A 144179-nucleotide genomic window follows, 5' to 3' on the forward strand; every position below is an offset into this window, starting at 1 on the left:
ACACTTGCACGTTGTGAACAGCACATGCTTACAACAGAAAGATGACTTACAGAATGGCGCACCCACAGACTGCGTTGTCTTCTATATCTTTCACATCACTTGCAACGCCATCTGTTGTTGAAAATTGGAACTACTGTAATTTCGAAAGTTTGTCCGTCTGAAAATGTACTGTTGTAACAAGCATATTGCAACAAACGGTGTATTTCTATCGCTGCTCGTTTAGTTTTTATTGCCGTTTCAAATATACCGGTCATTTTTGAAACACCCTATATATATATATATATATATATATATATATATATATATATATATATATATATATATATATATATATATATATATATATATATATATAGAGGCTACAGTGAAGATTTCTAGCTCTTTAAATAAGTGTCAGCAGGATGATCTTGGATGAGCTCCAGCAATTATTCTGATTACACGCTTTTGTGCAATGAACACTTTTACTCAATGATGAGTTACCCCAGAATATGATGCCATACGAAAGCAGAGAATGAAAATAGGCGTGGTAAGCTAATTTTCTCAGATGCATATCGCCAAAATTTGCAATGACCCTAGTAGCGTGCGTAGCTGATCTCAAACGTTTCAACCCCTCATCAATTTATACACCTAGAAATTTTGAATATTCTACCTTAGCTACCGATTTCTGATCGAAGTCTGTATTTATTAATGGTGTCATTCCATTTACTGTGTGGGACTGTGTATACTGTGCTTTGTCAAAGTTTAATGAGAGCCCATTTGCAGAAAACTACTTAATGATTTTCCGAAAAACATCATTTACAATTTCACCAGTTAATTCTTGTCTGTCGGGTGTGATAGCTATACTTGTATCATCGGCAAAAAGTACCAGCTTTGCATCTTCGTGAATATAGAATCGCAAGTCATTAATATATATTAACAACAGCAGAGGACCCAAGACCGAACCTTGCGGCACCCCATTCTTGATTGTTCCCGAGTTTGAGAAATCACCAGTTTTTGCATATTATGTGAACTGTTTATTTCAACTTTCTGCACTCTTCCAGTTAGGTATGATTTAAACTATTTGAGCACTGTCCCATTCATACCACAGTACTTGAGCTTATCTAGAAGTATTCCATGATTTACACAATCAAAAGCCTTTGAGAGATCACAAAAATCCCAACAGGTGACTTCCGGTTACTCAGAGCATTTAATATTTCAAATAGTGAAAGTATATATAGCATTTTCCGTTGAAAAACCCTTCTGGAAACCAAACTGACATTTTGTTAAAACTTTATTTTTACAAAGGTGTGAAGCTACTCTACAATACATCAGAAATACAAGAGGACCTTAAGACTTTGTGCACAACGCTAGAACGTAGACGACTTCAATTGAAACCAAAACTGAGCTAATTGCAGCTTCTCAAGAACGGCCATAGGTTTGATAACGACAACTGCATATGGAAAACGCCCTTGTAATACCGATCGATCAGTGTACTTACCTTTGACTGGTAATATATACAGCTTCCACAGACAGACATCAAAAACAGTATAAAAATTTAGTTGCTGAAATGGAGATCACTGACAGGCATATTCTGCCGTGTGGAAACGCTTATCGAAGTCAAAGGGAAGGTATACAAACAAGCGATAAGATCAGCTCTAACGTACGGTTCAGAACGCTGGAGCAGGCAGGCACGCACAACACGAAAGGAAGCTCCAGGTTTACATGCTGCCGCTCGACGCGCACTCAAATCGAGTAGTCGATTCTGAGCAGAAAGTCCTTCTTGTAAAACGGGTTTGAAAGGATTCTGTGTTGTCTGAAAGAGTGAGCCTAAAAGAGAGGGGTAATAAAGATAGCGGAAAAGCTTGAAATGGTGTCAAGCTATTAGTGTATGCTGGGACATCAACATATTGTCCGTTTAACTATGTTATTTTGTTACCTGCTGATTTTTCCTGCCACGTATTATTTGACGCGTCACACTATGTGACTTCCAGTATTTTAACAAGGCTGTACAACTAACTGTTACAGGATCCGATGACAGCGTAGATCTGTCCAAAGTAGTAATAAAAATTGCTAGAGATCTCGGCTAACTTGATTCTTCAAGAATAATAGAAACACCTGTGCTGATACGTGCATGTCATGTACCGTGAATCTAATCGTATGACAAGAACGGTACCTAGCATAAAAGAATCAGAGGCCCATAACGCCCACCGAAGACATGGATAACCACGACTAAGAACGACCTCAATACGATGGGGCTACGCCTTGAAATGACGCAGGTATGTTCCGAATGCCGTAAGAAGGGTAGGAGGGCGTCTCCAATAGTCGTGGCAAATAAAGCACGGAAGACGAGAAAGCTTATCATTCCTGTTTAGATTTCACTCTGGCAAATACGACCAGATACTTCAGATACTTGCGTGGTAAGACTAATGTACTTCATCCGGCAGACTTTTACATTGGAACGCATTTACGGAACACAGGACAGTATTTTAAACAGATCACTGCAGTTTTCAATCTACCACTATGATAATACTGTTAAGTAGCAATCACTAGTGCGGTATTTTCCTCTCCTCTCTTTCAAAATTTTATTGAGTATGCAGAGCACTCTTCAGAATATATCGATATTAGGCATAACTGCAGGGTAGTGTTTTTGTAAAAGCTAAGTCCTCCACTCATAAAATTCAAAGGCGCTGCGACGGAAGGACATCGGGGCACCTCTTAAATTAACCCAGCCAAACGCAATACTACAATGACCCGGCGTATTTGCGAAATCGAGGCAACGTCACTCGATATGTTGGACACACTTGCTACTTCTGAGTTCGACGGCTCTGAACGAACTTGTGTGTTGTTGGAAGCAGAAAACCAACAAAAATGAAATCCTGTTGGGTTCCGTTTAAAGATCGTCCCAAAAAGGACAAGTATAATAGTATTTTTCTAGTGTTCTCCTAAATGATCTGTTGACTCAGCATATAGGAAAGTCAAGACAGACTTCGGTGAAACTAAAAGCAAGGTTGGTAACATTAAGAGCGCAACGGGAATTCCGCTGTTAAATGCAGAGGAGTGAGCGGATAGGTGGAAGGAGTACATTGAAGGTCTCTGAGTGGGAAGATTTGTTTTATGGATAGATGAAGAAACAGGAGTCGATTTAGAAAAGATGAGGATCCAGTATTAGACACAGACAATTTAAGAGAGCTTTGGAGGAGCAAGCTCAATTAAGGCAGAAGGGATAGCTAACATTTCATCATAATTTCTAGTATCATTATTCAAGTTAGTGTGTAAAATCAAAATATGGCGACATACCATTCGACTTTCGGAAAAATGTGATCCACACAGTTCCGAAGACTGCAAGAGCTGACAAGTGCGAGAACTATCGCACAATCAGCTAAACAGCTCATGCATCCAAGTTGCTTACAAGAATATTATACAGAAGGGAAAAGAAAATTGAGAGTATGTTAGATAATCAGTTTGGCTTTAGGAAAGGTAAAGGCACCAGAGATGCAATTCTGACATTGCGGTTGATAATGGAAGCAAGATTGAAGAAAAATTAGGGCACGTTCATAGGAACGTCGAAATGGAAAACGCGTTCGATAATCTAAAATGGTGCAAGATGTTCTAAATTCCGAGAAAAATAGGAGTAAGTTACAGGGAGAGACGCGTAATTTACAGTACGTACAAGAGCCAATAGGAAATAATCAGAGTAGACGACCAAGAACGAAGTGTTCTAATTAAAAAGCGTGTAAGACAGGGATGTAGTCTTTCACCCCTACTGTTCAATCTGTACGTCGGAGAAGTAATGATGGAAATAAAGTTTCAGGAGCGAAATTAAAATTCACGGTGAAAGGATATCAATGATACGATTCACTGATTACATTGCTGTCCTGAGGGAAAGTGAAGAATTACATGATCTGCCGAATGGAATGAACAGTCTTATGACTGGCCAAGATAAGTCTACTAGTATCAAACATAGGCCTTAATTTGAGGTAGAAATTTTCTAAGTACGTTTGGAGCACAGCATTGTATGGTAGTGAAACGGACTGTGGGAAAACCGGAACAGAAGAGAATCGAAGCATTTGAGATGTAGTGCTACAGACGAATGTTGAAAATTGGGTGGACTGATAAGGTGAGGAATGAGGAGTTTCTGCGCAGAACCGGAGACGTAGGGAATATGTGGAAAACACAGACAAGGAGAAGGGACAGGATGATAGGACACGTATTAAGACATCAGGGAATGACTTCCTCTAGTATCGTGGAAGCTGTGAAGGGCAAAATCTGTAGAGGAAGAGACTATAATACAGCCAGCAAATAACTGCAAGAGCTCTTATGAGATAAATAGGTTGGCACAGGACAAATTCGTGGCGGGCCGCATCAAACCAGTCAGAAGACTGATAATTCAAAAATCCTGAATGAGCACGCCCACAAAAAACTCTTTCAGGTGGTCGGCAAATGCGGAGGAAAAGTGCCTTTCTGTTGTATTTCAATTGTTTCAAACGATCAGCGAAACTTTTGGTTGACGGACGAAACTCTTAGTATTCGAATGTATCGACGTTTATATTCTCCTTGCGTGTTCGGCGGAACCTTTCAATTACTTCCGATGAGTATAATTGCTGTCTGCTGTACATAATTTTCCCAAACGCCACTTTCGTGCGTAATGCTGATCGAATATTTGGTTTACGGGATACATGGATGATTCTCGCGTTCTTATGGAGCTACTTATATTTTAACGTTTTTACTAATAAAGTAGAAACCAACGACGGTCTAGAGAATAAACGACATTAAGAGCGTCGTTGCTAAAATGTTTCGCGCACGAACTCCGACATGCAACCCTAGCAGTGAAGTACCACAAACGATTTTTTACTTTTCCAGCCGTGTTTAGTGTTATATAGGGGCGCATAAGTGAATATACCAGACGTAGCTGACACACTGCGTGGAAGTGACTTTCGCCGTTGGTATTCCTCATTAGGTCAGTTCTGTTCCAAAATCTGAATGGAAATTTCGTCACTAGTTACGAGGAAATAGCAGCCACGTATCATCGTACAATAGGAAGTCCGTAAATGAACAGATTGTGAACCAGACAACTCTACTTCGTTGCCTGTCCAACTTTTTGCCCACCCCCAAAATTAAACTTCAACTAACATGTATTCGTTTTATGGCCGTCCTCTGCCTAAGGAACGAGAAACTGTCTCGCACACCATCAGTTTTTGATAATGTGTTTTGCGATTAGTTATGCTCTATTAACCTGTTTAGAACTTTCTGTACGTCATTGCTGTACTTGTAGGATTGTATTTCGAGCAGCTTTGTGATTACGTATCAGCCCAGAAGTATCTGAAATAATTTGCCTCTTACTTCTCTATAGTTGGATCTGGAAACTCCACCGAAAAATTTCAGTTTATGATTGTTCCTTGTGTAACGTGCAAAAACGTTACCAACAGAGTGAAGTTAAAATTTTAAATAGTTACCCATATGTGACTTACAGAAAGGCTTTACATAAATTATCATGTAGTGTACACACCACATGTAAGACTATGTAGGCGTGTGTTCACATAGCGTTACTGGTTCTACAATCTGTTGTCTACTTTGCCTTTCATGACAGCCATCTATCCATCATCTACCAGAACTGTCAGAGAAAGTACTTTTGTCCACATGTACGTAACTACTATTCAATTCACACTTAATTGCCTAGAGGAGGGGAAGGGGGTCACCGAACCACTTAACACTATTTCCCCACCGTTCCACAAGCGCGCAGGAAAAGAAACGAACAATTAAAACTTTCCGTGCGAACTCTCATTTTATTCGATGATCATTTGTTCCTACGTAGGTAGGGGGTCAACAACATTTTCGCATTCGTAGGAGGAAGTTTGTGATTGATATTTCGTGAAAAGATCTCTTAACGAAAAACTGCCTTTGTTTTAATGACTGCCACCCCAACTGGCGGGTCACGTCCGTGACTGCTGTTTCGTAATAGTACAGAACGAGCTGCCCGTCTGAACCTTCTCGATATGCTCTGACAATCCTGTCTGGTGAGGATCCCACACCACACAGCAATGCTCTAGCAGAAGACGGGCAAGCGTAGTATAAGAAGTCTCTTTAGCGGGTTTGTTGCATCTTCTAGGTGTTGTGCCAATAAAGCGCTCTCTCTGGTTTCAGTCCGCCCACAACATTATCTATGTGATGATTTCAATTTAAGATGGTCCCAATTGTAATCCTAGGTATTAAGCTGAATTGACAGCCTTTCGATTTGTGCTTATTACTGTGTAACCGAAATTTAACGGATTCCTTTTAGTACTCATATGGATGACCTCACTTCTTTATTTAGGGTCAACTGCCACTTTTGGCACCATGTGAGTGCCTTGTGAAGATTTACAATTTGTTTTGACTCTCAGATCTTTACTGGACAATAAATGACAGCATCATCTGCAAACAACCTAAGATGGCTGCTATCCTAAATCATGCATATAGACTAGAAATAGCAGAGGGTCTATGATACGAGGGTTGGAACTTCAATAGTGGCAACTATTTATTTACAGCTCGTAAAAAATAGATACGATTTCAAAGCTTTACTGACCAAAGTAGTCACCAGCATTGTGCATAACCTGTTGCCAGTGATGTGGAAGTCTTAGGTTACTCTTATTGTTAGCAGTGTCAGTTGTGTTGACAGAGCGGCGCGGTCTATTGCCCGACGAATTTTTAGCAGTTCTGAAGCGAATGCCGTGAAGTGCTTTCTTCTGTTTAGAAATCTGAGTTGCACTCACGAAGTCTTAAGTCAGGGGAGTGCAGTAGGTGGTATAGCACTTAGCAGCACCATCAGTCAAACGAATCAGTAACAGCTTGCACTAAGTGCTTGAGCATTGTCCTGCGAAATGGTCAGGTCCTGCAGAGAGTGTCATCAGTTGTCTCTCTGTGCTGTTCATTTTTGGAACGCAACCTACGACCACTGTGTCTCGAGCAGTTGCGGTGAGACTGGAGTCGCCACAGACTATGCACAATGTCATATCAGTGATTCCGACGACAGAACTTTATGGAAAGTAGTGAAATTAAACAGTACAACCAGCAACAGAACAAGATATCACTATTGAACTGAATGAAAGCGCTAGAGTCACAGGTAGTAAATGTATTTAATAGTTTCTTAAATACAGTAGATAACATAGGGACAAAGTGTCCAAGAGAAAAATCACAGCGATATGTTGAAAAAGTAACTCACAAAATTCAAGTGAATGAATGCATCACCAACTTTTCCTTCTGAAATGAAAACTATATATTTTCTCAAAAATAAAAGCTCATCTGGTTTTGATTGAGTTTCTAATAGAGTACTAAAGATTTGTTCCCATATAATAAACCCACTGTTATCCAAAATATGTAATCAGCATTAAGTAAAGGCATTTTCCCCACAGAGAGAAAATGCCGTTGTTAAATCCCCTTTAAGAACAGTGAGGCGTCAGCAACTACCGGCCTGTTTCACTGCTGACATATTCCAAAATTTTGGAAGGTGATATAGTCTAGGACAGTATCTCACTTTGGCGACCGTAATACCCTCAGCAAATTGCAGTCTGTGTTTCAGAAGTGTTGCTCTACTGAAAATGCCATTTACATGTTCACTCACCAGATTTTACAAGCATGAAGCAGCACCTGTTAGCATCATTCCACATAAATTGAAGTTTTGTGGAACTGATGGTACAGCCAACCAACGGACGTCATATCTAACCAAAACAATGCAGAAAGTTGTACTTAGTAATGCAATCAATATAGCGCAGGGACATAATTCTGAGTGGAGGGAAACCAAGTATGGGGCTCCCATAGCTTAATCTTAGGTCCACGTTCCTCATAGTATGTAAACGGTCTTGTGATTACTATACAAGAGGTAGAATTAGCTCTCTTTGCAGGAGACGCTAGAATTGTAATCACTTCAGGCACACAAACAGAAGGAATTTTACACAAAGTTATTAAAAGCATCATTGGTTTTCTGCGAATGGTTGTTTTAAGAAGACAACATTAAGTTCTGCGCATCTATGGCTACTACATGGTAACACATGGCGAGGCGATAATAAACAGGTGGAAGCTTCAAAATTCTTGTGTGTCAATACTGATGAAAAGTTAAACCAGAAAACTTGTCACATTTGCATTTAGAATCATTGCAAATCTTTGGGAGAGAAATCAGTACGTCGAGGTATTTGCGTTGTTCAGTAATGTAATGTGGAATAATGTTCTGTGGGTGACATCTTCAAGAAAAAATCTTCATAGCGCAAAAAACACGCAGTGAGAAAACTTAGTGCTCTCCCAGATTCATCCTTTTAGACTTCTGTTTAAGGAGTTCGGCATGCCGACTGCTGCTTCACAGTATATTTATTCCCTCTGAGTTTCTCGTAAGTAATCCATTACAGTCAAATGGTACAGTGATAAATAATTACAATACCAGGCGGAGGATGACATTACTCCACATTAAGGTTGCCTTTAGCAGAAAAAGGGATGCACTATGTTGTAACAAAACTTTGTGATCACTCACCCAATGATGTAAAATGTCGGGAAAGCAAATTTTGTAAAGTTTCTCCTTGACAACTATTCCGTAGAATAACTTGTTACACTGATGTGCAAATGGTGGGAATTACTACATCTGTGTATCTTTTTTATAAAATTGATGTATACATATACAAAACAAGCACATGTAAAAAATGTGATATGAATGTAAAGTGACTCGTTCCACACGGTTATGATCTAGCGTGGAAAAACCTTAACTGAACACGAAGCGAACGCTCGACTGTTGTGGCAATGTGTTTCCACGTGTAAGGCCGACATTCCCGACTGTATGAACAGCCCATCTTTAAGCAAATGTATCGCCCTTGCGGGATGGTGCTTCACCACTTAATTTTTCGCATCACGTAGACACACTCAAAACTGACGGCAGGAAGTGCCTCAGACGATTACGGCACAACGTTGCAGTGCACTGAAATGTTTAATTATACGCACTTTCAGACACCAGAAGCTGGACTATAAATAAATCACAGTGAATATATTTGTGGCCGAAATCTTTTTTTCAACAGCAGTATTACTATGAGAACTTGCATCAGCTTGCTGGAATCCCTCAAATATATCCATGTTACTAATGAAGAGAACGTTTTACAGCGTACTGTACACATGAAAAGCTGCCCAGCCGTCAACACGCAGGCGGAGCGCAAACGGAAGAGAAACTGCGGTGTCCTATGCGTACAGGAACGGCAGTCACGCTTCCGACGCTGAGGGCTCTTCACATGGCTTGTGAATTTCTTTCTGTTCTTGTCACCTTGACTGTTGCACGTTCTCCCTGGTGTAAATCACGTTGACAAATATGGGGCCCCTCTTGTTGCACGCACTTGCGACGTCAGTCCCCCAACTAATGTATGTTCTCGTTCCTTTATCACAACAAATGCTGAAATTTAGTTTGTCGACATCAGATTCACGAAGAGAAATTTATAGCACTGACAATTTCCAGTTGCAGGGCATGACTGACGAGACAGTCACGTGACAAAAATCCTCCATCTAAAAAGCCCCACACTCGCACCTACCGACCGACAAATTGACCGACAAACCGACGAGCTTTCCTTGTTAGGACGTCGGGCGGGTGGAATCACCCGACAGCCGAGGCTTTAAATATCTGACACTACAATAGTGAAGCCATTGAAACAGTACACAATTTTATTTTTCAACGAACTACGTCATTTTCAAATGTAGGACATCGGTTGGAGAATATATACTGGGAATTATAACCATACATCTGAATCACGAGAATTAATGATACGAGGCAACCGAGGCAATGGTCACTCTTGTGCCACCATTGCCTTGGATCATTTCTCGTGATTGTCAGATGTATGGTCATAATTCCCAGTATATATTCTCCAACTGATGTTCTACATTTGAAAATGACGTAGTTCGTTGAGACCGGTAATGTCACCCCCCTTTTTTTTTAAAAAAAAGGAAAGAAAAAATATATATACGCTATGGCTTTAGTATTGTCTGATATAAATACTTAAAATGCACTGAAAAACATTAGCGAGTCATGCAGTTACACGCACTTACTCTAGGCCAACAAAATTGGGACTTTATGCTGCTAAAAGCATCATGGAGAGAGGCAGGTTGTAAATCCAAATTTCCAAAGATGCAGGAACTAAAGGAAAATGGCCTGTTGCATAACCAAAAATTGCATCAAATTCACATTATATGCAGTTGCGTAGCACATATGACAAAAATATATTTAACGGCAATGAAGTCAGCTGTTCCATAATCCTGCTTACAAAAGTAATGATCCACCATGGCGAATAAAAGGTGTCACTCTTACAATATGTGCCCAAGTTTATGATTAAAAGTAAAATAACAAGCCCAAGCAGCCTGGCGAGAGACGTCAGAACTATGAAATTGATTATTGTGACACTGAATTATCAATGTCACTGTGCAATGCCGGGCACAGTGATCGTGCATGAAATCTTTCAATTTTTACTTAGGCAGTGAAAAGGGGACGTGTCCAGTATTGTGAATCATAAATAAATTGTAGCGAAAGCGCAAGGGTGAATTAAATACATTTACTTTCCTTCACCACATAGCTTAGCAGTGTAGACACCACGCTTAGAGTTCCTCAACACACAAGGAAGCAAACACCTGTCTGGGCTACAATACCGTACCATGGCCGGGCGGGCGGACGGACCGTCGATCGCTGGGGCCACACTGCACCACACCACGGACTGACTGAGACGCGGCCAGAGCAGTAGAGCGACCCCTGCCGGACCGTCACTGAACCAAAAAGACAGCACTCCACCGTCTGCGAGCGCACCGCCTGCAGACTTGACAAGCACGCGCGACCGAGCAGTTTGTGCAAGTGTGCACAGATGGCATCTGCACCTTACGAGGATGCTTGTACAGGCACCAGTTCGTGTTTCGATTATGTGGAGCTCTGACGACGTTTTGGTCGGTTTTGTTGTTACCTGAACACTGTTCAGGGGCAGCTCACGACATTACCCAGTCCTGTGCAAGCCTATTCATCCCTGTCTTACTACTGCGACCTACCTCCATTTCAACTTGTTTGCTGCGTTCGATCCCCCATCTCCATCTACAATTGTTACCTCGCACACTTACCTCCATTTCTGTCCGCCCCCGGTAGATGAGTGGTCAACTGTGTGCAGCTCGTGGTCTAGTGGATAGCGTTGCTGCTTCTGGATCACGGGGTTCCGGGTTCGATTCCCGATCGGGTTGGGGAATTTCTCTGCCTGGGGACTGGGTCTTTGTTTTGTCCTCATAATTTCAAGCCGGCACGGTAGCTCAGCGTATTCGGTCAGAGGGTTAGCTGTCCTCTGTTAAAAAAAAAAAAAAAGAGTTAATGGATCAAGTACGAACTTGAATAAGCGTCATGGGACGTCAGCCCCGAACAAATGCAACGACCATTAACGAGAAAAATGAGATATCACAAAAAAAAGAGAAAGAAAGAGTGCGCGACAGAACGTCAATCCTAAGGGTCCGAGTTCGATTCCCGGCTGGGTCGGAGATTTTCTCCGCTCAGGGTCTGGGTGTTATGTTGTCCTAATCATCATCATTTCATCCCCATCGACGCGCAAGTCGCCGAAGTGGTGTCAAAACGAAAGACTTGCACCCGGCGAACGGTCTAACCGACGGGAGGACCTAGTCACACGACATTTTTTACCTCCCTTATTAAATTGTCTACTCATTAACGCTTCAGTACACGTCCAATCAACCGCTTCTTTCTTGAAGTCAAGTTGCGCTACGAACTACTTTTCTTCCCAACTCGATTTAGTACAATTCTATTAATCATCCCTATCTACCCATCTAATTTTCGGCATTATTCCGTAACACCATATTTCAAAAGCTTCCGTTCTCCTCACGTTCGTAATACGAGGAGACTTCAAACAGTAAGTAACACATGTCCACCAACGCTAACACGGGGTCGTCGCCTACTCGTTATCACCAATTTCGTTCAAATTTATGGTATATGCTGATCTTTGCCCGAAATGAAAGTGACACAAGTCAGATTTGCATATGGCCAAGCGTTTAGCAGCTATGATTCGGCGCTGGTTTGGTGAGGCACGACACACTCGTGTTGGCGTAGTTTACATGTAGAGGCTGGTGCAGCGGGAGGACTACAGGACTAAAATCCGAGGGTCGTGGGGTCGAGTACCTATGTGGAAACATTTCTTTATATTTTTATGTTACTTACACAGCGAATAAGCAGCAATACGAAAAAAAAGTGAATCACTCGTATACAGTCATAACCTTTTGTGACAAATTACAGCCAAAAGTCGTACGCTTGCTTACAAGAGAGTACTGGCTCTATTGGGCTGAAGGTTCATAATGAGGTGAGCGAATACACGGAAAAATGCAGAAAAGTCATTAATTCGTCAAAATCTTGGTAACTTACAACAGCCATACACAAAATAATTTTTGGGTGCTGTGATGAAGCCGTAAATGCAACAGAACAAATGTCTTCTGTTGTTTGAGTCGAGGGAAAGGCAAACAAAGCCACAATTATACGACTAGATTTTTCAGTATTAAGATAGATTCACAAACAGATGCCTCCAGATGCTCTCCGCTAGTGCAACTTTGCAATGACTATTTGTATGGTCAGGTAAAGAATTTTACCACAACCTTCAAAACTGCTCTTATACCATCGAGAGAGAAAAGGAAATCACACCCCGAGAAGACTACATCGGAGTACACTGCACTGCACATCAGCAGTTTTCCTCGCCTATATTTGGCCAAACGATGCGCTACGAGTGCATTAAGCCACCAAACCTTGCCATGACAGCGAGTCTTTTATGAATGTAAACCAATTGGGTTTTTCTATAGAAACTTTAAATAAACCATGTACTTGTAAAAATACGCCGTTTATAACGCGTCCAAGATGAAGAGAAAGTTACTGCTTCCCCTATTTCTACGATGAATGACATCGACTCTACGATAATAAAAGTATCTAATTTATATACGAAGTTCACGTGTACGCCTTATAATGTATAGCGCCACCAGTGAAATAATAAGAAAAGACTTAAAAAACAGTATTTATAAAGAAGAGACATTTAAAAACTGAATAATAAGTGGACACCAGCCGCTCAGGCGTACATATATTTTTCTCATGTATCCGTATTATAATAATTTCTCTGTGTAAGTTTCGAGGGCAAAGAAACACAACAAAATGATCTAAAGAGACGACGAGATACGCTCTTTTGTTAATTTTTTAGTCGTCTTCACTTCTTCTCTTGGTTGCGTGTAGGCGGACATCTTGCGAGTGCTGGCAAATGTAAGCGTATTTGTACCAATTAAGCAGATAATATGTTGATTTAATATTATTATTCACCTGTAATTTGTAAGAGGTGATCCCGGTTTCATGTCCGCCTTCCTTGAATTAACCTGCATTCGAATAATTTACAGTGCAACAACCGCAGCGGCCGATGCAGTCAACGACGCCATTACGTGGTGATATTAACTTATAAAACTTAGCGGAAGCGAAAACTCGCCCGCTATTAACATAATATACATTTTTCTCCGCAGCCGCCCGACGTTGCAGGAAATACGTAGCTTTAAGACTCTTATTTTCAGTACAACAGCCGAGAGCCAGAGCCAGGACTCTGACTACAATGCAATGGCTAACGTAGGTAAGAAAAAATACTCTCACGCGTGTGTGGGCCGCAACTGTAATTAATAACTAAAGATTTTTTGCTTTAAAGTGAACTGACTAGCCGAAGAAATTAATATGAAAAGTTTATTCCATTGTTCAAGTTATATGCTCATGTTTTAATATTCAGCGAGTCTAACGTTCATTAACGTAACAAATAATTTCCACTGAAGATTGGAAATGGTTCAAATGGCTCTGAGCACTATGGGACTTAAATTCTGAGGTCATCAGTCCCCTAGAACTTAGAACTACTTAAACCTAACTAACCTAAGGACATCACACACATCCATGCCCGAGGCAGGATTCGAACTTGCGACCGTAGCGGTCACGCGGTTCCAAACTGAAGCGCTTAGAACCGCACGGCCACACTGGTCGGCCACTGAAGATTAGTATTGATAATACAGAGAACTTCACAAAAGCATTTAATTGTAAATCAAAATTGAATGAAATATCATTTTGATTACGGCCCACCACGTAAGTCTCCAACAATCACCATTACCAATCAATTTCTGTAGTAAATAATAAATTAAATTACGACGGCCGACGGACGCGAGAAATGCCTTCCTGGAAATTTATTTACAATCCCAAACTTCTTTTTTGCCTTTTCTTTTCTGGCCTTTTATGAAAATATTAATGCATATGATGTATTGAACATTATTTCGGTTTATTATCGGTGTAAATAACGTAAAAATAGAAAATGAAAAAAAAATGTTTCTGCATAAGGACTGGACCTCTGACGCACGGCGGGTTGCCATTCCGTGCTCCTCCCGCTGCGCCAAACGAGTTCTGGAACCTACGCTGACGTAAGTGGATGGTGCCTCCCCACACCAGCGCCAGAAATGCTGTGCTGTTTCCTCTAAACGCTCGGCCGTCTGGACCTCCCACTTCCGTCGTTTTCATTTCCAGTCGATAAATAAATACCATAAAATGACGAGTAGGCGTGGTCCCCTTGTGAGACCACTGCGCATTGTCCGAAGAGCGTACTTGTTCCGGGTTTGCTGCATACACAGTTCTGCTGCGGTACGGATAGCAGCAGCGTCACAGGCGCAACCGGAAACGTACTCCAAAGTTGGCGCTCGCCAGAAAGTACGATTCTTGTGAGTAAAAAGTCTAAACTGCACACACATTTACTGTGAAATTCTGGCGGTATAATGCACAACTGCAACGCAGCGTCCAGCTCTAGTGATACACTACCAACAGTCTGACCAACGCCATAAAGATGCCAGTGACGCTGATCGGGAAGGAAGGCCATCGACATCGACTAAAGATGATAAAGTCCAGGCAGCAGAGAAACTCATTCTCAGCTGTCGCAGATTTTTCAACGCCGAGGACGTTCACACAGCGGCCCAGAATGGCTCCGTGACCGAGGAGCGGGTTTCTGTCGTCGAGGAACTGAGCGACTGTCAGAACGCCCCGACCATTGTTTACGGAGATCTGATGACTTTGCTGGAAAATAGTTTCGTCGATCCCTGTAGTGCAGCATTCACTTCCAGTTGTTTGCTCTGCCGTAGTAACGTGTCATTTGCTTTTTAACATCCGTGTTCCACTTGCGTAGAAGATTACAATACAGACAGATACTTTCGGAAAAAGAGTTCCTAAGACCTAAGCGTATATTACTGGAAATACCCTACTGGCCATTAAAATTGCTACACACGATAAACGGGTATTCATTGGACAAATATATTATACTAGAACTGACATGTGATTACATTTTCACGCAGTTTGGGTGCATAGATCCTGAGAAATCAGTACCCAGAACAACCACCTCTGGCCGTGATAACGGCCTTGATACGCCTGGGCATTGAGTCAAACAGAGTTTGGATGGCGTGTACAGGTACAGCTGCCCATACAGCTTCAACACGATACCACAGTTCATCAAGAGTAGTGACTGGCGTATTGTGGCGAGCCAGTTGCTCGGCCACCATTGACGAGACGTTTTCAGTTGGTGAGAGATCTGGAGAATGTGCTGGCCAGGGCAGCAGTCGAACATTTTCTATATTCAGAAAGGCCCGCACAGGACCTGCAACATGCGGTCGTGCATTATCCTGCTGAAATGTAAGGTTTCGCAGGGATCGAATGAAGGGTAGGACCACGGGTCATAACACATCTGAAATGTAACGTCCACTGTTCAAAGTGCCGTCAATGCCAAAAAGAGGTGACTGAGACGTGTAAGCAATGGCATCCCATGCCATCACGCAGGGTGATACGCCAGTATGGCGATGACGAATACACGCCTCCAATGTTCGTTCACCGCGATGTCGCCAAACACGGATGCGACCATCACGATGCTGTAAACAGAACGAACCTGGATTCGTCCGAAAAAATGACGTTTTGCGATTCGTGCACCCAGGTTCGTCGTGCAGTACACCATCGCAGGCACTCATGTCTGTGATGCAGCGTCAAGGGTATGGTCTCCGAGCTGATTGTCCATGCTGCTGCAAACGTCGTCGAACTGTTCGTGCAGATGGTTGTTGTCCTGCAAACGTCCCCATCTGTTGACTCAGGGATCGAGACGTGGCTGCACGATCCGTTACAGCCATGCAGATAAGATGCCTGTCATCTCGACTGCTAGTGATACGAGGCCGTTGGGATCCATCACGGCGTTCCGTATTACCCTCCTGAACCCACCGATTCCATATTCTGCTAAAAGTCATTGGATCTCGACCAACGCGAGCAGCAATGTCGCGATACGATAAATCGCAATCGCGATAGGCTACAATCCGACCTTTATCAAAGTCGGAAACGTGATGGTACGCATTTCTCCTCCTTACACGAGGCATCACAACAACGTTTCACCAGGCAACGACGGTCAACTGCTGTTTGTGTATGAGAAATCGGTTGGAAACTTTCCTCATGTCAGCACGTTATAGGTGTCGCCACCGGCGCCAACCTTCTGTGAATCCTCTGAAAAGCCAATCATTTGCATATCACAGCATCTTCTACCTGTCGGTTAAATTTCGCGTCTGTAGCACGTCATCTACGTGGTGTAGCAATTTTAATGGCCAGTAGTGTATTTATCTTTCCTAGAAACCTGTTGCTTATAATGCGAGACTCCATGTTTTGATCCTCTCTACGTCAACCACAATGAGTTAATTTGCCATCCGAACAGCGAAAGTCATTCACGATGGGCGTTCAGTAAGTAATGGAACCCTTTTTTTTCTCGGGAAATTTGCGAAATTTGTCGTGGGACATCGTGTAATATTCCCACTACAGTTTCATGAAGTTCCGATAGCTGGCGACCCTATACGTAGCCTTCAAAATGGTGTATGTAACGGAGGTGCGTCACAGGCAAGAGAGCTATCACTAAGTTTCTTATGGCGGAGAACCAGAGCGTTGCAGATATACATACGAGGGTGCAGAATGACAACGGAGACCTAAAAATGAACAAAAGCACGGTGAATCGTTAGACGAGGCGTCTGTCATCATCGCATCAAGGTCGCGGAAACCTGTCCCATCTCCCGCGTCCCGGCCGACCGTACACGGCTGTGCTACCCTCAGGAAATAGAAGAAACGATTTTTGTGTGCTCGCCGCCACAAAAATCCAAACGAACTTCTTCTTGTAACTCTTCAGGCTTTCCTGGCGAGATCTTGACATGTGGAATAATCGGGTCTACTGCCGGATGTTTCGGCCACGTAACTCGTTGCCTTCTTCAGGTGCTACCTGAGTCTGCTGTATTGGAGGATCTTGTCCAGTATTTATGCCCAGAGGGCGCTGGGTGCTCTCTCTGCCGTCCGCACCCGCCTGGCGCTGCTTGTAATGTGTTGTCTCTTCCCTGGTGCTCCCTCGGACGCCCGCGCCCGACTGGGTCGCCATCTGTGCCAGCTGTCTGAGGCCTGTCCTGTGTCGGGCGTTCCGTTCGCGGTGCTCGTCTACCATCTGTGGTCGTGGCAGCTGTCTGGGGCCGGACCCGCGTTTGGTGTTCCGGTCCGCGCCTGCTTGGCGCTGCTCCTGAGGTGTTGGCACTTCCCTGGTGCTCCGATGGACGTCCGGATGTCAAGATCTCGCCGGGAAAGCCTGAAGAGTTACATCAGAAGACTCTACCTGGGAGGAGATGTACCTTAATATCAAGAAGCTGGATAAGCTTCGACAGAGGAAGGGGAGGATGCTGAGTTCTCTCAGTTTCCTTCTGAGATGCTGAGAGGGGGATGTAGTCCCTGTCTTCGCCAGGTTCAAGCATCGTGTTAACACCAGAACGGCGAACAGAATCAAACACCGAGCCAGCCTCGCGCTGGTAAGAGAAAGAGTGCATGACATGCGCCACCACCTAGTGTCACGTCCAGGGATTTGCTGTATCTCCACCTTTCCATAGCAGCTGACCTGAGATGACTGGGACCAGGTTGATGGTGCCTCCTGGTCCTTGGCCGAATGCACCATGAGGAAATCAACAGCATGTCAACAGGTCAAGTTTGAGCGCCTTAACAAGAAGGTACAACAGGATGGGGACACACGGACAGTAGTCAACCTGAGTGACAAGCAGCTCGATGAGGCCACCTCAAAAGCACTCAGCAAGGGCCTCAACTTTGCAGTGACTCCCAGAAGTGTACCTGTTGCAGCCTTCATCAGTTCGGTTGAGCAAGTCGTCAACACGCTACCTTCCAACGTGTCTGAAGAGATCCGGAGGGAGACCTGCAGGGCACTCACCAGGATGAAGCCCCCCAAATCCAACATCTCGAGCGAGGATAGGGTGGCACTCAGGCAGCTACGGGAGGATGACAGTGTTTTAGTTCTGCCAGCTGATAAGGGTAACTCTACAGTCATCTTAAACAAGTTGGAGTATGATAGGAAGGTGCAACAACTTCTGGATGACACTGCTTACAAACCACTAGATGGCGACCCCACTGACAAGGTGGACAAGAAAACCCAGAAATTTCTGAAGGAGACGGGTCTACCTGAACAGGTCATCAAGAAGCTTCATCCAAAAGCACCTGTACCACCCAGACTCTATGGACTCCCCAAGGTCCACAAGGAGGGGGTCCCTCTTCGACCTATTGTCAGTAACACAGTAACATCGGCGCAGTCACATACCTCACTGCACAATACCTGAAGAAGATATTGGCACCATATGTGGGAAAATGTACACACTCAAAGGACTTCCTACAATGGCTAAGGCAGCTATACACTGTGGACTCTGACATCGTGGTCAGTTTCGATGTGGTGTCACTCTTCACACGAGTGCCACTGACTGATTCACTCAATATCATTGGAGAGAAGTTCGATGGTGCCCTGCTCGACCTGTTCAAGCATGTACTGACCTCAACATATTTTCTTTACGGGGGTCAATTTTATGAGCAAACAGAAGGAGTGGCAATGGGCAGCACTTTATCACCAGTGGTAGCCAACCTTTTCATGGAAAGGTATGAAGAGGAGGCACTTGCATCAGCCACTTACCAACCCAAGTGCTTTCTTTGGTATGTCGATGACACTTTTGTCATTTGGTCCCATGGCAGGGAGAAGCTAGATGACTTTTTGGAATATCTAAATTCACGCCACCCAAGTATAAAATTTACTATGGAGCTAGAGAAGGATGGACAGCTCCCATTCTTGGATGTCCTGGTCAAGAGGAAGGCAGATGCCACTCTGAGGCACAGTGTGTATCATAAACCCACCCACACTGACTTATACCTTCAAGCCAGTAGCTGCCACCACCCGGCACAGAAGAATGGAGTCTCGAAAACATTAGTTCACAGGGCTCGAGCTCTGTCAGATACGGAAAGTCTGGCCACAGAGATAGAACATCTACGGCTGGTGTTCAGCAGAAATGGATACTCCTCCACAGACATCTAAAGGGCACACCGTACTACCAGCCAACCACAGGGTACAGAAGAGTAGCCAGAGGAGGTGAAAAAGGTGGCATACCTGCCATATGCTGGATCTGTTTCTGCAAAGATCAGCAGAATTCTTTCAAAATATGAGATAAAGAGTATCTTCTGTCCACCCTCCAAAATTGGGAAAATGATAGGGAGTGTGAAGTACGACCTGGGGCTACATAAGCCAGGCATTTACAACATCCTGTGCCAGTGTGGAAAGTCATTGGACTGACAACCAGGATGGTGGACGTCAGGTGCAAAGAACACCAGAAGCACACCAGACTTGGACAGGCAACAAAATCTGCCATAGTGGAGCACTGTCTGGAGCTCGGCCATTCAATGGACTACAACAACACCAAAATTGTGACATAGACGCCAAGATTCTGGGACAGTGTCATAAAGGAGGCCATCGAGATCAAGGTCACAGACAACATAATAAACCGAGAGGGCGGTTGCCAGCTCAGCGCGGCATGGAGTCCGGCTCTGGAGCGTATCAGGGCCCAACGAAACGAACCAAAAAACTCCTCAAGAAGTAGTAACACCGCAGGAGCAGCACCAGGCAGGCACGGACTGCAAACGCAACTCCCGATGGAGGACGGGCCTCTGACAGCCGCCATGACCGCAGGTGGTGGACGAGCAGAGCACGGACGACCATCGGAGCACCAGGGAAGCGCCAACACCTCAGGAGCACCGCCAGGTGGGCGCGGACCGCGAACGGAGCACCCAACAAAGGACGGGCCTCAGAGAGCTGACACAGATGGAGACCTAGTCGGGCGCGGACGTCAGAGGGAGCACCGGGGAAGAGACAACACCTTACAAGCAGCGCCAGGCGGGCGCGGACCGCGAACAGAGCCCCCGACGCGAGACGGGCCTCAGACAGCTGCCACAACTGCAGATGGGGGACGAGGCGGGCGCGGACGTCCGTCGGAGCACCAGGGAAGTGCCCACACCTCAGGAGCAGCGCCAAGCGGGCGCGGACCACGAACGGAACGCCAAACGCGGGTCCGGCCCCAGACAGCCGCCACGACCACAGATGGTGGACGTGCCGGGCGCGGACGTCCGTGGGAGCACCAGGGAGGGGCCAGAACCTCAGGTGTAGCACCTGGCGGGCGCCGGCCGTGAAGGGAACGCCCGACACAGGACAGGCCTCAGAGAGCTGCCACAGATGGTGACCAAGTCGGGCACGGACGTCCGAGGGAGCACTGGGGAAGAGACAAGACATTACAAGCAGTGCCAGGCGGGCGCGGACGGCAAAGAGAGCACCCAACGCGCTATGGACATAAATACTGGACAAGATCCTCGAATACGGCAGTCTCAGGTAGCACCTGAAGAAGGCAACGAGTTACGTGGCCGAAATATTGTGCCAGAGCGACACAAACATCCGGCAGTAGACCCGATTATTCCAAATATGAACTACTTCTTCTTCATGATGACAACCGGGCCTCATAAAAGTATGCACGCGCGACAGGAGCTCACAAAACTTCATTGAATTGTTTCTCCTCATCCACCCTCCAGCCAGAATGTTGCACCTTCCAGCAGGCCCAAAGATGGGTGCACTCCACGGGAAGCAGTAAGTGGATGATGGGGAGGATACTGACGGAGCAAGGCGGTGGCTCCGACATCGGTCAATGGACTGGTGCCATGCAGGCCCTCCCAATAACCTAGCATAAGGCCGTAACATTGACCAGAGATCATGTTGAAAAGTAGGGTTTTGTAGCCAAAGTAGTGTGGAATAATATAACGTATTTGGATCCTGAATGAAATCAACATGTTTTCAGAAAAAAAGTGCTGCATTACTTATTGACCTCCCCTCCTAATGCTTTTCGGTGTCTCATTGCCTAATCTAATTCCTTCAACGTCGCCTGACCTAATTCGGCTACATTGTATTGCCTGTTTCTTCTTCTATTGCTGGTCACCTTGTAACCAGATTTCAAGATACCAGCCATTCCGTCCAACTCACCTTCCAAGCCTTTTCCCATCTCTGACAAAATTACAGTGGTATCGGCAAACCTTAAAGTTGTTTTATTCCTTTTTCCTGAACTACAGTTCCCTTCCAAATGTCTTGTTGCGATGGGAGTCAGGCAGGGTTGTAGACTTTCCACCATCGACAGGTTGCCATGCTGCATCACTAATGTTCTATCCGGAAAAAATTTCTAGTCGGTGTGGGGAATGACAGCTCGCTGTAAATGTAGAAAAATGCAAGTTATGCGGATGAGTAGGTAAAGCAAACCTGTAATGTTTGGATACAATATCAGTACTGTCCTGCTTGACACAGCTACGTCGTTTAAATATCTGGGCGTAACTTCGCAGAGCGATCTGAAATAGATCGAGCATGTGAGGATTGTAGTAAAAAAGGCCAATGGTCGACTCCAGTTCATTGGGAGAACTCTAGGAAACGGTGGTTCATCTGTAAAGGAGACCGCATATATGATTCTAGTGTAACCTGTTCTTGGGTACTGCTCGGGTGTTTGGGATCCATACCAGGTCTGATTTAAGGGTGACATCGAAGCAGTTCACAGACGTGCTGCTAGATTTGTTACTGATAGGTTCGAGGAACATGCAAGTGCTACTGAGATGTTTCAGGAACTCAATTCAAGGAACACTATTGAGAATATTTAGAGAACCGGCGTTTGACGCTGACTGCAGAACGATTCTGTTACCTCCATACATACATACATACACTACAAGAAGAAAAGATAGGACAGATCAGGACTCATACGGAGGCGTACAGACAGTAAGGTGAATTGCGGAGTACAGACGTGAGTGTAGGTGTAGGTTTAGGGAATTGAGTAGGATCGGGGGCAGTGTGTTATTTAGGAAGGTTTGGTTTTCTGTGGGTAATATTTCAAAGATAAGATAGGAGACATAAATCAGTGAGTGGGTTATATTCAGGGTGGTGGTTTCTGTAGCGGTGGCGGACAACCAGAAGGTCGATGTGGGTGTTTCATTTTTATTTTATTTTTTCATTTACACGTCAAGTTCCGTAGGTCGAAATTGAGGAGCAAATCTCCAAGGCCATGGAGCGTGTCAGTCCATGAAATTGCAACATAAAAGCAATAACAGATGAAAATAAATGTTTATGAACCCGACAAAAATCAGTCCATAAGTTTAAGTAAACGCAATCAGCAATACAACAAGGATTAGCTTAATTTTTCAAGTGACTCCTCGACAGAATAGAAGAAGTCACGCATGAGGAAACTCTTCAGTTTAAATTTGAAAGCGCGTCGATTACTGCTAAGTTCTTTTAATTCAAGCGGTAGCTTATTGAAAATGGATCAGGCAGTATACTGCATACCTTTCTGGACAAGAGTTTAGGAAGTCCGATCCAAATGGAGCTTCGATTTTTGACGAATGAAAGCTGCTTATTCTTGGGAATAAGCTAATATTGTTCACAAGAAATGACAGTAAGGAATATGTATATTGAGAGGCCAATGACAAAATACACAGATTCGTGAACGGGTGTCGCCAAGAGGTTCGTGACCTTACACCACTTATTGCCCGAACCGCCTGCTTCTGAGCCAAAAATATCCTTTTAGAATGGGAAGAGTTACACCAGAATATAATACCATACGACATAAGTGAATGAAAATATGCAAAATAGACTAATTCTCGTATCGAATGACCACTCACTTCAGATACCGTTCGAATAGTAAAAATGGCAGCATTAAGTCTTTGAACAAGATCCTGAACGTGGGCTTTTCACGGCAGCTTACTATCTATCTGAACACGAAGAAATTGGAACTGTTCAGTTTCACTAATCATATGCGCATTGCCTGAAATTAAAACGTTAGGTTTTGTTGAATTGTGTGTTAGAAACTGTAAAAACTGAGTATTACTGTGATTTAACGTTAGTTTATTTTCTACAAGCCATGAATTGAGGTCATGTACTGCACTATTTGAAACCGAGCCAATGTTGCACACAACATCCTTTACTAACAAGCTAGTGTCATCAGCAAACAGAAATATTTTAGAGTTACCCGTAATACTAGAGGGCATATCATTTATATAAATAAGGAAGAGGGGTGGCTCCAATACTGATCTACATCTACATCTACGTGATTACTCTGCTATTCACAATAAAGTGCCTGGCAGAGGGTTCAATGAACCACCTTCAAACTCTCTCTGCGGTTCCACTCTCGAACGGCACGCGGGAAAAACGGGCACTTAAATTTTTCTATGCGAGCCCTCATTTCTCTTATTTTATTGTGATGATCATTTCTCCTTATGTAGGTGGATGCCAACACAATGTTTTGGCAATCTGAAGAGAAAACTGGTGATTGAAATTTCATGAGAAGATTCCGTGGCAACGAAAAACGCTTTTGTTTTGATGATTGTCACTCCAATTCACGTATCATGTCCTTCTTTGTACTTTTTCCATGTCATCCGTCAGTCCCACCCGATGCGGATCCCACACCACACAGCAATACTCCAGAATAGGGCGGACAAGCGTGGTGTAAGCAGTCCCTTTAGTAGACCTGTTGCACCTTCTAAGTGTTCTGCCAATGAATCGCAGTCTTTGGTTTGCTCTACCCACAATGTTATCCATGTGATCGTTCCAATTTAGGTTATTTGTAATTCTAATCCTTCAGTATTTAGCTGAATTTACAGCCTTCAGATTTGTGTGACTTATCGCGTAATCGAAATTTAGCTGATTTCTTTTAGTACTCATGTAAATAACTTCGCACTTTTCTTTATTCAGGGTCAATTGCCACTTTTCGCACCATACAGATGTTTTATCTAAATCATTTTGCAAGTCGTTTTGATCATCTGATGACTTTACAAGACGGTAAATAACGGCATCATCTGCAAACAATCTAAGACGGCTACTCAGATTGTCTCCTAGGTGGTTAATATAGATCAGGACCAATAGAGGGCCTATAACACTTCCTTGGGGAACGCCGGATATTACTACGAACTGTGACCTTCCGGACGGGAAATCACGAATCCAGTCGCGGAACTGAGGAGATACTCCGTAGACACGCAGTTTGGTTAGAAGACGCTTGTGAGGAACGGTGTCGAAAGCCTTCTGGAAATCTAAAAACATGGAATCAATTTGACATTCCCTGTCGTTAGCACTCATCACTTCATGAGTATAAAGAGTTAGTTGTGTTTCGCAAGAACGATATTTTCTAAATCCGTGACTACGTGTCTCTCTCACACTTCACCTTCTCGTCTCTTCCAGAACGGCGCTCGGCCGCTGGTAGCAGGGGAAGAGCAGTGATGGAGCAACCGACTGTCTCTCCCGGTTGCGGCCGTTATATGAATGGTTTCACTTAGTCTCCGGCTTTGAGTGATTTTATTTATACGCCTTGTCAGCCTTTTCGATTATTCGTGTACCATGACTTGGGATGACCATTTTTTTAGAGACGAAGTATTTTATTTCGACGACATGTGAACAAAAAAAAATATTTCTAGAAATACTGGGTGCATCAAAAAAATCATCCGATAAAAAAAATCGTAACTATTATCTTATTTGAGATATGTGCGTGAACAACGTTCTGTTGGAAAGAGGAAACTCTCGACTTTTACATGGTTCCCGCTGGGCAGCAGCAGTGTGCGCCCACTTCAGTTGTAGTAAAAAATTGTGTCGGGAGAACAGAAAGCGTTTTATGTTCTACGTTTTGCACTGTGCGGGTCAGTAATAACTGTTCAGCGTGACTTTCTTACGAGTACTAGGTAGGTATGGTGTGCGTCCTCCTACAACACAGATCCTTACACGATGGCGTGAAAAATACCGAGAAACGGGTTGTTTGCGTAAAGGCAAATCGCCAAGCCGTCAACGAGAGTCTGTCACAGACGTGTATAGTCGACTTTTTTTTTTGCCGACAACACTGTTAAAGGAAGCACACATCTAGATATTCTTCAGAAGTTTCATTTCCCACAGTTGGAGAGACTGATTCGAACGACTTCATTAACCAACAGGATGAGGCACCGCCACATCTGGAAGTGCGGGCGACAATTTTTATATCAGAGCATTACTGAACGATGGATCGGTCGCACTGCCCCACACAGCTGCCAAAGTAAGCCATGTACTGCCTCCAAAAACAGCTTGAACATCACAAGCGAACTGCAGTCGTAGTCCACGAAACGCATGTTTTTGGACACAGTTCATGATTTAATTTAGCAGTTGTGTGGGGCAATCACGCAGACTATGGTGGCCTTGAAGCTTTCCCAGATGATAATATCTTGGCTTGGAAGATATGGAGTATACCAGAGAGTACAGAACTCCTTGCTAAGATTCCTTATGGGAATTTGGTGCCAGATAAGCCGCTTACTTTGCCTACAAGAAGAAGGAAGAAGCTCAGTGCAGACGAGTATCTGTTTATATGGGCTAAAGTAGGCAGTGGTTATTGTAAAATAAAGATCGCTGGTGACTGTATGTTCTACATTACTGGCCTCCAAGGCCACCTGACCTGACTGTATGTGACTGTTTCTTGTGCGAGTTTATAAAAAGCTCTGTTTATGTGCCTCCGTTACCAATAACCGTGAGTGAGTTGGGACGTCCGTAACAGCAGCTGTGGAAGTTGTAACTCAAGACATACTCAATACAATGTGGCACAAGTTGAATATCGCGTTGACATATGGTGTGCATCTCAAGGGGTGTGTATTGAACACCTATAAAAAGGTGTGAAAAAAAAACTGATTGAGTTTCCCGTTCATCAAAAAACAAAATTCTTTGTATATGTTTATTAGTTTCACGTATATGGATGTGTCAGGTCAGATGATTCTTTTTATATACCCTGTATTTCCAAAATATATGTATTTACTTACTCAGATACGAGTTTTCGTACTTGTCGCATAAAAAATCAATTTTTTGTTGGTTTCAGAAGTTGGTGCTGCACCGCAAATTTATGTACAATTACATAAATGAACAATCACTTTCTAGCACGTTTTTATTACCTCGGTTTCTTGTCTCTCTCTGTTTGGTAAAAATTTTGCAGCTGAAACTTTCAGCATAGTCCAGAAATTAATTTATTTATCACATAACATACATCAAAATCTTTACACATTTTATACATACGTTAATTACAGATTGACATCAAGAGATGTAATATAATCAATTTCCTCCTCTGTTGCAGCCAGGAAATCGTTGAAGGTTCCCTCGTAGGCTCGAACCGCGCATTCTTCCACTATGTGTCGGACTGTTTGTCTTCCAGCTCCGCAGTCGCAATTTGGTTTTGATATTGTTCCCCATTTCTAGAGGGCGTCAGCACATCTTCCGTGGCCAGTGCGTATGCGGCTTAGAGTTGTCCACACTTTGTGTGACTGATTTTGCAACTGATTTTAAACTGAATCTGTGTCGGCATATGGTGTTCCAAGTGATCGCTGTAGCAAAAATCTACAGTTACTAGTCCTTGAACGCTGTCCTCTATTTTGACCGGAACCGAGGTTGGAATCTTTCTACACGTCAGTTAGGAGTCTGGAGATGGTGTACACTGAAACTAGTAGCTCAATAAAATAACAGTTTGGAAATTTAGACGGCTGAATGGTGTTTCATTTGACTTTCTTTCTTTAATGAACAGCCGAGGTCCCGCAACAATCTCTGAAAAGATTTTAAACTAACTCTCGATAAGCTAAAGACTTGAAACTTTCGATTTAGCTCTCAATGACAGTCTAATATTAACTCGCTTTCTTTTCTGGTGTGTGGCGGAGAATACTTCACGTAGCACAACTCTTTTCCAGTTTTCCTATTCCAGCCGCGAATGTTTTGCAGTTAAGCACGATTGCTGCTAAGCTTCCACGTGAGCTCGATTGTCCCTAACTTTTACATTACTGGTCTGTTAGCGACATGTACGTAGGAAAAAGGCATATATTGATTGACTCAGTTGAAGAGAAACTGAAATACCACTGAAATGCCACCAAGAATAGCTCCAAAAGTATGATAGTAGCTGAAAAGTTTGTCGGACGGAAGTTGTATGGGGCAATGAGGGCCATAGGGGAATTTGAGTTCCTACCTCTATTATGATTGGACGGTGTTGACTGTGCGGAAAGTCGGGCAGAACTTTACGCGAGGCCATGAGAGGTTGGTCTCTGTTGTTGGACGAGACGAAACACAGGTCAGGTGTGGTGTGCGTACTGTAAGACCTTCCATACACACACCATCTGATTATTTGACTTGTCGCTCTAACGAAGTAGGCGAGTGTCAGAAATATGTCTCATGGTCTTATCGTGGCGTGTTTATCTTCTGCCGTTAGATCAGATGATAGAAATGCCACTTGCACGTTTCGAGTAGCAGATTGATGGTGACCAACTTTAAACAGAACTTGATTAATTTTCACACACATTTATTAAAATAATAAAAAGCATAGACATTACGTAACTTGATTCTGGATGCTGTTTACAATTGACAATCTGAGGTTCCTTTGGTCTTGGCACGTTAATCTTATTCTCACATATCTCTGATACTTGACACAGTGTCTATACATTTATCTTCATGGCTATGTACAGGAATATGATAATCTTATTAGGCGCAGACTGAAACTTGACTATAGACTAATGCAGAATAATGCAGACTGACTAATCAGAGGTCTGTACACTCGTTATAATACCTTGCACGGTCAGGTATCACTGCGCGAGTGTGATCCATGAGGAGAAAAGGTTCTAAGTTAGCAACAATCTCATTGGCTGCGTTACATATTAATATGTGGATCGGCGGAAGCAGAATTTGGTCTGTCTCTAAGGCAGCGCCATCTTGTAGTGCGGAGATGGACGAGTGTGCTTAGCGGGGCACGCTCTAGTGGGAAAGCCGGCCGGTGTGGCCAAGCGGTTAAAGGCACTAAGTCTGGAACCACGTGACCGCTACGGTCGCAGGTTCGAATCCTGCCTCGGGCATGGATGTGTGTGATGTCCTTAGGTTAGTTAGGTTTAAGTAGTTCTAAGTTCTAGGGGACTGATGACCTTAGAAGTTAAGTCCCATAGTGCTCAGAGCCATTTTTCTAGTGGGAAAGTTGAGTACGCGCTGACTACGAGGAACTATGTACACAACATCAGGGTTGTATTCCTGTCTCCAGGCAGCTGATCTAAATGTAAATCGATCCTTAGCATCAAATACACAGTATAAGTATTCGTCTTCTGCCCATTTTGCTAATGCTTCTCCATTTGCATCATTGTCTTTATACTTCCACTGTTCATTATAACTATTGAAATCCCCAACGTATACAGCAGGACGTGGTTGAGTTTGAAGAACGTGGGCTGGCCAAGGTGTAGCAGGTGGCTTATAAATATCGGAGACGGTAATGCTTCCGATTTTTGTGACAAATTAGGAAAGCGTTTTCAGTATCCTGTTTGACATATGTGGCTACTCCATAAGACTATGATAGGTCTTTCCCAACAGCTCATAGCCTGGTATTTTGCCCCTTTTATTTAGTTGTTGCACTGTATCACAATGGTGTTCCTGTACAGCAACCAAGTCAATGTTGACATTTTTTAATAATTTTGATGGAAACTGGCACTTAGCATAGTTTATGCCTTCTGTGTTTATCATCATCATCATCATCATCATCATTTAAGACTGATTATGCCTTTCAGCGTTCAGTCTGGAGCATAGCCCCCTTATAAAATTCCTCCATGATCCCCTATTCAGTGCTAACATTGGTGCCTCTTCTGATGTTAAACCTATTACTGAAAAATCATTCTTAACCGAATCCAGGTCCCTTCTCCTTGGTCTACCCCGACTCCTCCTACCCTCTACTGCTGAACCCATGAGTCTCTTGGGTAACCTTGCTTCTCCCATGCGTGTAACATGACCCCACCATCTAAGCCTGTTCGCCCTGACTGCTACATCTATAGAGTTCATTCCCAGTTTTTCTTTGATTTCCTCGTCGTGGACACCCTCCTGCCATTGTTCCCATCTACTATTACCTGCAATCATCCTAGCTACTTTCATATCTGTAACCTCAACCTTGTTGATAAGGTAACCTGAATCCACCCAGCTTTCGCTCCCATACAACAAAGTTGGTCGAAAGATTGAACGGTGCACTGATAGCTTAGTCTTGGTACTGACTTCCTTCTTGCAGAAGAGAGTAGATCGTAGCTGAGCGCTCACTGCATTAGCTTTGCTACACCTCGCTTCCAGTTCTTTCACTATGTTGCCATCCTGTGAGAATATGCATCATAAGTAATTGAAACCACCTGTTATAACTTTGTTCCTCCTATTTGGCACTCAATCCGTTTATATTTCTTTCCCACTGACATTACTTTCGTTTTGGAGATGCTAATCTTCATGCCATAGTCCTTACATATCTGATCTAGCTCTGAAATATGACTTTGCAAGCTTTCAATCGAATCTGCCATCACAACTAAGTCATCCGCATATGCAAGACTGCTTATTTTGTGTTCACATATCTTAATCTCACCCAGCCAGTCTATTGTTTTCAACATATGATCCATAAATAATATGAACAACAGTGGAGACAGGTTGCAGCCTTGTCTTATCCATGAAACTACTCTGAACCATGAACTCAATTTACCATCAACTCTAACTGCTGCCTGACTATCCATGTAAAGACCTTTAATTGCATGCAAAAGTTTGCCTCCTATTCCATAATCTCATAGAACAGACAATAACTTCCTCCTAGGAACCCGGTCATATGCCTTTTCTAGATCTATAAAGCATAGATACAATTTCCTGTTCCACTCATAACACATCTCCATTATTTGCCGCAAGCTACAGATCTGGTCCTGACAACCTCTAAGAGGCCTAAACCCACACTGATTTTCATCCAATTGGTCCTCAACTAATACTCGCACTTTCCTTTCAATAATACCTGAGAAGATTTTACCCACAACGCTGATTAAAGAGATACCTCTGTAGTTGTTACAATCTTTTCTGTTTCCATGTTTAAAGATTGGTGTGATTATTGCTTTTGTCCAGTCTGATGGAACCTGTCCCGACTCCCAGGCCATTTCAATTATCCTGTGTAGCCATTTAAGACCTGACATTCCACTGTATTTGATGAGTTCCGACTTAATTTCATCCACCCCAGCAGCTTTATTGCACTGCAATCTATTGACCATTTTCTCCACTTCCTCAAATGTGATCCTATTTCCATCATCATTCCTATCCCATTCTACTTCGAAATCTGAAACATTACTGCTCGTATTTTCACCTACATTGAGCAACTCTTCAAAATATTCCCTCCATCTGCCCAAGGCATCCACAGGATTCACCAGCAGTTTTCCTGACCTGTCCAACATACTTGTCATTTCCTTCTTACCTCCCTTTCGAAGACTGCTAATTACACTCCAGAATGGTTTTCCAGCAGCTTGACCCATAGTCTCCAACCTGTTTCCAAAGTCTTCCCAAGATTTCTTCATGGATGCTGCAATTATCTGTTTGGCTTTGTTTCTTTCTTCAACATAACTTTCTCTGTCTACCTGAGTTCTAGTATGTAGCCATTTTTGATACGCCTTCTTTTTTCTTTTACAGGCTGCCTTGACTGTGTCATTCCACCAAGCTGTTTGCTTCATCCTACTTTTACACACTACTGTTCCAAGACATTCTTTAGCCACTTCTAGTACTGTGTCCCTGTACCTTGTCCATTCCTTTTCCAATGACTGTAATTGACTACATTCGACTAACTGGTACCTTTCTGAGATCGCTGTTATGTACTTGTGCCTGATTTCCTTATCCTGAAGTTCTCCACTCTTATCCTCCTACATATGGACCTGACCTCCTGCACTTTCGGCCTCACAATCCCAATTTCACTGGATCCCCTGCCTTCCCAAGTATACCGGTGAATGTTCTTATGTTTAAAAAGGAGTTTGTGATTACTAAGCCCATACTGGCACAGAAATCCAAGAGTTGTTTCCCATTCCTGTTGGCCTCAATATCCTCTCCATATTTACCCATAACCTTTTCATACTCCTCTGTTCGATTTCCAATCCTGGCATTAAAATCCCCCATGAGCAGAACACTGTCCTTGTTCTTTACTCTAACAACTACATCACTGAGTGCCTCATAAAAACTATCCATCTTATCTTGATCTGTCCCTTCAGAATGCGAATATACTGACACAATCATAATTTTCTTGCTAGACACTGTCAAATCTATCCACATCAGTCGTTCGTTATTATACCTTATTGCAACTGCGCTGGGTTCCATTTCTTTCCTGATGTAAACCCCTACACCCCATTGTGCTATTCCTGCTTTGACTCCTGACAGGTAGACCTTGTGTTCTCCCACTTCCTCTTCTTTCTCACCCCTTACCCGAATGTCACTAACAGCTAAAACGTCCAGCCCCATCTTACTTGAAGCCTCTGCCAGCTCTACCTTCTTCCCAGAGTAGCCCCCATTGATATTAATATCTCCCCATCTCATTGCTATTTGTTTGCCAAGTCGTATCTTAGGAGTCCCTGGTTCCTCAGTTAGAGGTGGGACTCCGTCACCTCCGAAGGTCCGAGGCATTTTGCTCTGATTGTTGCCAGCATCATATTTAAAGTACCAGGGAAGCAGGTTGCTAGCCTTACTTGCCCCGAGTCCCATTGAGTTTTACCCCTAACGGTTGAGGGACTAACCTGTGGATTTGGTGGTCTTTGCCGTATGAGCACAAAGGTGACCACGACTCAGAATATGTCCGAGATGCCCAGCCTTATTCCAAAGCAACTGGTATCCCGACTGTCGGGACCACTTACTTGGCCACTCATAAGTTGCCCGTGGTTCATGAACTAGGACATGACTACAGGAACCCACACCATGAACCTTCTATGTTTATGTGACAAATTCGAACCACAGGTCCGAGTTTCCTGGTCAGAGGGACTTGAGAAGGGCCGTTTGGTCTGTCTGGTGACATAACTCTTTCTGAAAGTGTCTTATAGTCGGGAGATCCTCTAATTGTCTGCCTGCCAGTATGTGCTAGTTCATTTAGCGTTACCCAGGGTGCACGTGTAGTGTTATACTACGGACTCGAACTAGCTTTACACCCCATCCATACGAAATATAGAACCCACAATTAACTGGAATCGCGTAATTTTGTCCTTGCCAAAATAAAACGTTAAGTATGTGGTTTGTACAAAAATACGGAAATGCCGCGAAAATGCGAGCTTGAACGTAAATGCAGATGTTAGCCACGCCTGCGGGTTGCGCTGTTATAGGTGACCGCGGACGGCACTTGTACAATGTGCTCAGTACGTCGTAACTGTCTGTAGTGGTCGGAACAATGTTCTGTGTACTTCGGTGTGCATTTTGTCGGAGCTAATTTAATTCGAACGTGGGGACATCGTTGGTGCTCCTATGGGATGTGCTTCCGTATCCAAGGTAGGCGAAGTGTTTCGTGTTTCAAGAGAAACCGCATCAACGATTCATATCACGCACTGGGAAAGCAGAAAAACATCATCTGCCAAGTCATGGCTCGGACGAAATTGTATGTCGAGTGATCGTGACAGACGGTCACTGAAGAGGACTGTGACGAACAGTGAGGGGAGGAGAGCGGCAAAAGTCACTGCACTGCACTGAACAAAGTAAGAACATACGGACTATCAGACCAATTGTATGATTGGATTGAAGAGTTCCTAGATAACAGAACGCAGCATGTCATTCTCAATGGAGAGAAGTCTTCCGAAGTAAGAGTGATTTCAGGTGTGCTGTAGGGGAGTGTCGTAGGACCTTTGCGATTCACAATATATCATAAATGACCTCGTGGATAACATCGGAAGTTCACTGAGGCTTTTGCGAATGATGCTGTAGTATATAGAGAGGTTGTAACAATGGAAAATTGTACTGAAATGGAGGAGCATCTGCAACGAATTGACGCATGGTGCACGGAATGGAAACTGAATCTCAATGTAGACAAGTGTAATGTGCTGCGAATACATAGAAAGAAAGATCCTTTATCATTTAGCTATAATATAGCAGGTCAGCAACTGGAAGCAGTTAATTCCATAAATTATCAGGGAGTAGGCATTAGGAGTGATTTAAAATGGAATGATCATATAAAGTTGATCGTCGGTAACGCAGATGCCAGACTGACATTCATTGGAAGAATCCTAAGGAAATGCAGTCCGAAAACAAAGGAAGTAGGTTACAGTACGCTTGTTCGCCCACTGCTTGAATACTGCTCAGCAGTGTGGTATCCGTACCAGATAGGGTTGATAGAGAAGATCCAACGGAGAGCAGCGCGCTTCGTTACAGGATCATTTAGTAATCGCGAAAGCGTTACGGAGATGATAGGTAAACACCAGTGGAAGACTCTGCAGGAGAGACGCTCAGTAGCTCGGTACGGGCTTTTGTTGAAGTTTCGAAAACATACCTTCACCGAAGAGTCAAGCAGTATATTGCTCCCTCCTACGTATATCTCGCGAAGGGACCATGAGGATAAAATCAGAGAGATTAGAGCCCACACAGAAGCATACCGACAATCCTTCTTTCCACGAACAATACGAGACTGGAATAGAAGGGAGAACCGATAGAGGTACTCAAGGTACCCTCCGCCACACACCGTCAGGTGGCTTGCGGAGTACGGATGTAGATGTAGATGTAGATGCAGAACTGAATGGTTGCACTCGCGAGCCCTGCCAGCACCAACACATCACGAAGCAGGGAATGGTAGGGGTTGCTGGAATTCCAGAACCAGTCATCAGTGATGCAAATGCCCATAACTTGAAAACATGGTGCTGGAGGAATAAAACCTGCAATATGGAGCACTGGAAGAAAGTCATGTCATCAGGTGAGTCTTGTTACAGACTGTTCCAACTTCTAGAAGCGCTTACATCCCAAGACTGTACATGGTGGAGGTTCGGTTGCAAGCGTATTATCATATCGCTGGCTTAGTTGTGGAGTATCTTTGCGGGCAGCCGCGTCTGTAGAGAGTCGAGCGCGGGACACGGTACTGTTATGTTGTGTAGTGTGTAGTTCTGCAAGTGACAGGCTTTCTTAGTATTCAGGTTGAAGTGTTGCTACAAGTGCTGTTACTGTAAAGTGATGATATATGGAGATGGTTCAGAGGAAACTGCGTCAAGAAGTAATTGAAAATGAGCAGTACCGTAAATAGCGTATTTATGTATCCTCTCGTTGCGTGTCGCACAGCATCGATCATCCGTGCCGTGTTCGGTCTCCCGGAATGAACTAATGTGAATCAATAAAAATTAGTTACCATAAAAGAGTGCATTCAAGTGGCAGTGTCTTGTAGCGATCGTGAGGACGTGCGTTCGGTCATCGCGTTCCGCATTTATCAACAATCAGCCGCGCCGCGACGGTTACGCGCCCGCTCGTCTTGAGAGATATTGTGGACAGATAATCGTCAAGATTGTTAATTGGGATAAACTTTTACCACTTAGAATGTAAACAGTACAACCTTCGATTTTCCTTTAATCGTTTCAGACATAGAACAGTGTTGTGTTTTAACGTTGAGTGGCTCCCCTAAAACCGCCTGTATATTTCGACAGATAAATTTCAGGCAAGCCAGCAGCAATGTGGAGCAGAACAGTACGACCGCTGCTGGATTATCAGGTACGTGGTGTTTACAGGGCGCACGGTCAAGCAACGGCCACGAAACGACAACCAGTTTAAGGGTCCCCCACCCCTATTCGTACTCCCGGGCGTGTTACACGGTCATGATTTGGGCAACCATATCGTGGTTTTCCATGGTCCCCATGGTCACTCTGCAAGGTACTTACTGCCAAGGACTGTGTGACCATTTCGGCTGATCACTTCCATCCAATGCTACAGTACGTGTTCCCCAAAGGAGGTGCTGCGAGAGGGCCCCTGTTCAGACAGCTCGTATCGTCCAAGAATGGTTTCGTGAGCACGAGCTCCCCTGGCGACCACAGTCCCCAGATCCCACGTTATTGAGCCTCTGTGGTTTGCTTTGCAAAGCGGGGTGCCTGATCGCTCTCCACCTGCATCATCGTTGCTTGAGCTTGCCACAACATTGCAGGAAGAATGGCACGAGGTTCCCTCGAAAACCATGTCAGATCTGTATTTATCCGGCCGGCCGAGTGGCTGAGCGGTTCTAGGCGCTACAGTCTGGAACCGCGCGACCGCTACGGTCGCAGGTTCGAATCCTGGCTCGGGCATGGATGTGTGTGATGTCCGTAGGTTAGTTAGGTTTAAGTAGTTCTGAGTTCTAGGGGACTGATGACCTCAGAAGTTAAGTCCCATAGTGCTCAGAGCCATTTGAACCTTTTTTTTTTTTGTATTTATCCATTCCGAGACGACGGGAAACTGCTTTGCATACCAACAGGTTTGGCTCAAATGGCTCTGAGCACTATGGGACTTAACTTCTGAGGTCATCAGTCCCCTACTTAAACCTAACTAACCTAAGAACATCACACACATCCATGCCCGAGGCAGGATTCGAACCTGCGACCGTATCGGTCGCACGGTTCCAGACTGTAGCGCCTAGAACCGCTCGGCCAACCCGGCCGGCACCAATAGGTTTGCCACACCGAACTGGGCACGGTAATGTGCTGTTTTTTTAGTGTTTTATCCCTCCGTCACAATGGGAAAACTCAACATTTTTGGAAATCTGTTAGTAATAATTACGATTTATTTAGAAACACATTGAATATTAGAATGAGGTTACTTCTTTATGCATCTGCTCTCCATCTTCACTGAAAGCAATAAATACACCACACCGTAAAAAATCTCCATTCAGGGCCGTACACACGCAGCAGTTTATTGGCCTCCCGAGCGACTTCACTCAGCGATTACAGCGGCACCATGTTACCAGTGCTGGTTGCGAATTGTTTAGTTTACGTTGACTGATATTACGTTCTACGAGATACCACTTGGTATCACAAACGTATAAAAACTGAGGTTTGTCTTGGCTCTTGTTGAGTTCATGGATAAAAGCCTGTACCGGCAACACTTTCGCAATTATGGACGGCTAAGAGGTAACGTGGCTCAGTAGTTGTGCAAGGGACTTCCAACGAGTTGTTGAGTCCATGCTACTTCGAATTTCTGTACTTTGCCCAGCAAAAGGCGGTCCGAAACGACATTGCGTGGTGTCCCAGGAGTTTTGTCACCTCAGTATACAACTTTCACACAAAGACTGGACGCAGAACTACAGTCCAAGAAATAATGTCGCAGAACCTTTTTTGTACATCATATTTATTCTTTAGTGTTGGAATTCGTTGAAGAACAACTATCAACGTTTATTTTACATGTTCTATTTTTCCACACTCTGCAATACGTTCCATAGCATTACGTCAGCGTTGTGTAAGAGTATGTAACCTCTGCTGGTAGAACCTGTTGTTCTGTTCTCTTAGCTAGGACGCTACTGATCATCTTCAACGCGTGTCGCACGTACAGAATCCCACTGCTACGGAAACAGATTGAAGGCCGAGATTACCGAGCGAGGTGGCGCAGTGGTTAGCACACTGGACTCACATGCGGGAGGACGACGGTTTAATCCCGCTTCCGGCCATCCTGATTTAGGTTTGCAGGGTTTCCCTAAATCGCTTCAGGCAAATGCCGGGATGATTCCTTTGAAAGGGCACGGCCGACTTCCTTCCCCATCCTTCCCGAATCCGATGAGACCGATGACTACACAGTTTGGTCTCTTCCCCGAAAGCAGCCCCAACCCAACCCCAAGGCCGAGATTGCCAGGCCCGGGCTACAGGTTGGATGGGGCAGTTTTGCCAAACGCAACTAGATAATGTCACCCGCGTTCTGAGACACGTCTGTGGGCGTGCTTAGTGGAGAAATACACTCCTGGAAATGGAAAAAAGAACACATTGACACCGGTGTGTCAGACCCACCATACTTGCTCCGGACACTGCGAGAGGGCTGTACAAGCAATGATCACACGCACGGCACAGCGGACACACCAGGAACCGCGGTGTTGGCCGTCGAATGGCGCTAGCTGCGCAGCATTTGTGCACCGCCGCCGTCAGTGTCAGCCAGTTTGCCGTGGCATACGGAGCTCCATCGCAGTCTTTAACACTGGTAGCATGCCGCGACAGCGTGGACGTGAACCGCATGTGCAGTTGACGGACTTTGAGCGAGGGCGTATAGTGAGCATGCGGGAGGCCGGGTGGACGTACCGCCGAATTGCTCAACACGTGGGGCGTGAGGTCTCCACAGTACATCGATGTTGTCGCCAGTGGTCGGCGGAAGGTGCACGTGCCCGTCGACCTGGGACCGGACCGCAGCGACGCACGGATGCACGCCAAGACCGTAGGATCCTACGCAGTGCCGTAGGGGACCGCACCGCCACTTCCCAGCAAATTAGGGACACTGTCGCTCCTGGGGTATCGGCGAGGACCATTCGCAACCGTCTCCATGAAGCTGGGCTACGGTCCCGCACACCGTTAGGCCGTCTTCCGCTCACGCCCCAACATCGTGCAGCCCGCCTCCAGTGGTGTCGCGACAGGCGTGAATGGAGGGACGAATGGAGACGTGTCGTCTTCAGCGATGAGAGTCGCTTCTGCCTTGGTGCCAATGATGGTCGTATGCGTGTTTGGCGCCGTGCAGGTGAGCGCCACAATCAGGACTGCATACGACCGAGGCACACAGGGCCAACACCCGGCATCATGGTGTGGGGAGCGATCTCCTACACTGGCCGTACACCACTGGTGATCGTCGAGGGGACACTGAATAGTGCACGGTACATCCAAACCGTCATCGAACCCATAGTTCTACCATTCCTAGACCGGCAAGGGAACTTGCTGTTCCAACAGGACAATGCACGTCCGCATGTATCCCGTGCCACCCAACGTGCTCTAGAAGGTGTAAGTCAACTACCCTGGCCAGCAAGATCTCCGGATCTGTCCCCCATTGAGCATGTTTGGGACTGGATGAAGCGTCGTCTCACGCGGTCTGCACGTCCAGCACGAACGCTGGTCCAACTGAGGCGCCAGGTGGAAATGGCATGGCAAGCCGTTCCACAGGACTACATCCAGCATCTCTACGATCGTCTCCATGGGAGAATAGCAGCCTGCATTGCTGCGAAAGGTGGATATACACTGTACTAGTGCCGACATTGTGCATGCTCTGTTGCCTGTGTCTATGTGCCTGTGGTTCTGTCAGTGTGATCATGTGATGTATCTGACCCCAGGAATGTGTCAATAAAGTTTCCCCTTCCTGGGACAATGAATTCACGGTGTTCTTATTTCAATTTCCAGGAGTGTATTTCTTATGGATTACTGTCAGATGGAAAATGTCGGAAACAGTTCTTCAGTTTGTTCAGTCTTCACATTTGCCTCTGAGTTAACTGTTGACACTTTTCGCGAGACGTTCGCGAGAATGACATCATCAGTATTCTAAAAGTCTGCCATGAATTTGCCACCAGAGGCAGCAGCCTTGAATTGCTTTTTTTTGGTGGTTGATGGTGGTGCTACTCCACTTACTGTGTCATTGTAGTGAAGCAACCAGGTTTCGTCGCCTGTAACGAACAGCGACAGTAAAGCCCTTCCGTTGCTGTCACAAACTGCTCCAGTAGTTCTGATCAAATGCTTTCTCTTTGAATCTTGTGGTCTGTCGTGTGCACTTATCGAAACGATCGTCAGCACACCTACGAATATCCAAGAGACACACTTCCAATACTGACCAAATTCTGCAAAAGCAATTATAGAGTTCTGATCAACCGGTCTGCACGAAGAACGGCATCGCTCCATTCACCAGGCTGGAAGCAGTGGTTCCCTGACAAGACGTTTCGAATGCGACCGACAACGGGTTTAATTTCTGCACTTCTTGATGCTTTAATACTCATCACCAACGCCGAACAGAATTATCAGCTGCATCATTACTTTACACTGCACGCAAATGTTTAGGGGGGGTTTACCATAGTCTTATGGCTTCAATTACAGCATGTTGCTTCTAACGACTGTCTTGCGTAGACGCCCTTTTGATGGTTTAGTGCGGATCTGTCAGCTTTCGGAATTGTTCGAACGATACGTGCACAAGAAACAAGTTTCAAGCACCTAAAAATACGTGTATGAATTAGAAAATTATTTTAATAATCTCGTATACCAAATCCAAACGTCGTGCCAGTAAGGAGCAGTTAAGGAGTTCAAGGTCTACCCTGAAGAGCGTTGCAGATTCTGAACGTGGCATCACTAGCGCAGACGGGTACCGTTCAAACGTTCATTGAATTGCACGCACGTTTCATCTGCAGTCGGTATCTGCGATGAACATGGATTAAAGCTTTGAAGAGAGAGAAATGCAAGGGCATATAGCTTGAGTGCAACAGCAGAGGGACAGCCAGCTCTATTTTCGCTTTTTGCACCGCACTTTATCGGACTGCCGATTCTCTGCTGTAATAAATTATGGTGTCGCGGCCCCCCCAGAGCGCCACACCGCGTCCTAGAGAAGTAGTAAAAACCTAGCAAATTTGGAGTTTTGACAGGCAAAAAGTCACCTAATTTTCTCTCACTGAAATGTTTTTGGCAACCAAATCATTGTTTTTTTTTTTTTCCTTTCCGAGGCAATTTGTTTATTCTTCTTTCGTTTTTCGAATACTGAATCATTTATCGGACATTGTTTCTCCTTGATATAGGTTCTAGTTCTATAATTCCCTATTCTGACGTCTCTGAAATAAGAACGGTGGTTTGAGTTCAGTACAGTCCAGAGGTAATGACAAGCGAAAACCGTTTGGATTGTGTACACACTGAACGGATTCACTGGCAGTACAGTGCCAGACTACAGAATTGTTTTAGCACTAGTTTCTCAAGCTTATGGCTGTGCATTCGCGAAGATCATCTGTCGTCTTTCTTATACTGTCTGTCACAAATTTTCAACACAAAACGCTTCTTAACACTACAACAACAATAACTAGACATTTGTGGTGCTTGCCTATCAAAAATGACTTCAGTACTCTGACGAAAGGAAGTCACGTGGTCGTTGGCCACATTATCGCTACGCTACTGCCACTCCGTGACGTTCCCAGGACGTGCGTGGCTGCCGCGGCTGTCCGCTGTGGCTCGACCACTGTCGAGTGTGTTCCTGTTCTGAGCGACTGTGGAGGGCACAGAGTGAGCCTCCCAGCAAGAAGAACGCTTGAACGAATTGGTGGTCCAAATGCGTACGAAAACGTACTGAAAAGTAATGCCTCCGAATGTTTTATTCGTCATGAACATCGGCTGAGTTATTACACTACTGGCCATTAAAATTGCTACACCACGAAGATTACGTGCTACAGACGCGAAGTTTAACCGACAGGAAGAAGATGCTGTGATATGCCAATGATTAGCTTTTCAGAGCATTTACACATGGTTGGCGCCGGTGGCGACACCGACAACGTGCTGACATGAGGAAAGTTTCCAACCGATTTCCCATACACAAACAACAGTTGACCGGCGTTGCCTGGTGAAACGTTGTTGTGATGCCTCGTGCAAGGAGGAGAAATGCGTACCACCACGTTTCCGACTTTGATAAAGGTCGGATTGTAGCCTATCGCGATTGCGGTTTATCGCATCACGACATTGCAGCTCGCGTTGGTCCAGATCCAATGACTGTTAGCAGAACATGGAATCGGTGGGTTCAGGAAATGTAATACGGAACGCCGTGCCGGATCCCAACGGCCTCGTATCACTAGCAGTCGAAATGAAAGGCATCTTATCCGCGTGGCTGTAACGGATCGTGCAGCCACGTCTCGATCCCTGAATCACTGGATGTGGACGTTTGCAAGACAACAACCATCTGCACGAACAGTTCGACGACGTTTACAGCAGCATGGACAATCAGCTCGGAGACCACGGCTGCGGTTACCCTTGACGCTGAATCACACACAGGAGCGTCTGCGAACCTGGGTGCACGAATGGCAAAACGTCATTTTTTCGGATGACTCCAGGTTCTGTTTACAGCATCACGATGGTCGCATCCGTGTTTGGCGACATCGCGGTGAACGCACATTGGAACCGTGTATTCGTCATTGCCATCACCCAGTGTCATGGTATGCGGTGCCATTGGTTTCACGTCTCGGTCACCTCTTGTTTGCATTGACGGCACTTTGAACAGTGGACGTTACATTTCAGATGTGTTACGACCCGTGTCTCTACCCTTCATTCGATCCCTGCGAAACCCTACATTCCAGCAGAATAATGCAATACCGCATGTTGCAGGTCCTGTACGCGCCTTTCTGGATACAGAAAATGTTCGACTACTGCCCTGGCCAGCACTTTCTCCAGATCTCTCACCAATTGAAAATCTCTGGTCAATGCTGGCCGATCAACTGGCTCGTCAAATTACGCCAGTCACTACTCTTGATGAACTGTGGTATCGTGTTGAAGCTGCATGGGCAGCTGTACCTGTACACTCCTGTACACGCCATCCAAGCTCTGTTTGACTCAATGCCCAGGCGTATTAAGGCCGTTATTACGGCCAGAGGTCGTTGTTCTGGGTTCTGATTTCTCAGGATCTATGTACCCAAATTGCGTGAAAATGTAATCACATGTTAGTTCTAGTATAATATATTTGTCCAATGAACACCCGTTTATCATTTGCATTTCTTCTTGGTGTAGGAATTTTAATGGCCAGTAGTGTACATTCCATACATGTTATACCATAGAGTTTCCTGCTTCGTGGACGCAAGTTACAACCCTCTGCCTCCAGAGGGCTACGAACTGTAGAGTGTAACATGGCGGTGTGCGGCATAAGTGTCTCGGTGCGGGGGAAATAGCGTGCTGTAATCGAGGTTCGAATTCGAAGAGTTCGTCCACAAACAGAGCACCCTCTGCTTCAGCATGACAATGCAAGACCACACACGAGCGCCCTGACATCTTCAGCAAACCGACGCCTCGGATTCACTGTCATCGGTGATTCTCTGTACGGTACCGACTTGGCCGTGTCCGATTGTTATCTGTTTACAGAACTTGAAGAACACCTCCGAGGACTTCACTTTGGTAGTCACGAAGCGGTGCAAGCAGAGGTTGAGGTTGTGGCTCCGTCAACAAAGTCAAACATTTTACAGTGACTGTATCAACAGACTGGTCTCTCGCTGGGAGAAATGTATTCGTCCACCAGGGTAAGTGTGATGAGGAATACATATATAAACATGAAGAATAAAAAAGTAGCATATTAACAAAGTTTATTTCATCCACAAAGCTTTAAGAGTTTTCACGTTCCAAATTCGAAGGAATTTCTTTTCAGCACGCCCTCGTATATTGCATGAGAGTGCAGTAGCTGAAGAGTGTTTGAATCAGAAAGAAAGGAGTTGGAGAGGGAAGGGGGAGGGGGAGTGGAAGTGGGAGTAGGAAGGGGAGGGAGGGAGGGAGGGAGGGAGGGAGGGAGGGAGAGAGAGAGAGAGAGAGAGAGAGAGAGAGAGAGAGAGAGAGAGAGAGAGAGAGAGACCATTTCTTCTGATGGCTCTCAATCTATGCAGCAGAGCTATTATTATTAATTTTATCAACTACGTCCATTTATCAGGTTCATAGAAAGGAAGGAAGATTACAGTTTAACGTCTGTCAACATAGAGGTCATTAGAGTACGCACAAGCTCTGATTAGGAAAGGATGTAGAAAGAAATTGGCTGTGTTCCTTCGAAGAAACCATCCCATCATTTGCCTCAAGCAATTTAAGGTAATCACGGAAAACCTAGATCTGGATGGCCGGATTGGTGTTTGATCGGTCGTCCCCCCGGATGCGAGTCCAGTGTGGTAACCAAAGCACCACCTAACTCTCTCAGGTTCATAAAGGCTACGCGGATAGGGAGTCAGCAAAACACTGCACAGACAGCCACTAATATCAAGTGTCAGTCTGAGAAGCGTTACAGAGTATCGCATTCCTGCATTCTTAAACTATCTTCGCAGCCATGTTCCCAAGGTAACTTCAGGAAATCCGAAGTTCTGGGACTATCATGCAAGGTCATCGGTAAATGTGTTGTGTGTCTTTATCGTGAAAAATCGTTAAAATTTTGGCAATCCCAGTCCGAGTTATTGAAAGTCGGAATTACGGAATAGTTTTATAAAATAGTTACCTGAAGGTACAATTAGGAATAAGAACAATTATATAATAGCTAAGCAAAAACTACACGAACTGTAGTGTTATGTTGTGCATTGCACAATACATTTAGTGTAAAAGCAACGATTGTAAAAGCACTCCGTCTTCAGGCCACGAGTGGCCTACCGGGACCACCCGACCGCCGTGTCATCCTCAGTGGAGGATGCAGATAGGAGGGGAGTGGGGTCGGCACACCGCTCTCTCGCGCGTTATGATGGTATTCTTGACCGAATTCGGTCGAGTAGCTCCTCAATTGGCATCACGAGGCTGAGTGAAGCCCGGAAAATGGCAACAGCGCATGACGGCCTGGATGGTCACCCATCCAAGTGCCGACCACGCCCGACAGCGCTTAACTTCGGTGATCTCACGGGAACCGGTGTATCCAATGCGGCAAGAACGTTGCCTACGCAACGAATGTAATGGCATCAATAATGAATAACAGAGTTAAACAAATTAAAGTTGTAATATTTACTCGTATTTAAAGGTTACGTTAAACAAATGGGTACATACACTGTTGCATCTACGCCGAGGTCGCAGAACTTACGGGACACCTGCCAATGTCGTTACGGACCTACTTTTGCCCGGCGTAGTGTAGCAACTCGACGTGGCATCGACTCAGCAAGTCGTTGGAAGGAAGCCCCATGCAGAAATATTGAGCCATGTTGCCACTATGGCCGCCCATAATTCCTGAAGTATTGCCTGTGCAGGGTTTTGCGTACGAACTGCTCTGTTGTTCATGTCCCATAATGGATGGCTAACTCGTTCGCTCTAATTATCCGGAATGTTCAAGCCAATTCCAAACACTTACAGCCTGTTGTTCATGTCCCATAATGGATGGCTAACTCGTTCGCTCTAATTATCCGGAATGCTCAAGCCAATTCCAAACACTTACAGCCTGATGTCGTTCCTCATTGTCATCCAGAAAAAGTCCATCGTTGTTTTCGAACGAGATGTCCATAAATGGCTGCAGATGGTTTCCAGGTAGCGGAACATACCATTTCCAGTCAGTGATGGGTTCAGTTGGACCAGGGGAGCCAGTCCATTCCATGTAGACGCAGCCCAAACGATTGTGGAGCCACGACCAGCTTGCACAGTGCCTTGTTGTCAACTTGGGTCTGTGGCGTCGTCGAGTCTTAGCCCCTCGAACCCTTACATCAAACTGAAATCGGGACTCTTCTGATCAAGTCACAGTTTTCCAGTTGTCTGGAGTCCTACCGATACGTCCACAAGAACAAGAGAGACGGCGCACGTGGTGTCGTGCTATTAGCAAACGCACTCGCGTCGGTCGTCTGCTGCCAAAGCACATTGACGCCAAATTTCGCCGTACTGCCCTAAAGGATACTGTTACGGTGTTTACTTATTTCCAAGTCCGTATCGATCTTAGTGCTGAGTTTTCGCTCAGACGGCGCTTTGGCGTTAGGCGGTTGTTTCCGTGTGTGATAGCTGGCCGGAGCTCAGCTGGAGGCGTGTAAGGAGAAAAGAGGGGGCTGCCTTGGCGTGGAGACAGTTCGGCTCGGCTGGGGTTGTTTGCGTCTGGACGCCGAGTGGGGCCCGATGGGAAGATCGGACCGTGTTTTTACGGTTAATAGTGTGGACAGCGGCGTGGTGTGCCGTTTAACTTGATTCGCAAGGGGAGCAAAACCTCGGCTGTTCTAGTTTGTCGAGCCTGAGTTTGAAATACCTTCTATGTGCGACGGGATGTCATTTCGCCCTCCTGTCTCTCCGTCGCTGGGATTGCTATCCTCGTTTACCGTCCCATGGATGTATATCGACGGGCTACGCTGCTCTCCGTACTCTACTAGACGCTGGTGATGGAAGTGCGTCGTTCAGCGGCACCTTAGTCTCGGTGCTTTATGTTTGATCTTCAAGTGCATAGTCTTAGAGTGGCACTCCTTAGTTTGCCTTGCGCAGTCAGATTGGATTTTATTTTGTCTTGTGGTGCTTCCGCTTTCCGTTAACGAAGGTTAAGCTTGATTTGGCACTCCGTACGGCGTTTGGCACCGCAGCAGGCAGGTCGGAGCCACCTTCGCGACTAAACGGAAGCCTTCGGACTGAGAGGTCTTGTGTTTTGCATATTGTTCATAAATTGTTGTTTTGGTATTAAGTTGGCTAGGTTTCCTATGGATTTCCCGGCATTTGGTCTGTTGTCCGGCCCGGGCTAGGTCTCCTTATTTTAAAAGTCGGTCCTTGTTTTGGCTTAATACGATTTTGGTTTACTGCCTGGTGGTTCTGGTAGTACGCCGGGTCTCTGTGGTTGTGTTGCATTTTGTATGGGGCTGTGTGCTCGGAGCCGTGGAGTACCATTTGTGTGAACTGCTTCACTGGGGAGTACTAATCGGGCCATTCTTTGTCCTCTGATGTATGAAATAATTTTATTATTATTTTAAAGTAACATTATCTCTTAAATGATTTAATTCTTGTTGCGTTAATTGCAACTTGGGTACTGAGAAATTTAGTAGTGTAATTACGGAAGATTTAATAGTGGCACATTCCCCTTTACCTGTTTCGTAATCTGTTAATTACCGAAAGACCTTAAGCTCATAGTCATATGATGTGATTTTCTTACATTATTGTATTTTTATGTCACGTTATTGTTTTTTTTTTTTAATTTGCTGATCACTGGTGTACTGTTCCAAGTACTGAAATGTTTCATGCCGCTATTACTTGGGTGGAACGCGCGGAACCGCAACGGAGAGAGTAGTTGCGTGCCTTACGTGTCCGTTGTTGGCGCGGCCTGCTGTCCGTTGTTTGTTTTGGTGCACCTGAGTTAAGCATTGTGTTGCCTCCTCCCTTTCGACCCTGTCGTGTTCTTCTCATAAACATTTCCTTCAAGGCATTTTAGTAAATTTTATGCTAGAATTATTTTAATTTATTACATTGGTAAAATTGTGCGGCCTTCATTATACACACTGTTTGTCATAGTGGAGTTGATGTGCCATTGTAATTTCTTAAACTCCATTGTGTGTGCCTTCGTGATACATATTATTTGTCATAATAGATTTGAGTATGGCAATTATAATGTCTCATATATCATGATGTGCGTGTTGTAACCTCCCCCTCACTTACCGACCTTAATAACAGTGAAAAATTAAACGGCGTTTACCTAATAGAAATTTGGGAAAAGCAATCGTCACCGAAGTTAATCTGTCGGTAAAGATGGAGGAAAGGGTTACATCTAAATGAAAGGAAAAACGCAAATGAAACTGGTGGAAATTAATTTTGAAAAGGGGTAAAGTTAATAAAGAGAGTAAATGTGCGGCCGTTACGTTAACAATTAACTAGTGGTAATTAGATATTTGAGATTTGGGGGAAATTACGGTCGCCAGTCCTATGGACAATTACTATAGTAACTGAAAAAGAAATTAGCACTAGAAGCGTGGCAACTGAAGGTTGACACGTGTAGCGTGAAAACTGAAATTTGTCAGAAGTAATAAATTTCGCTACACTCTGACTTAATTTAGCAAAAGAATTAATAAAACCGGAAAATTGAAAGTTATTTAGTGACTGAAATTAATAGTGAGCTTTGTTTCTGAAGCACATCGAAAATCAGTAAAATACTTTTAGTCTTGGGCTACCTCAACAATCATTTCAAAAGCTTCTTGAATCTACGCAATTTAGAAATAAGAGATTTAACTTTGAACTTTAATTAAATGATTCTGAACAATTAAGAATAGTAAAATTTAGTACGTACCAAGCTGAGCTGCAGTCACAGGTAAGCTAAAATATGGTAACAAAACTCGCATTCTTAATTTGTGCTTGTGTAATCTAAATATTGTAGCCAGCTACGAATACTTTAACTGAACTTTGAAATTGTTGTTGTTGTTGTGGTCTTCAGTCCTGAGACTGGTTTGATGCAGCTCTCCATGCTGCTCTATCCTGTGCAAGCTTCTTCATCTCCCAGTACCTACTGCAACCTACATACTTCTGAATCTGCTTAGTGTATTCATCTCTTGGTCTCCCTCTACGATTTTTACCCTCCACGCTGCCCTCCAATGCTAAATTTGTGATCCCTTGATGCCTCAAAACATGTCCTACCAACCGATCCCTTCTTCTAGTCAAGTTGTGCCACAAACTTCTCTTCTCCCCAATCCTATTCAATACCTCCGCATTAGTTACGTGATCTACCCACCTTATCTTCAGCATTCTTCTGTAGCACCACATTTCGAAAGCTTCTATTCTCTTCTTGTCCAAACTAGTTATCGTCCATGTTTCACTTCCATACATGGCTTCACTCCATACAAATACTTTCAGAAACAACTTCCTGACACTAAAATCTACACTCGATGTTAACAAATTTCTCTTCTTCAGAAACGACTTCCTTGCCATTGCCAGTCTACATTTTATATCCTCTCTACTTCGACCATCATCAGTTATTTTACTCCCTAAATAGCAAAACTCCTTTACTACTTTAAGTGTCTCATTTCCTAATCTAATTCCCTCAGCATCACCCGATTTAATTTGACTACATTCCATTATCCTCGTTTTGCTTTTGTTGATGTTCATCTTATATCCTCTTTTCAAGACACTGTTCATTCCGTTCAACTGCTCTTCCAAGTCCTTTGCTGTCTCTGACAGAATTACAATGTCATCGGCGAACCTCAAAGTTTTTACTTCTTCTCCATGAATTTTAATACCTGCTCCGAATTTATCTTTTGTTTCCTCTACTGCTTGCTCAATATACAGATTGAATAACATCGGGGAGAGGCTACAACCCTGTCTCACTCCTTTCCCAACCACTGCTTCCCTTTCATTTCCCTCGACTCTTATAACTGCCATCTGGTTTCTGTACAAATTGTAAATAGCCTTTCGCTCCCTGTATTTTACCCCTGCCACCTTCAGAATTTGAAAGAGAGTATTCCAGTTAACATTGTCAAAAGCTTTCTCTAAGTCTACAAATGTTAGAAACGTAGGTTTGCCTTTTCTTAATCTTTCTTCTAAGATAAGTCGTAAGGTTAGTATTGCTTCACGTGTTCCAACATTTCTACGGAATCCAAACTGATCTTCCCCGAGGTCCGCTTCTACCAGTTTTTCCATTCGTCTGTAAGGAATTCGCGTTAGTATTTTGCAGCTGTGACTTATTATACTGATAGTTCGGTAATTTTCACATCTGTCAACACCTGCTTTCTTTGGGATTGGAATTATTATATTCTTCTTGAAGTCTGAGGGTATTTCGCCTGTCTCATACATCTTTCTCACCAGATGGTAGAGTTTTGTCATGACTGGCTCTCCCAAGGCCATCAGTAGTTCTAATGGGATGTTGTCTACTCCCGGGGCCTTGTTTCGACTCAGGTCTTTCAGTGCTCTGTCAAACTCTTCACGCAGTATCTTATCTCCCATTTCGTCTTCATCTACATCCTGTTCCATTTCCATAATATTGTCCTCAAGTACATCTCCCTTGTATAAACCCTTTATATACTCCTTCCACCTTTCTGCCTTCCCTTGTTTGCTTATAACTGGGTTGCCATCTGAGTTCTTGATAGTCATACAAGTGGTTCTCTTCTCTCCAAAGGTCTCTTTAATTTTCCTGTAGGCTGTATCTATCTTACCCCTAGTGAGACAAAGCTCTACATCCTTACATTTGTCCTCTAGCCATGCCTGCTTAGCCATTTTGCACTTCCTGTCAATCTCATTTTTGAGACGTTTGTATTCCTTTTTGCCTGCTTCATTTACTGCATTTTTATATTTTCTCCTTTCATCAATTAAATTCAATATTTCTTCTGTTACCCAAGGATTTCTATTAGCCCTCGTCTTTTTACCTACTTGATCGTCTGCTGCCTTCGCTACTTCATCCCTCAGAGCTACCCATTCTTCTTCTACTGTATTTCTTTCCCCCATTCCTGTCAATTGTTCCCTTATGCTCTCCCTGAAACTCTCTACAACCTCTGGTTCTTTCAGTTTATCTAGGTCCCATCTCCTTAAATTCCCACCTTTTTGCAGTTTCTTAAGTTTCAATCTGCAGTTCATAACCAATAGATTGTGGTCACAATCCACATCTGCCCCTGGAAATGTCTTACAATTTAAAACCTGGTCCCTAAATCTCTGTCTTACCATTATATAATCTATCTGATACCTTTTAGTATCTCCAGGATTCTTCCAGGTATACAACCTTCTTTTATGATTCTTGAACCAAGTGTTAGCTATGATTAAGTCATGCTCTGTGCAAAATTCTACCAGGCGGCATCCTCTTTCATTTCTTCCCCCCAATCCATATTCACCTACTATGTTTCCTTCTCTCCCTTTTCCTACCGACGAATTCCAGTCACGCATGACTATTAAATTTTCATCTCCCTTCACTTTGAAATTAAAGCAGTGAAATGGAATAATATTACTTTAATGCTGGCGTGTTAATTTCAACGACACTCGGGTTCATTCCGGAAAAGGAAGGGACAACGAGCGACAAATGTTCATGCTAAGTTGCTGTAATTATAGTTACGAAAATGGAACAGTTTGAAAAGCTGAAGTCTGCCATACAGTTCTAAAACTTTGCGTGCTTCCAGTCTTCCTTGTTGGTTGATTGACGGTTTGAAGCCGTCGATCGAGGAGGTAACAGTCACTCATTGTCGGCTATCGCTGTTGCAGAAGCTGGATGTTGGCGCGCCTTCTTCTCGACACGGTCACCAGGCGAAACGGGCTCCTGATGTGCGCCAGCTAATGCTTCCCGTCCGCGACACCGTGTCAAACTATCATCGCGAGTCGAGCCCAATTACATGCTGCCAAACCCCAAAAGCGCGGCAACTCGCGGGAGCGTCACACAACACATCTGCTCAACCGCACTCCTCCAGCCAGACTCCCCTCTGCCCGCGCTCCACGCGGCCGAGTTCACACTACCAAAGATCCTAAACACTTTGCTTCTCCACACGACCTATCGATGTATTCGCGCGATAGCACAGTTTTCCCAAGGCAAGACCCAGCGTAAAAATACAAATTGTATTTACAATACAAACCAATTATACATCGACATAAATGCATGTATATACAAATAGTAAAACAATTACAATATACAAGGACACAGAATCGTCATATCTTCAGGTAACAAAATAAGGAAAAAAATTTATAGTACAATAGATGGAAATAGGAGGATATGCATTTCCGGCGTTACAGTGTGTAATGGTGCAATAAATGGATGATTGTTATTTCTGTTTCTGGCGCCTTTCATGCCTCCTTTCTTGTCCCTATTGGTACGCTATCGTTGTACTTGTGTTGGTAAACCACATCAGAGACGTTGATCGTACGTCTCAAATTGCTTTCTGGAGTTATTTCACGCAGTCTTCATTGTCTATCACCACTGACAACTCTGCTCAATCTTCGCTGCTCTGGGTCGTTAAGTCAAGGCCGTTGGCCGCTGCGGTGTCCGTGGTAAGATGCAATGCCTGAAATTGATATTCTTAGCACGCTCTTGACACTGTGGATCTTGGGATATTGAATTAAAAAAATGGTTCAATGGCTCTGAGCACTATGGTGCTTAACTTCTGAGGTCATCACTCCCCTAGAACTTAGAACTACTTAAACCTAACTAACCTAAGGACATCACACACATCCATGCCCGAGCCAGGATTCGAACCTGCGACCGTAACGGTCGCGTTGCTCCAGACTCTAGCGCTTAGAACCGCTCGGCCACTCCGGCCGGTACATTGAATTACCTAACGGTTTCATGAATGGAATGTCCCATGCGTCTAGCTCCAACTATCATTCCGCGTTCGAACTATGTTAATTCCCGATGTTCGGCGGTAATCACGTCGCAAACCTTTTCACATGAATCTGCTCCGCCAGTTCACTGCCCTATTATACCTTGTGCACGCGATACTATGGCCGTCTGTATACGTGTATGTCGCTCCCCATGACTTTCGTCACCTCATTGTATGTTGTGGTTGTAGTCTTCAGTCCAGAGACTATTTTGATGCAGCTCTCCATGCTACTCCATCCTGTGCAAGCTTCTTCATCTCCCAGTACCTACTGCAACCTACATCCTTCTGAATTTGTTTAGTGTATTCATCTCTTGGTCTCCCTCTACGACTTTTACCCTCCACGCTGCCCTCCAATACTAAATTGGTGGTCCCTTGATGCCTCAGAATATGTCCTACCAACCAATTCCTTCTCCTAGTCAAGTTATGCCACAAATTTCTCTTCTCTCCAGTTCTATTCAATACCTCCTCATTATGTGATCTACCCATCTAATCTTCAGCATTCTCCTGTAGCACCACATTTCGAAAGCTTCTATTCTCTTCTTGTCTAAACTATTTATCGTCCACGTTTCACTTCCATACATGGGTACACTCCACACTAATACTTTGAGAAACGACTTCCTGACACTTAAATCTATACTCGATGTTAACAAATTGCTCTTTTTCAGAAACGCTTTCCTTGCCATTGCCAGTCTACATTTTATATCCTCTCTACTTCGACCATCATCAGTTATTTTGCTCCCCAAATAGCAAAATTCATTTACTACTTTAAGCGTCTCATTCCCTAATCTAATTCCTGCAGCATTGCCCGGTTTAATTAGACTAAATTCCATTATTCTCGTTTTGCTTTTGTTGAAGTTCATATTATATCCTCCTTTCAAGACCCTGTCCATTCGGTTCAGCTGCTCTTCCAAGTCCTTTGCTGATGTATGAGACAGGTGAAATACCCTCAGACTTCAAAAAGAATGTAATAATTCCAATCCCAAAGAAACCAGGTGTTGACAGACGTGAAAATTACCGAACTATCAGTTTAATAAGCCACTGATGCAAAATACCTCATTGTATACGGTACTGTAAATATTCGAGAATGGAAGTTTACATTGTACTGGATATTTATGCCACACATATAATACAGAATGTTAAGTACATGGTGATTACAATAAAACTTTCGCTACTTGAGAGAGTCCCATGAAAAACTAGTGATAGCTGGATAATGAAACTTAGTGGAAACGCTTGCAAAAACATGCGGAAGAGAAATAACGAAAAAACTATTGAAAGAACCCATTTTCATTTCCACACGAGTTGGTCCAGATCTGATGATCTTGGTGGTTAGGCAATGTGGAATGATTAGGTTTTCTCCAAATGTGTTACAAGATAACCAAGTGAACTCGCGAGCAGTGTGTGAGAGGGCTCCATCGTGCATCAAAGAAGTTGAGTGCAAAGCAACTCTCACCCGTAGAGCAGGAATCACATGTTGGCGAAGTAGCTCAAAGTAACGTGTGTAGTTCACGCCGCATGTCCTTGATCCTTGGGGTCCGAGTTCGCCAAAGGAAAATGGACCAATTACGGATTCTGCTGTGAAGCCACGCCACACTGTGACGCGTTCGGTGAGCAGGGGAACTTCATGAACGTTCGTTGCTGTTGACAAACCTCAGATGTGACAACTGTACTTGTTCACTGCCTCAGGGAGCGTAAAGTGTATATTATTTCACAAAATGTGCAAACGTCACAGCAAAGTCCACTCGCACGACACGTGGCAAAAGTTGGTGAATAGTGTGAAGTTTGTACAGATAACATTTCACAGTTGTTCGCAGAACTTTTCGAATGGTGAGTCATGCCACATTGAACTGCCGTCACTCAGCTCGTGCACCCCCTAAAGATCCCACACTGTATCCACATTCTCAGCCACTGCAACAGTACCTTCAACAGTTTGTGGCGCAGTTAAGCATCGGCCTCTCTCACGGGCAAACCCAATCATTGGCCGATCGTTCCAAGGTGTGCAACCATGAACATCAACAGACTGGACCCCCCCTCATGTGGAAATCGGTACATTTGTGTACCTGTAGGAAGAAGGCGTCATCCTATAGCTATCTCACAGTACAGGGTGAAAATTTGAAATCTACACACTACATCCAGCCCGGCAGCGGCCTTGCCACAGTGGATACACCGGTTCCCGTGAGATCACCGAAGTTAAGCGCTGTCGGGCGTGGTCGGCACTTGGATGGGTGACCATCCAGGCTGCCATGTGCTGTTGCTATTTTTCGGGGTGCACTCAGCCTCGTGATGCCATTTGAGGAGCTACTCGACCGAATAGTAGCGGCTTCGGTCAAGAATACCGTCTTGCGGCCTGGAGACCGGTGTGTTGACCCCACGTCCCTCCTATCCGCATCCTCCTCCGAGGATGACACGCCGGTCGGATGGTCCCGGTAGGCCACTCGTGGCCTGAAGACGGAGTGCTTTATTTTTACATCCAGCCCAAGCAAACTGTTCCATTAGGTGTGATCTAGGATGAACCTCAGGTGGCTTATAAAAGCACCATTTGTTCATGGTCTGTTCCTGAGAAAACCTTAAAAAGCAAAGGTTTTGGGTACGTAAAGCGTCAATTGTGGGGATGACCGCTTCTAAAATTTCAATTCATGACAAATCTTTGATGTTCTTACCATATGTTCGTGAGGACACGGTCTGAGGGAGTCCTGAAGCTTTCCTCGATATTATGATACGTTACCGAAATCCAGAGGTACAAAGTTTCTGTGCTTATGCAAATTAAATATGCTCCTAATATCCATTCTAGACCGCAAATTTAATGTTAACTGACGTAGTGAACATATGGCAACGGTTCTGGGGTCACAAAACTATGTTTCTAGTCGCCATTTTTTCACCAACAAAACTTTATGAAGTGCTGCGTGTATAAGGCTGTCTTTGCCTGGAAAATATTCGATGGTGCCGCCTAGCAGCGTAAGCACCTTATAAAGATTCTTTCGTTATACTTAAAAATGAGTTTCAGTTGCAAGCAGAAGGAATTTTTTGTATACTGTAAATGTAGCCTTTAGATTGTGTGCACTTTTATGTAGTGTAAAGTGAACTTGAGTTGGTTGGGAGCCGATCGTGTATCAACCTTATATCATGCACACTTGCATGTGTGTCAAAGCATGTAAATATGTCGAAGCATATAAATAAACTGCTAAAACTCAACTCGTTTATAGAATTCGTTTTATATAACCAGCAGACCTACTGCAACAGGGAAAAGGATGGAACCAGGCGTCACAGAAAAGGTTAATATGTTTCTCTTTTAAAGATTGACGGTGAAGTGGGACACCAGCTGCCTCATCCTCATTTCGCCATCCTCACGAAACATTTTGGCATGCGAATGCACGGTCACAGAAGTCATGGCATAGCGACATGGACATATGCAGATGGCGGTACTATCGCGTACACATGGTAAAAAAAAAAAGGCAGAGCATTGGCGGAGCTATCACTTGCCCTCAGATGAGTCACGTGAAAAGGTTTCCGACGTGATTTATGGCCGCACAAGGAGAATTCAAAAATGGTTCAAATGGCTCTGAGAACTATGGGACTCAACTGCTGAGGTCATTAGTCCCCTAGAACTTAGAACTAGTTAAACCTAACTAACCTAATGACATCACAAACATCCATGCCCAAGGCAGGATTCGAACCTGCGACCGTAGCGGTCTTGCGGTTCCAGACTGCAGCGCCAAGGAGAATTAACAGACTTTGTACGTGGAATGATAGTTGGAAATAGGCGCATAGGACATTCCATTTCCGAAATCATTAGAGGATTCAGTATTATGAGATCCACAGTGTCAACCGTACGCCAAGAATACCATATTCCAGGCATTACTTCTCACCACGGACACTGCAATGGCCGACGGTCTTTACTTAACGACCCAGAGCAGCAGCGTTTGCGTAGAGTTGTCAGTGCTAACAGACAAGCAACAATACGTGATTAAACGGCAAATATCAATGCGGCAGCATGATGAACTGACCTGTTAGGACACTGCGGCGAAACCCGGCGTTAATGGGCTATGGCAGCAGACGACCGACCCTAGACGAATGGGAAACCATGGCCTCATCAGACGAGTCCCGATTTAAGGTGACAAAAGCTGATATTAAGGTTCGAGAGTGGTGCAGACCCCACGACGCCATGGCCGCAAGTTGTCAAGAAGGCTATGTGGAAGCTGGTGGTGGCTCCATAATGGTGTGGGCTGTGTTTATATGGAATGGGCTGTATCCTTTGGTTGTATTCAGATACTTATACACCGTTTGCAGCCATTCATGGCCTTCATGTTGCAAACAGTGATTGAATTTTTATGGATGACAATGCACCCTGTGATCAGACCACAGTTGTACGCAATTGGTTTGAAGAACATTGTGAACAATTCGTGTGAATGACTTGGCCACCCAGATCACCCGACCTGAACCCCATCGAACAGTTGTGGGGCGTAATCGAGAGGTGAGTTCATGCGTAAAATTCTGCACTGTCAACAGTTTCAAAATTATAGATACTGCAGCGTTTAGGATAGGGAAAGTTAGTTTTGTGCGGTATTCGGAGCACGAGTTACAGCCAGGTGCAAGCTGGATTGGAGTAAGTTACACATACCAGCAGTTGCGAAGGCGCAAGTCACGGGTAGAAGAGGGCGACTGGCGCAACTGTGGTGTGGTGTGGTGTGGTGTGGTGTGGTGCGTACGTGACGCGAAGTGGCACGTTAGCGAAACAGAGGTGCACAGGCGACTATAAGTAGCTGCGGGTTTCTAACGAGATTCATTCAAGTGTGGCAGCTCTCCTGTTCTGGATAGCGGGGCACGTCACAGCACCGAGCTACGCGCAGCAACAGATGGGCTGACAGTGTCCCAGTCCACGGCGGGCCGTCGGTTCGACCCTCTGAGGCCGACACGGGATCCGTAACCAGCCAGCGGCGGGCCAGTTTTCGGCTCGCTGCCGTGGGCAGTCGTCTCGGCTCGGCTCGGCTCGGCTCCCGAAACACGCCGGAGACTTCCGAAGCGAGGGCCGCAGATTCAGAGGGCGTATCGCGGGCGTTCCCAGCTACGCCAGTGAGGAAGAAGCAGCAGCGGGGCCGGCCTGCGGCTCCCGGCAGAACAGCGCGCGGAGAACGAGGACAGAGGCCGCCGAGTCGGCTTCTGGTGCAGCCGTCCTCACGTAATCGGTACTCTGCAGCTGGCGTGCAGGGCCGGCTCGACACAGCCCGTTGCACTGGGTCGCTGGGGCGGTCGCCTAATCTTTTCGGGGCCCTGTGACACCGACCGAGGTGAATGCAGCACTGTAGTGGAAGCAAATAAATCATTTGGGAAGCTCTCGCCGAGTTTTAATACGGCACCTCCTGGCACCCATCCCGCTACACTTGGCCATCCTGATACATTTGGTGACAGAAGCCGGCACAACAACGCCTATAGAGGCAAGGAGACTTAATAGTGAGTGATCAAACAGTCATTATAAATTAGAAAACTGAATAAATCACGGAATAATGTAGATAGAGAGGTACAAATTGACAAACATGCTTGTAATGACATGGGGTTTTATTAGAACCAAAAAAATACAAAAGTTCAAAAAATGTCCGACAGATGGCGCTTCATCTGATTTGAATAGCAATAATTACCATAACAAAGTAAGACAAAGCAAAGATGATGTTCTTTACACGAAATGCTCAATGTGTCCACCTTCATTCCTCAACAATAGCTGTAGTCGAGGAATAATGTTGTGAACAGCACTGTAAAGCATGTCTGGAGTTATGGTGAGGCATTGGCGTCGGATGTTATCTTTCAGCATCCCTAGAAATGTACGTCGATCACGATACACTTGCGACTTCAGGTAACCCCAAAGCCAACAATCGCACGAACTGAGATCTGGGGACCTGGGAGGCCAAGCGTGACGAAGGTGGCGGCTGAGCACACGAGCACCACCAAACGACGCGTGCAAGAGATCTTTCACGCGTCTAGCAAAACTTTCGTTTTTTTTTTGTTCTAATAAAACCCCATGTCATTCCAAACAGGTGTCAATTTTTACCTCTATCTACATTATTCCGTGGTTTATTAAGTTTTCAAATTTATACTGGCTTTTTGATCACCCGGTATTCATTCAGGGGCCTTCCAGCGAGTTGTTCAATCCATGCCACACCGAGTGGCTGCACAACACCGAGCAAACGGAGGCCTGACAATGTTATGAGGAACCCCATGACTTTTTGTACCTCAGTGTACACTCGTGCTCTTTTTTTACTGAAAGAGAGTAGCAGAGAGAAAGCGACGGTGGAAAAGAGGGAAGATAATTCTAGTGGGAGAGAGAGGAAACACTACTAGTCCAGTGGGAGCAAAAGAGAGAAGACAGTGGAAATAAAAAGGGAGGTGAGTGGCGTCCATACATAGGTTTTTTTTGGGGGGGGCGGGGGAAAGAGTGTCCGGACTCTTCCCAATCGGCAAACTACAGAGGGAGGGCGCTTCTTAGACCGACATTTTAAACACATGGCTTGATGACGTCGTCTTCTGTAGAAGACTGGTTTGACGCAGCTCTTCGCGCTACTCCGTCGTGTGAAAGCCGCTTTATCTCTGAACAGCTATTGCAAATTGCGTCCTTCTGAATCTGCTTACTGTGTTCATCTCTTGGTTTTCCTGTACCATTTTACACCCCCCCCCCCCCCTTACTTCTCACCAGTACTGGTCATACCTTGATACAATGTGTCATATCAGCCGATTCCTCCTTACAGTCAGATTGTGCCACTGCTGAGCAGTATTCAAGCAGTGGGCGAACAAGCGTACTGTAACCTACTTCCTTTGTTTTCGGATTGCATTTCCTTAGGATTCTTCTGATGAATCTGAGTCTGGCATCTGCTTTACCGACGATCAACTTTATATGGTCATTCCATTTTAAATCACTCCTAAATGCGTACTCCCAGATAATTTATGGAATTAACTGCTTCTAGTTGCTGACCTATTTTGTAGCTAAATGATAAGGGATATATATCTTTCTTTGTATTCGCAGCACATTACACTTGTCTACATTGAGATTCAATTGCCATTCCCTGCACCATGTGTCAATTCGCTGCAGATCCTCCAGCATTTCAGTACAATTTTCCATTGTTACAACCTCTCGATACACCACAGAATCATCTGCAAAAAGCCTCAGTGAACTCCCGATGTCATCCACATATGTCAATCATCCAGACTGTTGCTCCTCCAACTACTGAAAAGGCTACCGCTCCTCTTCAGAAAGCACAAGTTTGTCTGGCTTCTCAAAAGATACCGCTCACTTGTGGCTGCACCTACGGTACGGCTATCTGTGTCGTGACACGCAAGCTATCCCACGAGCGTCAAGGCCCGCGGTGAACAGAACACGTGGGTATGGGAGTAAACTGGGAAGTGACAGGGGGAGTGGCAAAGAAAGGCGGAAGGAGAAGAGACTGGCACTGGGATACACAGGCTATTCGGAAATTCCCATTACACACTTAGGACTCTTCGAGAAGATTTCGTGATATTTTAAACAGGAACCAGTGTTCGAAAACGTGGCGCTTCCGCTCTACAACGGGTTCAGTTCAGTTGTGTAACGCATCTACGTCTGATGAGGGAAAGAGGAAAGTCTGGATTTGCCTGTCCTGGTATGCAATAGGACAAACAGGATGACGTGCCACTGTACGTCCTTTAGGAAACGTTTCAGCATTATGGTGCACTATTTCAGTTCCCATACGAAGTTCGGAGACATCTCAGCAGACGATGTGACGAAAGACGGGTAGGCCGACGTGATGCAACCGCGTGGCCGCCGCAATCGCCGAATTTAATTCTTATGAACAGCTACGGTGGGGAGAGGGGGGGGGGGGGGCGTACACAAAATTTAATTCGAGATTCCTGTAGAGACAGGAACCACTTTCACGAGCTCCAGCCACTGCACTAGAAACTGAAGAGAGACCAGATGGAATGGAGGGAGAGTACCAGAACATGCTTTGTAGGTACAAATTGTTACAAAAAAAAAATGGTTCAAATGGCTGAGCACTATGGAACTTAACTTCTGAGGTCATCAGTCCCTAGAACTTAGAACTACTTAAACCTAACTAACCCAAGGACACCACACACATCCATTCCCGGGGCAGGATTCGAACCTGCGACCGTAGCGGTGGAGCGGTTGAGCGGTTCCAGACTGTAGAGCCTAGAACCACACGGCCACCCCAGCCGGCTCAAGTCTGTTACAAAATTGGTGGTTGCCCCATGGAGCCGCTATTGTAATGCATCTATGCTGTTCTGTACGTATAGTATGTCTGATTATTTTTGTTTCGCAATAATATGAACACAATGATTAAGTGTTAATACAGACAAAGGTGGTTAAATGCTAAATTGATGTTTCATTATGTTTCCTTTCGAAATGTTGCCTAATAACTGTACCGCGCACTACCTAATTCAATTCCTCAAGCAAAAGTGGAAAAATCAAACATCTAAATGAAACCGTCGCAGAACACAAACGGCACTTTTCTGGACATGTGTTCCTATTCAGAAAAGGATGTACTCACTCGCCTCTACAAGTCCTAGAAGCTCGTAGCGGGAATTTCCCTACACCCTGTACTATAAATGAACGGGAGAAAAAGTGACAGTGAGAGGGATACATGGTGTAACGTGTAAAAATGCAAATTTTTCTATTTATATCTGAGGACTGTTTACTGAACCACATTACGAGAGTATGTCATTTGCAGACTAATAATTACAGCTATTATAAGTCATGTTTTCGAGATTGCTGGTACCTCTAAGTGTGTGTGGCAAGAGCAAGCCTTTAAGGCTTTTTCCTCTGCGCAGTAGATCTGGTGTGGACTCGTGGACGGAGAACAATCTATACGCCCAGGTGTCGTCCATTTTGTTCAGATACGAGCGTACGCAGAACGTCAGGTCGCAAGGTTTGTAACTTTTGCAGGAAGACTGTCCGATGCAAAAAAACAAAAAACACGCTGATATGTGTGCATGTTAGGGTGTCGCATATATAAGTATCTGCCCTCACATCGGTTACCGTCTATTGACAAAGGTGTGAAGCCGATTATAAAGACTTAACTAAGCAGAGACTGGGTCGAAAGGTTCACTCTGTACCAAGATAGCACCAATATGTTCATTTTCCAAAATCTTGGATGAGTGAGGAGGAAAAGGGTTTGAGGCAGTTTCTTTCTCACTTTTCTGTCGGTCTTTTGAAGACTAGCATGTGCGCCATTTTTGTGCGCCGACAGCTGCTCTTTCAGCTGGTTAAAATGAGATTCTTTCAACAGTTTATTTGTTATTCTTCCAGATAGCCTTACAAACTTAAGTACCGGTCGTAACTGCACAAATCTTTTACAACCTAGAGCGGTTTATTATCAGAGTTTGCGATGCTCAGTTGCAGATATCCTGTCACAAACTGTGCGCTACCATCACTTCTCACGGGGACCCTCTGAAGTAGGTGATATTTATAACCACCCTGTACTTCACTGGTTATTTACTGCTGCTATCTGGATCTGCGATATGATGTACGGCTTTTGTCTCATTTTTATGCCTTGGTAATAATTCCATCCCCAAATCCTGTTGATAATGGCTTCCAGAGGGAACTTTCTGTTGAGACTATTGCTCACCGGTCTGTTCACATAATGTCATCCTAACACTGCAGCTGACATAAAATAACCATATTTGTTAATTTAACAGGAGCAACATCTCTGAACAGAAAAGCATTACTTTTCTAGGAAGGTTGCATGTCAAAACTTGAATGAAACACTATTTTTCATTTCAAATACGTATTTACTCATTTAAAAATAGCGTCAAAATTTTACTTAAACTGTTGGTTATTGATACAAATGTCACATTACTAATACAAACTTCAACTTTGTTTAGCTACCTACAAACAACAATCTGCTCGTCCTCACTCAGGTCCTTATATAAATTAATTACGAAATTTTACGTTCTTATTTTATTTTATATTTAATTACAATAAATTCAATGTTTACAAAGTTTAAAAAATGACAATACTGTGCTTAAACTAATGACATATTTAAGATAAGATTTTGCTAAACAGAAGAGTTCCCTGTGTAAAATTTCATCAGCTTTACTTTAACAATGATGAAAAATTTTAAAACCTAATTAATAAACATTGTTACTATCATTTACAGCTATCCAAATGTTGGAATACTACTGGTTTGTACATTGAAGTATCTCTAAAGCCGTGTTAAAGCTTATGAGTGAAGTATTGCATTTCTAACGCTTGACTGTTTACAGTATTTTCCAGAAGATCAAAACTTATAAAATACTACGTATTCTGTACAAAAATTGCGTTGCGAGTTTTTACGTTCCTGGTCTGAATTACTGAACTGGCTAAAGGGAAACACTTTACACAAAGTTTTACGAAGTCTGAATTCTACACCAGAAATGAGATTCTGAACTTATTTTTCTGCAGGTCGATACATTACTTCAAATGAAGTTTGTTACAGTCACAAACAATCATTATTTAACTATCACAAATATATAACATGAAATTTACGATGTACTGCTTGTTTCGATAGAGCGTGTATCGACTGCTCCTACATGAATCTGCTGGTGGCTGATCAGCTGTTTCAGTTTTTCACTTACGTATTTATCACACTTCGCTTGGTGTAATCATTTTACCTGTACTTTCATTGATAACATGAACGCACTGCTTAGCCGGGAACTTCTTGTGCAAGGTCCATTGTTTCTTTTTCTTAAATTACCTTACGAATTTAATGTGGTTGTCGCAACGGAGAGTTTCCTGGTACTACTTCAAAACCTGAAGTGGCTGGCATATGAATATCAACTATCTCGCTTGTTAGATTTTGCAATTTCATTTCTATCGAAAAATAATTATCGAGCGAATGTAGACCTAGGGCTACGTTACAAATTAATCTGTTACAACAACATGTACTTCGTGTTAACATTTGTTGACTTCAATATATCTCAACCAAACTTGCAAACTCTTTACCTAACCTAGACCTAGGGGTACGCTCACAGATCAGTCTGCCATCACAATCAATATTTCAGGGAGGGAGGACTATCCGACTTAACTTGCCATATTGCCTCAACTTTAACAATAGTTCATTTCTTCCTCCCTCATGCACTTCGTTTTTGTGAGTGCTGTCCTTCCGACGCCTAGCAATAAGGAAACAGTACCTTTACTTTCTGCAATACTTCTGAGAGCTGGAAGTAGTATCTTTGCGTTCTGTAAAATATCTGAGCAGTTCATCCACGTTTGCAGTCCATTACGCTAATTGTGTCCTGTTTCTTACCCTTTCTTACTCAGAATGGACGTAAGCAAAAGCAATATCTCGCTTGTTTACGAATATTCAGGGGTTGGCAAAAAAAAAAAGCCACTGCATTACTAAGTTCATACGATAATTACCATGTTTTGGTATTATTCGCCCCACGACTGCTCCATTTCTCTAATCTGCAACAATTTTGTTTCCTTTGCCACTCTGCGTTCTGCCATTTCTTTAGGCACTGCACCTTAGACGTTAATAGAATCTTTTACTAATATGCATTTAAGAGAAACAAGATCTGTTGGCCAGCCAGACTGCAAAAGTGGTGTTTAAATTAAGGAAACAAGATGGATAAGACATTATGCAATGCGGAATACAGTACTCTATCGGGAGATCAGACAGCTAAATAGGAATTTTTTGTAAGGCAGTTATACGGGTTAGTCATGAACAGTATCACAGGTGGGTGATTCAAATGAAATCTAGTAATGCTAAGCAACAAGATGAGCATTGGAAAGGGCGTAGAGCAAGGATGCTCACTGTCACCGAAGCTGTTCGACACACACGGAGAACTGATAGGTAAGGCCACAGACCACGCGAGACACATTGTAGTTTGAGCAGAGGGTAAATACTGTGAAGTACGTGCAAAATCAAGCCGTACTGGCGGAATAGAGGAGCTACACCGTATGTTTGACATTGCAAGGAGGGACGTGGAGTATGAAATTAAGGAAATATAGAGACAAGTGATGAGAATAGAGCAAGGAGGAAGCATTAGCTAACGTTCTTAGAAGGAGAAAAGAAACAAATTTTTCTATTCCTGGGAAACTTAATGAAATGGAACATAAGAGGCACAGAAGAATTGAAGACGATATGTATGGGAAAGGGCATTTGGAAAGGCGAAGCTGTTACTAACAGCTAAAGAAATCCAGGGGAGATGAGGAAAAGATTTGTAAAATGTAGTGTAGTACAGTATTGAATCATGGACCATTAAAAAGAATGATGGAAGGAAAATGTTTAGCTAGTTTTGAAAAGTAACTATCGGGAAGAATGCTTAAGTTTAAGTGGATTGACAGACTTAAGAATGAAATTATGGAGAGAGGAAGGAAGGCTACATCAGAAAGAGGAAAATAATTTTGACGGACATGTATTGCGTAGGAGCTGCTAACAAAGAATTATGAAGGGACAGAGGAAGAAGTAGGGAGAGAATTACAATAATCGACATCAGAAATGGACCAACATACGGATAAAGGAAGACTCTCAGAACAGGACATAATGGGGAGAGTCTACCTGAAACCTATTATAACACACGCTAACAAGAAGAAACTAATTAGATTATGTTTAGGTACAGGAGAATTCCAGTTCCGTGGAACTATTACACCAGACTTTTTTAAAAATTAACTGATGTGTGAAAGTGAAAATTTAATTAGTTAGTGTTGTATTTATCAGTTGGTGTGCACCACCACCACCACCACCACCACCACCACCACCACCAAAATGGTCACGAATCGCGTCAGGAGACAGCATTATAGGGTGGGTGAGGGCAGGTCGGGGTGCTATGATGCCAGAAGCAGCTCCCAGTTACTGGTCAGCAGATCTGGATTCGTCGAACGACGCAAGAGTAGCTGCCTGAGCCTCAGAACCCCCTGGTCAGCAAGAGACAGGCGTCTGCTGACCACTGCAGCCCACGAGACTTTACATAATTGATTGAGGGGGGGGGGGGGGGGGGGAAGGAGAGGCGGTTATGGGACTAAACTGCGAGATCATCAGTCCTGCGATTCGAAAGTTACGTACGTAAAATAGAGGCGTCCGCTAACAGTAGGTGGACCCAGTCTGATAGGTTAAACTAGAAGTACCGAAGCTGAAAGACTCATTACCACACAGCAGGAAAAATTCTAAACACTGCGAACCAGAAGTATAAAAGAGCGACCTTTGCACAGGGGAGTGATCATGGATCCCAGACCTAGGAAACTGGAAGAGGGGCCCAAACCACAACCATCCTGCCTCTGTTCCAAGAGGAAAGCGAAACCTTATAACTGAAAATAAAAATCACTTTCAGGGAGGAAAGTGACGACCAGTTCAGCCATCTGTGAATCGTCTGCTATTATTAAATTCAAGGAATCTGGAAGGCTATACTTAGTACAAAGAGCCAAAAGAAGGAAACATTCCACCAATATATGGAATACTGTCAATCTGGCTTCACAGCCACATTGTAGGGGGTGGATCGTTATGCAAGGTAGCACAGTGGGTGTGCACAGTATGAGTAATGTGTACACTCCTGGAAATTGAAATAAGAACACCGTGAATTCATTGTCCCAGGAAGGGGAAACTTTATTGACACATTCCTGGGGTCAGATACATCACATGATCACACTGACAGAACCACAGGCACATAGACACAGGCAACAGAGCATGCACAATGTCGGCACTAGTACAGTGTATATCCACCTTTCGCAGCAATGCAGGCTGCTATTCTCCCATGGAGACGATCGTAGAGATGCTGGATGTAGTCCTGTGGAACGGCTTGCCATGCCATTTCCACCTGGCGCCTCAGTTGGACCAGCGTTCGTGCTGGACGTGCAGACCGCGTGAGACGACGCTTCATCCAGTCCCAAACATGCTCAATGGGGGACAGATCCGGAGATCTTGCTGGCCAGGGTAGTTGACTTACACCTTCTAGAGCACGTTGGGTGGCACGGGATACATGCGGACGTGCATTGTCCTGTTGGAACAGGAAGTTCCCTTGGCGGTCTAGGAATGGTAGAACGATGGGTTCGATGACGGTTTGGATGTACCGTGCACTATTCAGTGTCCCCTCGACGATCACCAGTGGTGTACGGCCAGTGTAGGAGATCGCTCCCCACACCATGATGCCGGGTGTTGGCCCTGTGTGCCTCGGTCGTATGCAGTCCTGATTGTGGCGCTCACCTGCACGGCGCCAAACACGCATACGACCATCATTGGCACCAAGGCAGAAGCGACTCTCATCGCTGAAGACGACACGTCTCCATTCGTCCCTCCATTCACGCCTGTCGCGACACCACTGGAGGCGGACTGCACGATGTTGGGGCGTGAGCGGAAGACGGCCTAACGGTGTGCGGGACCGTAGCCCAGCTTCATGGAGACGGTTGCGAATGGTCCTCGCCGATACCCCAGGAGCAACAGTGTCCCTAATTTGCTGGGAAGTGGCGGTGCGGTCCCCTACGGCACTGCATAGGATCCTACGGTCTTGGCGTGCATCCGTGCGTCGCTGCGGTCCGGTCCCAGGTCGACGGGCACGTGCACCTTCCGCCGACCACTGGCGACAACATCGATGTACTGTGGAGACCTCACGCCCCACGTGTTGAGCAATTCGGCGGTACGTCCACCCGGCCTCCCGCATGCCCACTATACGCCCTCGCTCAAAGTCCGTCAACTGCACATACGGTTCACGTCCACGCTGTCGCGGCATGCTACCAGTGTTAAAGACTGCGATGGAGCTCCGTATGCCACGGCAAACTGGCTGACACTGACGGCGGCGGTGCACAAATGCTGCGCAGCTAGCGCCATTCGACGGCCAACACCGCGGTTCCTGGTGTGTCCGCTGTGCCGTGCGTGTGATCATTGCTTGTACAGCCCTCTCGCAGTGTCCGGAGCAAGTATGGTGGGTCTGACACCGGTGTCAATGTGTTCTTTTTTCCATTTCCAGGAGTGTAGATGGCATAAGACAGTGGACTCCCTGCAGTTGCTGAAGGATGAGCGCAAACCTCCAGTAGCCTCCTTGATTGTGTGGAGGATATTACTGATAACAGAAGCGCACCAGACGTCACTCCACTTTTTGGAGCAGACAGATGTGATGTGTATCCAAATATCTGCACCTGGAACCATGAGAGGGAATGGGGGTAACTATCTGCCACTCAAGCCCAACGGCCATCCAGTTGATTCCCTGGAATGCCATACGACTTGGGACCCAGAGAAAGACAACAGAGGGTGGCACTACCAAGGGCAGAGATATTGTCATGTACAGTAGAAACCACAAGACGAGAGTAGGTCTGTCTATAGCCCTCAAGCTGCTCATTGAGTCTGTGCACATTAAAACACTGTGGAGGGACCTGAGTAACAAAATGAAGGGTTCTGTTAATGGCTAGCATCTCTGCTGTGAAGACACTACATGTTCCCAGCAATAAATGGTGTTCCAGGCCACGAGGAGGCGTAAAAGCATATTATATCTTATCTGTTTTTAGAACCATCAGTGTAGAAGATGGTAGCATCCTGAAACTCTGCAGGGATGAAACGTACAGGACGCCAGAAATGAAATGAAATGTCGTGTGGCTAAGGCCTCCCGTCAGGTAGACGGTTCGCCTGGTGCAGGTCTTTCGATTTGACGCCACTTCGGCGACCTGCGCGCCGATGGGGATGAAATAATGATGATTAGGACAACACAACACCCAGTCCCTGAGCGGAGAAAATCTCCGACCCAGCCGGGAATCGAACCCGGGACCTTAGGATTCACATTCCGTCACGACTACTCAGCTACCGGGGCCGGACGCCAGAAGAACACATGGGCGATAGAGACCTGTGGTCTAGGCACAGTCCAAAAGGGGGTTACATGGGGCGCATTCCAGTGAGCGGATATTGAGGTCCTGGCATAGGGAAGTGAGATGCATTCCAACCGACAATCCCACACATGGGCAGTGATCAGGAGGGAGACACCCTTGTTTGCGAAGAGGATGGCATACACGGGATGGTCAGGAAATCGTCGAAGGAGATTGTGTAAGCAACCAGAAGTTGGCTCCATAGTAATTGTAGAGTGGCAATGCCCACTTCTGTGAGAAGATTGTCGACAGGACTAGTGCAAAAGGTACCGATAGCCAGATGCGCCACAGATGAATAGGGTCAAGCAATTTCAGAGTGGAAGGAGCCACAGAGCCATAAACCTGACTGCCATGATCTAGTCTAGACAAAACCATAACATGGTAAAGATGGAAAGAGCAGCACGGTCTGCAACCCAAGATGTGTGATCTGGGAGGTGGACAACATTAATCTATTAATCTTCTGCTTGCATGTTGTCTTCAGGTGGCGAATATGTGGCAGCCACATCCGATTTCTATTCAAAGTAAGGCTTGAGGAATGGGACCATGCTACAACATCTAGGCGCTGGTTGCCTAAATAAAGTTAGGTATTTGAGTGTACTATGGATCGACGACAAAAATGGATAACCCACAGTTTGCAGATAGAAAACTGGAAGCCATGGAATACAGCTAATGCAGAGGCTAACCGGATGGCGCCTTGGAGCTCGTGTTCAGCAGATGCTACAGAGTGGGAGCTGCGCTAGATTAAAAAAATCATCGACATACACCGCCAGGATAACCAGAGGCCCAACAGAGGTTACAAGCCCATTGGTGGCTTTGAGGAGGAGTTCGACATTTGACACAGAACCACATAGGATACCATTCTACTGAATCTTAGCAATGCTGAGTTAATTGTAAACTAGAACCTGAAGAGGCGGTGGGATAAAAACTTGGGTAAAAATTGGAAGGGGCCCACAGAAGCCCCAGTCATTCAGGTAACTTTTTTTGTGGTTTTAGGGCGCACAACTTCAACGGTCATTAGCGCCCAGACTACGTTAGGAATGCACCGCGAGTCAAGTTTAAAACAGCAACGAAACTGAAAACACGATAAAAGACAGACTGACCAGCATAGGATTAAAAAAACAGCATAATCAAATGTCCTTAGAGAGGGTTGTCAAGTTGATAAAATGAAGAACGCGAGCAGCTGCTCGTGGGTCATCCGCTAAAATGGCATCTAGAGTACATGGCAGGCCAAGATCAAGACGCAGTGTGTTAAAATCCGGACAGGACGTTAAATGTGGCTGACCGTCAGCAATTGGCCACATGGGCAGAACGGCGCCGGCGCAGCCGTCAGCCGATGGCGATGGCTGAACCGGCAGTGTCCAATTCGTAACCGGGCCAAAGCTACCTCCTCCGGCCGAGAAGGGCGTGAGGACGACGTCCAAGCCGCGGGAAGAGGTTTCAAGGCCCGAAGCTTGTTGTCCGTAAGTGCAGCCCAATCGGCATGCCACAGCGATAAAATGCGCCGACAAATGACCCTGCTACAATCTGACGAAGGGACACAACAAGAAGCTGTCCGAGGCTGGAGGACCGCAGCCTTGGCCGCGGCATCTGCAGCTTCGTTCCCAGGGATACCGACATGGCCAGGAACCCAGAAAGCTAACCGGAGAACCGACGTCCACCAGCTGCTGAAGAGAGCGCTGGATCCGGTGCACGAAAGGGTGAACCGGGTACGGATCACTGAGGCTCTGGATAGCGCTCAGGGAATCGGAGCAGATGACATAAGCAGAATGTCGGTTGCGGCAGATGTAAAGAACAGCCTGGTAGAGGGCAAAGAGCTCAGCTGTGAAGACCGAACAATGGCCATGGAGCTGGTATTTGAAACTTTGTACCCCGACAATAAAAGAACACCTGACCCCGTCATTGGTCTTAGAGCCATCTGTATAAATGAAGGTCACATTAATGAACTTCGAACGAAGTTCGACAAAACGGGAGTGATAGACCGAACCGAGGGTAACCTCCTTTGGGCGCGAGCAGAGGTCAAGGTGAACGCGAACCTGAGCCTGGAGGCAAGGTGGCGTGCGGCTCTCGCCCACTCGAAAGGTTGCAGGGAGTGAAAAATCAAGGTGTTGAAGGAGGCGACGAAAGCGAACTCCAGGGGGTAGCAGGGCAGAGACATACAACCCGTATTGACGGTCGAGAGAGTCGTCAAAAAAGGAACGATAAGACGGGTGGTCGGGCATTGCCAGTAGCCGACAGGGATACCGACAAAGCAGTATATCGCGCCGGTAGGTGAGTGGCAATTCACCAGCGTCAGCATGAAGACTCGACGGGTCTAGTATAAAACGCTCCGATCGCAAGTCGTAAACCCCGATGTTGTATGGAGTTGAGGCGGCGTAAGATGGATGGCCATGCAGAGGAGTATACAAAGTTCCCATAATCCAGCTTGGAGCGGACGATCGAAGAATATAGGCGAAGTAAGACGGTTCGATCCGCTCCCCACGACATACCACTGAGAACACGGACATTTAGAGAACGGGTACAACGGGCAGCCAAATATGACATGTGGAGACCAGCTAAGTTTCCTGTCAAATGTAAGACCTAAAAATTTTGTTGTCTCCACGAATGGGAGAGCAACGGGACCGAGTCGTAAGGACGGTGGGAGAAACACTTTGTAGCGCCAGAAGTTAATACAGACCGTCTTCTCGGCAGAAAAACGGAAGCCATTGGCGACACTCCAGGAGTAAAGACGGTCAAGAGAACGCTGAAGACAGCGCTCCAGGAAACATGTACGCTGCGCGCTGCAATAGATGGTAAAATCGTCCACGAAAAGGGAGCTTGATACATCAGCTGGGAGGCATTCCATTATTGGATTGATCGCTATGGCGAAGAGAGCGACGCTCAAAACTGAGCCCTGTGGCAACCCATTCTCCTGGCGAAAGGTGTGACAGAACCCACACGTACCCTGATCTGTCGATCCATTAAAAAGGAACGAATAAAAAGAGGGAGGCGACCGCGAAGGCCCCATGCATGCATGGTGCGGAGATTGCCCGCCCTCCAACAGGTGTCTTAAGCCTTCTCCAAATCAAAGAACACAGCCGCGGTCGGGCGCTTCCGCAAGAAGTTATTCATAATGAAGGTCGACAAGGTAACCAGATGGTCAACAGCAGAGCGGCGCCTACGAAATCCACATTGTACATTGGTAAGTAGGCGTCGAGACTCGAGCAGCCAAACCAAACGAGAGTTAACCATTCGCTCCATCACTTTTCAGACACAGCTGGTAAGCGAGATGGGTCGATAACTGGAAGGCAAGTGCTTGTCCTTCCCCGGTTTAGGAATCGGGACAACAACAGACTCGCGCCAGCATGCGGGAACATGTCCCTCAGTCCAGATGCGATTGTAGGTACGAAGAAGAAAACCTTTACCCGCAGGAGAAAGGTTCTTCAGCATCTGAATATGAATAGAATCAGGCCCTGGAGCGGAGGACCGTGACCGGCCAAGTGCGTTTTCGAGTTCCTGCATGGTGAATGGGGCATTAGAACTTTCACAATTCGAGGAGCGGAAGTTAGGTGGCCTAGCCTCCTCTGCCTGTTTGCGGGGGAGGAAGGCAGGGTGGTAATGAGCGGAGCTCGAAACCTCTGCGAAAAAGCGGCCGAAGGCATTGGAGACATCCTCAGGGGCCACAAGGACGTCATTCGCGACCGTCAAGCCAGAAACTGGTGAGTGGACCTTAGTGCCAGATAGCCGGCGCAGGCTATCCCAGATAACAGAAGGAGTAAAACTGTTGAAGGTGCTTGTGAAAGCAGCCCAGCTGGCTTTCTTGCTTTCTTTAATAATACGACGACACTGTGCACGTAATCGTTTATAATTGATACAATTTGCCACTGTAGGGTTGCGTTTAAAGGTGCGTAAAGCACGTCGACGAGCACGTAAAGCGTCTCTACATGCTGCGGTCCACCAGGGGACCGGTACGCGACGTGGAGAAGAAGTAGGGTGAGGGATGGAATATTCAGCAGCAGTGAGAATGACTTCCGTGAGGTGTGCGACCTGACGATTGCAGCTTGTGAAGGTTTGATCCTGGAAGGTCGCCCTGGAAGAGAAGAGCCCCCAGTCTGCTTTGGAGATGGTCCAACTAGATGAGCACGGAGAGGGGGTATGCTGCAGGAGATGGATAACACACGAGAAGTGGTCGCTCGAATATGTATCAGAAAGTGCATACCACTCAAACTGGCGTGCAAGTTGGGTAGTACATATAGAGAGGTCCAAATGGGAATAGGTGTGAGATGTGTCCGAAATAAAAGTAGGGGCGCCAGTATTGAGGCAGACAAGATTGAGCTGGTTGTAAAGGTCTGCTAACAGGGAGCCCCTCGGGCAGGATGCTGGAGAGCCCCAAAGGGGATGGTGGCCATCGAAGTCTCCAGTTAACAAAAATGGTGCAGGTAGCTGAGCAATAATTTGCATCTTGTCTGCCCTGGTAACGGCAGACGACGATGGAGTGTAAACGGTACAAATGGAAAATGTAAAAGTGGGGAGAGTAATTCGGATGGAAACTGCCTGCAGGCCGGTGTGCAACGTGATGGGATCGTAGTAAATATCATCCCGGACCAGCAACATAACCCCTCCATGAGCCGGGATACCTACCACAGAGGGTAGGTCAAAACGCACAGAGGTGTAGTGTGCCAAGGCAATTTGATCGCATGGGCGTAGCTTCGTTTCCTGGAGGGCTACGACGAGCGGACAGTGCAAGCGGAGCAGCAACTTCAAGTCCTCTCGGTTGGAGCGAATGCTGCGAATATTCCAGTGAATAAGTGCCATAGTAAGAAAAGGAAGATGAGAGAAGGGGTCACCTCGAAGGCCGCTTAGGGCCTGGCTTCGAGCGAGCACTGCTGCCGCTATCAGTAGGCGGACAGTCATCGTCCATTGGGTCTATAGGTTCATCGGCCATCTTGGTAAGATGGCCGGGAGGAGGAGCTTCCTCCGCCGGTGAACGGCCAGATGTTCGGCTACCAGCGGTGCGGCCAGGCGAAACGGATGACGGCCTGGGGCGGCAACCGCTGGGTGGCGCAGGAGAAGAAATGCGCCGTGGCGGAGAAGGAGAACTGTGCTTCCTATGAGCCTTCTTGGAAGGACGTTTGGTGGAAGTACCGGTCGAAGGCTGGGAGGTCAAGGTACGTAGGAAGTCTGCACGGGACGGTTCCTTCTTGAAGGCCCGTGCATCTGACTTCTGGGTCTTCGTCTTAGCAGAAGCTGATGAAAGGGCTGGTGTCTGTGGGGTGATGGGAGGAAGAGGAGACGTCGACCGCGCGATCTTAGCACTGGCCGAACGGACGACCATGGTGCTGAAGGTCAGATCGCATGTCAGGGTTGCCACCTCCCTGGTAGTCCGAGGAGAGGCGAGGACAGTACTGTATTTCCCCGCTGGGAGCAGCGTGGGCTTCCTACTAGCCAATAGCTAGCGAGCAGCCGAGGTGGACACTTTCTCTTTGACCCGAATTTCTTGGATACAGCGTTCTTCCTTATTGACAGGACAGTTGCGGGAGGATGCTGCATGGTCACCCTGACAGTTCACACAACGAGGAGACGGAGGTGGACAGTCACCCTCATGGGCATCCCTGCCACAAGTGACATTTAGCCGCATTGGAACAAGACTGTCGAGTGTTATTGAAACACTGACACTGGTAGCAGCACGTAGGTGTCGGGACATAGGGGCGAACAGAAATAACCTCGTAGCCCGCTTTGATGCGCGATGGCAGCTTAACTCTATCAAAGGTCAAGAAAAGTGTCCGGGTCGGTACAAGGCCATTGTTGACCTTTTTCATGACCCCTATGGACAGCCGTCGCGCCCTGCTCAGCGAGGAAAGAATCTCCTCGTCAGTCAATCCGTCGAGGGATCTAGTATAGACCACACCACGAGACGAATTCAAAGTTCGGTGAGCCTCCACCCGGACAGGGAACGTGTACAGGAGTGTGGCACGAAGCAGTTTCTGTGCCTGAAAGGCGCTCTCAGTTTCGAGTAACAAGGTACCATTACGCAACCTTGTACAAGACTTAACAGTACCAGCTATGGCATCTACGCCCTTCTGTATAACGAAAGGGTTGACAGATCGTCCTCAGATCGAGAAATGACGAGGAACTGTGGAGTAGGCGGTAGTACTTTTGTCACTGGGGGCTGGTCATGTTTCCGTTTGTGGGCAGAAGTCGAGAGAGAAGAGAAATCCATTGCAGAGGAATCCCCCATGATTGCCAGCGTCTCCGATGGCGCGCTCCTTCCTTATGGGGACCCTCTCAGAGGGCACTCTCGCCTTAGGTGAATGTTTACACCTCAGGTCACACCTACTGAGAAACAGACAGAGGGACCAATCAGCATGGTCACAAGGTATCAGCTCAGGCAATCACCTCCCCTGGGCCTGGCCATTACCAGGGGGTACGTGCGTGCCTTACTTGTCTACCCAGGGCGGGGAATTACGCGTTACCCTGTCACCGGCTATGTGTGCGAACGCGTGGGTCGGCCTTCAGGCGCGCACAGGGTGGCAAGGGAATGAAGGCAAGGGAATGAAGGCAAGGGAATGAAGGCAAGGGAATGAAGGCAAGGGAATGAAGGCAAGGGAATGACTAAGGAAGACAGTGATATGGAGAAGAACAAAGGAAGTAACCAACCAAAGAAGGAAGAAACGAGAAGTAAAAAACCAAAAAGACCACAAATATAGGTCGTGGGACCGTCCGTCTCCGGACGCAGGCGCTAACTACCCCCTTGAGGGGGATGGACTCCTTTTAGTCGCCTCTTACGACAGGCAGGAAGACCTCGGGCCTATTCTAACCCCCAGACCCGCATGGGGGAACTAAAATATGATGGCACCAAGCCATGTAGAATGACTTATGTGAGTCAAAGAATAATGCAACAAGGTGCTGGCGATTAGTAAAAGCCTGTCAGCTTTGAAGTTTCCAATCTGAGTAAATGGTCAGTTGGAGATCGTCGTCCTCTGAAACCACACTAAGGCAGAGGTAACAGGTCCCAAGATTCGAGTACCCCAACATAATCTGAAGTTAACCATCCTTTCAAGCAGCTTACAAAGCACGTTCATCAGGCTAATGGGACGGTAGCTGCTGAGAGACGTTGAGTTCTTTCCAGACTTCAGGATGGGGATATGTATAGTGTCTGGCCACTGCGAGGAGAAGGCACCTGTATGCCAAATGCGGTTGAAGGACCTGCGTAGATGTTGCCTCTGGTAACCTTCAAGTGTTATCACATGGTTATGGATGGAATCTGGGCCTGGGGCCATATCGGATGAAGAGGAAAGAGCCTGTAAGGATTCCCATTCAGTGACGGGTTCATTGTAGGACCAGATTTGTGAACACAAACAGAAGAGGTCTGTTCAACTCGGCACTTCTGCCAAAGAAAGGTAGCAGTATAGCAAGAGGACCTTGGTGCTGTCGCAAAGTGTGTTGTGAGGTGTTCTGGAAGGATCAAGCAGGGGAGAAGATCGCAAGATCGATAGCAGGAGAGGTGCCATGAGTGGCACTGAAGTGCGTAGGAGAACTCCTATTGAGGAGACAAATCAGTCTGTAATAAAGTGGTTAATTAGAATACCCGCACCTGTCTTAGTAGCACTCCCCCACAGAGGGTAGTGTGCATTGAAGTCCCCAAGGAGCAGACACAGGAGAGGGAGGGGGGGGGTTAGGGATGCTGCAGTAAGGCAGGCAGGTCAACATCATGCCTACCTGGGAGGGAGGTAGACAATTGCAAACAGTGATTGCTGGCGTCATTTTCACTAACCACTGTTGCTTCCAGGTTGATATTAAGGAGATTCCATTCACTAATACATCAGTGCAAACCAAAGTGCAGAGCCCTCCAGACGCTAACCTGGGGCCAATACAATTCTAACAGAACGCCTGATAGCCACGAAATATTGGATAGTGGTCATCATGGACGTGCATTTCTTTAAGAGCAAGACAGAACGCAGAATAGGAGGAAACAAGGCGTTGTATTTCTAGTATGTGACTATATCTGTGGCAATTCAACTGGATTATAATATGGTGAGAGTCCAGATTGGACATAAAGAAGCTGAAGGGAGTTCATGTACTCTGTCAGTGGTGGACAGTGACGAGGATGGGGCGACATCCATAAACACTGGGTCCAATTTGGGATGAGGAGTGGGTAAAGCTCCTCAGGAAGCCAGAGAAGCCTCATCCTTTGACTTGCCCTGCTGCTCCTCCCAGTGTGAGGGAGGGAGGGAGGATGCATCAGTAAGGTAATAGCTGCAGCAATGTTGGGATAGGACATATAGTGAGTGGCTTTGGGGCCCCCTGAACGTGAGAGTCTCGTCCAACCCATGGTTGCAAGCTTTCTATCCTGAGGAAACTGGGGAGGGGTGTTCTGAGGGGAACACCATACCTAGCAGGAACCATAGAAGATGTCTTCCCTGGCGAGGAGGTGGTCCTGGAGGGGAAGGGATGGGATCCACCAAGGGTGAGGAAAGGGAAGGGGCAGGTTGGCGTAAGGGGAAGGGTTAAGGATGGGAAGACCTAACAGACAGAGATATGGGCAATCTATAGGGTGAAGTCTGTCAAACTACTCCTGGGCCTCAAGTTGCTGAGACAGTCAAGGATCTTTATTTGCTGAATTATTTTTTCTTTTATGTATATTGGACACTCTGGTGAGTGGGGAGAATGGAGACCAGAGCCATAGTCACATATGGGAGTGGCATTGCATCACATCGTGAGGACATATAGCCGAACTTTAGGCAATGGAAGCAATACTTGGGAGGTGGAATGTACGGTTTGATGTGTCTGTACACCATTACCTCGACCTCCTCTGACCGGGTATCCCCATCAAATGCGAGGATGAAAGCGCCAGGGCCTACACGATTGTCCTTAGGGCCTCTGGACAAACTAGTTGAAATGAACACTGTCGTTCCATATTAGACGTAAGTTCATTATCAAACTGTAGGACAAGGTCTCTATGCAAAATTACGCTGTATCATATTGAGTGACTTGCGAGGAGCGATAGTCAAAGGGATGTCTCCTAAATGGTTGCAGGCACAGAGGGACTGACTGCAGGTATTGTCTTTGTAAGGAGATAGGCAGATATCTTGCTTAATGAGTCAACTTCACTGAACTTGTCCTCAATACATTCCACAAAGAAAATGGCTTGGTGGCGGTAAAAGGCTCCCCATCAGTTCTGGTACAGGCTAGAATCCCTGTAAAGAGTTTTACCCCAAGCCATCAGGTCGGGGTTTAGCCAAGGGGGTAAGGCCAGGACGGCAGAAACAGGAGCAGAGACGGAAGACTCGCCTTGTTGGCGCCACCAGCCACAGCAACTGCCACCTGGCAGTACAGTAGTTGCTGGGGGTTCTGATGTCCCAAAAAGATGAACTGTTCCTAGGCTTGCACGAGGCATTCACAGTGCAGGTACCAGCAGTGTCATCCCTGTGGTGTTAGGGGCCTCAGCCTGATGGGTATGCAACAGCCCCACCACATGGATTGGCTGCCAAGCTGGTGACGTAGGAAGGAGGGGGTTGGGGGGTTGTTTTGGGGAGAAGACCAGACAGCCAGGTCATCGGTTTCATCGTATTAGGGAAGGACTGGGAAGGAAGTCTGCCATGTCCTTTCAAACGAACCTTCCTGGCATTTGCCTAGAGTTATTTAGGGATATCACAGAAAAAACCACCACCACCACCACCTTGTGACTAAAGTAGAACCTTATACCCACATATAAAAACCACTTTCACGGAGGAAACTGAGGATCAGTTCAGTCACCTGGTAATATTAATTATAAGGAATCGGGAAGGCTATACTTAACAATAAGGGCCAAAAGAAGGGTACATTCTACCAACGTGAGATATAGTCAGTCTGGCTCCACAACCACATTGTGGGGGTGGGTCGTTATGTAGGAGGAAACAATGTGTGAGCTGGCTATGACCAATACATGAACAGCATGAAACAGTTGATTCCTCCTGAGAAGAGTGAAGGAAGAGCGCTAAACTGCAGTAGACTTCTTGATTGTGCAGATTTTATTATGGTGAGCAGTAGTGCTCCAGGTGGCATTCTACTTTTGGGTAAAGAGATTTAATGTAGATCCGCATATCTGCAGCTGGAATCATGAAATGGGTGATAAATATCTTATTCTCTAGCCAAACGGTCAGTCAGTTCATTCCCTGGGATGGCCACATGACTTGGGACCCAGGGAAAGCCCGAGCAGGTGGCATCGCCAAAGGCAGAGGGCAGATAGGTGGTCATTGATAACAGCTCAAACGGTAACGAGAATAGCATTGGTCGATAGTCTGCAGGCCGCTCATTGAGTTTGAACAAATTAAAACACTGTGGAGGGTGGCCTGAGAAAGGCAAAGGAGGGCCCTGAGAATGGCTAGAAGCTCTGCTGTTAACACAATACACGATTCCAGCAATAAAAGGTGTTTGAAGTATGTAGGAGACATGAAAGTGTATCGCACCTTATTGATTGTCTTAGAACCACCAGATAGTGGCACCTTGGAACTCTGGAAGGATAGCACATACAAGACACCGGAAAACCCACAGGAGTGACAGAAACCTTAGGTCCCTGGAATAGAGCGGTAATGATGCATGGTCTTGGCATCATCCAAGAGGGCAGGTATGGGAGGAATGACAGGTTGTAGTCCAGTGAGTGGCGAAAGCGATCCTGACATAGGGAAGTGAGACACATGCCGACCGGAAATCCCACTCGTAGGCAGGTGTTAGGAGGGAGACGTCCCTCATTGCCAAAGAGTATGGGGTACACAGGATTGTCAAGGTATTGGCGTACAGTGATTGTGTAAGAAACAAGGAGTTGGCTCCATTGGATGTATAGAGGGGGTATCGCCGCCAGACGCAGACCACAATGATGGACAGGGTCACGGAGTTTCAAAGTGGAAGGAGCTGCTGAGCCAGAAACCTGACCACCATAATTAGTCTGTACAAGACCAGAGCGCAGTAAAGATATAGAAGAGTGGAATAGCCTGCAGCCCAAGGTGGGGGGAGGGGGTTGCACGGGGGACGGGGGTGGGGTGTACAGGGCAGGGGTGTGTGAATTCCTAAGGGACCAAACTGCTAACTTCATCAGTCCCTATACTTACTACCGGGGTGGGAGAGGCGGCGCACGGGGGTGGGAGACGGGGTGCTATGCTGTATAGGCTAAAAAAGATTTTTCCAGCATCTCTGCTCCTATTGGATCTAGGTGGTCAAAGTCCACAGTGCTGAAACTTGTGAAGTTCGCTGTCTATACCAAATTTGGTTGAAATCGATCCACGAGTTTCTGAGATCTCTACATGCCAATATGAAGTTATATAATATATATATATATATATATATATATATATAGTCATTCTTTTTCATGCAGTTCAGTCTCACCATTCTCCCCTTAACCTACATTAGTTTTCAGATCTGCGTTTGGTATCAAACATTTCGAGCAGTAAAGATAATCCAGTTTCTGTCAGAGGATATGTGCAAATGTTTTGCAAAGAAATATCGTCAGCTTACTGCCTTTAATCTCTGCAATTCCTATCCTCTTATGTGTCTGTATGGACCTCTGTATAGTTATGGTCACTACATAGAGGATACATTGTCTGATAGGAAAAGTTACTTCCTTATCATAATAGTGGTAACGAAATTATGTTCAGTTTATCTTCTGTGGAAAAGGCAGAGTGTGTGTTATAAAATGGGAAGATATGAAAATGATGCCATTTATTGACTAATCAAAGCTAAGATATCAAATTCGTTTAGAGAGGAAAATAAACTGCGTCAGCTTATAAAAAGAGTTACAGTTCCTGAAAATGCGAAGCTACGAAATGCTTGTAAAATCTGCGAGTAACTAGAAGCAGGTAGCCAGTCCCACACTAAAAACAGGCAAAACAAGAGTTCATAACGATGTTTAAGTACGTATCCAAGCTGCCTAAAATATCTTTACTTTCTGACGAATCGTATTGTCGTATCATGGATGTTTTGCTTTTATTGCAGATCTCCCTCTCTCTCTTCCTAAAATTTTCCTCATAATTTGTTCCACATCGAGAACAGTAGCACGAAATCGTCTTCAGTAAAAATGATAGAACAAGAAAATATAGAAGAAAATTACGAACATTAAAGGACTCACTTTAGCGAACACTAACTCATTAAAGCAATGTGGTTTGGAAAATAAATTTAGTCTGAAGGATTAAGGGGTGAATGACTCCATTCTAGACTACCAAAGTGGTGGATGTTTCTTTTCGGTTGGTAGTCGCGTTTAGCAGACAGCTTTACACGGCACGACGGGCAGGTGGGCCACCGCCGGCGCCTGTTGTCCGTCTGCTGGAGCCTCCAGACTCTCCAGATTCTCCGGACTCTGGAGACTGCGCGAGGGCGTCTGCCAAGGCGGCGGGGTCCAGGAACCCCAGCTGGGGCGGCGCCTCCCGCTGCTCCCTGCAACGTGTGCCAACAACTCGCGTGAACCGACGCTCTGCGTGGAGCAAGTTCTATTGTAGACTGAAATGTCATGTACAGCTGTCTACAGGGGAATTTTGTAATATATACTGATCAGACAGAACATTATGACAACCGACCTACTATCGATATAAATACCACCAGGCGGTAGAGTAACCTGGCGACGAATGACTGCTACTCAGACACACGCACACTGTGTGTAGTATGTCAGCGTGGTGTGTGTGTGTGTGTGTGTGTGTGTGTGTGTGTGTGTGTGTGTAACAGCACATCGAACACTTCTAGCGATGGGCCTCTGCAGCCGACGACCCGTGCATGTGCCAATGTTTACAGGCACGTGACCGTGTGCACTAGTCATTTGCGCAGTGCAGTGCGTTGCATTGACTCATGAATCCCAACAGTGATGCTGATGTGAGGGCATAATTCCATCGTCTTCCAGGGCAACACCCGCTTGACATTTGTACTGTGAAACAGAGAAGTTGGCAGTGGCTCCATTATGCTCTGGGGAACATTCACGTGAGCAACCATGGGTCCAGTGGAGCTCATGCAAGGCACCATGACGGCCAAGGACTGTCGCACACTGGTAGCAGATCACGTACACCCCTTCTTGATCATGTTTCCCGACGGCAGCGGAATTTTTCAACCAGATAACGCGCTATGCCACAAGGCCAAGAGTGCGATGGAATGGTTCTAAGACCACAGTGACGAGTTATAGTTAATGTGCTGACCTCCAGCTCGCCAGAATTGAACCCGATCTAACTCATCCGGGATGCGATTGAACTTTGCGTCAGAGCTCATTGCCCTCCTCCCCAGAATTTATGAGGATTAGGTGACGTGTGTATAGATGTACGTACGTGTGTGTGTGTGTGTGTGTGTGTGTGTGTGTGTGTGTGTGTGTGTGTGTGTGGTGACACCTCCCTTCAGCGACCTACCAAGGCATGATTGCTTCCATGCCACGACGCATCGCCGCTGTAATTCGTGCCAGAATAGGACATACCGGCTATTAGTTGGGTGGCCGTAAAGTTCTGCAACTGGCTGATCAGTGTGTTATGACTGTCTTACGTTCTATGAGCAACATAGACATGTCCAGCATTGTCTCGACAGTCTTGTTAAATTCAACTCTGCTCTTCACAAATCACGATTGCCAGTGACGCAATAGAGGAAATAAGTTTGTTACGGCGCTTCTAAATTTGTTAATGTTTTGTTTGGTTGCACGCTAACACCTAGAAAAAGGAAGTACTGTATCCTAAGCGATATCAACAACGTATTTGAGTACATCGAAAATTGTCTGATGTGTGTTGGACCTTTGTTGAAATTTTACGTTACTGTCTTCGTAGACAGCGTTATTTGCGTCTCAGGAGGGTTTCACATAGAGGAAATTCCACCCATCACTTGATTGAGAAATTCTATATTTGAAGCAAGCAACCATTCATATTGGGCACACGATACAATTTTGCAAATATTTTGGTCACCCTTTTTTAATCATCATGCGTTTCGATACATCAGAACACAGCTGTGGCGAGAGCAAGACCTACATTATAAGAAAGTCTACTTTTCATCCCTAATACAGCAATTTCTTCTCATACAATAAAATACGGAGCAAAGGTCACGAGATTGAGCACAATACTCAGAAAATAGGACACTCACTCATGCTTGTACAACTACTTTTTGTTGGTATTTTAATTTTTTCAGATGCTAAATATGGGTTGTGTGATGTCATTTTCTGTTGCTTTGAGATTCGCTCTTTCTGGCGTCTTTTCGTACTCCCCTTCCCTGTCACTTAACACCTCATATCCCACCCTTTCCCTAATCATGTTTATCTTTCAATATTTCTATGGATGATACGTTTATGCTGCTAGCAAATAACTATGTTCCAACTATGTAACCTCTATGTTTTTTTGATTTTACGCCACTGTCATTTACGTTTCACACTGTTACTCTTTCACATACTGGTTTCTGAACGTTGGGCGCATGTTTTTACTTATAACCTTCAACATACGCTTTTCTGCACCCTTATTTAAGGTATCCTTTAAGGTTTTGCTCTTACTAATGTACATTTTAACCCATTGGTTTTATAGTCAGGTAGTACGTTTGTAATTTTGGCAATATGATTTTTCGTTACGTTGGGCATTACTGTAGTTTTCCTAGTGGCTTTGTCACAGCCGGGTTGTAAAACATCAAAACAAACATGTTAGCCATTGTACTAATGGTGCACTGTTCCGTTTCTGCTCCTATTGTTTAATTTATATGCAATGCTGACCACGTCTGCATTTGTACTAAGTTTATACACTCGTCTGGCTTCTTTCGTTGTTACTTCAGGTAACAGTACACTGACTTTTTCTTTTACATACTAGAGGTTTCTCATAGCAGCCATTATTTGGTATTAAATTTATTATCTATACGACATAACACCATCTGGCGTCTGTAATATTTTCATCATCGGTAAGTTATCTGTCCACAGTGAGCTTGGCACTTCACTCCACTGGTATGGAAATTATTTTCAGTGATTTGTGTGCTCACTTTTGTGATCTTTGCTTTGTGTTTTATTGCAAGTGTAAGTAGAAAATACTCTATTATAATTGGAAAAATTAATTACATTTCTTATAATGTATTTCTCGTTCTCGCCACACCTGTTTTATGATGTATCGGAGCGCAGATAGTCTTGGTCGTAAATTTATTCACTATTTCCTACGCGAAATTCTACCTGGTACAAATTGCAGTAATATCCGATTGTGCCTCGAATTATCAATCTAGTGCTCTTAACGTGCTCCTAACGTGGAAAATGCAAGGCTGCGTACTCGTGCCATACAAGCATTTGTGAGTGAAAGTGTGAGCACACGTCAAGACAGAGGTCCACAAATACTCAATCGTAGGCAGAGGGCAGGGATCACCGCAATGCACTGGTAATGTAAAGGCCACTAGTCATCTAAACCTGCCATCAACTGATGCCCAAATAACTGGACGCCACTTAAGCATTACGACAAGGAGTCTACGCGACACCATTATACACTACGGGCCATTAAAATTTCTACACGAAGAAGAAATGCAGATGATAAACGGGTTTTCATTTGACAAATATACTACAAATGACATGTGATTACATTTTCACGTAATTTGGGTGCATACGTCCTGAGAACTCACTACCCAGAACAACCACCTCTGGCCGTAATAACGACCTTGATACGCCTGGGCATTGAGTCAAACAGAGCTTGGATGGCGTGTACAGGTACAGCTGCCCATGCAGCTTCAACACGATACCACAGTTCATCAAGAGTAGTGACTGGCGTATTGTGACGAGCCAGTTGCTCGGCCATCATTGACGAGACGTTTTCAATTTGTGAGAGATCTGGAGAATGTGCTGGCCAGGGCAGCAGTCTAACAGTTTCTGTATCCAGAAAGGTCCGTACAAGACCTGCAACACGCGGTCGTGAATTATCCTGCTGAAATGTAGTGTTTCGCAGAGATCGAATGAAGAGTAAAGCCACGGGTCGTAACATCTGAAATGCAACGTCCACTGTTCAAAGTGCCGTCAATGCGAACAAGAGATAACCGAGACATGTAAGCAATGGCACCCCATACCATCACGCCGGGTGATACGCCAGTATGGCGATGAATACACGGTTCCAATGTGCGTTGACCGCGATGTCGCCAAACACGGGTGCGACCGTCATGATGCTGTAAACAGAACATGGTTTCATCCGAAAAAATGACATTTTGCCATTCGTGCACCCAGGTTCGTCGTTGAGTACACCATCGCAGGCGCTCCTGTCTGTGATGCAGGAGTCAAGGGTAACCGCAGCCATGGTCTCCCAGCTGAAAGTCCATGCGGCTGCAAACGCCGTCAAACTGTTCGTTGCAGATGGTTGTCTTGCGAACGCCTCCATCTATTGACTCTGGGATCGAGACGTGGCTACACCATCCGTTACAATCATGAGGATAAGATGCCTGCCATCTCGACTGCTAGTGATACGAGGCCGTTGGGATCCAGCGCGGCGTTCCGTATTACCCTCCTGAACTCCCCGATTCCATATTCTGCTAACAGTCATTGGATCCCGACAAACGCGAGCATCAATGTCGCCGTACGATAAACCGCAATCGCGATAGGCTACAATCCGACCTTTATCAAAGTCGGAAACGTGGTGGTACACATTTCTCCTCACACGAGGCATCACGACAACGTTTCACCAGGCAACGCCGGTCAACTGCTGTTTGTGTATGAGATATCGGCTGGAAACCACGTAAGTGTTGCCACCGGCGCCAACCTTGCTGTGATATGCAAATGATTAGCCTTTCAGAGCATTCGCACATCATCTTCCTGTCCGTTAAATTTCGCGTCTGTAATACGTCTTCTTCGTGGTGCAGCAATTTTAATGGCCAGTAGTGTAAGTAACTAATTTAACGTTATTCCTTACCACGTACATGTTCAGCACTACCAAAGTAGTACACATCTCTAGGACGGTGAACACACTGAGCGCACAGCGGCGGGCCGGCGTTACCTGTTTGCCGGGGAGGACGCGTCCGCTGGTGGGTGGCTGGCGTCTCCTCTGGTCTGGTCAGACGGCTTGAGAGCGTCCGCCAGCGCCTCAGGGTCGAAGTACCACCGCAGAGGAAAAAGAGAGCCGCCGGGCAGGGCTGGGGCTGGCCAGGGCGTCCTCTGCTCCCTGCAATGGAGCACACTCGCGTAGAGCGGCGATGTTCAGATCTTCCTGCGTCTACGTGCAACTCTCAACCTATGCTACATTCAAAGAGGACATAATTCTTACACGTCCAATGCGACTTGGGCCTCACCAACGTGTTTTTTTTTTGGTGGGGTTTAAGGGCGCTCAACTACTGAGGTCATTAGCGCCCAGTCACAGTTGTTAGAGCACATGGAATATAGTAAAACTCAAGGGGAGGGGGGGGGGACACCAGGAAGGCCTGAAAGATGCAGATAAAATTAGTAAAAAGTTAGATGTCTTTGGACAAGCCAGTCAAAGTTACAAAACGCAGAACACGAGCAGCTGCTCGAGCGTCATCAGCTAAAATACCCGGTAAAGTAGATGGCAGGGACAGGACAACACGAGATTGACTAAAGCGGGGACACGACAATAAAACATGGCACACTGTTAATGCCTGACCACAAGGGCACTGCGGGGCTGGGTCACCGGAGAGCAGGTAGCGGTGGCTAAACCGGCAATGCCCAATCTGCAACCTGGTCAGAAGGACCTCTTCTCGCCGAGATGGTCGGGAGGAGGTTGTCCAAGCAGTTGGGAGCGGTTTTACTGCCCGGAGCTTGTTTCCTTGGAGGGATGGCCAAGCATCCCACCACAACGACACAAGCCTCTTACAAACAACCCCACGAACGTCAGATGACGGGACACAATGGGAGGCTGGCCGAGGCAGGAGGACTACAACCTTGGCTGCAGCATCTGCAGCCTCATTCCCAGGCACTCCTACATGTCTGGGAACCCACAGAAAGCTGACAGGAGAACCATTATCAGCGAAAGAATGGAGGGACTGCTGTATCCGTTGAACCAAGGGATGGACCGGATAGTGAGCTCCAAGGCTCTGAAGAGCACTGAGTGAGTCAGAGCAGAGTACATACGATCAATGGCGGTGGCGGCGGGCATACTGAACGGCCTGATGGAAAGCAAAAAGCTCGGCCGTAAAGCTGGAACATTGGTCGAGGAGCCGGTATTTAAAGGCGGCGGCCCCGACGACAAAGGCACAGCTGACACCATCGTCAGTTTTGGAGCCATCGGTGTAAAAAAAGGTCTGACCGGCAAGTTGAGCACGAAGTTCGACAAACCGTGAGCAATACACTGCAGCCTGAGTACCCTCCCTCGGGAGTGAGCCGAGGTCGAGGTAAATATGAACCGGAGCCTGGAGCCTAGGTGGTGTCGGGCTCTCACCCTCTCTGAAGGTGGTAGGGAGGGTAAAATCCAATTGTCGAAGCAGGCGACGGAAGCGGACTCCAGGGGGCAGCAGGGCAGACACATACAACCTGTACTGACGGTCGAGAGAATCGGCGAAGAAGGACTGGTAAGAGGGGTGGTCGGGCATTGACAACAGCCGGCAGGCATACCGACACAGCAGTACGTCGCGCCGGTAGGTCGATGGTAATTCGGCAGCTTCAGCATAAAGACATTCGACAGGACTTGTGTAGAAGGCTCCGGTCGCAAGACGTAACCCCCGATGGTGGATGGAGTTGAGACGGCGTAAGAGGGATGGCCGACCAGACGAGTAGACGAAGCTCCCATAATCCAGCTTCGATCTGACTATGGACCGATACAAGCGAAGCAGGACAGTGCGATCCGCTCACTAAGATAAACCACTAAGAACTCTGAAGACATTAAGGGAACGTGTACAACGGGCCGCCAAATAAGAGACATGTGGAGACCAACAAAGTTTCCTGTCCAACGTGAGCCCTAGAAACTTAGTTGTGTCCACGAATGGGAGAACAACGGGACCGAGATGTAAGGATGGCGGAAGGAATGCTTTATATCGCCAAAAGTTGATACAAACCGTCTTATCTTCAGAGAACCGGAAACCATTTGCCACGCTCCACGAGTATAGGCTGTCTAGAGAACGCTGAAGGCAGCGCTCCAGGAGGCATGTTCTCTGGGCACTGCAGTAGATCGCGAAGTCATCGACAAAGAGAGAGCCTGAGACATTAGATGGAATGCAATCCATAATTGGATTGATCGCGATGGCAAAAAGGGCTACGCTCAAGACGGAGCCCTGAGGCACTCCGTTCTCCTGGAGGAAGATGTCTGACAATACGGAACCCACACGTACCCTAAACTTTCGATCCGTTAAAAAGGAATCAAAAGGGGCAGACGACCGCGTAGGCTCCACCTGTGCATAGTGCGGAGGATACCTCCTCTCCAACAGGTATCATAAGCCTTCTCCAAATCGAAGAAAATGGCTACCGTTTGGCGCCTGCGCAAAAAGTTGTTCATGATGAATGTCGACAGGGTCACAAGGTGGTCAACAGCGGAGCGGCGGCGACGAAAGCCGCATTGGACACTGGTAAGTAGCCGTCGAGATTCAAGAATCCAGACTAATTGAGCATGAACCATGCACTCCATCACCTTACAGACACAGCTTGTAAGAGAAATGGGGCGGTAACTAGAAGGAAGGTGTCTATCCTTTCCAGGTTTGGGTATAGGAACAACGACGACGTCACCCCAATGCATGGGGACCTGACCTTCGGTCCAGACGCGATTGTAGGTACGAAGAAGGAAGCTTTTGCCCATCGGAGAAAGGTGTGCCAGCATCTGAACGTGAATGGCATCTGGCCCCGGAGCAGAGGACCGGGACAGTGCAAGCGCACGTTCAAGTTCCCGCATAGTAAAGGGGGCATTGTAAGTTTCCAGATTCAGCGAGTGGAAGGAAGGTCGCCGAGCCTCTTCTGCTTCTTTCCTGGGAAGGAAGGCAGGCTGGTAATGGGCGGAGCTTGAAACCTCCGCGAAAAACCGGCCGAAGGCGTTGGAGACAGCCACAGGATCAACAAGGACCTCATTACCTGAGGCCAGGCCAGGTACCAAGGAGTGGGCCTTAATGCCCGACAGCCGGCGCAGGCCCCTCATACAACAGAAGAGGGAGTAAAACTGTTAAAGGAGCTGGTGAAAGAGGCCCAACAAGCTTTTTTGCTGTCTTTGATGACTTTACGGCATTGCGCTCTGAGTCTTTTGTATTCAATACAATTCGCCAACGTAGGATGGCGGCGAAAGGTGCGTAAAGCACGTCGTCGAGCACGGATAGCGTCTCTACAAGCCTCGTTCCACCAGGGGACTGAAACGCGACGTGAAGAAAAGGTAGTACGAGGAATTGAACGTTCGGCAGCATTGATGATAACAGCCGTGAGGTATTCGACCTGACTGCCACAACTGAGAAAATCGTGGTCCGGGAAGGTCGCCAGGCAGGAGTAAAGTCCCCAGTCAGCTTTCAGTATGTTCCAGCTCGAAGGACGTGGGGATGGGGTGGGGTGCAGGAGACGAACGACACAGGGGAAGTGGTCGCTCGAATAGGTGTCAGAAAGGACATACCACTCGAACCGACGGGCAAGAGTGGCAGAACAGATCGAGAGGTCCAAGTGGGAGTAGGTATGAGTAGAGTCCGAGAGGAAAGTCGGGGCGCCAGTATTGAGGCAGACAAGATTGAGATGGTTGAAGACATCCGCCAAGAGTGAGCCTCTTTGACAGGATGCAGGAGAGCCCCAAAGGGGATGATGGGCATGGAAGTCGCCGAACAATAAGAACGGCGGGGGAAGCTGAACGATCAGGTGCATCATGTCAGCCCGACTAACAGCAGATGGTGGAGTGTAGATGGTACAAACTGAAAAAGTGAAGGCAGAAAGAGTAATACGGACAGCTCTTGCTTGGAGTGGGGTGGTCAATGGGATGGGATGGTAATAGAAATCGTCCCAAACGAGCAACATGAACCCACCATGAGCTGGGATACCGTCCACAGGGGTGAGGTCATACCGCTCCGAGGTATAGTGGGTAAAGGCAATACAGTAAGTCGGGCGCAACTTGGTTTCCTGGAGACCAAGGACGAGCGGACAGTGCAGGCGGAGGAGCAGTTTTAATTCCTCCCGATTACATCAAATACCTCTTATGTTCCAATGTAACAAGCCCATCGCTAGTCAAAAAAGAGGGGGAACGAGGCGGGGAAGTGCTGGTCACCTCGACGGCCACGGAGGGCCAGGTTTCGAGAGAACAACGCTACAACCGGCGGGAGGCGGATCCTGTTCCATCGAGTCGTCGCCAGCTGCGGCCGCTGTCCTTGGTGGTGTAGGAGGGGCAGCATCATTTGCCGACGAGAGGAAAGCTGAGCGCCTGGCAGCAGAGCGTCCCGGCGAAACTGAGGACGGCCGGGAGCAGCGACTCACGGATGGAGCGTCAGACAAAACGCGCTGGGGTGGAGAGGGGGATAGAGACGCCTTCTTGGAAGCCTTCTTGGAAGCCTTCTTGGAAGCCTTCTTGGAAGCCTTCTTGGAAGCCTTCTTGGAAGCCTTCTTGGAAGCCTTCTTGGAAGCCTTCTTGGAAGCCTTCTTGGAAGCCTTCTTGGAAGCCTTCTTGGAAGCCTTCTTGGAAGCCTTCTTGGAAGCCTTCTTGGAAGCCTTCTTGGAAGCCTTCTTGGAAGCCTTCTTGGAAGCCTTCTTGGAAGTCAGAGGAGGCGCAGGGATGGTGGGCTGGACCCGAAGAAGGTCCTCACGCGCAGGGTCCGTTTTGTAACGGAGGATAAAGGCCCCGGTGTCGATGCGACTGTCTTTAGGGCCGCGCTTGACTCGCCGGACGAAATGCGCGCTCGGCGCTCCAGGTTGGCCCTGACTTCTCATCAGATTGCAGCAGGAGGTCCCGATGAAAAATAACCCCCTGCGTCCTATTTAGTGCCAGATGCGGGACAATGGACACTAGGATGTCCCGTAGGCGGTCGCACGCCTGGAGCGCCGCCGACTGTGTGGCGGAGGTGGTCTTGATAAGGACGGACCCCGAACGCATCTTGCTGAGAGCCTCGATTTCCCTGAAGATGTCCTCAATGTGCTGAACAAAGAACATGGGCTTGGAGGTGGCGAACGTCCCCGTATCGGTTCGAGAACAGACCAAATAGCAGGGGAAGTACTTCGCCCCAAGCCGGCGGGCCTGTCCCCCCTCCCATGGAGTGGCCAAAGGGGGAAGGGCAGGAGAACCAGAGACAGTACCTTTCCTTTTGAAAGACTGTCGCAGAGCGACCCGATACGTGTTGACGTTTCATCTGCCAAACGTCCGCCCCGATACCACCCACTCCGTCCAGGGGCTCTCCCAACGGGCGCCACCCAGTCTCAACAAGGGCCACCTGGCAGGATGACCGTTGCCAGGAGTCCTGATGCCCCAAGGAGACGGGCATCTACTCCTTGGCCGACGTGGGGAGGGTGCAGCTCAGGTATCAGCAGTACGGTCCCTGTGTTGTCAGGGGGCTACAACCTAGAGGGTACATGACCCCACCACAACGGGCTGGCTACTGTGCTGGATTTCTGGTGCCATGGTAAGTCCATCATGATCGTAGGTGCAGATGGGGACGCACTATGGGCGTAATTTGTACAACCCATCAGGCGTTTAGGCCCAATTGGAGGAATAGTGGGTATGGCTACATCGCCAGTACAATGCTGAGTGCCAAGGTCTTAGTGCACTGAGGACCAGTGGTACACCACGTAAGGTGTCCTTCCCCAAAAGGCTCGTACTTCTGTAAAATTTTGAAAAATGGAGGTCAAACCCCCAAGGGGGACTATCACATGCAAGGCCAAAACGGTTGAAACTCCTTTTAGTCGCCTCTTACGACAGGCAGGAATACCTCGGGCCTATTCTTACCCCGGACCCGCAGGGGGGGGGGGGGGGGGGCTCACCAACGTATTTGCTCCCAGGGGATCGTCATGTCCCACTTTTCTATAGTGTGGTGGTTTACTAACCATTTGAACCCTCAATGTCCACTGCAGGGCACCTGAAACATGTTGCCGCTGCCTGTTTGGAGTAGTGTACCTGGTAAATGAAATGATCATGTAGCATTGATGACCGGAACGCCCCAACCAGGGAAGTTTTGCCGCCGAGCTGCAAGTCTTATATCAGGTAACGCCACACTGGGCGACTTGCATGACAGTGATGAATGATTAGGACAACGCGATACCCAGCCCAGGAGAGGAGAGGAGAAAATATCCAGCCCCGGACAGGAGAAAATATCCAGCCCCGGACAGGAGAAAATATCCAACCCGGCCCAGAATCTAAACTGGGCCTGCTGCACGACGGCGGGCGAACTTCTTACCACTCGGGCAGGCGGACAGTGTGTCAGTACTTCTGTCGGCGCAATTTAGAGTTTTAAGAGGCAGTATTCATCATTTTCATTATTTTAAATTGTACATTAACTGTTTCAGTCTGTTCTCACGACTGGCAGTAGTTGAAACTTGTCAGAAACTTTCGCCACAGTACTCCTTTGACTACACAAAGTCAGTGCAGTCAGCATGGAAAGTGATCCGCTACATTGGCGTATGCAGTGGTGTCAGTCTAGCATCCAGCCACTGTCACTGACACGAAACACTGATGGTGTGCATCACACCACAGATCTTCCGGCCACGGCTGGAAACTCCCGGTTAGTGACTAGTTGGTTGGTTTGTTGATTTCGGCGGGAGGAACAAACAGCGAGCTCATGGGTCTCTTAGCCGGCCGGAGTGGCCGAGCGGTTCTAGGAGCTTGAGTCTGGAACCACCCGACCGCTACGGTCGCAGGTTTGAATCCTGCCTCGGGCATGGATGTCTCTGATGTCCTTAGGTTAGTTAGGTTTAAGTAGTTCTGAGTTGTAGGGGACTGATGACCTCAGATGTTAAGGCCCATTGTGCTCACAGACATTTGAACCGTTCATCGGTCCCGTCGCATTGAGCAAGGATGGGGAAGTAAATCGGCTGTGCCCTTTCAAGGAACCATCCTGTTATTTGCCTGAAGCAATTTAGGGAAATTACAGTAAACCAAAATCAGGATGGCCGGAAGCGGGTCTGAACCGTCGACCTCCTGAATACGAATCCAGTGTGCTGACTATTGAGCCACCTCGCTCGGTGTTTACTGGTACATGTGACTCCTGTAGTCGACCGGCACATCAGTTGTGTCATTCGGAAGTATTTTACTATTAGATTTCCTGTCAAAATTATTGATGCTTGTAATCAGTAACGTCAATGATCGCCAGGATTAAGACGTCTACTATTTTTATTAATCGCCTCTTTCCTATATACTGTGTAACAGTCTCCGTTTTAATGAGCCAGGCTGGGCACAGAGGTCCAGATGAGTGTTCGGTCCGCCTTCCGAAGTATTGATCTCTCGACAAATGTAATTGTTAAAATATTGTCACATAAATAAAACCGATGCCAGGCGGGGAAGAGGGGGGGGGGGGGGGGGGAGACCACATGGATACTAGATTAAAAAAGGTAGCACATTTACCAGGTGCCTGAATGTTTTAACATAACGATTGAATTACATGCGCGGCGCGCAAAGAGAGAAAACGAACTGTAAGAAATACTATTCTTGATGATCGCACAGATAGCTGAGGGCTCAACTGGCTCGTCCAAGCACCTACTTCAGACTAACAAAGCAAGCACGCTATCGATCTGAAATTTCGCACGTTAAAATGCGCTAAAATCCATTAATTGCACAGAAAATTCAACACAGCCTAAATTCACTCGAGGGAACAACTGATTACCGCTGAACAACACAGCAGACAAGTTCACGCCATGTGGTGCGAAGCATGAAGGAAAATTTATATTACAGGTGAAACCGAAAGAATTCAAACTACAATAATAAGTGAAAACGTTCACACGAGAATGTAACCATGCAAGCCTACACTCTTAGGAAAATCTACTGTAACGTAATGTCTGCATCACTAGATGGGAAGCCTTTGCACGCTAGTGGTTCTGGTAGCAAAAATAAAGTAACGAAAGACACTTATTAAAATTGGTAAATTGTATCATGGCCTATACTGCGTAAACTGTCATATAATGAACCTATCGCTGTAATAAAATGTGACCTATTATTTCAGCTAGCCTTAAGACTAAGCTCAGTCTTAAGCTACCGACCACACTCACCGACTGCCCAGCGTCAAGTGCCTGAGTAAGCACCTCTGAAAACAACGAATCTCCGCAGGTAGCCAGAACAGACCAAAGGAGTTGCTCCTGGTACCAACCTGCCTACTCTCGGTAAAGACTACTTAGAAGGCACAAACCTCTTTGCTTTGACTGAACACCCAAAGTTGGCCAAACTGAACACAGCAGACAGGAAGGTCCATACTGCAAGCTACCAATGGAAACACGAAAAATCGCATTCAATTGCACTTTCACACGGACAGTAATGAGAAGGATGGAAATGTAGCAGCATAAAATATTTTCAGTGTGTATCTAATTGAGGGCTTGCATGTGAACAATTAGGTAATTTAGGTACTTTTGTAGTGATGCTCTACACAGACCTTTCAGTGGATTTCCATATCCCATTCACCAGTTATAGCTTGATCCCATTCCTCAAGTTGTCCACTCTGTCAGGACATTCGAGTGTTCGATCACTGCTGCCCCGTATCTATCGTTAGTTTTCTGATTCTGTTTCGCTGAAGTGATTTGTTATTCAACAGAACCTTGATGAAATGCACATGGGCCAATGGTGAGCCATACGATTATCGGCCAGTCCGACCAATGCAGACTTGCGATATTTGCAAGGTAATGTCGGAAGCTCACCTGCACCGTTAACTGCTACGTACCAATTATGGTTCACATGTACCATGAGGAAAATACGGCTGAACTTAACACTGGTTGGTTTCAGACAACTGGGAGGGCTGGGTTAATACTGTCAGGAGCGAAACATCGTGACAGTTTCATATTGGCATCTGGATGCAAATTACGACTGATAAAACTGAAGGAAGAGCACAAACGTGCAAAAGAGATAGGGAAGAAGGGGTTGAAGGGAACACCTAGAATGACGTCTCGATAACTTAGGGTTCTCTTCACTGAGTGGCCCATTATCTGTCCGATGGCCAACAGAGCTCGGATGGCTAAGTGCCGATGCACAACCCAGAAGGCATGCAGTGCCAAAGGCTCAAAGGAGTGTGTTTCGGCTGGGATTCTGTAGGAATGAAAACCGGCTTGTGTCTATTCAAGGGTTCTCAGAGGGCTGCACAGTAATGTGAAATCGCTCTCCGACCTATGGTCCAGCTCTGCAATCAATATTTCGGAAACGAGTTCATTTTCAAGACTACAAAACAGCTGCAATAGCATGGTGTGGCCACCCACTGAACTGAAACTTTCGGGGACCAACAAATCTAGTCTTCGTTGGAGAAATCCTAGTCATTCATTGCAAGTCATCAGGAACGTCTCAGTGGAAGAGTTGCGTTAGGTTTAACACTACCGTCTGTACCACTTTTGGGACTGCGTGACGTGCGCTTAGCGACCTAGTGTGAAATCTGGAAACCTACCGAGGGTTTGCCGAATGCATGCCATGAAAGATCTCTGCTGTGTGCCGGTCGGAAGGTTGTTCAGTGCGCTATTGAATACCTTGGCACTCATTTGTAGGAGGCGCTGTGCCCGGTATAAAATGACAAGGTAAACCAGCGATATTTGTTTCGACAAATCACAGCAAAGAAGTTGTCACATTCATCCTAAGTGGAAGACAGATACTTCATCTTCTAGAAAACGAGTTGTCTAATACTGGAGACAGGGAGACAGGGAGACAGGGAGACAGGGAGACAGGGAGACAGGGAGACAGGGAGACAGGGAGACAGGGAGACAGGGAGACAGGGAGACAGGGAGACAGGGAGACAGGGAGACAGGGAGACAGGGAGACAGGGAGACAGGGAGACAGGGAGACAGGGAGACAGGGAGACAGGGAGACAGGGAGACAGGGAGACAGGGAGACAGGGAGACAGGGAGACAGGGAGACAGGGAGACAGGGAGACAGGGAGACAGGGAGACAGGGAGACAGGGAGACAGGGAGACAGGGAGACAGGGAGACAGGGAGACAGGGAGACAGGGAGACAGGGAGACAGGGAGACAGGGAGACAGGGAGACAGGGAGACAGGGAGACAGGGAGACAGGGAGACAGGGAGACAGGGAGACAGGGAGACAGGGAGACAGGGAGACAGGGAGACAGGGAGACAGGGAGACAGGGAGACAGGGAGACAGGGAGACAGGGAGACAGGGAGACAGGGAGACAGGGAGACAGGGAGACAGGGAGACAGGGAGACAGGGAGACAGGGAGACAGGGAGACAGGGAGACAGGGAGACAGGGAGACAGGGAGACAGGGAGACAGGGAGACAGGGAGACAGGGAGACAGGGAGACAGGGAGACAGGGAGACAGGGAGACAGGGAGACAGGGAGACAGGGAGACAGGGAGACAGGGAGACAGGGAGACAGGGAGACAGGGAGACAGGGAGACAGGGAGACAGGGAGACAGGGAGACAGGGAGACAGGGAGACAGGGAGACAGGGAGACAGGGAGACAGGGAGACAGGGAGACAGGGAGACAGGGAGACAGGGAGACAGGGAGACAGGGAGACAGGGAGACAGGGAGACAGGGAGACAGGGAGACAGGGAGACAGGGAGACAGGGAGACAGGGAGACAGGGAGACAGGGAGACAGGGAGACAGGGAGACAGGGAGACAGGGAGACAGGGAGACAGGGAGACAGGGAGACAGGGAGACAGGGAGACAGGGAGACAGGGAGACAGGGAGACAGGGAGACAGGGAGACAGGGAGACAGGGAGACAGGGAGACAGGGAGACAGGGAGACAGGGAGACAGGGAGACAGGGAGACAGGGAGACAGGGAGACAGGGAGACAGGGAGACAGGGAGACAGGGAGACAGGGAGACAGGGAGACAGGGAGACAGGGAGACAGGGAGACAGGGAGACAGGGAGACAGGGAGACAGGGAGACAGGGAGACAGGGAGACAGGGAGACAGGGAGACAGGGAGACAGGGAGACAGGGAGACAGGGAGACAGGGAGACAGGGAGACAGGGAGACAGGGAGACAGGGAGACAGGGAGACAGGGAGACAGGGAGACAGGGAGACAGGGAGACAGGGAGACAGGGAGACAGGGAGACAGGGAGACAGGGAGACAGGGAGACAGGGAGACAGGGAGACAGGGAGACAGGGAGACAGGGAGACAGGGAGACAGGGAGACAGGGAGACAGGGAGACAGGGAGACAGGGAGACAGGGAGACAGGGAGACAGGGAGACAGGGAGACAGGGAGACAGGGAGACAGGGAGACAGGGAGACAGGGAGACAGGGAGACAGGGAGACAGGGAGACAGGGAGACAGGGAGACAGGGAGACAGGGAGACAGGGAGACAGGGAGACAGGGAGACAGGGAGACAGGGAGACAGGGAGACAGGGAGACAGGGAGACAGGGAGACAGGGAGACAGGGAGACAGGGAGACAGGGAGACAGGGAGACAGGGAGACAGGGAGACAGGGAGACAGGGAGACAGGGAGACAGGGAGACAGGGAGACAGGGAGACAGGGAGACAGGGAGACAGGGAGACAGGGAGACAGGGAGACAGGGAGACAGGGAGACAGGGAGACAGGGAGACAGGGAGACAGGGAGACAGGGAGACAGGGAGACAGGGAGACAGGGAGACAGGGAGACAGGGAGACAGGGAGACAGGGAGACAGGGAGACAGGGAGACAGGGAGACAGGGAGACAGGGAGACAGGGAGACAGGGAGACAGGGAGACAGGGAGACAGGGAGACAGGGAGACAGGGAGACAGGGAGACAGGGAGACAGGGAGACAGGGAGACAGGGAGACAGGGAGACAGGGAGACAGGGAGACAGGGAGACAGGGAGACAGGGAGACAGGGAGACAGGGAGACAGGGAGACAGGGAGACAGGGAGACAGGGAGACAGGGAGACAGGGAGACAGGGAGACAGGGAGACAGGGAGACAGGGAGACAGGGAGACAGGGAGACAGGGAGACAGGGAGACAGGGAGACAGGGAGACAGGGAGACAGGGAGACAGGGAGACAGGGAGACAGGGAGACAGGGAGACAGGGAGACAGGGAGACAGGGAGACAGGGAGACAGGGAGACAGGGAGACAGGGAGACAGGGAGACAGGGAGACAGGGAGACAGGGAGACAGGGAGACAGGGAGACAGGGAGACAGGGAGACAGGGAGACAGGGAGACAGGGAGACAGGGAGACAGGGAGACAGGGAGACAGGGAGACAGGGAGACAGGGAGACAGGGAGACAGGGAGACAGGGAGACAGGGAGACAGGGAGACAGGGAGACAGGGAGACAGGGAGACAGGGAGACAGGGAGACAGGGAGACAGGGAGACAGGGAGACAGGGAGACAGGGAGACAGGGAGACAGGGAGACAGGGAGACAGGGAGACAGGGAGACAGGGAGACAGGGAGACAGGGAGACAGGGAGACAGGGAGACAGGGAGACAGGGAGACAGGGAGACAGGGAGACAGGGAGACAGGGAGACAGGGAGACAGGGAGACAGGGAGACAGGGAGACAGGGAGACAGGGAGACAGGGAGACAGGGAGACAGGGAGACAGGGAGACAGGGAGACAGGGAGACAGGGAGACAGGGAGACAGGGAGACAGGGAGACAGGGAGACAGGGAGACAGGGAGACAGGGAGACAGGGAGACAGGGAGACAGGGAGACAGGGAGACAGGGAGACAGGGAGACAGGGAGACAGGGAGACAGGGAGACAGGGAGACAGGGAGACAGGGAGACAGGGAGACAGGGAGACAGGGAGACAGGGAGACAGGGAGACAGGGAGACAGGGAGACAGGGAGACAGGGAGACAGGGAGACAGGGAGACAGGGAGACAGGGAGACAGGGAGACAGGGAGACAGGGAGACAGGGAGACAGGGAGACAGGGAGACAGGGAGACAGGGAGACAGGGAGACAGGGAGACAGGGAGACAGGGAGACAGGGAGACAGGGAGACAGGGAGACAGGGAGACAGGGAGACAGGGAGACAGGGAGACAGGGAGACAGGGAGACAGGGAGACAGGGAGACAGGGAGACAGGGAGACAGGGAGACAGGGAGACAGGGAGACAGGGAGACAGGGAGACAGGGAGACAGGGAGACAGGGAGACAGGGAGACAGGGAGACAGGGAGACAGGGAGACAGGGAGACAGGGAGACAGGGAGACAGGGAGACAGGGAGACAGGGAGACAGGGAGACAGGGAGACAGGGAGACAGGGAGACAGGGAGACAGGGAGACAGGGAGACAGGGAGACAGGGAGACAGGGAGACAGGGAGACAGGGAGACAGGGAGACAGGGAGACAGGGAGACAGGGAGACAGGGAGACAGGGAGACAGGGAGACAGGGAGACAGGGAGACAGGGAGACAGGGAGACAGGGAGACAGGGAGACAGGGAGACAGGGAGACAGGGAGACAGGGAGACAGGGAGACAGGGAGACAGGGAGACAGGGAGACAGGGAGACAGGGAGACAGGGAGACAGGGAGACAGGGAGACAGGGAGACAGGGAGACAGGGAGACAGGGAGACAGGGAGACAGGGAGACAGGGAGACAGGGAGACAGGGAGACAGGGAGACAGGGAGACAGGGAGACAGGGAGACAGGGAGACAGGGAGACAGGGAGACAGGGAGACAGGGAGACAGGGAGACAGGGAGACAGGGAGACAGGGAGACAGGGAGACAGGGAGACAGGGAGACAGGGAGACAGGGAGACAGGGAGACAGGGAGACAGGGAGACAGGGAGACAGGGAGACAGGGAGACAGGGAGACAGGGAGACAGGGAGACAGGGAGACAGGGAGACAGGGAGACAGGGAGACAGGGAGACAGGGAGACAGGGAGACAGGGAGACAGGGAGACAGGGAGACAGGGAGACAGGGAGACAGGGAGACAGGGAGACAGGGAGACAGGGAGACAGGGAGACAGGGAGACAGGGAGACAGGGAGACAGGGAGACAGGGAGACAGGGAGACAGGGAGACAGGGAGACAGGGAGACAGGGAGACAGGGAGACAGGGAGACAGGGAGACAGGGAGACAGGGAGACAGGGAGACAGGGAGACAGGGAGACAGGGAGACAGGGAGACAGGGAGACAGGGAGACAGGGAGACAGGGAGACAGGGAGACAGGGAGACAGGGAGACAGGGAGACAGGGAGACAGGGAGACAGGGAGACAGGGAGACAGGGAGACAGGGAGACAGGGAGACAGGGAGACAGGGAGACAGGGAGACAGGGAGACAGGGAGACAGGGAGACAGGGAGACAGGGAGACAGGGAGACAGGGAGACAGGGAGACAGGGAGACAGGGAGACAGGGAGACAGGGAGACAGGGAGACAGGGAGACAGGGAGACAGGGAGACAGGGAGACAGGGAGACAGGGAGACAGGGAGACAGGGAGACAGGGAGACAGGGAGACAGGGAGACAGGGAGACAGGGAGACAGGGAGACAGGGAGACAGGGAGACAGGGAGACAGGGAGACAGGGAGACAGGGAGACAGGGAGACAGGGAGACAGGGAGACAGGGAGACAGGGAGACAGGGAGACAGGGAGACAGGGAGACAGGGAGACAGGGAGACAGGGAGACAGGGAGACAGGGAGACAGGGAGACAGGGAGACAGGGAGACAGGGAGACAGGGAGACAGGGAGACAGGGAGACAGGGAGACAGGGAGACAGGGAGACAGGGAGACAGGGAGACAGGGAGACAGGGAGACAGGGAGACAGGGAGACAGGGAGACAGGGAGACAGGGAGACAGGGAGACAGGGAGACAGGGAGACAGGGAGACAGGGAGACAGGGAGACAGGGAGACAGGGAGACAGGGAGACAGGGAGACAGGGAGACAGGGAGACAGGGAGACAGGGAGACAGGGAGACAGGGAGACAGGGAGACAGGGAGACAGGGAGACAGGGAGACAGGGAGACAGGGAGACAGGGAGACAGGGAGACAGGGAGACAGGGAGACAGGGAGACAGGGAGACAGGGAGACAGGGAGACAGGGAGACAGGGAGACAGGGAGACAGGGAGACAGGGAGACAGGGAGACAGGGAGACAGGGAGACAGGGAGACAGGGAGACAGGGAGACAGGGAGACAGGGAGACAGGGAGACAGGGAGACAGGGAGACAGGGAGACAGGGAGACAGGGAGACAGGGAGACAGGGAGACAGGGAGACAGGGAGACAGGGAGACAGGGAGACAGGGAGACAGGGAGACAGGGAGACAGGGAGACAGGGAGACAGGGAGACAGGGAGACAGGGAGACAGGGAGACAGGGAGACAGGGAGACAGGGAGACAGGGAGACAGGGAGACAGGGAGACAGGGAGACAGGGAGACAGGGAGACAGGGAGACAGGGAGACAGGGAGACAGGGAGACAGGGAGACAGGGAGACAGGGAGACAGGGAGACAGGGAGACAGGGAGACAGGGAGACAGGGAGACAGGGAGACAGGGAGACAGGGAGACAGGGAGACAGGGAGACAGGGAGACAGGGAGACAGGGAGACAGGGAGACAGGGAGACAGGGAGACAGGGAGACAGGGAGACAGGGAGACAGGGAGACAGGGAGACAGGGAGACAGGGAGACAGGGAGACAGGGAGACAGGGAGACAGGGAGACAGGGAGACAGGGAGACAGGGAGACAGGGAGACAGGGAGACAGGGAGACAGGGAGACAGGGAGACAGGGAGACAGGGAGACAGGGAGACAGGGAGACAGGGAGACAGGGAGACAGGGAGACAGGGAGACAGGGAGACAGGGAGACAGGGAGACAGGGAGACAGGGAGACAGGGAGACAGGGAGACAGGGAGACAGGGAGACAGGGAGACAGGGAGACAGGGAGACAGGGAGACAGGGAGACAGGGAGACAGGGAGACAGGGAGACAGGGAGACAGGGAGACAGGGAGACAGGGAGACAGGGAGACAGGGAGACAGGGAGACAGGGAGACAGGGAGACAGGGAGACAGGGAGACAGGGAGACAGGGAGACAGGGAGACAGGGAGACAGGGAGACAGGGAGACAGGGAGACAGGGAGACAGGGAGACAGGGAGACAGGGAGACAGGGAGACAGGGAGACAGGGAGACAGGGAGACAGGGAGACAGGGAGACAGGGAGACAGGGAGACAGGGAGACAGGGAGACAGGGAGACAGGGAGACAGGGAGACAGGGAGACAGGGAGACAGGGAGACAGGGAGACAGGGAGACAGGGAGACAGGGAGACAGGGAGACAGGGAGACAGGGAGACAGGGAGACAGGGAGACAGGGAGACAGGGAGACAGGGAGACAGGGAGACAGGGAGACAGGGAGACAGGGAGACAGGGAGACAGGGAGACAGGGAGACAGGGAGACAGGGAGACAGGGAGACAGGGAGACAGGGAGACAGGGAGACAGGGAGACAGGGAGACAGGGAGACAGGGAGACAGGGAGACAGGGAGACAGGGAGACAGGGAGACAGGGAGACAGGGAGACAGGGAGACAGGGAGACAGGGAGACAGGGAGACAGGGAGACAGGGAGACAGGGAGACAGGGAGACAGGGAGACAGGGAGACAGGGAGACAGGGAGACAGGGAGACAGGGAGACAGGGAGACAGGGAGACAGGGAGACAGGGAGACAGGGAGACAGGGAGACAGGGAGAGAGGGAGAGAGGGAGAGAGGGAGAGAGGGAGAGAGGGAGAGAGGGAGAGAGGGAGAGAGGGAGAGAGGGAGAGAGGGAGAGAGGGAGAGAGGGAGAGAGGGAGAGAGGGAGAGAGGGAGAGAGGGAGAGAGGGAGAGAGGGAGAGAGGGAGAGAGGGAGAGAGGGAGAGAGGGAGAGAGGGAGAGAGGGAGAGAGGGAGAGAGGGAGAGAGGGAGAGAGGGAGAGAGGGAGAGAGGGAGAGGAGAAAAGGAAAAGTGGTATAGTCATGAGAACTGACATTTGGTATACATTCCTTCAAAAATTTCATTTATGATAACTTAATTGATAATATTTCTCCAAGTTTCTTTATGCAGATTTCACGTTTTCATAAAATGGTTTCCTAAATATGTCTCATCGCATCTACTGCCTCACGATATAATTTTAAATATCAGGCGACAATTACAAAAATTAGTTTACTCTTTAAGAAACTAAGAATTCAGCGAACAATGTAATTATTACAGCAATTCAAGTTTGGAGAAATTAGAGTGGAGGAATGATTCGCTGAAATTTCTACTGTGTGCATATTCTGGACTACCAGAGTCGTGTATATCCTCAGGAGAGGGATGTCCAGCGGACTGCGTCTTACCGAGCAGAGTGCGATGAGCTGCTGCCGGAGACTGCGGCGCCTGGTGAGCGGCCAGCAGCTGCTGCTGCTGCTGCTGCTGCTGCTGTTCCTCCTCCGGACGGCGCCAGAGCGTCAGCCAGCATCTCGGGGTCGAAGAAGCCCTGCACGGGCCGCGACCCCCACGCTTCCCTGGAACACGCGAGGGCTCGCGTCAGCCGGTAGACTGTGTGGCGGCCTCTCATGGCTCTCCGAGGAGCGAGCGACTCTAGCTCCCGTAGCAGTGACGCCAACACAATGTACATACGTGTCCTGATATCTGGAGAGAGGGCTGCACTAAAGACATTCCTTTCACCTCCAGGACTGGGATGAGTGAAGTGCAAGGCGTACAAACAACCTAGAAGTGTCTGCTACATACACAACTGGTCATTAAAATTGCTACACCACGAAGATGACGTGCTACAGACGCGAAATTTCACTAACAGGAGGAAGATGCTGTGATATGCAAATCATTAGCTTTTCAGAGCATTCACCCAAAGTTGGCGCCGGTGGCAACACCTACAACGTGCCGACATGAACGTTTACGACCGATTTCTCATACACAAACAGCAGTTGACCGGCGTTGCCTGGTGAAACGTTGTTGTGATGCCTCGTGTAAGGAGGAGAAATGCATACCATCACGTTTGCGACTTTGATAAAGGTCTGATTGTAGCCTATCGCGATTGCGGTTTATCGCATCGCGACATTGCTGCTCGCGTCGGTCAAGATCCAATGACTTAGCAGAATATGGAATCGGTGGGTTCAGGAGGGTAATACGGAACGCCGGGCTGGATCCCAGCGGCCTCCAATCACTAGCAGCCGAGATGACAGGCACTTATCCGCATGGCTGTAACGGATCGTGCAGCCACGTCTCGATCCCTGAGTCAACAGATGTGGACGTTTGCAAGACAACAACCATCTGCACGAACAGTTCGACGTCGTTTCCAGCAGCATGGACTTTCAGCTCGGAGCCCGTGGCTGTGGTTACTCCTAACACTGCTTTTTTTTTTGTGGTTTTCGGGCGCACAACTTCAATGGTCATTAGCGCCCTGACTACTCTAAGAATGCACCGCGAGGCACAAGTTGACAACAACAACTAAAAGGGAAAACACAATAAAAGACAGACTGACATGCATAGGATTAAAAAAACACCATCAAATGTCCTTAGCGAGGTTTGTCAAATTGAGAAAACAAAGAACACGAGCAGCTGCTCGTGGGTCATCCGCTAAAATGGCATCTAAAGTATGAGGCAGGTTAAGATCGAGGCGCAGTGTGTTAAGATCTGGACAGGACATTAAAATGTGCCTAACCGTCAGCAAGTGCCCACATGGGCAGAACGGCGCCGACGCAGCCGTCAGCAGATGGCGATGGCTGAACCGGCAGTGTCCAATTCTTAACCTTGCTAAAACGACCTCCTCCCGCCGAGAAGGGCGTGAGGAGGACGTCCAAGCCACGGGAAGAGGTTTTAAGGCCCGAAGCTTGTTGTCGGTAAGTGCAGCCCAATCGGCATGCCACAGCGACACAACGCGCCGACAAATGACCCTGCTAAAATCGGACGAAGGGACACAACAAGAAGCTGTCCGAGGCTGGAGGACCGCAGCCTTGGCCGCGGCATCTGCAGCTTCGTTCCCAGGGATACCGACGTGGCCAGGAACCCACATAAAGCTAACCGGCGTACCGACGTCCACCAGCTGCTGAAGAGAGCGTTGGATCCGATGTACGAAAGGGTGAACCGGGTACGGATCACTGAGGCTCTGGATGGCGCTCAGGGAATCTGAGCAGATGACATAAGCAGAATGTCTGTGGTGGCAGATGTAAAGAACAGCCTGGTAGAGGGCAAAGAGCTCAGCTGTGAAGACCGAACAATGGCCATGGAGCCGGTATTGGAAACTTTGTGCCCCGACAATAAAGGAACACCCGACCCCGTCATTGGTCTTAGAGCCATCTGTATAAATGAACGTCATGTTGTTGAACTTCGAACGAAGTTCCAAAAAACGGGAGTGGTAGACCGAACCGGGGGTGACCTCTTTTGGGAGCGAGCTGAGGTCGAGGTGAACGCGGACCTGAGCCTGGAGCCAAGGTGGCGTGCGGCTCTCGCCCACTCGAAAGGTTGCAGGGAGGGAAAAAGTAAGGTGTTGAAGGAGGCGACGAAAGCGAACTCCAGGGGGTAGCAGGGCAGAGACATACAACCCGTATTGAAGGTCAGGAGAGTCGTCAAAAAAGGAACGATAAGACGGATGGTCGGGCATTGACAGTAGCCGACAGGCATACCGACAAAGCAGTATATCGCGCCGGTAGGGGAGTGGCAATTCGCCAGCGTCAGCATGAAGACTCTCTACGGGACTGGTATAAAATGCTCCGATCGCAAGTCGTAAACCCCGATGTTGTATGGAGTTGAGGCGGCGTAAGATGGATGGCCGTGCAGAGGAGTATACGAAGCTCCCATAATCCAGCTTGGAGCGGACGATCGACCGATATAGACGAAGTAGGACGGTTCGATCCGCTCCCCACGACATACCACTGAGAACACGGACATTTAAAGAACGGGTACAACGGGCGGCCAAATATGACACATGTGGAGACCAGCTAAGTTTCCTGTCAAAGGTAAGGCCTAAAAATTTGATTGTCTCCACGAGTGGGAGAGCAACGGGACCGAGTCGTAAGGACGGTGGGAGAAACTCTTTGTAGCGCCAGAAGTTAATACAGACCGTCTTCTCGGCAGAAAAACGGAAGCCATTGGCGACACTCCAGGAGTAAAGACGGTCAAGAGAACGCTGAAGACAGCGCTCCAGGACACGTGTACACTGCGCGCTGCAATAGATGGTAAAATCGTCCACGAAAAGGGAGCCTGATACATCAGCTGGGAGGCAATCCTTTATTGGATTGATCGCGATGGCGAAGAGAGCGACGCTCAAAACTGAGCCCTGTGGCACCCCATTCTCCTCGCGAAAGGTGTCGGACAGGACAGAACCCACACGTACCCGAAACTGTCGATCCATTAAAAAGGAACGAATAAAAAGAGGGAGGCGACCGCGAAAGCCCCATGTATGCATCGTGCGGAGAATGCCCGCCCTCCAACAGGTGTCGTAAGCCTTCTCCAAATCAAAGAACACAGCCGCGGTCGGGCGCTTCCGCAAGAAGTTATTCATAATGAAGGTCGACAAGGTAACCAGATGGTCAACAGCAGAGCGGCGCCTTCGAAATCCACATTGTACATTGGTAAGTAGGCGTCGAGACTCGAGCAGCCAAACCAAACGAGAGTTAACCATTCGCTCCATCACTTTTCAGACACAGCTGGTAAGCGAGATGGGTCGATAACTGGAAGGCAAGTGCTTGTCCTTCCCCGGCTTAGGAATCGGGACAACAATAGACTCGCGCCAGCATGCGGGAACATGTCCCTCAATCCAGATGCGATTGTATGTACGAAGAAGAAAACCTTTACCCGCAGGAAAAAGGTTCTTCAGCATCTGAATATGAATAGAATCAGGCCCTGGAGCGGAGGACCGTGATCGTCCAAGTGCGGTTTCGAGTTACCGCATGGTGAATGGGGCATTATAATTTTCACAATTCGAGGAGCGGAAGTCAGGTGGCCTAGCCTCCTCTGCCTGTTTGCGGGGGAGGAAGGCAGGGTGGTAATGAGCGGAGCTCGAAACCTCGGCGAAAAAGCGGCCGAAGGCATTGGAGACAGCCTCAGGGGCCACAAGGACTTCATTCGCGACCTTCAAGCCAGAAACTGGGGAGTGGACCTTAGTGCCAGATAGCCGGCGCAGGCTACCCCAGACAACAGAAGAAGGAGTAGAACTGTTGAAGGTGCTTGTGAAAGCAGCCCAGCTGGCTTTCTTGCTTTCTTTAATAATACGACGACACTGAGCACGTAATCGTTTATAATTGATACAATTCGCCACTGTAGGGTGGCGTTTAAAGGTGCGTAAAGCACGTCGACGAGCACGTAAAGCGTCTCTACATGCTGCGGTCCACCAGGGGACCGGTACGCGACGTGGAGAAGAAGTAGGGTGAGGGATGGAATATTCAGCAGCAGCGAGAATGACTTCCGTGAGGTGTTGGACCTGACGATCGCAGCTTGTGAAGGTTTGATCCTGAAAGGTCGCCCTGGAAGAGAAGAGCCCCCAGTCTGCCTTGGAGATGGTCCAACGAGAGGAGCACGGAGAGGGAGTATGCTGCAGGAGATGGATAACACACGGGAAGTGGTCGCTCGAATATGTATCAGCAAGTGCATACCACTCAAACCGGCGTGCAAGTTGGGGAGTACATATAGAGAGGTCTAAATGGGAATAGGTATGAGATGTGTCCGAAAGAAAAGTAGGGGCGCCAGTATTGAGGCAGACAAGATTGAGCTGGTTGAAAAGGTCTGCTAACAAGGAGCCCCTCGGGCAGGATGCTGGAGAGCCCCAAAGAGGATGTTGGGCATTGAAGTCTCCAGTTAACAAAAATGGTGCAGGTAGCTGAGCAATAAGTTGCGTCGTGTCTGCCCTGGTAACGGCAGATGACGATGGAGCGTAAACGGTACAAAAGGAAAACGTAAAAGTGGGGAGAGTAATGCGGATGGCAACTGCCTGCAGGCCGGTGTGCAACGTGATGGGATCGTAGTAAATATCATCCCGGACCAGCAACATAACCCCTCCATGAGCTGGGATACCGACCACAGGAGGTAGGTCAAAACGCACAGAGGTGTAGTGTGCCAAGGCAGTTTGATCGCATGGGCGTAGCTTCGTTTCCTGGAGGGCTACGACGAGCGGACGATGCAAGCGGAGCAGCAACTTCAAGTCCTCTCGGTTGGAGCGAATGCTGCGAATATTCCAGTGAATAAGTGCCATCGTAAGAAAAGGAAGATGAGAGAAGGGGTCACCTCGAAGGCCGCTTAGGGCCTGGCTTCGAGCGAGCACTGCCGCCGCTAGCAGGAGGCGGACAGTCATCGTCCATGGGGTCTATAGGGTCATCGGCCATCTCGGGAGGATGGCCGGGAGGGGGAGCTTCCTCCGCCGGTGAACGGCCATATGTTCGGCTACCAGCGGTGCGGCCAGGCGAAACGGATGACGGCCTGGGGCGGCAACCGCTGGGTGGCGCAGGAGAAGAAAGGCGCCGCGGCGGAGAAGGAGAACTGTGCTTCCTATGCGCCTTTTTAGAAGGACGTTTGGTGGAAGTACCGGTCGAAGGCTGGGAGGTCGAGGGACGGAGGAAGTCTGCACGGGATGGTTCCTTCTTGAAGGCCCGTGCATCTGACTTCGGGTCTTCGACTGAGCAGAAGCTGAGGAAGTGGCTGGTGTCTGTGGGGTGATGGGAGGAAGAGGAGACGTCGACCGCGCGATCTTAGCACTGGCCGAACGGACGACCGTGGTGCTGAAGGTCAGATCGCATGTCTGGGTTGCTACCTCCCGGGTAGTCTGAGGAGAGGCGAGGACAGTGCTGTATTTCCCCGCTGGGAGCAGCGTGGGCTTCCTACTAGCCAATAGCTTGCGAGCAGCCGAGGTGGACACTTTCTCTTTGACTCGAATTTCCTGGATACAGCGTTCTTCCTTATAGACAGGACAGTCGCGGGAGGATGCGGCATGGTCACCCTGACAGTTCACACAACGAGGAGACGGAGGTGGACAGTCACCCTCATGGGCATCCCTGCCACAAGTGACACATTTAGCCGCATTGGAACAAGACTGTCGAGTGTGATTGAAACGCTGACACTGGTAGCAGCGCGTAGGTGTCGGGACATAGGGGCGAACAGAAATAACCTCGTAGCCCGCCTTGATGCGCGATGGCAGCTTAACACTATCGAAGGTTAAGAAAAGTGTCCGGGTCGGTACAAGGTCATTGTTGACCTTTTTCATGACCCGATGGACAGCCGTCACGCCCTGCTCAGCGAGGAAAGATTGAAGCTCCTCGTCAGTCAATCTGTCGAGAGAGCTACTATAGACTACACCACGAGACGAATTCAAAGTGCGGTGGGCCTCCACCCGGACAGGGAACGTGTACAAGAGTGTGGCCCGAAGCAGTTTTTGTGCCTGAAAGGCACTCTCAGTTTCTAGTAATAAGGTACCGTTACGCAACCTGGTACAAGATTTGACAGATCCGGCTATGGCATCTACGCCCTTCTGGATAACGAAAGGGTTGACAGAGGAAAAATCCTTTCCGTCCTCAGATCGAGAAACTACGAGGAACTGTGGGACAGGCGGTAGTACTTTTGTCACTGTTGGCTGGTCACGTTTCCGTTTGTGGGTCGAAGTCGAAAGCGATGGAGTAGAATCCATTGCGGAGGAATCCCCCATGATTGCCAGCGTCTCCGATGGCGCGCTCCTTCCTTGTGGGGACCCTCTCAGAGGGCACTCCCGCCTTAGGTGAATGTTTACACCTCAGGTCACACCTCCCGAGAAACAGACGGAGGGACCAATCGGCATGGTCAGAAGGTATCAGCTCAGGCAATCACCCCTCCCCGGGCCTGGCCTTTACCAGGGGGTACGCGCGTGCCTTACATGTCTACCCAGGGCGGGGACTTACGCGTTACCCCGTCACCGGCTACGCGTGCGAACGCGTGGGTCGGCCTTCAGACACGCACAGGGAGGAAGGAAGAAGAGGAAGAAGAGAGAGGGAGAAAGAGGACACACTGTCTCAAACGCCGAGGCGGAGACCAGAGAAGGCAAGGAGAAGAAGGCAATGAGAAAGCAAGGAGAAGGAGGCAATGAGAAGGCAAGGAGAAGAAGGCAATGAGAAGTCAAGGGAAAGAGTAAGGAAGACAGTGAAGTGGAGAAGAGCAAAGAAAGGAACCAACAAAAGGAAGGAAGAAACGAGAAGTGAAAAACCAAAAAGACCACGATTATAGGTCGTGAAACCGTCCGTCTCCGGACGCAGGCGCTAACGACCCCCGTGAGGGGGATGGACTCCTTTTAGTCGCCTCTTACGACAGGCAGGAATACCTCGGGCCTATTCTAATCCCCGGACCCGCAGGGGGGTCCTAACACTGCATCACAGGCAGGAGCGCCTGCTATGGTGTACTCTACGACGAACCTGGGTGCACGAATGGCAAAACGTCATTTTTTCCGATGAATCCAGGTTCTGTTAACAGCATCATGATGGTCGCATCAATGTTTGGCGACATCGTGGTGAACGCACATTGGAAGCGTGTATTCGTCATCGCCATACTGGCGTATCACCTGGCGTGATGGTATGGGGTGCCATTGGTTACGCGTCTGTCACCTCTCGTTCACATTGACGGCACTTTGAACAGTGTACGTTACATTTCAGATGTATTACGACCCGTGGCTCTACCCTTCATTCGATCCCTACGAAACACTACATTTCAGCAGGATAATGCACGATCGCATGTTGCAGGTCTTGTACGGGCCTTTCTGGATACAGAACTTGTTCGACTGCTGTCCCGGCCAGCACATTCTCCATATCTCTCACCAATTTAAAACGTCTGGTCAATGGTGGCCGAGTAACTGCTTCGTCACAATACGCCAGTCACTACTATTTATGAACTGTGGTATCGTGTTGAAGCTGAATGGGCAGCTGTACCTGTACACGCCGTCCAAGCGCTGTTTGACTCAATGCCAAGGCGTATCAAGGCCGTTATTACGGCCAGAGGTGGTGGTTCTCGGTTCAGATTTCTCAGGATCTATGTACCCAAACTGCGTCAGTTCTAGTATAACATATTTGTCCAGTGAATACCCGTTTATTATCTGCATTTCTTCTTGGTGCAGCAATTTTAATGGCCAGTTGCGTAGTTTGTGGTGTTAGAAGTGTGTTGAGACGACTAATGACATACAGCTCCTATCGACACAATTTATAGATGAACATATTAATCTTGTGTTAATCACCGTATTTCAGGTTAACTTCTTTTTACACTGTAGACAAATTTCATTCCCCTCCACAGCTAAGTCTGGTCTTAATTACTGGGTAATCAACTAGTTGGTAGCTATTTCATCGTAAATATAGTACACAAATTCGATAAGAATGAGAAATTCAAAAAATAGTATCACATTTCGCGCTCTTCAGTAACATACGATTCAAACGTCAGTTTTTCACAAGCAATAGCCTATTACCACCTTAAGACGCATTGCTTATGTTATTGGCTGGTTGCTAACCGTTTCAAATATAAATCTCATGTATTTCTTGACAAAAATTTTAGCTTCTAAACTGTTACTTCAGTCCGTAGTATCTTTCTTTTAATTTATTAATAGCTTTCGGACATCACCCATCCTCAGCACGAGTCTTTAGCATTTAATGTCAATAGCCTCAAACCTTTCAACAACTATCAGTAGCATTCAATTTAAGTGAAGTTTAATATGTGATCCAAGCAAATTACGTGAATGGAGCGTTCATAATAATTCATACTATTCGTTTGCTAGATTGAGGAAAAAACAAAACATTGCTTTTCGCATATTCTTATTGTCCTCGTGCTACGTTTATACATTTATGTCGTCTGTCGCATAACGAGTGAATATTTCTTGGTAATGCATTTCGAGAGGGCAACAGACGCTGCATTAGCACCATTCCTTGGTATCTACTGTCGCAGACAGAATGTGGTCGACACGGGATCATACTGAGGCGGTACAGGTATTCCCGCAACCTCCTGCGATTTCCATTGAAACAAAGTCTGCTTTGAACTAACCGTTTCACGAGCAGGGATACACCAAGCTGAAGTTCGTATTAGTGACACTTTTGTCTGTTTACTTTTCTTTGGAATCTGAAGCTTTCAATAGTATTGACAGTGAGCAGTGGCTATTGTTGGAAACTTCCGAACGTCATATCAGAATGGGTTCAGTTGCTATTTGAATCACGTGCAACAGTAGTTTAGGTGCCGTCTTGAAGTGCTCCCCACTACTAAAACCTCAAATTTATGTAAGTGTGCCTGGTGAGCGTCTTCTAGATCGTTCAAAACTTTTAGTAAATATCAAAATGATAACTCTAAAGTACGACAGCGGCGTAACCTAGGAGACATCCATGCTGCCACCGTGTTAACGTTCTGAAGCCGTCGCAACGTAACTTGACAATATGTCATTTCGCCCGCCTTTATTTCTGTGTATTATTTGCGATTTCTCCTTTTGAACGTTAAGAGGTTATTGGACTGGCAGTCACTGTTCAACAGTTTACGCACACATCGCCGCTCCTTTCAGCACTACCACAGTGAGCTTTAAAGGCATTCCACCAGATCATGCCGACAGGACGAAGATCAGTGGCTTTATATTTTCCCAATTTTCTTATTGTCAGTGTCGATTGAACTCATCTGACCGCATATCAGAAGGATCCCAGGTTTGTCTCCCGTCACGGTCACCATTATGGACGATAAGCAAAATGAAATTAATTGAAGAATCGCAGTTGCTTTAGTCCCTCTTAACCTAAATGTGCAACCATTCACTTCTCTCTAATTATGGCACAATTCATTGTGAATTAGCGACCAGACTATAGGGGGAGGGGGGAAGGGAATGGGACAATGCAGCCATATAAGCTAGATCTTTATTGAGTACAAAAACCCACTGCTCTGATACTGCTTCAGGAGCTCCATCTCTGCGTCTCGGATTTCATATTACCTGTTTCTACAGCTTTGGAATCCCCATATGTCCCTAATACTTTTATTAGTCGCTAGATGTTAAGAGGTCAGACCTGGACGACAACGGCTGGATGTAACAGTTACAGCCACGAGCGCTAGCCTTTACTGCTTGGGGCGTGACGCACAATTCCACCAGCTAGATAGGGCTCGCAGCTATATCCCATCGTAAGAATAAACCTGAAGTAAACAAACACAAACGCGATAATTGGCCAGAAGCTGTAGCGCATGTACACTGGTGTTATGCTCTTTGAAGTACGTCCTACTTACGTCTGACATAAGTTACGTTACATGGAACTAAGATTCTTATGTATTAACCGTCAACGTTTTAATCATAGTTATCTACTTTTTATTTCAAAAATCGTGTACAGTCACAGCCTTTGCACTGTTTTACTCTGATCGTCGCACTGTTAATACACTGTATGCAAATGGCTGAGTGTGCTTCTAGCTCGCGTGTGTGGAGAAATAGGTTGTTCTTAATGGTTTTCCATAAATTTACAGAGACTCAGCTTTTAAGTTTTCCGAGGGACTGTATTAGATACATTTGAGAAACACAGACTAGATATATAGCGGAATAGGTAGCGCAGTAGTTCGGTAACCAATTGCAGTACATGGTTCGCTGATTCAAGGCTCGCCTTAGTCGATGTTTTTCCTAGTTGAGTTTGAAATACCTACATCTCATAATTGTAAAATTCATTTTTTAAGGATAGTGTACATCCTGATTTTAATTACATATTACACGCTAAATTACTCAATTCTCCGTACTTTATGAAATGTTGCTTAAATTAAGGAACCAATTTAATTTGTAAGACAAAATTCAAGAACTAATCTTTATTTGGAATACGACTACTGTTTCATACCACAGATGTGAATGCGTTTCCTAGCAAAAACATGAAAACTATCACTTTCACAGCATCGAGCACACCATACAAATGATGCATTTTTAAATTTGCCACCGTACCATTACAATATGAACCCAACAGAAGTCATCTGGAGCAACTTATGGGATTTGACCCGCAAATTAACAAGACTTAAGCTGCCAAATGTGACAGAGAGAGAGAGAGAGAGAGAGAGAGAGAGAGAGAAAGAGAGAGAGAGAGAGACAGAGACAGAGGAGACAGAAGAGAGAGGAGAGAGAGAGCGAGAGAGAGAGAGAGAGAGAGAGAGAGAGAGAGAAGAAATGCAGATAAACGGGTATTCATTTGACAAATATACTAGAAATGACATGTGATTACATTTTCACGCAATTTGGGTGCATACGTCCTGAGAAATCAGTACCCAGAACAACCACCTCTGGCCGTAATAACGACCTTGATACGCCTGGGCATTGAGTCAAACAGAGCTTGGATGGCGTGTACAGGTACAGCTGCCCATACAGCTTCAACACGATCCTACAGTTCATCAACAGTAGTGACTGGCATATTGTGACGAGCCAGTTGCTAGGCCACCACTGAACAGACGTTTTCAATTTGTGAGAGATCTGGAGAATGTGCTGGCCAGCGCAGCAGTCTTACATTTTCTGTATCCAGAAAGGCCCGTACAAGACGTGCAACATGCGGTCGAGCATTATCCTGCTGAAATGTAGGGTTTCGCAGGGATGGAATGAAGAGTAAAGCCACGGGTCGTAAAATCTGAAATGCAACGTCCACTGTTCAAAGTGCCGTCAATGCGAACAAGAGATGACCGAGACGTGTAAGCAATGGCACTCCATAGCATCACGCCAGGTGATACGCCAGTATGGCGATGAATACACTGTTCCAATGTGCGTTGACCGCGATGTCAACGAACACGGATGCGAGCGTCATGATGCTGTAAACAGAACCTGGATTCATCCGAAAAAATGACATTTTGCCATTCGTGCACCCAGGTTCGTCGTTGAGTACACCATCGCGGGCGCTCCTGTCTGTGATGCAGGAGTCAAGGGTAACCGCAGCCATGGTCTCCCAGCTGAAAGTCCATGCTGCTGCAAACGCCATCGAACTGTTCGTGCAGATGGTTGTCTTGCAAACGCCTCCATCTGTTGACTCTGGGATCCAGAAATGGCTGCACGATCCGTTACAGCCATGAGAATAAGATGCCTGCCATCTCGACTGCTAGTGATACGAGGCCGTTGGGATCCAGCGCGGCGTTCTGTATTACCCTCCTGAACTCACCGATTCCATATTCTGCTAACAGTCATTGGATCCCGACAAACGCGAGCAGCAATGTCGCGGTACGATAAACCGCAATCGCGATAGGCTACAATCCGACCTTTATCAAAGTCGGAAGCGTGGTGGTACGCATTTCTCCTCACACGAGGCATCACGACAACGTTTCACCAGGCAACGCCGGTCAACTGCTGTTTGTTTATGAGAAATCGGCTGGAAACCACGTAAGTGTTGCCACCGGCGCAAACCTTGCTGTGATATGCAAATGATTAGCCTTTCAGAGCATTCGCACATCATCTTCCTGTCGGTTAAATTTAGCGTCTGTAGCACGTCTTCTTCGTGGTGTAGCAATTTTAATGGCCAGTAGTGTAAGTAACTATTTTAACGTTATTCCTTACCACGTACATGTTCAGCACTACCAAAGTAGTACACATCTCTAGGACGGTGGTCAGACTGAGCGCACAGCGGCGGGCCGGCGTTACCTGTTTGCCAGGGAGGACGCGTCCCCTGGTGGGTAGCTGGCGGCTCCTCTGGTCTGGTCCGACGGCTTGAGAGCGTCCGCCAGCGCCTCAGGGTCGAAGTACCACCGCAGAGGAAAAAGAGAGCCGCCGGGCAGGGCTGGGGCTGGCCAGGGCGTCCTCTGCTCCCTGCAATGGAGCACACTCGCGTAGAGCGGCGATGTTCACATCTTCCTGCGTCTACGTGCAACTCTCAACCTATGCTACATTCAAAGAGGACATAATTCTTACACGTCCAATGCGACTTGGGCCTCACCAACTTATTTGCTCCCAGGGGATCGTTATGTCCCACTTGTGTAGTGTGGTGGTTTACTAACCATTTGAACCCTAAATGTCCACTGGAGGGCACCTGAAACATGTTGCCGCCGCCTCTTTAGAGGCGTGTACCTGGTAAATGAAATGATCGTGTAGCATTGATGACCGGAGCGCCCCAACCAGGGACGTTTGGCCGCCGAGCTGCAAGTCTTGTTTCAGGCAACGCCACACTGGGCGACTTGCATGACAGTGATGAATGATTAGGACAAAGCGATACCCAGCCCAGGAGAGGAGAAAATATCCAACCCGGCCGGGAATCTAAACTGGGCCTGCTGCACGGAGGGCGAACTTCTTACCACTCGGGCAGGCGGACAGTGTGTCAGTTCTTCTGTCAGCGCAATTTAGAGTTTTAAGAGGCAGTATTCATCATTTTCATTATTTTACATTAACTGTTTCAGTCTGTTCTCACGACTGGCAGTAGTTGAAACTTGTCAGAAACTTTCGCTACAGTACTCCTTTGACGACACAAAATCAGTGCAGTCAGCATGGAAAGTGATCCGCTACATTGGCGTATGCAGTGGTGTCAGTCTAGCATCCAGCCACTGTCACTGACAAAACACTCATGGTGTGCATCCAGCCACTGATCTTTCGGCCACGGCTGGAAACTCCCGGTTAGTGACTAGTTGGTTGGTTTGTTTGTTGGTTTCGGCGGGAGGAACAAACAGCGAGCTCATGGGTCTCTTAGCCGGCCGGAGTGGCCGAGCGGTTCTAGGAGCTTGAGTCTGGAACCACCCGACCGCTACGGTCGCAGGTTTGAATCCTGCCTCGGGCATGGATGTCTCTGATGTCCTTAGGTTAGTTAGGTTTAAGTAGTTCTGAGTTGTAGGAGACTGATGACCTCAGATGTTAAGGCCCATTGTGCTCACAGTCATTTGAACCATTCACCGGTCCCGTCGCATTAAGCAAGGATGGGGATGTAAATCTGCCGTGCCCTTTCAAGGAAACCATCCCGTTATTTGCCTGAAGAAATTTAGGGAAATTACAGTAAACCAAAATCAGGATGGCCGGACGCGGGTCTGAACCGTCGACCTCCTGAATACGAATCAAGTGTGCTGACTATTGAGCCACCTCGCTCGGTGTTTACTGGTACATGTGACTCTTGTACTGGACCGGCACATCACTTTTGTCATTCGGAAGTATTTTACTATTAGATTTCCTGTCAAAATTATTGATGCTTGTAATCAGCAACGTTAGTGATTGCCAGGATTAAGCCGACTACTCTTTTTATTAATCGCCTCTTTCCTATATACTGTGTAACAGTCTCCGTTTTAATGAGCCAGGCTGGGCACAGAGGTCCAGATGAGCGTGTTCGGTCCGCCTTCCGAAAGTATTGATCTCTCGACAAATGCAATTGTTTAAAATATTGTCACATAAATAAAACCGATGCCAGGCGGGGAAGGGGAGGGGATGAGACCACATGGATACTAGATTAACAAAGGTAGCACATTTTCCAGGTGCCTGAATATTTTAACATAACGATTAAATTACATCCGCGGCGCGCAAAGAGAGAAAACGAACTGTAAGAAATTTTATTCTTTATTATCGCACAGATAGCTGAGGGCTCAACTGGCTCGTCCAAGCACCTACTTCAGACTAACAAAGCAAGCACGCTATCGATCTGAAATTTCGCACGGTAAAATGCACTTAAATCCATTAATTGCACAGAAAATTCAACACAGCCTAAATTCACTCAAGGGAACAACTGATTACCGCTGAACAACACAGAAGACAAGTTCACGCCATGTGGTGCGAAGCATGAAGGAAAATTTATATTACAGGTGAAATCGAAAGAATTCAAACTACAATAATAAGTTAAAACATTAGCACGAGAATGTAACCATGCAAGCCTACACTCTTAGGAAAATCTACTGTAACGTAATGTCTGCATCACTAGATGGGAAGCCTTTGCACGCTGGTGGTTCTGGTAGCAAAAATAAAGTAACGAAAGACACTTATTAAAATTGGTAAATTGTATCATGGCCTATACTGCGTAAACTGTCATATAATGAACCTATCGCTGTAATAAAATATGACCTATTATTTCAGCTAGCCTTAAGACTAAGCTCAGTCTTAAGCTACCGACCACACTCACCGACTGCCCAGCGTCAAGTGCCTAAAATAAGCACCTCTGAAAACAACGAATCTCCGCAGGTAGCCAGAACAGACCAAAGGAGTTGCTCTGGGTACCAACCTGCCTACTGACGACAAAGACTACTCAGAAGGCACAAACCTCTTTGCTTTGACTGAACACCCAAAGTTGGCCAAACTGAACACAGCAGACAGGAAGGTCCATACTGCAAGCTACCAATGGAAACACGAAAAAACGCATTCAATTGCACTTTCACACAGACAGTAATGTGAAGGATGGAAATCTAGCAGCATAAAATATTTTCAATGTGTATATAATTGAGGGCTTGCATGTGAACAATTAGGTAATTTAGGTACTTTTATAGCGATGCTCTACACAGACCTTTCAGTGGATTTCCATATCCCGATTCACCAGTTACAGCTTGATCCCATTCCTCAAGTTGTCCACTCTGTCAGGACATTCGAGTGTTAGATCACTGCTGCCCCGTATCTATCGTTAGTTTTCTGATTCTGTTTCGCTGAAGTGATTTGTTATTCAACAGAACCTTGATGAAATGCACATGGGCCAATGGTGAGCCATACGACTATCGGCCAGTCCGACCAATGCAGACTTGCGATATTTGCAAGGTAATGTCGGAAGCTCACCTGCACCGTTAACTGCTACGTACCAATTATGGTTCACATGTACCATGAGGAAAATACGGCTGAACTTAACACTGGTTGGTTTCAGACAACTGGGAGGGCTGGGTTAATACTGTCAGGAGCGAAACATCGTGACAGTTCCATATTGGCATCTGGATGCAAATTACGACTGATAAAACTGAAGGAAGAGCACAAACGTGCAAAAGAGATAGGGAAGAAGGGGTTGAAGGGAACACCTAGAATGACGTCTCGATAACTTAGGGTTCTCTTCACTGAGTGGCCCATTATCTGTCCGATGGCCAACAGAGCTCGGATGGCTAAGTGCCGATGCACAACCCAGAAGGCATGCAGTGCCAAAGGCTCAAAGGAGTGTGTTTCGGCTGGGATTCTGTAGGAATGAAAACCGGCTTGTGTCTATTCAAGGGTTCTCAGAGGGCTGCACAGTAATGTGAAATCGCTCTCCGACCTATGGTCCAGCTCTGCAATCAATATTTCGGAAACGAGTTCATTTTCAAGACTACAAAACAGCTGCAATAGCATGGTGTGGCCACCCACTGAACTGAAACTTTCGGGGACCAACAAATCTAGTCTTCGTTGGAGAAATCCTAGTCATTCATTGCAAGTCATCAAGAACGTCTCGGTGGAAGAGTGGCGCTAGGTTTAACACTACCGTCTGTACCACTTTTGGGACTGCGTGACTTGCGCTTAGTGACCTAGTGTGAAATCTGGAAACCTACCGAGGGTTTGCCGAATGCATGCCATGAAAGATCTCTGCTGTGTGCCGGTCGGAAGGTTGTTCAGTGCGCTATTGAATACCTTGTCACTGTCATTTGTAGGAGGCGCTGTGCCCGGTATAAAATGACAAGGTAAACCAGCGATATTTGTATCGACAAATCACAGCAAAGAAGTTGTCACATTCATCCTAAGTGAAAGACATACTTCATCTTATAGAAAACGAGTTGTCTAATACTTCACACAGCATGCAAAATGGCAGAAAAACAGATTGCAGTACTGAGCACAAGCAGGGAGAGGGAGAGAGGGGGAGAGAGAGAGGAGAAAAGGAAAAGTGGTATAGTCATTGAGAACTGACATTTGGTATACATTCCTTCAAAAATTTCATTTATGATAACTTAATTGATTGAATGTAATGTTCATTATATTTCTTTAAGTTTCTTTATGCAGATTACACCTTTTCATAAAATGGTTTCCTGAATGTCTCATCGCATCTACTGCCTCACGATATAATTTTAAATATCAGGCGATAATTACAATAATTAGTTCACTCTTTAAGAAACTAAGAATTCAGCAAACAATGGAATTATTACAGCAATTCAAGTTTGGAGAAATTAGAGTGGAGGAATGATTCGCTGAAATTTCTACTGTGTGCATATTCTGGACTACCAGAGTCGTGTATATCCTCAGGAGAGGGATGTCCAGCGGACTGCGTCTTACCGAGCAGAGTGCGATGAGCTGCTGCCGGAGACGGGGGCGCCTGGTGAGCGGCCAGCAGCTGCTGCTGCTGCTGCTGCTGCTGCTGCTGTTCCTCCTCCGGACGGCGCCAGAGCGTCAGCCAGCATCTCGGGGTCGAAGAAGCCCTGCACGGGCCGCGACCCCCACGCTTCCCTGGAACACGCGAGGCCTCGCGTCAGCCGGTAGACTGTGTGGCGGCCTCTCATGGCTCTCCGAGGAGCGAGCGACTCTAGCTCCCGTAGCAGTGACGCCAACACAATGTACATACGTGTCCTGATATCTGGAGAGAGGGCTGCACTAAAGACATTCCTTTCACCTCCAGGACTGGGATCAGTATGAAGTGTCTGCTACATACACAACTGGTCATTAAAATTGCTACACCACGAAGATGACGTGCTACAGACGCGAAATTTTACCAACAGGAGGAAGATGCTGTGATACGCAAATTATTAGCTTTTCAGAGCCTTCACGCAAGGTTGGCGCCGGTGGCGACACCTACAACGTGCTGACATGAGGAAAGTTTCCAACCGATTTCTCGTACGCAAACAGCAGTTGACCGGCGTTGCCTGGTGAAACGTTGTGATGCCTCGTGTAAGGAGGCGAAATGCGTACCATCACGTTTCCGACTTTGATAAAGGTCTGATTGTAGCCTATCGCGATTGCGGTTTATCGCATCGCAACATTGCTGCTCGCATCGGTCAAGATCTAATGACCGTTAGAATATGGAATCGGTGGGTTCAGGAGGGTAATACGGAACGCCGTGCTAGATCCCAACGGCCTCGTATCACTAGCAGTCGAGATGACAGGCATCTTGTCCGCATGTCTGTAACGGATCGTGCAGCCACGTCTCGATCCCAGAGTCAACAGATGGGGACGTTTGCAAGAGAACAACCATCTGAACGAACAGTTCGACGTCATTTCCAGCAGCATGGACTTTCAGCTGCGAGACCGTGGCTGCGGTTACTCCTGACACTGCATCACAGACAGGAGCGCCTGCGATGGTGTACTCCACGACGAACCTGGGTGCACGAATGGCAAAACGTCATTTTTTCCGATGAATCCAGGTTCTGTTAACAGCATCATGATGGTCGCATCAATGTTTGGCGACATCGTGGTGAACGCACATTAAGCGTGTATTCGTCATCGCCATATTGGCGTATCACCTGGCGTGATGGTATGGGGTGCCATTGGTTACGCGTCTGTCACCTCTCGTTCGCATTGACGGCACTTTGAACAGTGGACGTTACATTTCAGATGTGTTACGACCCGTGGCTCTACCCTTCATTCGATCCCTGCGAAACACTACAGTTCAGCGGGACAATGCACGATTGCATGTTGCAGGTCTTGTACGGGCCTTTCTGGATACAGAACTTGTTCGACTGCTGTCCCGGCCAAATGTGCTGGAACTAACGCACGCAGCTTTTTCAAATGTGACTGCCGATCGTTGGCGGGATGTAGAATGACACGACATAAATGAGAAGATGCGGCGCCTGGGTGGCTTCGCGGATTCTGGTGTTAGACTAGTTATCAACATAGGTGACAGTTCCAGATCTGAAATGATTTCTCGGATTCGGATAATTAAGGAGCTAAGAGATTACCACACGACTGACTTATAATTTGAGTGGCTTCAGTATTTAACAATACGGTGAAATACGTTAGCTATGCTTCTGCATCACACATTGGTCGTTCAGAAGAATTACGCTGTGTCCAAGTTTGGAATTTTCTCGACTCTTGTTTGTAATTAGAGTACTAAGTCAGGTGAGAACGAGAGCATTTTATGCTTTCCACCTGGTCACCTAAGAAGCGCGCGATAGTGCTAGAGTTCTCTTTAAAAATTTAATGACGTTCGAAGCTATATTGTTTCTTTGTTTGTCTCTTGTTACGTCTGAACTGCTCGCATCACTGGAGGCTAGTTGGGTCTCCACTTGGTCAGTGCTGTCAAAGTCTAATGCGCCAGTAAAGCTGGTGTCCCGCACGTTATTGATCAGTCTATGTGCGTGTAACGCAACATGAAACTTATCCTTATGATCGTACATGGCTGCACTGGTCACAATTTTGCTTCCACGCCACGTGAGACTAAATCCAATGAGAATCAAGCAAACGCGGGAGACTACATAGCGTATTGTTTACATCAGGTTTATTCTTATGTGCGCGGTGCGGTGTGTGCGGTGCGGTTTCACATAGGATCCAGACTCCGTGAGACGCATTCGTATTTAACAATGATTATTTTTGCCATTTGTCAGATGGCCGGTAGGGAACGTGGCTCACCTGGTTATCTTGCCTGCCGCGAAGGTCAAGCCGCGCGTCAGGGGTGGGGCACCGCGGCCATGGCCGCCAACAACACCTGTGCCGCGCTCCTCTATTCCGAAGATCTGCCGCAGTGAGCGCTCGACGAACATCTGCATACCCGGAGGGGAGGCCTGCGTCAATCCTGGGCTTCTGCAGAAAAAAGAACAGCTCTGTTACCTCTCACGTGGCCACCAGCTGCTACGTGAAATGAAACGCTCACGTCCAGGCGTCGGCATTCGTACAGTAAGGGCCCTCGGGATCAACTGTGTAGCAGAACAGTAGATACACTGCAGACATCACTAAAGTAACACAGTAGGCTTTGGGTAAAAAAGCAAATAAGTAAGATACCATTTCTCCCACCTGAAACAGAAAAATACAACCAAGAAAGTAGTCCGATACAATTCCACTACAGCTACTATTACAACAGAACTTATATGAAAGTATAAAGAAGAAATTGAGATGACGAAAAAAGGTGGTTAGAATGAGTTACAAATTACTAAATCAAAAAGAAACCTTAGGACTGGCCAAGAATTGAGAAAAGCATGGTGCTTTGAGTATGGGTGGTCAATAGAAAAGGCTCCAAAGAGGTGGTGTTCAGAAAGCTACAATCCACAAAATATCAGCTTAAGGAAATGCAAGAAAATTTCACCAGAAACACTAGAAATATTTACGATACTTTTAAACATGTGCTTAAAGGGTATCAAACACGAAGTATCTGAAGATGAAAATGGCAGAACAGGGTCAAACAAAAGAAGTGTGAAATATTGTCAAATTTTGACAGGCTCAGACTGTCCAGTTATAACAGCAAAACTGGAATTTCAAGAAATCTCACAAAATCTGCAATAAAAATTCGTGAAGGCATCAAAACAAGAAAGTATAACACTCCAACAGAATTATTGAAATAATCAGAACCAAAGATTATCAATCTACAACTGCTTTTTGAGAACTTTTGGGAAACTGAACAGGTTCCATGAGAGTGAAAAATCGTTTTAATTCAACCACTTCATAAAAAAGGGGTGACAAGGTCTCAATTACTCAGGAGTGTCACTTCTGCCAATGGTATACGAAATATCAAAAATTCTCCTGAACAGTTATAGAAATTTTATACAGTTGGTAACGATACTGCGGTTTTCGAAATTTAAGATCCTACATATGATTAACATAATTCATCACAATGTTAACCAGCAAACTTATCATACTATCTTATTTCTGAAGGCAGAGGAATAGACAAATTAGAGAATTTTGTGTTAAAGTTAAACCAGCAAACAATATTAGTGATACTGAACACTATCTGAAGTTAAATTATGGGAGAAGTATGTCAGCCATTTCAAAAACTTGGGTTAGACAGTGGGTGGTTTGTCACTTGCTATTTAACTTCGTTCCGAAAAAAATTGACAAGCTGGAATTTGGAGCTAAAAAAATGACAAATGAACCAATAATTCTGGGAAGGAAAACAAATGGAATCAAGGTAAACTGCCTTGGTTCTGAAGACGATTTAGCAGTACTTTCAGAAAAATGATAGAATCACTATTCAGATCTTCTGGAAAAAAGCAAATAGAACTGGTCTCAAAATTTCAGCTGGAAATACAACATCCATGTCGAACATGGGAAGTGTGGGAGAATTCATGGAAACAAGTAGATAAAACACAGCGAGTAAGTAGATTTAAATACCTCTGAGAAACTAAAACAGAATCGACCAGCAAAAATAAATTTGCAATACATGTGAGACTTAACAAAATGGATAGAGCATGTAGTTTGGCAGAGAACATTTGCAACAAGAAACACATATCTAGAGAAACAATGCAAACACTATAACAGTGATACTACCAGAAGGTTTATATGGATGTGAATGCCTAACAAGTAACTATAAAATGGACGGAATAGAGGTACTTTGAAGACGAATTAGTAGGAAAATAATTGGTGAAATACAAGATTCGAATGGCTGGAAATGAGAAGGAATGAAATCGACACAAATATGGAGAATGTAAGAAGAAATGGCTGAAAGAAGATTCTTTTTTTTTGGACATTCTATCGAGAGTATCGGAACAGGCTAATGGTTCAAATGGCTCTAAGCACTATGCGACTCAACATCTGGGGTCATCAGTTCCGTAGACTTAGAACTACTTACACCTAACTAACCTAAGGATATCACACACATCCATGCCCGAGGCAGGATTCGAACCTGCGACCGTGGCAGCAGCGCGGTTCCGGACTGAAGCGCCTAGAACCGCTCGGTCACAGAAGCCGGTCAGAACAGACTAACTGAACAAATATTGCTGTATTTCTAGAAGAAATAAACAGCGTGGATTATGGAAGTAAGGAGATAAATAGAATCAAAAATCTAAAGTAACACAAACATTTTAAGATAAAATACCAAATTCAGAAGACTTTCAAAAAAGAAAAATCTTTAACAGTGACAGAAGAAAGGAAAAGGTAACATTGAAGAATGAGGGGGTACTGGAAAAATAGCAACTAAAGAGGAAGTTGTTACGTAATCATAGTTGATCAGTAAGAAAATAACGAAACACTTATCACTTAACGTAGGTTACAACTATGCAGAGTGTTTGAGAAGTGGTGTTCCCTGTAGCTTACAAAATAACTTATAATGACGAGTTGGGTTGTGGGGGCGCTCGACATCACGGTCATCAGCGCACTGACGAAAAGTCAACATGAAACCTATGGGGGGGGGGGGGGGGGGAGAGAGAGACGAGGGCTGTCCCCACATGCAGAGCAGTTTACAACGTACTAAAAGTCTGCCGCCCTTCCCCACCAGTTTAGGGATGAGGCCTGACAGTTCACAAAATTCCACCACTCTGTGAACACTGGTATCGGTATCTGCGAGGACGGTGGGCAGATCTCCAGCGAGACCAAGGGCTGCCCTATTATCAGTATACAGGAGACACTTAGCCACGATATGCTGAACTGAAAGCGGCACGCCACAGACTTCACAGAAAGGTGAAGTCTGTGAACCCTCTCCAGTGCCGTTAGAATGCCATTTAACTCCGCGTCATAATTTGTAAATTGTTCTGGGAGAGGCACTTTAAAAAACCCTATCAGGGAAAACCACAGAACAACCGAGAGCATTCCCCTGCTGGGATCAATATGTAGAAATAACGATAAGGCTATGGTACATACTTAAAATAGACGAAAACAAAGTTGTAAAAACCAAATCTGGAGTACAGTATTTCGGGTACTGAGTCAAGCTTAAAATCACTTTGGGCCTACGAAGACACCAAGGCGGCAGTGCGTTCCATCCCTGGGTGCGGATTTTCATGCCAGAAAGATCCAGATCCTTGAGGCAGGTCGTAGCACGTATACCAAATGGCTGGGTCGCTTGGGGCCGATTCCTGAACAGTCGTTCCAAGGTGGGTTGAATCACTGTACTAAATGCAAATGACTAGGGTGACGCTGCTATTTTCAGTGCCTGCCGAACCAAAAGGATATGTCGCCGAATCCAGAGTGGTGGTTCACCGTCTCTGCACACAGGCTCTGAACCGGGCTGGTCCGAAAGGCTCCAGTCGATATCCGAATGCCCGCATGGTGGATAGCATCTAACATCCATACACCACGCTGCCATAGGCTTAGCGTGATCGAACAAATGCCCTATAAAACAGTAGGAGGCGAGACCTGTCAGCTCCCCATGTTTTTCTCCAAGGCATTTCAAAATGTTCAACAACCGGCAGCCTTTTATTCGTAGGTCTTTCAGGTGTGGGAGCAATGTTAATTTCGAGTCAAATAATAAACTCAAAAAGCGCACTGTGTCTTGAAAAAGTAAAATACGGTCCCCCATTGTAATCTCTGGTTGGTTAAAATTCCGAGGAGCACGATTAAAACTTACACAGTCTTCCAGGTGGGAACTGAAAACAAGTTGTCTGGGCCCAGGTTTCCAGCCTCCTAATGGTCAGTAGTTGTCGTCGTCGTCGTCGTCGACGTCAGATCGGAGGAAGAGTAGAAGTTTGCAAGGTCATCCACAAAGAAATAGCATTTGACAGGGCTGCTGACTGCGGAGGAAATGCCATTGATAGCGATGGCAAACAATGTGACCCTGAAGACACTGACCTGGGGCACACCATTCTCCTGAACATTGCAATCAGGCATGGCATCGCCATACGAAACAAGTGAAAACAGTGTTTAGACAAGTAAATGTAAGATACGTTATTCTCCCTCCGACATCATTAACACAAGCCGTTTAGTTCTTTCCGAACAGTTACAGCAAAGAGTTATAATTTTTAAAGCAATATTTTTGTACGATATGTGTGGTGTATTTCAACTGACTGCTTACAAATCACTTTACACCAAATTCTATGAAATTTTATTCAGGGGTTTGTTTTGTTTTCTTTTAGGGCGCAAAAATAACTAGGGTCATATGGTGAATATATACAATATACAATACAAGAAAGGCGTTAAAAAGGACTACAAGTTAAGCCCAAGAGACGGAAAGGAAGACAGAGACATGGAGAAAGCAGTACGTGGAGGCTCTGCAAGAGCTTCGCAGGGAAACTTCTGCAGCGTAGTGTAAACAACCTTGGCAATATGTGAGCCTGCCCACATCACGGTTCCATAGGCAACCGGAAACACTTTTCTGTCAAGCCTTTTGTCCCAGTGGGATTAACTCGTTAACGGTTATGTAGATTACGTCTGAAATAAACAGTTTAATGTTTGACTGCTCGCCATAGACTTTACAATATTTCGCCAGTAGGAACTGTACGTGCGTGCGCGGGGTTACAATCTCTTGCCGTGGCAATTTGTGAACTGTCCAGCTTTTGAGCTGCCGTTAGTCGGCAGAGTTTCAGTTAGAGACGTTCACAGCTCAGTGAGCAGGTGCTGCCAGGTTGATGTGCGGAATGACTTACACTTCTCTGACCTCTTCCCGTGGCTGCGCCTAACGCTAAGGCTCGGCTAAAACCAGTACGCCACGTGCGCAGACATCTGAACTAGAGCGTGTCCACAAATTATCTGAAGACATTTAGACTTTAGCAAGCTTAAAACTATACTAGATAATGAGAACTGGTTTTCAGCAAGTGACAAGATAATTTATTTTACAGGTGCCGCAGATTTGACGAATGATATGAATGTCACAGGAGATAGCTGAATATGTAGTCTGGTACGTAGACATGAAATCCGATACTCAAGTGCCGCGGAACTTCCGGACACAGCATGGAAGAGAACCGCTCTTGCAACAGAAGATTCGGTCTTACCATATTTTATTTATACGAACAGATAGTTCTCTCAACAAAAAGGGCGGTCTGCCCATCTGTTTCAGACACTAGCGTGGACACTTTACAGCAGATGGCTGCAAGTGGTCCGACAAAACCAGTGCATTCTGCGGCCAGACAGTTGGAAATGCCACGATTAACACCGAAAAAAGTCTTTCATATCCGCCAGACATGAGTCAACGTTCGTATGTATGGCTCAGAGTGTCTGCGTATTGCACCTGAAGTGGGCAAAGATAGTCCTGAAGCGCCTATGTGGTACGCACGCATACACAGTTGCATCACTGGTCCTTTCGTTTGCAGAAAGTATCCCATCAACAGTGGCGTTAACCTAGACATGCTGCGCGAGTTTGCTACACTGCTACCGCAACACTAGCTACCTAATGTCATATTCCCCGCAAATTTCTGGATGAGAAATTTTCGGGCAGGTTGATTGGTCGAGGTGGTCCTGTTTGGTGGTCGCTGCTGCCACCTGGCGTCACACCGCTGGACTTCTTGCTATGTAGTTTTGTGAAGGGTCAGGTATCCACACACACACACACACACACCACACACACACACACACACACCACACACACCACACACACACACACCACACACACACACACACACCACACCACACACACACCACACCACACCACACACACACACACACACCACACCACACACACACACACACACACACACACACACACACACACACACACACACACACACACACCACACACCACACACACACACACACACCACACACCACACACCACACACACACACACACACACACACACACACACACACACACCACACACACACACACACACACCACACACACACACACACACACACACACACACACACACACACACACACACACACACACACACACACACACCACACACACACACCACACACCACACACCACACACACCACACACACCACACACACCACACACACCACACACACCACACACACCACACACACCACACACACCACACACACCACACACACCACACACACCACACACACCACACACACCACACACACGACTGAACGATGCGATTCGGTGTCATGTACACAATTAGCACGGAGTCCAGAGCACATTAGATAGTGCTCTAGACAACATCCTTCCAAGTCTCTGCACAAGCTACAGTGCCGATAGGAGGCTCGGTTTTTTGTTGTCGGTGTCTTAAGTCCAGAGACTGGTTTGATGCAGCTCTCCATGTTACTCTATCCTGTGCAAGCTTCTTCATCTCCCAGTACCTACTGCAGCCTACATCCTTCTGAATCTGCTTAGTATATTCATCTGTCTCCCCCTACGATTTTTAGCCTATGTGTTGCCCTCCAGTACTAAATTTGTGATCCCTTGGTGCCTCAAAACATGTTGTACCAACAGATCCCTTCTTCTAGTCAAGTTGTGCCAGGAACTCCTCCCCAATCCTATTCAATACTTCAATTAGTTATGTGATCTACCCATCTAATCTTCAGCATTCTTCTGTAGCACGACATTTCAAAAGCTTCTATTCTCTTTCGTTCATGTTTCACTTCCATACACGGCTACACTCCATACAAATACTTTCAGAAACGACTTGTTGACGCTTAAATCTATACGCGATGTTAAATTTCTCTTCAGAAACCCTTTCCTTGCCATTGCCAGTCTACATTTTATATCCTCTCTACTTCGACCATCATCAGTTATTTTGCTCCCCAAATAGCAAAACTCCTTAACTACTTTAAGCGTCTCATTTCATAATCTAATTCCCGCAGCATCACCTGACTTAATTCGACTACATTCCATTATCCTCGTTTTGCTTTTGTTGATATTCATATTATATCCTCCTTTCAAGACACCGTCCATTCCATTCAACTGCTCTTCCAAGTCCTTTGCTGTCTCTGACAGAATTACAATGTCATTGGCAAACCTCAAAGTTTTTATTTCTTCTCCATGGATTTTAATACCTACTCCGAAAATTTTTCTTTTGTTTCCTTTACTGCTTGCTCAATATACAGACTGAATAACATCAGGGAGAGGCTACAACCCTGTCTCACTCCCTTCCCAACCGCTGCTTCCCTTTCATGTCCCTCGACTCTTATAACTGCCATCTGGTTTCTGTACAAACTGTAAATAGCCTTTCGTTCCCTGTATTTTAGTCCTGTCACCTTCAGAATTTGAAAGAGTATTCCAGTCAACATTGTCAAAAGCTTTCTCTAAGCCTACGAATGCTAGAAACGTAGGTTTGCCTTTTCGTAATCTAGCTTTTAAGGTAAGTCATAGGGTCAGAATTTCCTCACGCGATTTTCCCTGAGTTCAGCTTCTCCCAGTGTTTCCATTCCTCTGGAAAGAATTCGTGTTAGTATTTTGCAGCTGTGACTTAATAATCTGATGGTTTGGTAATTTTCACATCTGTCAATACCTGCTTTCTTTGGGATTGTAATCATTCTTCTTGAAGTCTGAGGGTATTTCGCCTGTCTCATACATCTGGGGCCTTGTTTGGACTTAGGTCTTTCAATGCTCTGTCAAATTCTTCACGCAGTATCGTTTCTCCCGTTTTGTCTTCATCTACATTCTCTTCCATTTCCATAATATTGTCCTCAGGTGCATCGCCCTTGTATAGACCCTCTATATACTCCTTCCACCTTTCTGCTTCCCCTTCTTCGTTTCGATCTTTGTTTCCATCTGAGCTCTTGATATTCATGCAAGTGGTGCTTTTTTCTCCAAAGACGTCTTTAATTTTCCTGTAGGCAGTATCTATCTTATCCCTAGTGATATGTGCCTCGACATCCTTACATTTGTCCCCTAGCCATCCCTGCTTAGCCATTTTGCACTTCCTGTATCTCATTTTTGAGACGTTTGTATTCGTTTTGCCTGTTTCATTTATTGCATTTCTATATTTTCTCCTTTCTCCAATTAAATTCAGTATTTCTTCTGTTAGCCAAGGATGTCTACTAGACCTCGTCTTTTTACCTACTTGATCCTCTGCTGCCTTCACTACTTCATCCCTCAAAGCTACCCATTCTTCTACTGTATTTCTTTCCCCCATTCTTGTCAATTGTTCCCTTATGCTCTGTCTGAAACTCTGTACAACCTCTGGTTCTTTCAGTTTATCCAGGTCCCATCTCCTCAAATTCCCACCTGTTTGCAGTTTCTTCAGTTTTAATCTACAGGTCATAACCAATAGATTGTGGTCAGAGTCCACATCTGCCCCTGTAAATGTCTTACAATTTAAAACGTGGTTCCTAAATCTCTGTCTTACCATTATATAATCTATATGAAACCCTCCAATGTCTCCAGGGCTCTTCCATGTATACAACCTTTTTTCGTTATTCTTGAACGAAGTGTTAGCTATGATTAAGTTATGCTCTGTGCAAAATTCTACCAGGCAGCTTCCTCTCATTTCTTACCCTCGATCCATATTCACCTACTACGTTACCTTCTCTGCCTTTTTCTACTATCGAATTCCAGTCACCCATGACTTAATTTTCGTCTCCCTTCACATATCTGAGTAATTTATCTGATCATACATTTCTTCAGTTTCTTCGTCAGCTGGAGAGCAGGTTCGGTTTAGCTGTAGCATAACGAGCAGTGCTCCGCCCTCTCACCTGTAGAGAGACTGCCCCGGCGCGTCGCTGTGTTTGCGCCCTGCAGCTCTGTTCGCAGGTGGTGGAGGCGGCGGTGGCGGTGGTTCTAATGGCGCCACCGGAACTTGTCGTGCAAATGGCGGCGCCAGGCGCGCTGCTGGTGGGTTCTGGAGCAGCTGCACCTGCTCTGCCACGTCGCCCACCTCCTGCCTGGCTGTCGGTTGCCTCCTGCGGTCAGAAAGTGAGAGTGACCTGTGATCAGGTCGGCAACTGCAGAGGTGTACTGTGTGTGACAAGTGCAGTGGGGCATCCCTCCTCATCCCAGACGTTCCTAGAGATCATCTGTTAAGTTTTTAGCAGCACACAGGAATTTGGAAAATCTGTAGTTTAATGACAAAACCTACACTTGTGTGCAATACTGAAGTACTGAGGAGTGGACGATACAAGTAATATGGGTGAAAATAAATACTTCGAAAGTTCAGTGAGATATACAAACAAGAATTATCAATGGAGAACGAAATACAGGAAAATTAAACCAGTTAGGAAGCAGAAGGAAGCTAAAGAGAAATTACTACATAAATTTTTAAAATACAGAACGTAAATTGTCAGAAGACCGAATACAGTACAGAAGAGATTATTGGAGAATTTTAAGAGTAAAAATTGAATTGGACCGTCGACCTAAAGACAGAGCAGAACATGGGCTTAGGGCCTGTAGAAGGGAAGGAACTGCCTGATAACGTGAAACAAGATAAAATGGTTGGGAATTCGGACAACTTACGAGATCCAGTATTAGAGTCAGCCTCAAAGCTTTTCAAGACCTGCAATTATTAGTTTTGCAATTATTTAGTTCTAACATTATGATCTCAGAGACAGCATAGGGGCACACAACTGGTGGGACTTGTCAGATTTTTATGTCTTAACAACTAAGCAGACCTAAATTTTGAATGCATCAAGACAACCGTAACACAGGCATGTAACATTTGTTATATTGATTTTATGTATTGTACACACTTAAACATTACAAATGGTGGTAATTCAAAAGTTTATTGCTCCGCTGTAATCTCTGAATACAAAATGTTTGAAAATTTTATGTTTTGTTAGCAACATACTTTCTAATACAGGTAATAGTTTGAAAATGTACAGGAAGTTCGAAACTAGTCACTAAGTTATTTGCAACTCTGACAAACCTTAATAATTAACTATTTTTGTTTAATTTCCTAGTAAAAAACGTTTCACACACATGGAACCTAAATTTTATTTGTAGAATATTCACTTAATATCGGTTCTTGAAAAACAGACTTGTTTGATAACTACAACAGTCGGCTAATTTAGATTTTCCGGTACTTCAGTGATGTCCTGTGAGTTTAACAAACCTGTGATCATTTGTGCCGTGTTTCTGCTGGCCTCTATAGGTTTGTTTTATACCTATATTGTGCAGTGTTGACTGTTTCGTTGGGTGCTTTTTTATAGAAAGTATGTAGGGTGAAGTGTCCCATCGTGAAGTGCTTTAGTTCTACGATAAGAATGGAAGCTGAATAAAAATTAGAATTGTGTCATTGTTGGAACTTTAACCCAGGTCTCTTTGCTTACTGGGCAGGAATGCTGACCATTACACCTCCGCAACACTATGGTGACCATTGCTGCATTCACTACTCAGGTCCAATGCCGTCCAACAAAAACTTCATATCTTCAGTTTATTTTCCGCTAAATCGTCACTATTGCCAGGGCTCTCCGGCATTGGAATAGCACCCCTTCATTGGGCATAATAGGGAAATCCTCTACCTCAGCTTACATCATTTATGATAGAGGTGAGACCTATATGGAAAATTTAATTGTGTGTTCTAGTTGTTTTGCAGCTATTCTTCTGAAAGTGAGCAACAGTTCCTCTAAAGACTCTTGCCCAGAGCTAAATTTTTTTAAATGTCAGAGACACTTCTCACCTGACAACTGATCTGTGTAATTCACTACATAGAATGATTCAAATGGCTCTGAGCACTATGGGACTTACCTTCTGAGGTCATCAGTCCCCTAATCTAAGGATATCACACACATCCATGCCCGAGGCAGGATTCGAACCTGCGACCGTAGCGGTCGCACAGTTCCAAACTGTAGCACCTAGAACCGCTCAGCCACCCCTGCCAGCACATGAAGTGGACTCACAGGTGCTGTTACAGAGTGTAGCCTGACAAGATGGTATACAGACTCTGCACGATTAGCTGTTGCCATGCAATGATGCCTGTGGCAGCCCTATTATAACAGTGATTAAATTACTTGTCAGCATGTTTCTGCAGCAACTTTCACTGTAGTGTATTTCAACACCGACGCCAACTTACCTCTCCAGCAGTGGTGATAAATCGAAAGCGATCTCAAAGAGATTAGGTAAGAATGGCGACGGCAGTGGATCTGGTGAGAGCGGCAGTCGCTCTTGCCACCGGGTCTGCTCGCGGCTGTGGTGCCGTCTGGTTGCTAGCTCACTGGAGAAGTGGGCGGGGTCGCAGCCGGACAGCTGGGGCAGCTGCTGGTCGTCAACCAGGTGGCTTGGGGTGTGCTCCACGGGGCCACTTTCTGGCGGGCTGTCCACTTCCGGCACCAGCTGCTCCGGGAGGTCAGCTACCTGTGACCTGCCAGCCACGGCCGGCAGCCGTACCCGCGGGGAACCCCCGGCGGCAGGTCCTGCCACTGCCGCGCGCTGGCGCGCATGCGCAGTGTCCCGTTGTGCCACGCCCACTGTGGCGACATCGCGCCTGGAGCGGCGCCCCACCAGCGGCACTTCCTGTGAATCAGACGTCTGTCCTGTTTCGTCCTCCGGCGACACAGGAGTCGCAGACGATTCTGACTGACTTTGTTCAGCAATTAAACTATTTAACGAAATCCGCAGTCTCTTCCTGGATGTGTGGCGTTTGTAACGCCTCTTTCCCATCTTCTTGGAGCAATACATTTCTGTGTAGCTCCTGCCAATAGAAATAAAGTGATTAAAATTCATCGTAATATAATGATTATGACCTACGTTTTAGACGTCTTATGCGAAACTGGTCTCCTTTCAGAATTTAATGATTACTTCTGCTCCCTTCTGCTAAACCACCGCATTGCCATCTGTAAACTTCCACCTTTTCTTCAGTTACGTTTTATCTGTATCCCCGTATTCATCTAAGTTAACTTGAAAACAAACATTTTACACACATGGGAAGATATCAGTAGGTTAGTGTGTTTACTAGAGCAGCAGTAACACCATTTCACACTTCAATCTGACATTCCACATTTTCTGAGTAATATGAGCTAGCTGAAGAAATAGAATATACCGAAAAAACGTAAGATTAGATACATTTAGGAAACCACCATAACTTCCACTGTCTAGGCGTGCTGCCTAAGGTGAGCACAGTTAACATCTCGTAACAAAGTTATTTTCCTGTGATACCCAGCCTCTGGTCACAAATAGTATCATCACAGGCAGGGCCGGCGCAAGGAACGTGCGAAACGTGCGGCCGCACGGGGCGGCACTTTCCGTGGGGCGCCAAATCTACCGCCCCTTTTTTTTTTTAAAGGACAAACTCAACATTCATGCCCAAGAGGGGATTCGAAACCAAACCTCGGAGGGAGCGGCTTCGGGAACTGTGGCATGGCGCCTCGACTACCTGCCGGCCGCCCTGTCGAACAAGGGGGAGGGAGGAGTACTAATTTTTTCCTCGGCACTGTGGCAGCACCATCGTGTTTACGCCGGAGGAACGTGGAGGGGTGGGGGAGGGGGAAGCAGTCTGGCGTACACGCCAGTATTCTCATGAGTGGAGCGCTGCCAGCCTGTTACGCGCCGTGCGTTTACTCACAATTTTGCAGAAGACGAAATCTAATTTGGAAATTCGAATGCAATGTTCGATACTGCAGTTACATGTTAAGCCTGAAGCAATTTTGTTCAGCCCTTCAAAGGCAGTTTCCGAGTGCTTTGTTCTTCCCGCATATGGAAAAAAAATGGTCGAACGTTATTACAATCAAAGATGTCCAACACCTACAATGCCTAGAAGTATTCCGAATGGGTAAATACGCTGCGAGTAATTACAAGGGCTAAAGACATTGCTAATAAACCTGGCATAAGTAGGGTTTCGACGTATTTTTGAAAATTTTTTGCTATCCATTTCTGAGTGATAGTCGGACGTTTTGGTTTTTGAGCCACGAGACACCTGTCTTCACCTGCATGAACAACAAACTCTGACCGGCGCTTTTGTTTGACAATACTACTTGCACACTATCACTTTGCAAACATTTATTTACTGTATAATGCGTGTGAATCCATGTTTCATCTTAGTAAACTACTGGTCGCTTTGATTCTGATGAAAACCTGAGAAAGTAAGGTCTTTTAGCAACAATGCCCTCTCGTCCGCACGAAACAAAACAATTTTGACTCTTATAACGAAAATCCATAGACAGAACACTACTTATAAGGGTTTCCTTGCTAGCTTTGAAGCTCATTTCTGTTTGACAAAAGTTGTGCAATTTTTTTGCAAAGTTCGTAATGCCATAAAATTGCTGCCTGATAATATATTTATCCGTATCATAGGTCACATACTTATTGTGAACTACTTCTTCTTCTTCTTCTTCTTCTTCTTCTTGGGCGTTAGTTTACCTGTAGCCTCGCTGTACAATGTCACGCGACCTAGTTCCTGGCACTGCCGCGTCACCACTTCGCGTGTGCGTGTGTCCTTAGGATAATTTAGGTTAAGTAGCGTATAAGCTTAGGGACTGATGACCTTAGCAGTTAAGTCCCATAAGATTTCACACATTTGAACATTTCTGTTAATTCACAAGGCTTATTAAAATTAGCTAGATTTCTTCAATCAGGTTTGACTCCATTTTTGAGCTGGTGCCCAGCGACTGTTTTGTACAAATCTGTAGAGGATGTCACCAACTACCCGCAATTTTTGTTTTTATTTCCCAGATCTACGTAGATTTCGGGGACAGTGTGGCTGTTCTCAATGCTTTGAGTTATGTGTACATCTATACCGTCACGCTGAACGTAACCGTCAACATGCCTTTAGATGCAAGCATATATTACAAGCTTTGAGACTGGCCACTCAGTGGCCGAAACCTAGGTAGATCGGAAAAGTAAAAACAAAAATTGCTATTGATTGCTGATATTTCCTACAGATTTATTTAAATAAAATTCCACAAACTTGTAAATAAAAAACTGAGCGGCACTTGGGCTTGCGCCGGCCGTGATCACAGGTTTTGACTTCTTTAAAACCAGGTGTTCTGCATCTCACAGTTAACTGAACAATCCAGGAGACTTATCTGATGACTTACCAAAATGTGCAAAACTAATAAGTGATCACATTCGTAGTAGTATTTGTTGTCTCAGGATCGGAAGAACAGTGAAAGAATTTCGGCTGGAAGTTACTCCAAAGAATTTTAGATGCCAGATACTCACCACAAATATCAATTTTTCTGGAGAGAAAACTCGAGATTTGCGAAACGAAATGAGAGTAATAAGAAAACTATTATCAGAGGTCTACTGTATCTTAGCTACTTTACATTTGTTACGTTTAACATTGAATAAATTGAAAATACAACTCTGGATAGTAATAGAAGTACAAGAGGAAGAACAGCATGGTAGAAAGCCTTCTCTTGTTTCAGATATTTTTCTACAGCTGAGAACTTTATTGAATTTAGTTTTGAAGCATGGCAAGCTGCGATAGTGAATCAGGAGCAAAATGCTGAGGAAAAGCAAACTAATTGTCCAAAGTATCTCGAACAACGGAGTAGCAGACCTGCAGTAAACAATCCCTCAAACATTTGTGCTGTATGTGAATAAAGATGCCGACAGTTTCACAACTACAGAAAACATCAGGAGTGTTAAATTTATTGATCTGCACAATGATAGTATGTGTCTCCTATTTAAACTTCTACTCAAAGTAATTACACAATTTCAAAAGAAATCATGTCCAAAGTCTTACTAGTTTAGGGTAACTGGGTTTGCACTAATAACCGTGCCGTTTCCTTCATACAAAAGGTGTAGTGTTCAGAAAGTTAAGGGGCGTCAAACACGCACATATTCAACATTTCAATAATTTGCTTCTGTTTATGTATGTTTTGCGTAGTTTGATTCCTGAAATGCAAGAAGGAAGTTGTTTTGAACATGGCTTTCAGGTGTCTTGACCTAGTAATGGCCCTGCCAGGATACGGGAAAGTAGACATGACTTCTAAACTGGCGGCCAAGAACTGACCTTTGCAAGAAGCACCTACTGGTTCCTATGTAGGCTGCATGTTCCTGAAGGAGGCTTTAGCTAAGGAACAGACTATCAGACCATATTGCTCTCTATCCTCCAAATGCTTTCATAAACTTACTTAAATGGCGGAATATGCTTAGAACATTTGCTTCTTGTTTTTTGAGGTTACACCTGTTACGTCCAGAAACAACAACCAGATGTCCTTAACATATTGGAGTTTATCGTTTACTGGTTTTACTTCAGTGACAGCGTTTTAAGTCACTATGTTCAATGTTGTCATCCCCATTTCCTCTACGCATCTCTTGTCAGTTCATTTGCTTCGTGAAGGATGGTGCCAACGATATGTCTGCTTGTATACTATCTGGGAGAGAAGCAGTATTGGCAGACAGTATGAAGGAGGAGGAGGAGGAGGAAGAAATTATACTAGTACACCACATACCTTTCCCTACACTACTGTGGCTTGCATACAACTTTCTGATAACGGTCTGTAGCTTGGCTGTTATCTGTGTTTTAGGTTGGCCTTACTCGTCCATCGCCACAATGACAGAGCAGACTAAACACATTTCATTGCCAATAGATATTTTATTTATGAATTACTTTTGAGTTCAGTCTTATGGTCATTAGGATTCTTTCACAACTGAACAGGCATCTCAGCAAGATTAGAGTAGCTTTAGCTGTTCGTATGAAATCTGCACAATCTGAGCCTTTTTTGTAACTGTGGGTAAGTACATTTAAAGTTAGCGCACGCTCAAGACGTTTCGTGAAGTGTTGTGTACAACAATTTCGCTCAATTGCATCTCCAACTCTCACCTGATGTGTCCGACAGTTCTTACAGAATAAGCCCATATACACTGCATGTTAAATTGTCACACCAGGATCCAACGATCGTTGTCCCTCGTGAGACAATGTACCAATGGTACAGCGGTGTGTTGATAATCAGAAATACGACGTGTTTCTCATTACAGCTATTTCAGGTACCGTACTTGTGAAAATGCTAATTGCGACAGTTAAATTTTTCCTCTTTTCTCCCGCTTCATTTATTCTGGGCGTATATCTTTGAAGATATAGATTAGAAAGTTTTGCTCTACAGTATGAAATTTTAGTTCATTTTTACTGTTACATGAATCTCGTCATATCAGACTATGTAAAATTTCAATGTTGATCTTTGTAATATTTCTCGTAAATGCGCTGGGTAAAACTAAATGTAATCAGCAAAGCTTGTAACGGATATTAACTGTGATATAGATAGTAGCAGGCTAACAGCGCAGCTGCGTGGCATGTTAGCTTTCATGTTATTTGTCATTCTGGACACAATTTTATGGCCACTTATATTTCGGCCACGGTTAAAACTATTTTTCGACGTGAACGTTACGAAAGAAAAGGTTAGACTGAATACTGCGAGATTCTGGAGTACTATAAATAGCTGCGACAATGTACGCGAATAGACGTTGTCAGCACAAAACTGCTTGCGTAAACTAATTCACTTCAAGTTTTTTATTATGTTTTGAAAGCAGCGAAGTGCCGTGCACTTTAAAACATTAAACGCCGCCTTGGAAATATTTCAACTTTATTGTGTGTGATACGGTTTTTGACAGGACTAGGAAACTTGATTGAGGTACTCATGCTAAATGCAGATGGACTATCTTCGCGACCGGCGAGATAAAGTGAATTTTATACTGTTTTAAAACAATGTACGGGACATTGCCATCGAAACGTTGTGTTTAAGGGACGTTGTAATCTCTCACAGGCAAACTGATCTACACAACTATGCTCGACCAGATTGTGACAAAATGAATGCCAAGGAACTTAAGTCTCTGATGACAGTGTCACTAAAACAGATTTACTAAACACAGCTTTCCGAAACTCCTTCACCAAATGAAAATATTCCTGAATCCCAATCAAGAACAAATGCCAAGATGAGACACATAGAAGTAGATATCCTCGATGTAACAAGGCAGCTAAAATCACTTAATAAAAGCAAGGCCTTCGGTCCAGATTGTATACTAGTCAGGTTCCTCTCAGAGTATGCCGATACAATAGCTCCACATTTAGAAGTTACGTAAATACAACCGCTCGCTCACAGAAAGATACGTACCTAAGGACTGGGAAATTGCTCAAGTCACACCAATACCCAAAAAGGGAAGTAGCAATAATCTGTTGAATTACAGGTCCATATCACTAACGTCGACTTGCAGTAGGGTTTTGGAACATACACTGTATTCGAACATTATGAAGTACCTCTAAGAAAACTATTTGTTGACACAGTCAGCACGGATTCAGAAAATATCGTTCTTGTGAACCAACTAGCTCTTTATACTCATGAAGTAATAATTGCTATCGACAGGAGATATCTGACTCCATAGTTTTAGATTTCCAGAAGGCTTTCGACAGTTCCTCACAAGCGTCTTCTAACCAAACTGCGTGCCTATGGAATATCGCCTCAGTTGTGCGACTGGATTCATTTCCAGCCAGAAAGGTCACCGTTCGCAGTAATAAACGGAAAGTCATCGAATAAAACAGAAGTAATATCCGGCGTTCCCCAAGGAAGTGTTATAGGCTCTCTATCGCTCCTTAACTATATTAACGACACAGGAGACAATCTGAGTTGCCGTCTTAGATAATTTGCAGATGTCATTTACGGTCTTGTAAAGTCACCAGATGATCAAAACGACTTGCAAAATGGTTTAGATAAGATGCGGTGCGAAAAGAGACAATTGACCCTGAATAAGGAAAAGTGTGAAGTTATTCACATGAGTACTAAAAGAAATCAGCTAAATTTCGATTACGCGATAAGTCACAAATCTGAAGGCTGTAAATTCAGCTAAATACTTAGGGATTACAATTACAAACAACCTAAATTGGAACGATTACATAGATAATATTGTGGGTAGAGCAAATCGAAGACTGCGATTCATTGGCAGAACACTTAGAAGGTGCAACAGGTCTACTAAAGAGACTGCTTACACCACGCTTGTCCGCCCTATTCTGGAGTATTGCTGTGCGGTGTGGGATCCGCATCAGGTGGGACTGACTGATGACATCGAAAAAGTACAAACAAGGGCAGCTCGTTTTGTATTATTGGAAAATAGGGGAGATAGTGTCACAGACATGATACGTGAACTGGAGTGGCAATCATTAAAACAAAAGCGTTTTTCGTTGCCGCAGGATCTTCTCATGAAATTTCAAACACCAGTTCTCTCTTCCGATTGCGAAAACCTTCTGTTGGCACCCACCTACATAGGGGTTCGCATAGAAAAATTTACGTGCTCGTCGTTCCCGCGTGCCGTTCGAGAGTTGAAGGGTAGAGAGACAGCATGAAGGTGGTTCATTGAACCCTCTTAAAGGCACTATTGTGTCTAGCAGAGTAAAGTAGATGTAGGATGATATTTTCCTGAGGAGAATCATACACAGAGCACGTATCCATGGCAATTGCACAACTTGTGGAGCTACAATAATTACGCCACCAGCACCAGTGAGCCGCCAAATACGCCACAACACGCAAACTACGGACAGGTGAGCTGCAACGGAAAACACTATCGCTTCGAAAGGAAAAGCATTTTAAACAGCTCCAAATTTAATTTTTTTTCTTGCTTTGAGACTTTAGTATCTGCTATCCCTAAAATGTTTTTGCAGAGGTCTTTTTTGAACATGGTGATTTATCATATATATAGTTTGTCAGCTGTCGAAAGTTCAAACACGCCTGTTATGATTGATATATCTCGCGCAAGTTTAAGGGTCTGCCATTAAATTCCGACTGACTACCAATCATAACAGGCGTGTATGTTCACTACTGGTGAAACGTACGCTATTTGTGGGAACTTTTAATTTGATAGCTGACCAACTATGGAAACATTACATTCAGTACAACTTATTATGGAACACATGACTAAGTGCGAATTTATTTGGCTTTTCATTTATGATTGAAGATAATTATAGCCTGCTCCAGTAACATTTACAAATTTAATGGGATTTTTGTGTGTATTCTTTTGGAGTTTATTAGCAAACTGACCTTTATACTGTCGTTAAATTTGTAAACTAGTTCTTTTGAGTTTAAATAATGTAAATTCAGTGTCAAAATTACGCACAGTAAATCTCTTCGAACGGTGTCCTCCATACAGTGTTCGTCGAGAGTTGAAGAGAAAGTGGAGTTGTGCACTGATCCGTCTCCCAGTGGTGACAAAAACTTCCATCCCGCGGTGAAGCCTAACGGTCTCTCGCAGACACATCAGTTGCCTAGTACGTAATGGTGTAAAACACCATTAGTAATTCTGCACGTTGAAATACCTCTCAGATTATTCTCAAAGTAGAAGCAACTCGTAGGAGCTAACATAGAAACCGATACAATGCGAGAAAATTCGGTCACCAGAAGTCTTACCCAGGGTCAAAAAGAATGATGGGACGGTAGCAAAGTTGGGAATAGTCAGCTGCTCTGCTAATGGAATCACTCCTTCCTGACGATGGAGAAGGCGGGACAGATCAGCACAGGTTACGAAAAATATTACAGGGAGACTGTAGAAACAATTTTATGTACCCCTTCGCACAAGAAGAAATTGGGCAAATGACTAAGACAAAGAAAAAATATCCAGGGCCATATGGGATCCCTGCCGAGCTAATACTGGCCCTATGTGATCAATTAATTATTTGTGTGAATTGTAAGACGAGTCTGAGTTTTGCAAGAAAGGGTTTCTGAACCGTGAAAAAGCGAGATGATCCAATGGTGCCCAAATTCTGCAGACCACTGTCTTGACGGTGTTGGCAAGGTATTTGAAAAACTATTATCCAAGACATTACAAGATTGTAGACCTCTACACCGGATGAGCCCTCACCATTATGGGTGTAGAAGAGGCAAGTCAATTGAAGAACCAATTAATAAGGCTATTTCGCAAGCGACAGGTACTCATTCTACATGCGCTCTAGCGATGGTCGATACTGCTGGCACACTGGATAACCAGTGTTAGCCGTCTCTTTGGTAACAGGAAGTGAGTGTCCAGAAGCGCTGTACGACTTCCTGAGAAATCATTGCCTAGGGCGACATACTGTTTTGATACACCGAGGAAAGAAAGTAACGAAGATAGTAACAGAAGGCTGCCTGAGGGATCAGTGTGCGGTCCAGTTTTAGGATGTGGCGCTGGAGCCTATACTACAGAATTGACTGTAGTAACGTAAACGGAAGGTAGCATTCGCAGATGACGTTCTGTACGTTGTATATGGTGACTTATAAAGAATTATAGAAGATAGATGTAAAGCGGGGCCTCACGCATTTGAGGGCTGCTCTTTAAGTGTTAAACTCACGAAGTAACTTAGCTGTTGCTGAAAGGGAACCTCGCAAGAAACCGTAAAATTAAATGATTTAGTGTTTAAGAGATGCACAGTAAGGAGATACCAAGGAGTTGTTCTGAACTAATCTCTTAACTTCGCACATCATATAGAGGAAGCATGCAGAAAAGGTGCAAACCTGATTAATAAAATTGTAGCCACGGCAAAAAAGCAATTTCGGTTTCCCCAGAAAACAAGAGCACACCACCTATCTATACTAGGATCAGTCTTGCAGCACTGTACGAGCATTTGGGTTGACAGACTGCAGCTAGTGAAGTTTGTCTCACCAGTGAGAAGAGTACACCAAGGAGTGCTACGATTAACGGGCACTTACTGCGCTACGCTAAATGGTTCCTTGTTAGTAATTCTAGGAATATATCGAATGGACTTTGAAATTAGGAAAAGGGAACCTTTTACCGGTTAAAGAAATGAAATCTAAAGTGAGGATGCATAGATTTGAGGCCAATACGAAAAAGTGAGTTCGCACATTACAACTGTAGCAAAAGAATGAGACTTCCGGCATAGGCAGAACATACGAATTTCTATCAGGGAGAGACTAAAGATTGCTTAACGTGTCAAAGTGTTTGGTACATTACCTGACTTGGCCGTGGTCCTAATGCTACGAATCTATACTAAAGCGAAAGAGATGAATAACTGCACCTGCAGCAGCGTTGGTACACGAGAATACACTACGAGACTGCACACACAGCGAAGACGCGCTGGCTAATGGCTGTCAGAGATAAGGATGGTGGATCCCAAAGCATCATTAAGGAGCGAGTCGACCTTGCTCAACTTTGACAATACTGCAGCCGCAGTATCCAGCAAGACCAACAAAAACTTCGAGGCATTCAAACACGTTAGCGTGCTGCCATTGAAGTGTTACATGCCGTTTGGGCAAACGACATTTCACGATCTTTGTGTATTACAAAAGATGATCGTGACAATATTATTAAGTAGGGAGTAAGTCGCGGAGCATAGTGTGCGTAGGGGTGTGTTCGTACGTGCAGACATTAAAAAGGTAAGGTGAGGCGACAAACCGTTACCTGTTGTGGGTGGGGTCTTTTATGTTCTGCCGTCGCGGCTTGGCGGTGGCTTGACCATAAAAAGCAGCCACGCAGCCCAAAACTGAGAACAAAAGAAGATGGTTTTGTGACAAATTGATATACGGTAATCTTTACTGTCTTGTTGGGCTATCGAGGCGTATTTAGTATGAATTATGCTCTAATTCAGGAGTCACCCTAAAGACCTGTACACCTATTCAAGGCAATACGTGTTAGTAAAAGGAAAGTAGTTTACGTGCTTTTTCGAGATATGAGTAGAAGTTATCCTCTTGCTCCAGTAACAGCTGCAGAACGTGAAGGCAAGCGTTTCCTCGGCTACCCACGGGATTTCAGAGGCAGTGATTAACAGGATAATCTAACAATGGAAAATCCAGAATGGAATGTAACAATACCAGAGAAGGAAAGTGCCCACCCACCATATAGCGGAGATGCGGAGTCGCGATAGCTCAGACTGCAGACGTGTGTGCAAGTTGCTTTTGCGTGTGTGTGTGTGTGTGTGTGTGTGTGTGTGTGTGTGTGTGTGTGTGTGTGTGTTGCTGACAAAGGCCTTAATGGCCGAAAGCTATAACTGTGTGAATGTGTTGTGCCTATTGAGAGACAGCATCTCCGCTATGTGATTAACAGGATATGTACTTCAAGAGAATCAACTACGACGGCCAGGAAAAAAGGTAATACGTCAGATATTACGTGAGAGAGATCTCATTAAGTGTTCTGACTCAGCTTCAACTACATGACGTGAGCCAGCAGCTACATAAAACCTTAAACCGACAGGAAAAAACACTACAGATGGAGAGGGGACAACTGAGGTCGCCAACCACCAAATGAAATAGTCTTACGATACTTTAAATTGTGTTTGTCCAAGTGAGCATGCAAGTGTTGACTGGATGACGTAACAGTGATGGGTGGAATTTCTTGTTAAACGCTGCTACTAAAGGAATCCAGCAGACAAAGGCTGTTAAAGGTAATTAGGGTGGATTCACTAGCAGAAACTACCATCTACACGTTAAAGGCACCAAAATAAACAGGACAAATTCTGTAGTGCTAACAATACGAGGGTTGACTGAAAAGTAATGCCTCCACGCTCGTAACTCAACAGTTGGCAGCATTGGCATGCGGCAGGTACTGGCTTGTTCCGCAGCCTCTTCTCTACAGCCCCAGTTGGCGGGAAGCCTTAGCATTGAACGGTTGTGTTTGATACAGTGTAAAGTATGGAACCCTGCGCAGACGGTCGGTCAATGCGATTTAAGCAACGTGCAGCCATTGCATTCTTGACAGCAGAAGGTGTTATGCCAAAGGAGATTCATCAGAATGAAAGCAGTTCATGGTGATTGGATTGATGTGATTACTGTGCGCCGTTGGGCGAGTAAGTTTAAAGATGGTGAGGCAGAAACATCTGACGTGCGTGACAGACTTAACTCCTGTGACAGCAACCACCGAGTTTCAGAAGCAAAATGTTGACAGATTGATTCTGGACGATCGTCGTATCACTCAGACAAATTGCAAGGACAATCGGCATTTCACAAGAAAGTGTGGGTCACATTATTGCTTTGCTTGGCTATTGGAAGATCTGTGAACGATGGGTGCCCCAGGTGCTGACTCCTGAAATGAAAGCGCACAGACTTGAAATTTGTGAGGAACTCCTCTCGCGTTACGAGAATGAAGGTGACGCCTTTCTCCGTTCAATTGTGATAGACGAAACGTGGGTACACAATTACGACCCAGAGATGAAACGTCAGTCTATGGAATACCGACACGAAGACCCGCTCCAGAAAAAAATCAAGACCTTGCCCTCAGCTGGAAAAATCATGGTGACAGTGTTCTGGGACGCAGGTGGTGTTATCCGTGTCTATTTCCTTGATTGTGGAACAACAAATTCAGAGTGTAACCTCACAACGTTGTTAATTCAAACGACGGCTAACAAGGGTCCGAAAGGAAAAGGTAAATGTATTCCTGCAGCATGACAATGCCAAACCACGCACTTCACGTCTCACCACAGCAGAACTTCAGAGAATCTCACCACCGTACGGCATCCCCCATACAGTCTAGATTTAGCACCGTCTGACTTCCATCTGTTCCCGATAATGAAAGACGATCTGCGGGGGACATCGTTATGCTTCTGATGACATTGAGAGAACAGACTGGTTGCAGGCTTCAGAAAACTTTCATAGTTGGCAGCAAAGTATCGAATTGGCTGGTGATTATGTGGAAAAGTGAGTATTCGTAATTAAAGATCACATTCTAAGAATTATTTCTGAGTTTAATTTATTAAAATATTCCCATCCAAATCCAATTAACGAAGGTGGAGGCATTACTTTTCATTTAACCATCGTAGTATTAGTAGCCGGTTAACTGCTTAAGATTTTTTGTGTAATTCTGTGGAACAAGTAATTTTAAGACTACAATCACGAAACAGAGTACTGGTTTAATATTGAACAATATGCGAGACTGACAGATAGGAGAAAATGGAAGGGAATGTAGTAGGTGAATATGGATTGTGGGTAAAATGTAAGAAGAAATCACCTGGTGGAATTTTGCATAGGACATAATCATAGCTAACACTTCCCTTGAGAATCATGAAAGAAGGCTGTATACGTAGAAGAGACCTAGAAACACCGGAAGGTTTCAGATTGGTTATATAATAGATTTAGGAAATAGATTTTAAATTTTAAGACATTTTCATGAGCAGATATGGACTGAACAACATTTTCATTGTGAATTGCAGACAAACTGAAGAAAGTGCGAAAGGCGGGAATTTAAGGAGATGGAACTTCGATAAACTGAAAGAAGTCAGGTTGTTCAGAGTTTCCGAGGGAGCATTAGGGAACAAAAAGCAAGAAGGAGGAAAAGAATGCAGTAGAAGA

The 144179-nt window shown here is 46.6% G+C and overlaps 1 pseudogene; it reads left to right on the plus strand.

The window, feature by feature from the left end:
- The first annotated feature begins 53118 nt into the window (after positions 1-53118).
- LOC124803556 lies at positions 53119-53236 on the plus strand (annotated as a pseudogene).
- Positions 53237-144179: the final 90943 nt, after the last annotated feature.

This window comes from Schistocerca piceifrons, chromosome 6 (assembly GCF_021461385.2).
Source record: "Schistocerca piceifrons isolate TAMUIC-IGC-003096 chromosome 6, iqSchPice1.1, whole genome shotgun sequence".
Lineage (NCBI taxonomy): Eukaryota > Metazoa > Arthropoda > Insecta > Orthoptera > Acrididae > Schistocerca > Schistocerca piceifrons.